The 144,179-nt window shown below is 38.8% G+C and overlaps 11 protein-coding genes and 1 pseudogene across 12 annotated transcripts; 6 read left to right on the top strand and 6 right to left on the bottom strand.

Moving 5' to 3' along the window:
• Positions 1-16,777: 16,777 nt before the first annotated feature.
• Positions 16,778-17,935, bottom strand: LOC126609201 (uncharacterized). The gene is made up of 2 exons (XM_050277181.1): positions 17,150-17,935; positions 16,778-16,933 (listed from the first exon to the last, which is right to left on the bottom strand). The coding sequence occupies exons 1-2, from the start codon at positions 17,933-17,935 to the stop codon at positions 16,778-16,780; spliced, it is 942 nt and encodes a 313-aa protein (XP_050133138.1).
• Positions 17,936-41,215: 23,280 nt separating this feature from the next.
• On the top strand, positions 41,216-47,844 carry LOC126606901 (3-isopropylmalate dehydratase large subunit, chloroplastic-like). Its single transcript, XM_050274289.1, has 15 exons — positions 41,216-41,441; positions 41,537-41,668; positions 41,774-41,944; positions 42,672-42,824; positions 42,907-42,975; positions 43,056-43,172; positions 44,722-44,796; positions 44,969-45,046; positions 45,141-45,236; positions 45,450-45,499; positions 46,067-46,121; positions 46,232-46,363; positions 46,860-46,907; positions 47,029-47,187; positions 47,445-47,844. The coding sequence occupies exons 1-15, from the start codon at positions 41,391-41,393 to the stop codon at positions 47,583-47,585; spliced, it is 1,527 nt and encodes a 508-aa protein (XP_050130246.1). The 5' UTR covers positions 41,216-41,390; the 3' UTR covers positions 47,586-47,844.
• Positions 47,845-51,392: 3,548 nt separating this feature from the next.
• On the top strand, positions 51,393-52,102 carry LOC126606902 (uncharacterized). The gene is made up of 2 exons (XM_050274290.1): positions 51,393-51,548; positions 51,714-52,102. Exons 1-2 carry the CDS (start codon positions 51,419-51,421, stop codon positions 52,025-52,027), a joined length of 444 nt encoding a protein of 147 aa, XP_050130247.1. The 5' UTR covers positions 51,393-51,418; the 3' UTR covers positions 52,028-52,102.
• A 15,660-nt stretch (positions 52,103-67,762) lies between these two features.
• On the bottom strand, positions 67,763-70,810 carry LOC126606462 (auxin-responsive protein IAA13-like). Its single transcript, XM_050273854.1, has 5 exons — positions 70,149-70,810; positions 69,037-69,335; positions 68,633-68,750; positions 68,361-68,422; positions 67,763-68,271 (listed from the first exon to the last, which is right to left on the bottom strand). Exons 1-5 carry the CDS (start codon positions 70,544-70,546, stop codon positions 68,222-68,224), a joined length of 927 nt encoding a protein of 308 aa, XP_050129811.1. The 5' UTR covers positions 70,547-70,810; the 3' UTR covers positions 67,763-68,221.
• An 18,203-nt stretch (positions 70,811-89,013) lies between these two features.
• LOC126606603 (uncharacterized) lies at positions 89,014-91,186 on the bottom strand. Its single transcript, XM_050273992.1, has one exon. The coding sequence runs from the start codon at positions 90,875-90,877 to the stop codon at positions 89,276-89,278; it is 1,602 nt and encodes a 533-aa protein (XP_050129949.1). The 5' UTR covers positions 90,878-91,186; the 3' UTR covers positions 89,014-89,275.
• A 2,455-nt stretch (positions 91,187-93,641) lies between these two features.
• LOC126606604 (senescence-specific cysteine protease SAG39-like) lies at positions 93,642-94,821 on the top strand. The gene is made up of 2 exons (XM_050273993.1): positions 93,642-94,065; positions 94,229-94,821. Exons 1-2 carry the CDS (start codon positions 93,642-93,644, stop codon positions 94,819-94,821), a joined length of 1,017 nt encoding a protein of 338 aa, XP_050129950.1.
• A 754-nt stretch (positions 94,822-95,575) lies between these two features.
• LOC126608513 (uncharacterized) lies at positions 95,576-100,234 on the top strand. The gene is made up of 7 exons (XM_050276453.1): positions 95,576-95,735; positions 96,422-97,169; positions 97,541-97,713; positions 98,990-99,074; positions 99,168-99,314; positions 99,511-99,683; positions 99,938-100,234. The coding sequence occupies exons 2-7, from the start codon at positions 96,489-96,491 to the stop codon at positions 100,062-100,064; spliced, it is 1,386 nt and encodes a 461-aa protein (XP_050132410.1). The 5' UTR covers positions 95,576-95,735; positions 96,422-96,488; the 3' UTR covers positions 100,065-100,234.
• A 1,717-nt stretch (positions 100,235-101,951) lies between these two features.
• LOC126608896 (nuclear transport factor 2-like) lies at positions 101,952-106,689 on the bottom strand. Of its 2 annotated transcripts, XM_050276912.1 has the most exons (10): positions 106,516-106,689; positions 106,288-106,395; positions 106,058-106,192; positions 105,090-105,396; positions 104,362-104,624; positions 104,056-104,245; positions 103,720-103,844; positions 103,167-103,232; positions 102,893-102,974; positions 101,952-102,429 (listed from the first exon to the last, which is right to left on the bottom strand). In XM_050276912.1, the coding sequence occupies exons 2-10, from the start codon at positions 106,324-106,326 to the stop codon at positions 102,212-102,214; spliced, it is 1,425 nt and encodes a 474-aa protein (XP_050132869.1). In that variant the 5' UTR covers positions 106,327-106,395; positions 106,516-106,689; the 3' UTR covers positions 101,952-102,211. The 2 variants fall into 2 exon arrangements, with proteins under 2 accessions (XP_050132869.1, XP_050132870.1); XM_050276913.1 differs by lacking the exon at positions 106,516-106,689 and having other exon boundaries at positions 106,288-106,509.
• Positions 106,690-109,294: 2,605 nt separating this feature from the next.
• Positions 109,295-116,520, top strand: LOC126609199 (uncharacterized). Its single transcript, XM_050277180.1, has 2 exons — positions 109,295-110,030; positions 116,510-116,520. Exons 1-2 carry the CDS (start codon positions 109,319-109,321, stop codon positions 116,518-116,520), a joined length of 723 nt encoding a protein of 240 aa, XP_050133137.1. The 5' UTR covers positions 109,295-109,318.
• Positions 116,521-119,006: 2,486 nt separating this feature from the next.
• LOC126609036 (28 kDa ribonucleoprotein, chloroplastic) lies at positions 119,007-121,148 on the bottom strand. Its single transcript, XM_050277055.1, has 4 exons — positions 120,502-121,148; positions 120,121-120,222; positions 119,634-119,906; positions 119,007-119,333 (listed from the first exon to the last, which is right to left on the bottom strand). The coding sequence occupies exons 1-4, from the start codon at positions 121,012-121,014 to the stop codon at positions 119,280-119,282; spliced, it is 942 nt and encodes a 313-aa protein (XP_050133012.1). The 5' UTR covers positions 121,015-121,148; the 3' UTR covers positions 119,007-119,279.
• Positions 121,149-123,069: 1,921 nt separating this feature from the next.
• On the top strand, positions 123,070-125,320 carry LOC126609038 (pentatricopeptide repeat-containing protein At4g02750-like). The gene has a single exon (XM_050277057.1). The coding sequence runs from the start codon at positions 123,095-123,097 to the stop codon at positions 125,165-125,167; it is 2,073 nt and encodes a 690-aa protein (XP_050133014.1). The 5' UTR covers positions 123,070-123,094; the 3' UTR covers positions 125,168-125,320.
• Positions 125,321-125,339: 19 nt separating this feature from the next.
• On the bottom strand, positions 125,340-127,829 carry LOC126609039 (uncharacterized; annotated as a pseudogene).
• Between the last annotated feature and the right edge of the window lie 16,350 nt (positions 127,830-144,179).

The raw sequence follows: 144,179 nt of genomic DNA, 5'->3' as shown, positions 1-144,179 counted from the left end.
CAAACTAGTTCTAATCTTCGAAGTGGGGAAAATTTAGCAGATCAGGTAACAATATATTATTTATTTGTTTATACTATACCCAAATTTAGATTAGCTACTTTGATTATAATTATTTCTTCTCCCGCATTGTGTGGAAACTTCAACCACAAGCTTGGTATAATGCCAAAACCAAAAACAAAAATAAATCATTCACTCAGTGGGAATGTTGGAATATTGTCAAAGATTGTCCTAAATTTAGAGTTGTACTTGTCGGTCCAGAAGTTATCATGAACAGCACCCTTCTACACTATACGCCTATTCATGACTCACATGTTTATGAAACCGAAACAGAAGAAGTGCCGAAAACACCCCCTAAATAAGCGTCGGGGTCGACCCGATATCCAATTAGGCCTCTAGGTAAGAAGGCTTCAAAGAGAGAAGGGAGTGCTTCCAAGAATGATTATGGAAAATATATGGAAAAACTTGCTCGCCAAGGTGAATTGACTTTGGCGCGGGAAATGGTTAAATTTGAGGCTGATAAAGCTAGAGATGAGGCAAAAGCTGCAACTACTGAGAGATTATTTCAAGCTAATGAGAGAGAAATGGAGCTACTTAGGCAAGAAAGGGAAGAGCTTAAAGAAGAAAGAAGGGCTCAACAAGATTGTGACATTATGAAGGAGCCTGTAGAGGGGAAGTCACCGAATTCTAAATATTTTTGGAATTCGGAGAAAGTAGACGTGGTGCGAATGAGGCGTGCAAGGGAAGCGAGAGCAATATGAGATGATCCTAGCACCGCAAGATGAGATGGTCCTAGCATCACAAGAGGAGATGATCCTAGCACCACAAATTGGTTAGGTGATGATTTTCCATTCACAAGGGACTAAGGAATTTGTTTTTAATCGAAGCCCATAATTTTCCAATCACTTTGGGTTGTAATTTCTTATTTATTAAATAGATTACTTTATGTTGTTTCCAATTTATTGAATTTAGTACTTTATTTAAACTAAGAGTATATTTATTTAATTTGGTAATTTATATAAACTAAGAGAATATTTATTCAAAGGACATAAACACACCAAATAAAATTACATAAACATACCAAATAAAATTACAAACACACCAAATAAATAAAAAAACTCACTAAATGAACTTAAAAAACACACCAAATAAAACTAAATAAACACACCGAATAAAAACAAACACACTAAATGAACTTAAGTTTCTTCAGCTTGTTTCAATTCCCACTGGTGCTCTATCAAGTCAATTTGCCGGGCATTGTGCATATATGGGTCATAAAGTGCAGTATATCGTTGAATAAGCCTTTCATTATAGCATTCATCCCTTTGTAATGGCTCATGTTACACGGGTTATTCGGTGGCATCATGAGCACAATATATTTGTGTTCTGGAATTGTTCATCGTGTCTAGCTCATATTCATCAACGATCATAATCGTACTCATCTTCCACAATTATGTTGTGAAGAATGATGCACGTCATCATGATGGATCGAAGCGACTCTAAATTAAACATTCTGGTAGCACCCCTGACAATCGCCCAATGAGCTTGGAGGATACCAAAACAACGCTCAACATCCTTCCTACACCTCTCTTGACAGCTTCGCGGACGTGGCACTGTTTTGACAAACGATGACCACCTTAGGTAAATGTCGTCTGCTAAGTAGTATGGCTCGTGGTACTTACGTCCGTTGACCCAATACGTGACTCTTTATGCTTTTCCTTGCAGAAAATTGTTGAACACTGGGATTGGGTAAGGACATTGAGGTCATTTTGAGCCCCCGGAACACCGAAAAAAGCGTGTCAAGTCCATGTATCAAACGATGCCACTGCCTCCAAAATGATACTTTTTGCTCATTTTCTGTCCCCATAAGCTCATTGCCATGCACTTGGACAGTTTTTCCAAGTCTAGTACATACAGTTGATGCTTCCAATCATCCCAGGAAAACCTCGCATCTCGGACTTCTTTCAAAAGTTTTTGTAAGTCCATCGTAGTAGGTCTCCGGAGGTACTTTGCGGTGTAGATAGATTCGATTGCGGAGCAAAACCTCATCAGGGACTCAAGAATGGTTAATTTCCCCATCCTCAATATTTCATCCACTTGGTCTGCAGATGCTCCATATGCAAGTATCTGCAAGGCAACAATAATTTTTTGCTTAGGAAGGAGACCCATAACACCAAAAGCATCATTCTTTTGCACAAAGTAAGAATCATGGTTGCAAATGGCAATCATGATTTTGTTGAACAAATGTCATTCTATTCTAAAACGACGTCTAAAGTACATATTAGGAAATGCATTGTTATGGACAAAATAATCGTCCAAGAGATTCGTACCTCGTTATTGCCTGCTTTTATCAAGGTTCGCAGAACGGTTGGGCCTGGGGATCTAAGCCACAACTTGGATGACTCGACGGGAATGTGAGGCTCTTTGGCTTCTTACTTCATTATCTCTCCTTCTACGCTCCTCATCCTCTTCCTCTTCCATCACATTTTCGCCCACCTGGAGATTGAACATTTCTTCCCCTTGCTTAAACAATTCTTTCTCTTGCTCATCGATTTCCCACAACATCCTTGAAGAAGACATTGTAAGAAGGAAGCAGAAACTATAAATAATGATAGAGATTTTGATTTTGGTGTGTGATTTCTTAGGATGGATGATGGGTTATATGGAAGAAAAAGAAAGGATTAAGTTGTAAATAATGTCACGTGGCATGCTGTCATTCATTAAAAATCTGATCGAAATCTATCCTCAAAGATTGTAAACAGATTGTGACACGTAGCACGACGTGATTGGTTAAAAATCTTATCGAAAATCTATCCTCAATGATTCTGAAAAGGTAACGACATGTGGCACGACGGCATTGGATAAATATCTTATCAAAATCTATCACCAAAAATTGTCTTTTAGAATAATGACATGTGGCCCAACGAGAACGATTACAAATCTTATTCGAAATTACAAATAAAATTATTTTATATTATTTTATAAAATAAAAAATACTAATAGTTTATTGCCTATTATCATGGCTATTCAGTGTAGGGGTGGAGATGCAAAAGGTGATTACTGTTCATTAAAGGCAATTACTGTTCATTGAAGGCTATTTAATAGTGACTTGCCCCAAGGTACCTTTACAACGCTAGAGTTGCTCTTAAAGGTGAACCATATGACAACCATGCATATCTTAAAAGTGACGACCATATGACGACCATGCATATCTTAAAAGTGACGACCATGCATATGACAACCGTGGTATTTTTGGTTCGGGCCATGGCAGGCCTTTGAGATTTTCGGTTCGGGCCGGTTCCTAGAGTATAGGAATCGCGGGTACAAGGACTGGCCCGTTTGTAATTAAAATGGACGGACCAGATTGATGAATAAGCTACCATCTCTAATCTGAACCGTTCGTTTTAGTTTTACCCTAGGTTATCTCTCGTCTCGACTCTCACTCTCAGACTCTCAGTCCCTCGACAGCTTGACTCCCTTCCTCGACTCCAATTGTCCTCCTCCTCACAATGCTCACTAACCATCGATTCTCCTCAGCGAACACAATGGTACCACCCATCATCCTTCTCGATAACATCTCAAAGAACCCATGCCATCACCCCCGTTGTCGATTCTCTCCTCTTCGACAACAACCCCCATCGTCCCGACCGCCATCACCCCATCACCGTCGTCAAGGACACTGGTACCAGCCATCATCCCTCTAAAATTTAGGTAATTTTGAATTTAGGTTTTGTTATTAATTTGAATTTCGGGTGTAGGGACTTTAGGGTTTTCGAACCAGGGTACTAGAGTTAATTTTGCAGTACATTGATGATTGATCTGTTTGCTTCTAAGAACCCAGAGGGCCTTTGATAATCTGAATGTTTGGACTATTAGAGCTCCTGTTTGCAGTACATATGCAGCAACAACTTTGTCAATTTGATGAATAAATCAGGTCATATTATTCGTAGTTGTTGCGTTTGAATTGTCTGATTTTTGCAATGAGAGCCTGTTGTGTAATTCGTTGCGTTTGTGGATGGTTTTTAATTGAACGTGTTAATGCTACATTTTCGATAAGTTGAGGGCCAACCTGATGCCCTGCAGTTTCCCATTCTCTTGGTTGATACGTAATGAAAAGTGTATGTGAAATTTCTATAAGCTTCTTTTAATATGGAGGTTCGAGAAATGACAATTACTGGCTGAAGCAGGGATGATATTTTCGTAGGCATGAACGAGGATTTGAATTGGGTTTAAGTGCTACTTTCTCTGTTTGTCTTAAGAACTTGAATTAGAGGATTTGAAATGTAAGGATGGAACCTCTAGGGGATGGCATAAAGTTGATAGCTTGCCTCAAAATTCTCAGGATGCTTAATTTGAACTATCTTAGGTTGTAGATTCTGTTACGCCCTCAGCAGGGGACGATGAACTCTGCTTGTATATCTGAACAAATGCAGTCTGGACTCTGCACTGGTAGTCTGGTACTAGTAGTGAATCTGTGCAAATTTTAGTTTTTTTTTCCTTCTTTCAAAAAAAAAAAAAAAAAAAACCCATGGACCCGGCCCGTTTTCAACTGGGTTGGGTAAGGTCTGGTTCCTATATTAGAAAATGTAATGTCCGGCCCGTCTACTTTGAACCCGGATCCGGTCCGGTCCCTTCAAAATTGGGCCTGGCCCGGCTCGTGCCCACCCCTAATTGATTGTATGAAGATTCCCGTGTTCATACTTCATAATTACATTCTTGCATTCATACTTCATAATCATATTCCCGCGTTCATACTTCACACGTTCATACTTCATAATCATATTTGACGGTGTCAATGAGAGAATTAAAAATGCAAATTGAATATCGATTACAGGATATACATTCATTTACTAAACTTAAGAGAATAAAAGGAAATGTGGCACCCACACAAAATAAGGAATTCAATTCCTCATTTTGAAGGAATTGGATTTCTTAAATGGAGGTGGTAATCTAATTCTAAGAGTATGGAGGAATCGGAATCAATTTTTCTTACCCATTATGCCCTTATATATTTACTATAATTTCAATTTTCCTGACCACCACTATCAAGTGCTAGCAAACCGAAATTTTGTTGGGTTGTATTTCCTGAATTTCTTATTTCTTTAATAAACAGTAGCAAATGCTAACACACACCGTGAACAATTCCATTTATTTATTTATTATGAAGTTCGAATAGTGTTAAAATATTTAAAAAAAAAACAATCAATTAAGAAAATTGGGATAATGATAAGTAGTTTTTTTTAATTTAATTTTTTAATAGAGCATGATATACTAACTTGGTTGTAAGGTTGATGTAAAAAACAGCAAAATACATGTTTATGTTTCCTAAATAGCCCATATTTTTTTATTTTTGTTCAGTTTTGATGAGTGGGTTAAAATAGTAATTTCATAGAGTTTTAGTTAACAATCAAAGTTTTATTTAGGGGTGGGTTCGGTTCATTTTAACATCTCCAACACAATCATTACATAAGCATTCCAACTAGAATCAAAGACAATGAAAATGAACATTTAAAGTTCAACTAGAATCATCAATCAAGTCTTCCAAAGTCCAAACTAACAACCCTACAACACAAAAATCGAACAAAAGTTGCAAACTGGCTTACTCTTTTTTTTGGGGTTTCACTCGGTGTTGAGATATAATAAATCAGGCAAAGAAAGTTTGTTAGTTTGTGTCAGGGTAAGAAAAACTAATGAGAATTTTAGATCAAGAGAGTAATTACTAAATGTTTTAACAGTATTCCTCGGTTTCAATTTCTCTTCTTTCCGGTACTTCTTGGGAATTCATATATTTTACTCTACCCTTCTTATCTGCTTCACTTATTTTTTTAAGAAAGGAACGAGTTTCAAACGAGCGCAAGCACTCTTAATTTATAGCTCTAGCCTCTACTCAGCAAACAAGCCAAGAATCTAATATTTCCATTGATTATATAAAATAGGATAACATAGACTGTATGCGGTATACCTTCAAATGAACCTGAGCATTTCAGGAAAGTAATCAAAGTATACAGAGACAGATGTAAGGAACTATAAAAGAACTATAAAAGAAATATATAAAACAGGGTTAGGATTTTGAGTTTCTAAAGGTTTTTTTTAATATTTTGGGCTTAAAGTTTGAGAACACATTGGACTTAGCACATTTGGGCTTACAAATTGGGTTTAGAAAATAATATTCAAAACAGATAATTAAATAAATAAGATAAAAAATTAATTTAATTAATTTGGTTCGGTTCGGTTCGGTTTTTTCAATTCGGTTCGTTTTTTCATTCGGTTTGATTTTTTCGGTTTTGGTTCGGTTTGGTTTTCGGTTTTTTGAACCCACCCCTAGTTTTATTAATAGGTAGCTTAGATATGAATTAAAATATATATATAAATAATTAATGTTTATAGGGTAATTACTATTAAGGTTTTATATTTTCCAAAAAAATATCACTAATGATACAATTAATTTGAATAAAAAATGATCCAATTAATTAGCATATAAATATGTTATTTAGAATAAGGGTATTTCGATAATCATATTCATTTTATGTCCCGATTCAGGTGAATTAGTAAACAACTTATATGAACTCAGTTTCATTCTTACTTCATTCCAGAACATTTAAGTAAATAGTTTTAACAAGAATCTGATTCTGACTCCTCATTCTAACTCCTCTTATATTCAATTCTTTCTCAATCCAATTCCTCCTATTTTAAATACGGTTATGTAAATGAGTCATTATGAAGACTTACATGACACACCCAAATCCGAAATGTCCAATTGGACACTCGAATCGCGATGTGATGGCTGACACCTGGAAGGTGACGAAACCCTAAGGTGTAGTGGTGTAGAAAATGTGAATAAATTAAAACTTGAAAGTGACTAATTTAGAGTACGCATGTAAGCGGGATTGAACCCATATCACACAAGTGATGTCAGAGCACAAGTAAATTGCAGTAAAAGATAAAGTTAGAACGGTTATACTGAAAGGAGAGATCCTCCTACATGTCAACTTTTGCCATTAAAAGTCGTCGAGAATATGAGCTATGCCACTAAAACCCGAAAGGGCGAAAAACAAAAGTCAATGGGCCTGAAAAATAAAGTTTTGTAAACCATTTTCGAAAATGTGTACCCTTTGTTGTAAAACGAGTATAAAGTTTCTTGAAAATATAATAATACAAGTATATAATGCGGTACCCTGCAATAGTAGTGAGTCAAGAAATGTAGGGTATAACAACAAGGTATCTCAACATTAAATCTCAAATCGTTATTACAAGAAATCAATGCTCATTAATTTATGTAGGCACACAAGTCCATTGCAGAGATATTCAGACAATGGAACAAGCTGGGTGTAGATTTTACATTCTAGTCGCATCATATACAAGTCCAACACATCAGACAAAAGGACAGGCTGGCACCTAACTATGGATCCAAAGCGAATGTAAACGGTGCATGTGAACTACATGTGAATCTGGTCCTTGACCCAGAACATACAAATAACTAAGAGACACCGTGTAAACGTGTAATAATGAGCAGATAAAATGCAAGGATGTCATGCCACAAATTTATGCTCACAAATAATATTAAAAACACAAAGTGTACGAAAAGTCTATTTGTAAAGCTAAATATGGCATGTCACATCATAGTATATAAAGGCAATTATTGGAAAAAATAATTACACATATATATATATATATATATATATATATATATATGTATGTAAAAACGAAAAGACCCACTCACATATACATGTAGGTTGTAACCGTCCAACTATTTTGTCCGCCGTACTCCTCCGGGTGATCCTCTAGCTATATGAGAAATTACTACACTAATCACTAAACTAATAATAATTTGTGCAATAAACTTAATTTCCCCTAGTTTGCACAAGAATTGGATTTTTGTCAAAAAATTCCAAAATAACACAACAAAGTCATTTCTTAACCATTTTTCGCCCAAGAGGTATCAAAATGAAGCTCAGGACGAGGGGAACGTTTGTTACACCTCATTGGGGGTTCAAAACTTGGTCAGAGGTGAAAGGAAATTGGCTTAAAAGCCACTGCCATATTCGGGACTCTCTAGACAGAACGGGTTTCAAGCATGCAAGTTCAAATCTGTGGTCTAGGGGTTGTGGGAAGTCGTCCTACATGTTCAAACACGACTAAATTAACAAAGTTTAGCTGGGTTTAGCTTGGAAAAATCCTACAACTCGTCGGAATATAACGAGGTTAAAAAAATGTCTACAGACACACCAATACATGCATGCATACCTGAAAATCCACTAGAACTTGAAGGGTAGCTTTGGGAAAGAAAGCCGGAGCTTACCGAGAAAAAGGGTCGGGTTCGTATTCGTCGGAGTTCAAAACGGACTCTTCGTTTCTGCTATGTGTTCTTCGGGGTTTCAAGTATGGTGACGAGTTGCAGAGGCCTTTAGGAAGCTTTTGGGTTAGTTTGTGAAATTTTTGGGAGTGGTGTGGTGGTTGGTGCGTGCGTCTGAAAGGGAGAAGATGAGTTGCAGAAGGGTCGAGTTAAGGGAGAGGCAGAGAGTTGAGATGCAAGGGAGATGAAAGGAGAGAGAGTGTGAATGATGATGAGAATTGATGATTGAGTGAATAGGTATAGAGAGAGAAGGAACTGGATCATCTCCAAGGCAAACCCTCGGGATCCTGCTGAGTGACAAACATGGGCCATTGAATTTCGATCCAACGACTACAAACAGGGGGCTCTTTTTAAAGTTATAATAATTATAGTTGTTGAATCTAAATCCAACGGTCCGTGTTTAATGAGAACTGATGATGTCTGACAAGATGTGTAAAAGAAGTGGATTTTAAAACCCATTTGTTTAATGCAACTTGCACATTAAACCACTTCAGAAGTCCAAAAATTATCATGCACAAAAGCCTCTTTTAAGGTTGGTTTATGTTTTTCCTACATAGGAACATGTTTAATCTCCCACTTGCCTTCATTAAGAGCACTTCCAGCGTGAGAGCCCTCCCCCCAGGCTATTCACTATTTAATCCACCCAATGAACAGTAACTACCTTTAATGAATAGTAATCGCCTTTTGCATCTTCACCGTTGCACTTGAATAGCCTTGGCAATTGACAATAAAATATTAGTATTTTATTTATTTATAAAATAATTTTATTTGTAATCCAATCCCAATTGGCAGCTCCTCTCTCGTCCCTCCCTCCCTCTATCTCATTCACTCTCCCAAATCCAATCCCAATTTGTTTTCTCAAGAATACAAATAGGAGATTTTCTCTGCAAATTTGTGTGAGCTTTGAGATGATGAAGGCTATGGAGGAAGTTGTGGAGGAAAACGAAGTTAAGCCTTTGACCGCTGAGCAATTGGAGTTGTACGAGTCGCAGTCCGAGTCCGAATTTGACAACAGCGTAGACGAAGAGGATGAGGACGCCGACGAGGATGCGGATGAGGACGAAGAGGACAACGATGACGAAGAAGAGGACGACGACGACGATGTTCAGGAAGTCGTACAGTCATCTAGTAGCCCTCTGATTCACTCGGTAAGCGTCTGACGTCAGCCCACGTCAGACAGCCTTCGGGCGCTCAGGCCGGCACAAATCCACGGGCCTGGAGCTCAGGCCTGCTCGGGCTCGCTCGCCAGCCAACGCTGGACTTCCTATCTCAGGCAATCGATCCCTATTTCGTAGCCTATCCCTCAAGCAGTTGCTCCCACTGGAGTTACTCTAAAGCCTAGCAATTCCTCATGCAGACCCCATTGTACGAAATCCACCATCAGATTTTTTAATTAAACCCAATAAAACTTTATTTAAAATCCACTTGTTTCTCCTTACTCAAATCAGTCACCTCATGTAAGTTTTTACAATGTATAAGGCTGATTTTAGCACCCTAGATAAAACCAATACAATGGTGTGCATGCTACACAAAGGTCTTCGAATACTGAATTTACCTTAGGTAATTTTATATAGTTTTAGATATAATTTGCTCGTTATAACTCTGAATTAAGTTAAGTCTACGCTATGTGTTTGTAAAATAAGTATTGTTTAGAAATAGCAAAATAAGACTCGAAAAGTGAAAGAAAATTTGAGGTCCACATGGAAGGCCTACGTGGCATCTCAGGGACATTTTGATAATTTCACTACGATTGAGAATAAAATACAATAAATCTTAGAACAAGATGTTACATTACATGTGCATGCATCTTTGGAAACTTGCATCAACTAGCTACCTACTTTTATTTAACATTGCCAACAAACACAAAAATACACTTAGTTGGGTACATGCATTTTCTTATCTTGAAAATAGTGTAAAGTTATAATATCGTTTGTAATTAAAAAAAAAATCATTATATACTTGGTATTTATTTGCTCTAAAACTATGTGCACTATAGTAGGAGGGAGCTATAGTTGCCATTGGCAAAAGAGTCTTGTATAAGCAAACCTCTTTTTGCAGACTTCGGCTCGCAATGAGGTGTCACTACCAGAAATTTGGGGCTACTCTACAAAATTTTGCTCGAGGAATCAAATTTCATCCATTAAAGAGACTTTACTCGACAAATTTTTCAATTGGTAAGTGTTGACCCTAAAAACTATAAAGCCTACGTGCCGCGCAGGTCGAGTAATTAATAAGCTAACTACGTCCTTCGGTGAATGCGGGGCGTGCCAACTCGTCGGCCGAGCTCGGCCGAGGAGTAAATTTGTTGATGTTGCGTTGGGTCGCGCTACTGACTTCTGCGTCTTGCGATTGCGGCAGAGAAAGGAACACGTCTCGGCCTCTTGGGCTCTCGAACCTGAAGACAAGGTTACTATTCTCACGAAGTTCAATATCAAATTCGGCCCTCAATGTGCCAAATGTAATAACTCGTAACACCTCACTTCATCGAGAAGGCTGATGAGATGACCTCGACCAATAAGGATTCAGAAATCCTTCTCGACCGAGACTTGGATAGGTGATCGGTCGTTCTCGCCGCAGTGCTGTTGATGCCAACGGAAGGTACTGCGAGACCGACTGATTCTACGGTGACAGAGCTATCTATGCCGACTTAAGATATCACCGGTTGCTTCCACAGTGCTATTGATGCCAACGGAAGATGTGTCAGCGAAAAAAGGAAAAAGAAAAATCACAAGTTGTGAGAATTTGCGTAGGGCAATTTTGTATTGATTTGCAGGGGCTTTCCTTAATGCACAGCTTCCCCTATTTATAGCGCTGGTCCTCGAGCCCGAGTTACAATTCTATTCGGACTAGGTTTCCCTCCCTGGATCAACATCACCTCGACCAATCCCATCTCCACTAGGACTACGAATCTAGTCCTTAACTGAGCCAGATTCGCTTTCTAGATTACTGATCCCATCGAGAGTCCCTATTGTACTAGGACTCGGCTTGCGTTCTGATTTAACCGACCTAGGCTCGGAAGCCCATGAGCTGAACGATCCATGGCCCTTTCGCCGCACGGCCTCCCGGGCCGAGAGTGATCCTACCCTCGGCCCAAACTATTATTTTGGGCCCAAACATTGCCCCCTCGCTTCTGAGGTCCTCGGCCTGAATTCTTTGGCCGAGTTTTGGCCTTGAAGAAGCGAATCTACCACTCAGAACCCTAATGCCCGAGTTCCAAGGCGCATTTATTGAACATGATCGCACGATCTTGATCCTGCTAACCAAACTTGCCACGTGGCGTCCTCCAACACGGCCAACCCTAATGATGACGTCTAAGGCGTGCGGCTGCCTGAACCGTCAACTTAACCACTACCTCAATTCGCGAGCCACTATCTCAATCCGTGAGTCCACCTGTCGTCGTGCAAGCGTCGAAACGTCTTCCACCATTAAATTTCGCCGTCACACGCGATCGTGCGCCCCCAAAACCTGAAACCTTCGGTCTTCTCAACTGCATTTCCCAAATGTTCATCATGATCAATGATTCCTTCGGTCGATTTTGCCCTTTGTTTTGAATTTCGAACGATTGCTCTTCCCTTCACAACTCTATAAATACCGAAATTCTCTCATTTGCACTTTACGCTCTCAAAATTTTCTGAAATCTCTTGCCCTTCTTCTCCAGCACATTCCCTTTTCCAGGTCTTCGTCTTCAAATCTCCTAACCCAAAAAACCTTTTACGCCGTGCTTCCTTCCTATAATGGCGTCTTTCATCTCCAAGCTTTCCAGGGAATGTGAACAGCACCAGAAAATCCTTGATCGGAGCTCGCTAAAAAACATACGGTTTGAAAGTGACATGAGCACTGTCCACCAAATCTTGGGTCCTCTCTTCAAGGCTACAATACCGTCGACCATTACTGGCCTTCTCCAGGAGCACTGCCTAACACCCTTGTTCCAAGGGTTTGAATGGTCGAGATGGGATGCGGCGAAACCCCAAGACTCATGGCCCTCGACGACCACAACCTGGGCAGCCTGGGTCGTTCGAATGGAACGGCTCTTCGGCGAGCAATTGAGAGCCCTCGGCATTTACGACGCCATCCTACTCTCGTCAATGGATATCATTCTTGACAAGGAGCTTCTCCTAGCCGCCTTGTGCTTCTGGTGCTCGGCCACCAACACCCTGGTTCTTCCTCTTGGTCCCATCGGTCCCACCATCCTTGATGTCACCGCCATTCTGGGGACTTCGGCAACCGGGATCCCAATCGACGCGGCCCTCTCTGGGCACCCGTCGAATATTGATCTGAAGACGCTTTTCGATCGACGAGCCTTCGAGACCTTGAACCGCGACGGTCAAATCCCGTCAAAAGAAGACATTCAGAAGCTCCACAAGAACTTCTTTAATTACAACACCCTCTATCTTCACTTCGCCGGCCGATGAGAAGAGGACCTGCGAGAGGGAGAGCATGAAGCCTTCCTCTTCTATTGGTACAACAAATACATTTGTTGTACCAAGTCGAATAAGTGTTTGGTCGAGAACATGCCGGTAGCCGAAGCCCTGGCTACTGGTCACGTCCTGGCACTGAGTTCCAACATTCTCGCCCATCTCTTCCGTTGCCTGGCCGAGGCGACCCTCCACAAGGTCGACCCACACCAGAATGGTCCCCTCTGGGTCTTCCAGCTCTGGTTACAAGTGTACTTCGCCTCCCTTCGGCCGGCCATAGCTGACTTTTCACCAACGGAGGCTCTTGGACCTCAGCTAGCCTCCCGACCGACACCTCCTCACCAAGCCGAAGAGGTATTTCGGTACCTCTTCGCTCTTGATGATCTCTCCAACGACGAATTCTTGATATGTCGTCGTCGGGACTATCCTTCCTCCATCAGGCTTCCTACCTCTGTGTGGGGCGCGGAGGAGGATGCCGAGCTTCGTCAGACTTGGGGATCGTTTGTGCTCGCTCGCGACCTCCCTCTCGGCTGCGATGGGAAACGGTCGGGTTAGGAAGTGTACCATCCGAACTTCCTTGCCCGACAGCTCGGCTATCTTCAGGGCTGCCCTGTTCCACTTCTCTCCTCCCGAACAGTCTTAAGCCGTGGACGTGAACCTCGTTCCTCGGAGAAGGAATGTAAAACTGCTGCGAGGGAGTTCCAAGAGTACTGCCAAAAATTCCGCCTTCGACCGGCCACCCCAGAAACCCTTTGCACCGACACCTTCGGTGAATGGTGGGAAGATTATACCCAGGAGTTCTTTGGTGCTCCGGTCGAAGAGGTGCTGAACAAACTCTTCGGTGACCGACCGAAGAAGGCCTCGGCCCCCCAATCTCAAGGTAATTGTTCATTTCTCCTCTTTTCTTTCAACTCTGCATACTGATTTGCCTTGCTGAATTGCTTTTATCTTCTCAGGTAGTCGGCCTTCAAGAAAAGCGGATGCAGTTGCCGCTGCTATGGCCGAGAAAAAATCGGTCGTGGCCAAGAAGGGCAAAACTGCTGGTCGGGCCGTGCTGATCAAACGACCTCGCCCAGAGGCCGAACCGGCTGTCGAGTATCCCCCGTCTGCCAAGCGGGTGAAAAAACTGGCGAAGAAAGGTGCACGAGAGATCCACGTCATCTCCAGTCATACTACGGGGACGACGACTCCCAATGCTTCCCCTTCTCCCGCTGCCGGCCATTCCTTGGTCGAGAAACCGCCAGCTTCGGTCGCAGGGATAGTTCAAACGCGGCCTGTCTCTGGGGCCGGCACACCAGTCATGCCTCCCTCCGTCGAGGAGGCACCTGTCCCACAGACGGCGGTTTCTGCGACCGAGGGCACCTCCCCCAAAAATCCAAAGCCCTCGGTCTTTGTTCTGGAAGAAAGTGAGGGGAGCGACGAGGTCCCGCTGGCACATCGTCCTCATACTCGCCGACAACCTCCTCTAATGTCCGAGATGACGGTTCAAGCCGGCCCCTCCACGGCCGATCGTGGCAAGCGTTCGGTCGACGAACCAACGGCGGTGTCCGAACCCCTTGCTCCTTCTCAGGACCAGGGTGTTCCTTCCTCAGAAGCAGCTGTCCCGGTCGGCCCCTCCACAGCCGACCGTGGCAAACGACCAGTCGAGGAACCCGAGGCAACGGCGGAATCGCCCGTTTATCCTCAAGACCAGGGCTTCCACATTCCTCCGCAGGAGGTTACTTCGACCTTCGTAAGTATCTTCCACCGTCTTTCCTTGATTACTTTTCTGCTTTAGAATTCTAAACGAGGAAAATACTAAATGTCAGGTGCCTGTACATTCTTTTCACCGACAATTCTACGCGCCGAATGGCGTTATCTATATTTCTTGGCCGCCTCAATGGCCATCAAATGTAGATAACCTCCATCGGCCGCGTGAACTGAGAAGCAATCTGAGACACTGGGCTCGGCCATTGAGTTCTTTAAGTTCGAGCAACGATCCTGGGGACATGGCCGAGGTCTCCTCTCGGCAGGTTAAAAAAAACGAAACCTTCTTGCTATTCTTGCCATGACTTCTTCGGAACTTAACCTGATTTGTGTGTGCAGGCTTCGTGGGAGGTCGAATTGAAAGCTCTTTTATCCAGCACCCCTGGAGGGGCTGGTCCTTCGGCCGCCGCAACCGAAATTGCTGATTTAACTGCTCTGACCCGGCTGCAAGAAGTCATATCGCTTTCGGCGTCACAAGTTCTTGAGCGCAAAGGTCTTGATCTGCTGGGAGAATGTCTAAACAACCTTGGAGCCGATGGTCAGCTGAGCGGCGAGGCTGTCGTTCAGGCGTCAACTGCCTTGGAGTGGGTTCGAGAAACATTCAATGTTTCCGAAAATGCTTTGAGGGCCGAACAAGACCTGCAGGCTGCCCTGGTCGTTCAAGATGCTCTTCGTCCCAAGGTTGACGCTTTGAAGGCTAAAGGGGAGGTTTTGGCCGAACTCGACCGTCAAATGGCCGAACTATCAAAACGAAGATCGGTCATTGCTTCCGATCTTGCCAGGGACTTCGAGTTGGGTGGCAAGGCTTGCTTAACCGAGTATACGGCGAATGCAAAACGAGTCGAGCAGTTGAAGCTGGAGAAGAAGAACCGGCAAGCCCAGGTCATCATGGGTGAAGTACGGTGGTTGGAGCTGAAAGCCCTGCTCGGCACTCTTCTACCCTCTTCACCTTGAATGTATTTGATTGTAAACCGTCCGACCTACTCATTTTGTAAATGCTTATCAATCTCAATGGACCCATTTTCTATTCCTGCATTTCCCATGTGACTGGATAATATTTCTTTAAAAACTTTCCATTAATTGGTAATCTGTGGACTACACCGGTCCGGTCTTTAAGATGATACGCCCCTTTGCCGTTTACTTTATGCACAACGAATGGCCCTTCCCAATTCGGCGACCACTTGCCAAACCTAGGATCTTTTAGTCCTACGGGCAACACTGTTTGCCACACTAATTCACCCTCGCCGAATGTTTTTTGTCGCACCTTTTGATTATAGGCTCGCTCGGCAATCCGTTTTTGTGCCACCAGTAAGTTATAGGCGTCAAGTCGTGCTTCTTCCAAATCTTCGAGTTCCTGCCTCATGGACTGACTATATTCGGCGCTAAACAAACTACTTTGTTCGATTAATCGCAACGAATTTATGCTTAACTCGACTGGTAACATTGCATCGTGTCCGTAGGTCAATGCGTACGGGGTTGTCGCAGTCGCCGATCGGGGTGATGTTCGATATGCCCATAATGCCTCGTTCAACTTCAAATGCCACATGCCAGGCCTTTCTTTTATCATTTTTTCAAGGATGCCGATCAACACTTTATTACTTGCTTCGGCCTGCCCATTCGCCTGTGGATAATACGGTGTAGACTGTTCGAGCCGAATTTTCAAATTTGCCGTATACTCTTTAAACCTCTCGGCTGTGAAGATTGTTCCATTGTCAGTTATGATCGTTTCTGGTACGCCAAATCTGGTTACGATGTGTTCCTCCACGAAATCACAAACTTCTTTAGATGTTAGTTCGGCATATGACTTCGCTTCGACCCACTTGGTAAAGTAATCGGTTGCGACTATTACCCATGCGTGCTTAGCGGCTCCAGAAGACGGCGTGATTTTGCCGATTACGTCCATGACCCATCCTCTAAACGGCCATGGCTTTATGACCGAATGCAAAGATTCGGCCGGGACCCTTTGTATAGGCCCGTGGATTTGACATTGTACACATCCTTGTGCAAACTCGATACAATCCTTCAGTATCCTTGGCCAAAAATAGCCGTGTCGTCGAAGTAGCCATCGCATTTTCCGTCCGGATTGATGAGCTCCGCATATCCCTTCATGGACTTCTGTAATCGCCCGAGCACTCTCTTGGGGACCAAGGCATAGCAATAACAAACCATCTTCGCCTTTTTGGTATAACTCGTTCTGATACATGACATAGTTCGTGGCGTGAACTCTCGTCTTGCGATCATGTTTACCATTGGGATTGTCGAGGTACTACATAATGGGCATTCTCCAATCATCTGGTATTGCCTCGACGGCACAAACGTCCACAGGGTCGTCTCTATCTAATAACGAAGGTAAGGACATGACTCTTGTACGTATCACGTTGTCGCGCTGGAGGACTTGTTGGTTAACCAAGGCCGGGTATAGCTGTCACAACACGGGTATTTCTCGGCCTAACTTGCCCCCCAAGAGTTGAGCGCCGGAGGCAATTTGAGCCAATTCGTCTGCGTCGGTATTAAGACTCCGGGAAATATGTTTAAATGTAATACCGTCGAAGGACTCGGCCAAATAGCTGGCAATCATGTGGTAAGGCGCCAGGGCACAACTCATGCAACGAAAAGAACCATTGAGTTGGTTAATCACAAGTTCGGAGTCGTCGAAGACGAGGGCGCGGGTTGCCCGTAGGTCATGAAGAATTCCAAGGCCGACGATTAGGGCTTCGTATTCGGCCTGATTGTTGGTGCATTCGAAATCCAACTTAAGCGAAAATAACCAGCGATCGTGGTTTGGGGACTGAATGACAATTCCCACGCCCGCTGAAGATGACGTACTGGAGCCGTCAAAGTACATCGTCCAGTGGTTGTCGCGCGTCTGAACCATGCCGATTTCAACGTCGTTGCCCCCAAAACCGTATGGGGAGGGATGTTGAGCAAGGAAATCAGCCAGTGCCTGGCCCTTGACAGCTTTCTGGGCTACGTACTGCAAGCTAAATTCGGACAGTGCCATGGTCCATTTCCCAATGCGGCCCTTTACGATTGGTCGGGTGAGCATGTAGCGGATGACGTCGGTCTGAGCAATGACTTGGGTAACTGATGGGAGCATATAATGCCGAAGCTTGGAAGCGGCGAAAAACACGGCCAGGCATAGCTTCTCGACGGCCGGATAATTGGTCTCCGGTTGACTGAGATTGCGACTGAGATAAAAAATAGCCTGCTCTCGTCCGGCGTCGTTATCTTGCGCAAGGAGGCAGCCGATGGATTCTTCGGCCGCCGAGATATAGAGCTTAAGAGGCTTACCGCGCCGAGGAGGAACCAGGACAGATGGGTTCGTGAGGGAGACTTTGATTTGCGTAAACACCGCCTGATGCTCGTTGTTCCACACAAATTTATCTGAATCCTTGAGTTTCAAAAGCGTGGAGAACGCTTTCATCTTACCTGCTGAGTTGGCAATAAATCGACGGAGGAAATTGATCTGTCCGAGTAAGGACTGGAGTTGTCTCTTCGTCGTTGGGGGTGGAGCATTGAGGATTGCGCGGGCCTTATTCTCATCGACTTCAATCCCACGGTGATGCACGAGGAAGCCAAGAAAATTCCCGGCCGATACGTCGAAGGCACACTTGGCAGGATTCATCTTGAGGTTGTGCCGACGCATGCGGAGGAAAGCCTGTCGGAGATCGTCCAGATGTGTCTGTCGGCGTTTAGATTTGATGACAACATCGTCGATGTAAACTTCGACGATGGTTCCAATTAAATCATGGAAGATGGTATTCATCGCCCGTTGGTATGTGGCGTCGGCGTTCTTGAGGCCGAATGGCATAACAACCCATTCGTAAGTGCCGAGTGCCCCCGGGCAACGGAAAGCAGTTTTGTGTACATCGGCTTCGGCAATGAATATTTGGTTGTACCCGGCGTGTCCATCCAGAAAGGATAAGATTGCATGATTTGCCGCAGCATCGATTAACAGGTCTGAGATCGGCATTGGATACGCATCTTTGGGAGTTGCCAGATTCAGATTTCTGAAATCGATACAGATGCGTAGTGCACCACTTTTCTTTAAAACAGGCACGATATTTGCCAACCATTCAACATATCGAGCTGTCCGAATGAACCCAGCTTTCAAAAGCCGAACCAATTCGTCCTTGATGCCGAGTTGCACTTCGGTCGAGAATCGACGAGGTGGCTGGCGGAAAGGTTTACATCCGGGCTTAATACGTAATTCATGCTCGACCAGAGTATGCTCCAAGCCGGGCATTTCATGATAGCTCCAAGCAAAACAATCCCTGAACTCCGTAAGCAAGGCACGAAACTCGTCATTCATTTGTTGGGGAAGTAACGCACTAATAAACAAAGGTCGTGGGTCATCGGTCGTCCCAACATTAATCTCTTCCAAGGGGTCCTTAACTTGGGGCCGATGATCTTCGAGTTCGGCCAGGGCAGCTTGAATTTTATCAAGAGACAAGACAGGACCATTATCTCCTTCAGCAAGGAACTCGACGAGATTAACTCCCGAATTTGGTTGTTTAGATATAGTATACCAATAGGCCAGCAGTCATTCCATAGTAGATGAAACCGCGACCCTACGTGTTTCCCGATCGGTGTCAAACATCAGCTTCGGGGAGGAAATTAGCTAATCCGAGTCTCGTCGAATCCTGCTGGACAGTCTCGGTGCCAACCTCGATAGCTTTCTGAACCGAAATTCGAGTCGGCCGTCCTTCTTCATTGAAGCCTTGCAATGTAATGTAGCCGACGTGGTCATCATAGTACCGTGCTTGGATCATGTTAGTTTCGAAGGGCTGGCTATCGGCCGGGTGAACAGTGATCGAGTTGCCGTCCCAAAATACAAGCACTTGATACAATGATGAAGGAATACAGCTGGTTTGATGAATCCAGTCTCGACCGAGCAGTGCATTATACTCGGTTTTGGAATCAACCACGAAAAAGGCGGTCATGTGAGTGCGACCAGCAATGTTTACAGTTAACGGAAGTACACCTTTGGTTTGGGATTTGTCGCCGACGAAACTACTCATTGTGATCCCAGACGGAATAAGTTCGTCATTCGAGCGACGTAAGGCCTTCATGATGTTCAGAGGCATGATATTGACGGTAGCTCCACAGTGATCGGATCATATTTATATATATTTTTACTTCAAATTCACTCGTCTTTTCTTAGTTAGTTCCTTATATTTTTGAGCTATTTACGTTATTTTTGTGTTTATAGGATTTGTTATGCAAAGAAAATAAAAATAGAACAAGTGAAATTTTATGTAATAAATTCGTCAAAACTGTCTGTGTAGATCAGCTTTTAAATTAAATTAAAAAAAATATATAATAATGATAAGTCATGATGATGTTTGAAACATCATCATGATGGTTTTGTTTTGTAGAAGAAAAGAAAGGAACGGATGGAGAAGAAGAAAAGAAAGGAATAAAAAAAGAAAAGAAGGAATAAAAAAAATTAAAAGAAGAATAAGAGGAGGACACGGGCAGACTGGTGGAAGGAGGAAATAGAATAAGAAAATAAAGAAAAAGAGAAGAGTGCGGGATAAGAAGCAGTGGAGGGTGGTTTGAAAAGAAAATAAAAAAATAGAAATAAAGGGGACAAGTGGGAGAAACACTGACAGATAAAAAGAATAAAAGAGGAGGAACGCGGAAAGGAATTAGGGGGAGAAAGGGGCTGCCCTTTGGGCAGCTCGCAGAGACGCAGGAAGGAGAGAAGCTCGCAGGGACGCAAGGCAGTGTGACGCGGGTAGACTGACGGAAGGGGAAATAATATAGGAGGGCGCAGCAGTGTGCGGGGAGAGAAGAGAGAAGGAGGCGACTGACAGAGAGCAGTGACGAGCAGAGAGAGGTCAGAAGGCACGGGGAGAGAAGTGGGAGTCAGACGAAGGGAGATCAGCAGCAACACAGAGCAAAGTTTCACTCCATTTTTCTTGGTTTTATCTTCTCAAACCCATGTTTTACTTTTGGTTTAATTTGATAATAATTTGTAATTAAATTTATGTTGGTTAGAGGTTAATTCGAAACCATGAATATATTTGTAATATGAATTGATTACCTTCAGTTGTGATTTATAAGTTGTGAATTCAATTTACTTATCCGTTCGTATAAAAACTGATTTGTGTATGTTGGTTGAGAGTGCACGCTTAATTTACATGCATGAATTTGATGCTAGAATATAAGTGAATTTCACCTAATCGTTATGAACTTATTTTCACAAGTAGTAAAGGTTGCTAGTCACAATCACGTTAAGTAAATTCTTGGCAAGAGTATCATGCTTTTCATAGTTACGAATGCCTCGTCAATGCTTATAGCTTTCACAAAGTTTAATGATCTTTGATTGTATCTCTATTGTGCTTTTCACGTAGGGGACTTTTGAAGAATGTTTTGAATTGTTGTATGCGTTTTCCCGTCCAATTCAATAACTTAAGGAAAACTTGAAGATTAAAAAAGTGCTGTTCACGGTTAATCTGGAGTATTGAAATTCACAACTTATTGAAAGAACAACTGAAAATCAATTTGGGTTGCTTATGTGTCATGTGTGGAGAAGAACCCTCTAGCTAGTCCGTCATTTATCATTTTACCTTAATTTTATGTTTTTATCAATTCTGTAATTTAATTAAGTTTAATTTACTTTTCATCAAAACCAAACACCCATCCATTATTAATTTATATTATTTAGTTAGTTTTCTTTATTGTTAGTCTTTTAATTTAATTTCCGTCCATTTCAGTTCCTAGTGTTTAATTTAATTGTTTTCATTGTTTTGAGTCATTTTAAGTGTGTTTCGAGTTATTAGAGTTTTTAGCCTAATTTTGTGTCCTTGAATCTTATTTAATATTTTTAAATTAATTTAGAATAGATTAGCAATCCCTCCTAATCCCCGGCCTAGAACGATACCCTACTTACATCTATACTACAATTGTCAAAAAGAGGGTTTAATTTGTGTGTCAAGTAATTTTCACATCAAATTTTGGCGCCGTTGCCGGGGATTAGCAATTTGCTAATCCCTTTATTTTTGTTTTTGTTTATGTTTATATTGGTGTTTGTGTATTTTACTTTTGATATTTGATTTATTTTTCTTTCTTTGATTTTAGGTTCAAATGGAACCAGGAAATTTAAAGGAAAGATGCGTCCAGCTAAAGACGTTAAATCAAGCGCTTCTTGGGAGGCAACCCAAGCATTCAACGAAGGGAGACTTTGGAATTGCTAACCCAATCAGCTTTGCATTCTTCCACCATTATCTTTACTGCTTTCATTTTGTTTTGTTTAGTTAGTTGTGTTATTTGGTTGATTTCTGTGAGTTTGTGTTATTTAGTTTAAGTGTGGGGGAAGGTTAACCAAAGTCTCTTTACATTAATTTACATATAAAAAAAAAAAAAAAAAAAAGGATAAAATTTAAAATTAAATAAAAAAAAAAAAAAAAAAAAAAAAATAAAAAAAAAAAAAAAAAAAAAAAAAAAGCAAATATTTTACAATAATGTAAACTAATAGTATTCATTGGTCGGGTGGTGCTTCAGTAGTAGGCGGGGCTTCAGCAGTCGGCGGGGCCACAGAAGGAGGAGGCGGCAGAGGTTGATCAGTTGGAGCTTCACTACGCGGTGCCGCTCCAGAAGACGAAGGCAGATGGGGTTGGAACAAACCCACAAACCTCCGATGATCAAGTAAAATTTGACCATCGGTGTCCTGCATCTGGTCAATCTTTCTCTTCATGCTGGTGGCATAATTGTGTGCAAGCTTGTGCAATTGTTTATTTTCATGCTTGAGTCCTCTAATCTCCTCTTTGAGACTCTGTATTTCAGCCACCAACGATTCAACGTGACGGGTTCGAGCAAATAGGCGTTGGGCCATGTTGGATACAGAACCCGCACACTGCACGCTAAGAGCCAGAGACTCCTTAACCGCCAATTCATCAGACCGCCTAGCGAGCAGTCTGTTATCTCTGGGGGTGACAAGGTTCCGGGCCACCACCGCAGCAGTCATGTCATTTTTCATCACCGAATCCCCCACGGTAAGGGGACCGGTGGGCGATATGAAGGATGGGCGCCATATATTGTCTGGTGAAGGCGGAGCTGCCTCTTCACCAATGTTCAAGTCAAAACGACGATCGGAAGGGCCAGACATTTTTCAGAGGTGGTGAAGAAAGAAGAGAGTCGGAATGATCAAGATTAAACAAGTGCAAGAAGGGAGTGTTTACAGGAGGGTGCTCAAGTGTGTTGTGGAACAAGCTTAACGCCTCTATAAAAAGAAGAAATCGGATAGGCGCTCCTCAGAGAAGCGTCCTCTCGCAAATCGAAGAGTCGGGGCTCCTTTCTCAAAAGCCGGATTCTTTTCTCAAAAGAGGCGTTTCATTTCTTAAAGGCTGGGCTTGCTCAGAAACAATGAGCCGAACCCCGGATTTCAAAAGATCAATTTGTCCAGACGTGTCGTCACTTGTCACACGCAAATTGCTTTGCGAAATTCTCGGGCAGTTTGTCGAAGCACCAATTCAGAAATCGAAGAGGGAAATTCAACAGTCAAAGACACGCTAGCTTTCTCAAAAGCTGGGCTTCAACCCACGGGCAAATCTTCTTTTCCAGATTTATCCGCACGTGTCACATGCTACCTCTACAATCGACGATGCTCAGAGCTCGAAGCGCCGATTCCAGATATCAATGAGGAATCTGCTTTGCGGAAATTACGGGCAGCTTTGTCAGAAAGCGCGTAATTTGTATTCTTCACCCATCCACCGGCTGCCGACACTAAGTGAGAGAACAGTTCCGGTTGTGAAGACAAGTCCTATAAGTTTCTACCTTCGCCTTCCACAGCAAAAGCACACTCTCTCAGCACACCCTCTCAACACTTCTTCATCTCCGAAAATGCATTCCCAAAGAACCCTCTCGAGTCACTCTGTATTCCTCATTCCTTGGGATACTCCTGCGAACAACCCATTCAAAGCAAAAGTATTTCATATCATGAAGGTTGAAAGCAAGAGTATCTCATATCATGCTTTCTCCCTGTCCTTTCTCCAGCCAGCACCTGCTCTCGAGTACTCATCATCTTGTGCTTTCGCTTTGTTTCTCACTTATAAGGGAAGTGAAGATGATACCTCGAAGCATGTGGAGACAACGTGCTGATTCATCCTCAACTAAGGACAAGGAGAAAGAGAGCAAGAGGTGGGCACTTGGAAAGATTGAAGAAAGAAACAGACCAATACCTCTCCCTCGTGCCTGCCCGCCATGCAGAGGAAACAAGCAGAGAAGAATGCAGCTTGCACAATCATCCCAGCAGAAGGAGTCTGAGATGAAGAACAAGAGAAGCTGCCACATCTGCTTGGAGAACAAATAAGGAACTGCAATATTCCCAAAGAGCAAAGCTCCGCCGTACAATATCATCAAATAGTAAAAAGCTAAGTGTCACCCCGTTCAAGAGGAAAGCTGTGGAAAGTCAACAAGCACGACCAATGATTACTTATTAGTTTTATTCATTATCTTTTATCGTAATTTTCAATTTTTCGTTTGCAATTTTTTTAATTAATTTTCTTGCGTACTTAACTGAATTATTTCTTTTCTTTGCAGGAACTTTTGGTTATTTCCACCCTTGAAGTTGATTGCAGAATTTTAGCTTGGGGGTCATCGCTTGATTTTACTGCAAATTAGGGAAGTTTTCAGTCCAATTGCGTTATTTTGTTTCTTATTTTTTTTTTTTTTTTTATTTTTTTTTTTTTTATTTTTATTTGCATTATAGTGTTTTCTGACATTGGGGACAATGTCAAGTTTAAGTATGGGGGTAGAAATCTCCAGAATTTCATTTGTCTCTGTGTTGTTGTTTTTTGTGTGTTCTTAATTAGTTTTGTTTTTTTTAAAAAATAAAAAATAAAAAAAAACTGTGTTGTTGTTTTTTGTGTTCTTAATTAGTTTTGTTTTCTTTTAAAAAAAATTTAAATTAAAAAAATTTCGGAAAATTTAAAAATCCAAAAATATTGTCTTGTTTCCCTTATTGTTTTGAATTAGATTTTTGTTAGTTTCCCGACCCAATGATATAATTAGATCAAATTTGAATCACGATTATCAAGAACTTAGTTAACATGTGTTTTATGAAATTCCTAATTCTCTTGTTAGTTTTGTACATGTTTGACCATCTTTGAAAAACCAAATGCACATAGCCTTGTTAATGTGAAACTAAAGTATGACTTAAAGCTTCATATGTGAATTTAGTGACCATATACATCCTATGTGAGTTTTTGAGCCGATTGAAAGTGTGTGCATTTTTCATACACTCCTATTCTTTCATGTGTGATGAACTTATGTGAGATACATCTCTAGAACTTGCGTAACGATCTTTCGAAATGTTTGTCATTGATTGCTTGAACTTGGAAATGATAGAGGCATTAGGTTTACCACTATGGCCCAAATAACCATGTTTCCCAAAGAAAAATGATATCATTAGTTTGCCAATTTGAGCCGTGTTTGTTGAGCCTTTTATTTCTTATCACCAGATATGTCTACCCTTATACCTGAAACATTTTTCCTTACCATTTCCAAGCGAGCAATGCGAGATTGTCTTATGAGAAACGTTTGTGAAATAATGAAGATGTTTGGCAAAAGAATAAGTGTGGGGGTATTTCATGTTTGTGAATTAAAACAAAAAAAAGAAAAAAAAAAAAAAAAAAAAAGAGAAAAAAAAAAGAAAGATTGTATAAAAAGAAAATAAAAAGTTTTTAAAGTTTCAGTTTAAGAGTATGGTTGGAGGTGCTAGAAGAATTGCTGGAGAGCTTGAGTTCTTATAAATCTAAAGAAAAGAATTGCTTGCAATGTAGCTTGGAACTTGTGTTTACCTATTCTTTCATTTCAATAACCCTCTCCCTAAACCTCATTACATCCAATAAAAGTCCTCTTGATTTAAGTTTTGCAATTATGATTGTGGAGATGAGATCTTTATGCAAGCTTATGGTAGAAATTTCACATTTGATTCTTTGAGCGAAACACATTTAAACTAAACACATGTGTGATTGAGTGTATATCCCGTGAGAAGGTTGCTAGTTTGCATATGATGATTTTAAAAATATAAAAATTTTGAAATTGCATTAGCATGGCTATCTCACACACTACACTTCAAGGATGATTTGAAGACTACTGCTAATATTTGAATAAGGAAGATGAACTTGGATTAGTTCCTTGATGCTAGCTATGGTTCTTGATGATTTGTTTTCTTAAATGAAATTCTATGAGGGTCAGATAGGGAGAAACTAATGTTTTTCTTGTTACTTCTTGTTCTTGTTTTCTTTGTTTTGCTCGAGGACTAGCAAAAGCTAAGTATGGGGGTATTTGATCGGATCATATTTATATATATTTTTACTTCAAATTCACTCGTCTTTTCTTAGTTAGTTCCTTATATTTTTGAGCTATTTACGTTATTTTTGTGTTTATAGGATTTGTTATGCAAAGAAAATAAAAATAGAACAAGTGAAATTTTATGTAATAAATTCGTCAAAACTGTCTGTGTAGATCAGCTTTTAAATTAAATTAAAAAAAATATATAATAATGATAAGTCATGATGATGTTTGATCATCATGATGGTTTTGTTTTGTAGAAGAAAAGAAAGGAACGGATGGAGAAGAAGAAAAGAAAGGAATAAAAAAAGAAAAGAAGGAATAAAAAAAATTAAAAGAAGAATAAGAGGAGGACACGGGCAGACTGGTGGAAGGAGGAAATAGAATAAGAAAATAAAGAAAAAGAGAAGAGTGCGGGATAAGAAGCAGTGGAGGGTGGTTTGAAAAGAAAATAAAAAAATAGAAATAAAGGGGACAAGTGGGAGAAACACTGACAGATAAAAAGAATAAAAGAGGAGGAACGCGGAAAGGAATTAGGGGGAGAAAGGGGCTGCCCTTTGGGCAGCTCGCAGAGACGCAGGAAGGAGAGAAGCTCGCAGGGACGCAAGGCAGTGTGACGCGGGTAGACTGACGGAAGGGGAAATAATATAGGAGGGCGCAGCAGTGTGCGGGGAGAGAAGAGAGAAGGAGGCGACTGACAGAGAGCAGTGACGAGCAGAGAGAGGTCAGAAGGCACGGGGAGAGAAGTGGGAGTCAGACGAAGGGAGATCAGCAGCAACACAGAGCAAAGTTTCACTCCATTTTTCTTGGTTTTATCTTCTCAAACCCATGTTTTACTTTTGGTTTAATTTGATAATAATTTGTAATTAAATTTATGTTGGTTAGAGGTTAATTCGAAACCATGAATATATTTGTAATATGAATTGATTACCTTCAGTTGTGATTTATAAGTTGTGAATTCAATTTACTTATCCGTTCGTATAAAAACTGATTTGTGTATGTTGGTTGAGAGTGCACGCTTAATTTACATGCATGAATTTGATGCTAGAATATAAGTGAATTTCACCTAATCGTTATGAACTTATTTTCACAAGTAGTAAAGGTTGCTAGTCACAATCACGTTAAGTAAATTCTTGGCAAGAGTATCATGCTTTTCATAGTTACGAATGCCTCGTCAATGCTTATAGCTTTCACAAAGTTTAATGATCTTTGATTGTATCTCTATTGTGCTTTTCACGTAGGGGACTTTTGAAGAATGTTTTGAATTGTTGTATGCGTTTTCCCGTCCAATTCAATAACTTAAGGAAAACTTGAAGATTAAAAAAGTGCTGTTCACGGTTAATCTGGAGTATTGAAATTCACAACTTATTGAAAGAACAACTGAAAATCAATTTGGGTTGCTTATGTGTCATGTGTGGAGAAGAACCCTCTAGCTAGTCCGTCATTTATCATTTTACCTTAATTTTATGTTTTTATCAATTCTGTAATTTAATTAAGTTTAATTTACTTTTCATCAAAACCAAACACCCATCCATTATTAATTTATATTATTTAGTTAGTTTTCTTTATTGTTAGTCTTTTAATTTAATTTCCGTCCATTTCAGTTCCTAGTGTTTAATTTAATTGTTTTCATTGTTTTGAGTCATTTTAAGTGTGTTTCGAGTTATTAGAGTTTTTAGCCTAATTTTGTGTCCTTGAATCTTATTTAATATTTTTAAATTAATTTAGAATAGATTAGCAATCCCTCCTAATCCCCGGCCTAGAACGATACCCTACTTACATCTATACTACAATTGTCAAAAAGAGGGTTTAATTTGTGTGTCAAGTAATTTTCACATCACACAGTCGACAAAAACTTTAGAAACTGGATACCCCTCGATATGGGCCGTCACATACAAAGGCTTTAAATGGTGAAGTTTGGCCGATGATGAACGAGGAAACAATTCGGCCAAAGCCGCCTTTAGACTATCATCTTTTGTTGTTGGCTCAACCTCAACAGAAGATACAAAATCAACGTGGCCGGCTTCTTCGGTGACTACGTCACCATCGAGGAAATTCGGTTGGGTCGTGCTTGACTGAAAATCGGCGGGTAACACATGGACCATACTGATTTCCATGTTATCCAGGACTGACGGGCCCATCGGGTTAAGACCCTCCTCACTAGCTTCATCTCTGGTCTGGTCGACAACCGCGGACTCTATTGCTGTCAAGGTTGGACAACGAGACTCTTCTGTTCCTTCTTCGATGGTTTGATCCTGCGGTGCTGCTTCTTGCTGGTTCTGCGTACCTACCTCATGTGAGGTTGAGATTGACAATGTGCTCGGGGTAAGGACCTGCTCCTGGTAGTGTAGCCGGGCATCCCTAGTGTCGAGATAAGCATCCAGACGCGCAACACGTGCTATTTCATCGGTTGTAAGGCCGAAGAGCGAAACAGCCGAGAATACTTTGAAGTGATATCGTAAATATTGAAGGTCCTCCATTGAGAAAGGAAGGTCGGCTGCATCCATATCAATGTATGGGTCGACTTCAAATCCAAGGACACGAGCTTCCCGTATGTGCTGGAACCTTGCTTTCAGCCCTGGGTCTGAGGTTTTCTGGATGATTCGCTCGGCATCAGGACAAGTCAGGACTAGATCAATGGTGTCCTGGCACGCCTTTGGCAAGCCATACAGATCATTGGCCGAATGTTTCTTATGGAATTCTTGCATGTACTCCAAAGTCTCCCCAAGGAACGGGGGGTGCAAATTCCGTCGGATCTTGATCAAAGGTCCTTGTATAGCTAGCGGGGCTAATTTGCTTTCGGCCTCTTGCCTGAAATGTTCAAGGCGCGCCTTCATCTCCCCTGGTCGAAGAAGAAGTTTGATCCGTTTATCGGCCTCTTCAAACGTGGTTTCGACATCTTGGTCGACCAGCCGTCTCCCTTGAGCCAACTCTGTCATAATGGCTGGAGGTGGTCGTTCATCATCAGTAGCCATTGTGTCCTTCGGCCGCCATTTAGGGACCGAAGTTTCTTGGGCTGCCCGTCGGCGGGCCATGCAATCTATCCTTTGATGCCGACGTTTCTGAGATTTGGACAACGCGGTGTAGACGCCTTTCGAAGAATGATATGTATACCAACGTTGATCTCTAGGTTCGGGAGGTTTGAAGGTTTTTTGGCTTCGTGATGATTCTGAACTACTAGAATTACGTTTATAGTAATCATCGTCATAGAATGAAGCATCAAAATCGAGGCGCCGCCTGACCGGGGGTGTCTCTTCCATTCGTACTTTAGGACCGAGCTTATCAAAAACCCCTTGATGTTGGCCTACTTCGGCAATCTTCTGCTGGGTTGCGACCGTAGGTCGTTCCGTTATAAGCGGAGAGGGCTTCTCCTCTGGCTCACTACCGACCTTGGCTCTGCATTTGCTGCATAAAACCGATGTCCCACTGTCTTCATCGGTGGTATAATCTACCATAGGTTTGACAATAGCAGGTCCCGTTAAAGCTGTAGGTGGTTTGTTTGAATGAAAATCGGCCATGAAACATGGCCGAGAATTCTGATTCCGAAAGCGTTGCGTCACAACATCTTCGGCCTTCCTTTTCCCTTTGTCTTTAGGTAGGCATGCATCAACCATATTTACTGTTGCCGTGGGGAACGGGTCAGTATCGACACTCATCTTTTTCTCTGGAAATTTCAATTTGCCATTATCAATCCAGCTTTGGACGTTGTCTCGAAACACGACACAATTGTTTGTCGTATGCTTGCTTGAATTGTGGTATTTACAATATACCTTTCCTTTAAGCTCTTCGGCTTTGGGAATGTTGTGACCAGGCCGAAGCTTGATGATTCTTGCTGATAACAGTTGGTCAAAAATTGCGTCAGCCTTTGTAATATCAAAAGTATAAACTTTTGACGGTTTCAACGTTCCCTCAGTGGCCGAACGGCTTTTGACTTCCCTAGAGTCAACTTGAGTTAATGCCTTGCAGACGTATGGCTTATCTATCACTATCTCAGCTGCATCCACACTGACGCATTCATCCTCGGTTGATGCATAATTGACAGTAGGATTCTTGTAAATCGTCCCCCGAGTTGGGACCTTCGAAATTTTTTCCTCGCGGAGCAAGTAATCATACTGCTTGACATGCTGGGCTAATTCGTACATATCCTGAAAGTTTTCCCCCAAGAATTTCTTTTTGTATTCGACGTCGAGGCCGTTCAAAGCAAGCCTGACAAATTCGACTTCGGGTAAAGGCACTCGGCACCAATTCCTGGCCGATTTGAACCTGGTAAGATAATCCATTGGTGACTCATCAGATGCTTGAGCCATCCTTGCTAATGAGGAAACTGACATCTCCATTCATGTCCGATAAAACTGCTCGTGGAATTTCTCGACCAACCCCTCCCAGTTTTGGACGAAATTAGGAGGGAGATTGATATACCAGGCGAATGCTGAACCGGTCAATGAGAAGTTGAACAACCGTAACTTATGGAAATCACTATTAACATCCCCGCATTGCGCGGTGAAACGAGTCACGTGCTCCAACGAGGACAGAGACGATTCACCGGCAAAAAAGCTAAAATCTGGGATCTTGAAACCCTTCGGGTATCCGAATGTTTCCACGTAGGCCGGGTACGGATGGATAAACTTAGGACACTTCGGCCCTTTCTTCATGGCCGAGTCGATCATCCGCTGAACTTCGGTCATGTCAACAGGTGTTGCTTCGACCCTCTGGTCGGTTCCGTCTGACCTACTATTCGACCCTCCTCCTTTTTCCAAGTCAATTGGTTTGAGCCGAGCAGGAATTGGCTCGGCCAGTACAATTGGTAACGGATTGTTTCCTGGTGGTAAGTGTTGTAGAAGATCGAAAGGCCTACTGTCACTGACTTTACTAACCAGCATTTCGAGCAATCTGGTTTGTCGCTCATTGGAACTGAGTATCACGTCATGCAGCTTGTCAATGCCTCGACTAAACGTCTGTTCGACTGACCGAGACTGCTCGTCTAGTCGCTTCCGAAGAAACGACCTTGTTGGCGGATCAGATCCTTCACCACCATCCTCATCGCACTCTTCTACGATCCCTTCATTGAGAACGCAGGTGTTTCTGTTAGGGATCTCTAGACCGCGTAGTTGACCGCCGAGATTAACTTCTCTCTCTCGACGAGTCGCGCTCGTGGACTCAGGTGTCACCGCGCTAAGGGGATTCTGCGCCTGCGGCACACTTTGTCCTATGTTCTGATTCGGCAAATTGGCTGTCGACTTTCCCATAGCTGTTTTCTTTTTTACCGATCGTGTTTCAATTGGCATGAACTTCGTAGTCTAGCACTGGGTCCCACTGGGCGTGCCAAAATGTTGACCCTAAAAACTACAAAGCCTACGTGGCACGCAGGCCGAGTAATTAATAAGCTAACTACGTCCTTCGGTGAATGCGGGGCGTGCCAACTCGTCGGCCAAGCTCGGCCGAGGAGTAAATTTGTTGATATTGCGTTGGGTCGCGCTACTGACTTCTGCGTCTTGCGATTGCGGCCGAGAAAGGAACACGTCTCGGCCTCTTGGGCTCTCGAACCTGAAGACAAGGTTACTATTCTCACGAAGTTCAATATCAAATTCGGCCCTCAATGTGCCGAATGTAATAACTCGTAACACCTCACTTCGCCGAGAAGGCTGATGAGATGACCTCGACCAATAAGGATTCAGAAATCCTTCTCGACCGAGACTTGGATAGGTGATCGGTCGTTCTCGCCGCAGTGCTGTTGATGCCAACGGAAGGTACTGCGAGACCGACAGATTCTACGGTGACAGAGCGATCTATGCCGACTTAAGATATCACCGGTTGCTTCCACAGTGCTGTTGATGCCAACGGAAGATGTGTCAGCGAAAAAAGGAAAAAGAAAAATCACAAGTTGTGAGAATTTGCGCAGGTGATAGGAGCATATTTATGCGACTTAATTGGCTTGTTCTTGTGCGTTTACGTTGTGTTTCTTTAGTTATTTTAGTGTTTAAAGCCATTTTCATTTGTTTGTAGGTCTTAATAACAACCTTGGCAAGAAAAGTGCATTTTGGTGCATGTTGGATCAATATTGGGCTCAAATGGATTGCATGCATGAGGATGGACGTTTTGGGCATATGTGTGTGCAAGTGTGTGTGTGTAATTGCAAGGATAAACAATGACAACTCATACACATGCAAAGAAGCCCACATGCAAAGTGAAAGACTCTAAGTACAAAGTATGCAAGAAGATGCATTTTGGAGGCCTTTGGAGCATGTTTCGGGCTTGGAATGGATAGCAAATGCATGGGCCAAAGTGGATGGACGAATTTGAGAACTAAAGAGGCCAAGAATGTGAAGAATTAGTGTCCAAAAGATAAAGAATTCAGCCCAAAAATGTCACTCCAAGTTGCACACTCCTTGCCATGCAAAACACATAGAATTCCCTTTGGATTCCCATGCCATGCTTGATCACTCTTGTCCCCTACATAATTTCTGATTTCATGCTTTAATTCATTTAATTATTTCACTCAATTGCTTGATACCTCTTGTTCCCTTCACCCATTAGATTTTAGACAATCTTTACATCCATTACATGCACCAATTGATGCTCCATCATTCACATTTGGAATCCAATGGCATGTGTCACACATGTTGTTGCACCTTTGACCCATTTGTTGACACATTTCACCTCCCTTTCCATCTCTATGCAATGTACACAATCATTCATGCTCCCTAGCTGCAACACCACTCCATTTTACCCTTCACACTTTGCATCATCACTTCATTTTCACCCTTGGACCATTGCACACCACACACACCAACTTGCCATGCATTTCATCCCTAGCCTAACCTGATTTTCTAAGGTTTTTGGGGCCTATAAATACATGTTTACACCCCTTGGCCAAAGAACAATCCCCCATATTCATCATTTTATCACAGAAATTCGTCCATACACACCCTAGGAAGCAAAACACCCCAAAAACACCATTCTAGTGCCTAGAAAACATAACAGCCACTCCACCTTCTTCCACCCTTTTTGCCTAGTTCTCCACCACCTTCCAACCATCAAACACTCTTCCACACTCACCCTAAACCCCTCCATACCATTCCCCATCCATTCTACACCATAAATCCACCCAAAAATCTGTCCACAAGCTTCATGCCGCAACAAGGAGGAAGGGAGATCCATTGATGCACTTGCTTTCCAAGTTGGAGCATTTTAGGTGTTTTCTTTCCTTTGATTTTAATGTCTAATTTTATGTATCTTTGTATTGCAAGAATGAGGAACTAAACCCCCTTAGTTGGGGGGTGATTCGAAACCATGTACATGCTTGCAATATGATTTGATTACATTCAGTTGTTATTTCATAAGTTACGGATTCAATTTGTTCATCTACTTGATTGATAACTTATTTGTGTATGTTGATTGAGAGTGCACGCTTAGTTTTCATGCATGAATATGATGCTAGATTATGAGGGAATTTCACCTAATAGTTACAATCTTATAATCACAAGTAGTGAAGGTCGCTTGAAAACGATTGCGTTGAATGAATTCTTGGCACTAGTTTCATGCTCATCATAGTAACGAATGCCTCGTCAACACTTATAGTTCTCATTGTACTTCATGATTCTTGATTGTATCTTTATTGTGCTCATCACGTAAGGAACCTTTGAGGAATGCTTTGAATTGTTGTATGCGCTTTTCCATCCAATTCATTAACTTAAGGAGAACTTGAAGGTTAATTTAAGCGTATCTAATTAACTTGGGGTGTTGAGTTTCATAATTTATTGAAAGAACAACTGAAAATCATTTTGTTTGCAAGTGTGTCATGTGTGGAGAAGAACCTCCTAACTAGCCTTTTATCCATCCTTTTTATCCAAAAACGTTTTACAATCTATTTTGTTTTAAAGTTTCTGTTTTGTTTTCAATTTTCGTCCAAAACAAATCCCCTTTTATTTTGAAGTCTTAGATTAGTTAGAAAGTGTTTTGATTTGTGTTTCTAAGTGTTTTGATTCAAGTTTTCATCCAACTTCGTCCAAGTTCTTGTTAGGTTCTCAAAACTGCCCAGAAAGTGGTTTTTAGGCAGTTTTGAGTCATTAGGTTGCTGTTTTGAGTTTTATGTTTGTTTAAGTATTTTAAAGTATAGTTTTGCATTCTTTGAGTCTAGTTTAGTGTTTTAAATTTTGTTTTTATGTTTTTAAGTCAGTTTTCAAGTGTTTAGCAATCCCTCCTAATCCCCGGCCTAGAACGATCCCTACTTACATACTTTACTACATTTGATAAAAAGAGGGTTTAATTTTGTGTGTTAACTTATTTTACGCATCAGCAGGGCAATTTTGTATTGATTTGCAGGGGCTTTCCTTAATGCACAGCTTCCCCTATTTATAGCGCTGGTCCTCGAGCTCGAGTTACAATTCTATTCGGACTAGGTTTCCCTCCCTGGATCAACATCACCTCGACCAATCCCATCTCCACTAGGACTACGAATCTAGTCCTTAACTGAGCCGGATTCGCTTTCTGGATTACTGATCCCATCGAGAGTCCCTATTGTACTAGGACTCGGCTTGCGTTCTGATTTAACCGACCTAGGCTTGGAAGCCCATGAGCTGAACGATCCATGGCCCTTTCACTGCACGGCCTCCCGGGCCGAGAGTGATCCTACCCTCGGCCCAAACTATTATTTTGGGCCCAAACAGTAAGGCAAAGTTGGTCAACATTTAGGGTTTATTCAAAACTTTTACGTCGTATGGCAAGGTGGAATTCATTAGGCAACGTTTTGGCTCCAAGAGTGCAAAATGGTGCATAATATTTGAAGGTTTGCCCAACGAAACTGAAGTACATCGGCTAGGTTAACGTTGCCTGACGTACCAATTCGTTGGCCAAAGTTTTCTTGTCATTGGGAAAAGGCCCATAATGATGCGTAAAAAATATGTCGACAAAAACTTATATAGCCTAGGCGAATTTAATATGTGCAACACTAGTCTAGGAAATTGTGGTGTGCTTTATATGAAGATAAAAAATTTGCAAAAAACCTTAGACCCGTTTAAGATTCTGTTAGGTACACGTGTAGATGCAGTATGCAGCTCCCTGATTTAACTGATTCTTAAGTTGTCTAGTTTAGACAGTTTGAGAGTGCATTAGTATGTGTTTAGGTGTGCGGTGAACGTGGCTAAGTTTCATTCGTGGAAAATTTGGTTGTATCCCCCTAATATTCTTCGAGTGCATAATAAATATTTGTTTATAATATCTACGTTTTGCACTTAGGGAACCCTAGAGAGATGCTGTCGAATTTTGTAAGATCGAAAATAGTTGTGTGAATTGCAAACTGCAACACCAAAAGTACATTTTCAAATAAGATATGATCATTACTGGAGGAATAAGGGGCGATGAAGCGTATATCAAATCATTATGATAACTAAATTATTTAAAAACATGCACAATGGATAAAGAGTGGACTAATATCTAGATGGGATCAACAACTTTATTCAATTTTGCAAGCAATCATTTTAGTGCTCAAAATCGTATGAGGTGTCCTTACGTGGAATGTAACAACTATTTTTGGATGACACTGGATGAAGTCTGAATCACTTGTATATGAATGGATGGTACATACTTACTCCAATTGGACTTAGATGGTGAATCAGCCATTATAGCGTCAACGTCTTTCAGTAGTTGAATAGTGACACATGAACCCTCTTCATATGGCCGTGTTGATGGTGACCAAGTGATGGACATATTGAATGATGTTTTCCCTAATGTTTCGCTCAATATAGACAAAGAGCCATCCACAGACCCTGAAAAGTACGATGAATCGTTGAAGTTAAACTTAGCGAGAATTGTACCTTAGTTGTGAAGATTTTTTTGTCCTAACAGCTATTGTAGAGTTGATGCGCATGAAAGTAGAGTGTAATAAGATCAATCAAAACTTCGATATGATGATGGGAATAAGGTCTAACATGTGACCTACATTAGTCAATGATAATACAAGAAAAAGAATGCCAATTATACTTTCAAGCTGGACACCAAGAAGGAGTTCTTGAAGTGATTGCAATGTATGAAATTTCCAGATCGGTACGCTAACAATATACCAAGACACGTTAAAATGAACACTGGGACATTGTTGGGTTTGAAAAGCCAGGATTGTCATGTCTTACTGCAACGACTCTTTTCAATTGGTATGATGCCCTACTTGGACTCCACCGTTGTTGAGATGATTGCATATTTGTCACGTTTCTTGAAGCAACTATATGCTAAAACGTTATGAAAGTCGGACGTAGATGATATGATCGAAGATATTGGGTACATCTATATATGCCAGCTAGAGCAAATATATCCACTGTCATTTTTCACAAGTATGGTTCACGTGCTGAAACATTTGCCGTATGAGGCAAAATTTGCTGGGTCGGTGCATAATCGTTGGATGTATCCAATTTAGAGGTAATATTGTCAATACGTTTGTTTATATTATTTATCAAGAGATTGAAATTAAAAATTTTCAGAATGTTGATATTGTTCAGACTATTGGGCATTACAAGCGATTCGTTAGCAACAAGGCATAGCTCGAATAATCCATAGCAGAGGCGATCTGAGTATAAGAATCGCTTAACTTTTGTGCGAAGTACCTCCAGAATATTGAAACTTCCTACAACAAGTACCCGCACAATTTTGACCCTGTGAACGGGTTGAAAAGTTGTCTTTGCCCAACCTGCACGCCCATTTGACGAATGACATTCTTTTGAACCATCAAAGAAGCCGAATTGGAGATGGCTCACTGGTTCATATTAAACAACTATGATTCTTAGACCTCCTCTTCTTTTTCCTCTGATATTGTTCGTCGTTGCCACCCCATCGTGCAGAAATTGTCCCTAATAAATATGAGGTTTTTGTTCATATTTTTTTTTGGATTACAGAGCAATTATTTTATAAGAGTTCAGGTTTACAATTTGAAAGGAAGAAGATCCATCGGTGGAGTTTGGAAGCTTTAAATGTCATATAGTTGATGAGAGAGATGAACGAGACAGTCCATTAAAAGAGGAGTGACCGAGTGAGAGATCGAACATCAAGAAACGTCGTTTGTAGTTTAGAATATTACTAGGATTTCGTTGGTTTTCCTATGTTTTTTATATCCACTCCATTAAAAATGGGCATAACGGATATCGATTATAAAACAGACCCAAACCCATTTAATCCATTTAAATTGAGTTCTATTAGAATAAACACCCATGGGGAAATGACCATCCCAAAACTCACATCAAGAAAAAAATGTATGTATAAGTGATTGGGCTACTTCTCATATTACCAATTGATTTGACGATGAAACCTTAACTTTCTTCACTAACCCACTCATTATAAATACATGCAAAGTCTATTTTCTCACATCAATAAAGGATTCATTCTCAACTGTCAAAGTAGAGAGACTGAGAGACAATGAAAGACGAAGGCTTTATGGTCCTGCTTTGGCCCACGAGGCATTATGGTTCGTCTCATTTTTCATTTCGTTGGGCCCAATATCACATACAAATGTTTTTTGTTCGTCCAATTGTTTCTAATTGATTTCATTCACTAGTAATTTTACTAATTGTTTTTCTTGGTAAACTGGATATTGCATTCTAGGGCAAAAGCCATTAATGTAAAAAGGAAAGCCCAAACAAGGGAATAACAAAGAAAACTCAAACATCAAAAAGGAAAAAGACTGCTAGAAAGATAGGAAGGACATGACACTACTAAGCAAAGCGTAATGTCTCTTTCCAGCACCCCACTACCATACAATCAAGGTGGACAAGGAAGACCATCCCTATTCAAAATATGAACCAACGAAGATGAGGGTTGATCAACCCATGTAGAAATGCACATCCTCGTATTTTTAAAGGACGTTAGCCAATCAGCAGCCCTATTTGCTGATCTGGGAATTCATGACCAGCGACACAATTGGAAAGCATGCCCTAGTTGAAGAACTTTTTGGAGGATAGGGCCTACGCTTCCCATCTGCCAGAGATAGGAGAGGTGTTGAGACATATGATTGTTTCCTTTGAATCAGACTACTACAATCCTTGCATGACCAATTTGTGATGCAATTGTTAATGCTTCAGCTACTTCATCCCTAGAAGCCGAGATCTTGATTCTTTTTGCAGCTACAAATCGACAAGCATAGAGCTGGTATGGTATTGATGTGCTTTGAAAGAAAAAAAACTGTTTCTGCTGTGCTGTGAGAATAAGGTCATTTTTGCTGCTTCGCGTTTTCAGTTTTTTTTCACCAAAAAACTGTGAAAATAAGCTGTTTTTAAGTGTGTACCAAACACCTTTTTGAGCTCAACTTATTTTGATACCCACTTTTTATAAAAGCACCTCAATACTAAACCAGTACATATTCTTTAATAATCACCCCGACATAGCCGCCTTGTTGCCCGTGTTGCCAGCTTGCATCCGCATTAACTTGATCCATATCAGAAGTTGGAGGTGACCAACAGGTAATACTCCTTGGGATTTCGTGATGTGCCTGATCAGGGTGTTTGCTTCAGTGCATAGGAGAGACTGGATTATGATTAAAAACAGCATTACACCTTGCTTTCCATATGTTCCAACAAGTAAAAGCAATGAAAGTTAAAATTTGTTTCCTATCCATCACATTTCCCACACTCAATTCAATCATTGTCTGTAGCCAAACACTAAAAGAAGTGATGTTCGAACGATTTACCCGATAGTTGAATTGGCCTCCGAACCATACTGCTTCTACCCAGGGGCATAAGAGCAGCAAGTGCTCAATAGTCTCATCCTGTCGCAAACATAAAGGACAAGCAGAAGTAGGAGTCGAACGTCGTTTAAAAAGCTCTGCCATAGTAGCAAGAGCCCGGTGTAAAGCTTTCCATACAAGGTTGCTATTTGGCATGGAAGTAGACGGGGACGATTGGCCATTAGGATTATTCACTGCATGGAGCCAATAATAACCCGACTGTACAATGAACACCCCGTTCTTTTCCATGGGCCAAATAAGACGATCAGAGCAACTTGAAAGCTCAAGAGGTAAATTCATGATCAAAGGATGCTCTCGCTGTGATATAATATTTGCAATGGGTTCCAGGTTCCAATTGCCATTATGACTGCATATTAAAGAACTTACTCGTTGACCTTTATTAGCATTGCCATCAAAACGAGGAATAGGATGTCCTTCGGGAATTGAGGGTACTATAGTGTTCTACTAGCAGCAGGTGCACCTGCGCGCTGCCACGGCCTTTGTAACTTTATTCAATGTACGGAAAGTCTTGAAAGTACATGTGGCAAAGGGTACCGTTTACTATTAACATCCGTGTGAAGTCTCGAAACTTTGTTTAAGTTAACAAAATTGTGGGTATTAGCATGTCATACTCAGAAAGTCTTATTTACATCATATATTACATGAGAAAAATTGAGAATGTTGGTACAATGCATTTACATTGGTAAGTTGATAAAATGGCCCAGCGAACTAAAACTGATGAAATACCTCTAACTTCACCATTAAAATCAAAGCAAAAGAGATTGAATTAATTTAACGTTCACTTTAGAGTTATGATCCAATTTCGGATTTTCATATTGTAAATGAGTTCCAAGTCACAAATAACACTTGGCCTATAAATGAACAACCTTTTTATGCCCTTCCATAGGATCCTTTGTAACGGTGATGATTTTGCCACGACTTGCAACCTCTACACTTTCCCCATCAAATGGTAACTTCATACAGCAATGCAAAATTAGAATTTCTCCCGAGTGTGGAAAAGAAATAGTTGATAATATAATTTTTGGATGGTTTGTCCCGATAAGTGTAACATCCAATATCGTTTAGGGGAGTAGTTCATGTAAGCCCTATATGTATATTCTCATCTCTACCTAGCACGAGGCATTTTGGGAGCTCACTGGCTTTGATTTCCATTGAAACTCCGAAGTTAAGCTAGTTCGGGCGAGAGCATTCCCAGGATAGATGACCCACTAGGAAGTTCTCGTGTGAGTACCCAGAAACAAAACCGTGAGGGCGTGACAATATCGTGCTACGGCGAAGTCGAGCCCGGGATGTGGTGGGGGCCCGGGCTGGGATGTGACATAAGGGTTGTTTTCAACTTTTATTAAATTACTTTCACAACATATCTCACCAGTTTCTTCTCATTTTATGGAAGAATAATTCATTTCCAAGTGTCTTGATATTTCGGATTTGATATCAAAAGTTGAGATTAAAACAATAAAAACACGTTCATTTATTCAAGTGAGTAGATATAACATCCAATGAGTCTTCATATTGAATTATGTACTTTTTCTATATATTGAAATCTATGATATGAGAACATGCTTATTTACATGAATGAATACACATGATATGAGTATCATTTCCATTACAGACATAATCAGCGTTTACTAACAATTTAACACACAAGAAATATGTATGTTATATCTCAACAACAAAGTATGAATTATGAGGAGAGACTTCTGTGGCAAAGCCACCAGATGGTCTCTTCTTTGTTTTTCTTTTGTTTTTTTTCTTTTAATACTATGCATCATCTAATTCATAATTTATCTCATTTTCAATAAGTAAATATGCCCTTATTGTGGAGGTTAATGTATACCAATCCTCGACAACAATTTGAATATTAAAGAAGAATCCGAGCCCTAAGCCAAAATCCCAAAAAGCACTATTAAACTTCAGTTAATTATCCTTTACTTTCTTTTGGGTTTATATTATTAGCTAAACCAACACTTAACACTACATTTGTTGAGTGATTAAACTTGTAATCCACATGAAATTTCTCATATAATCTGCCTAACTTTATTCGCGCTTGTCTCAATAAATAATAGAAAAAACATTTCAAGGATTTAAGTGTGGAATAATACCTTAAAACTTTTTCTCCTTATCCGTCTTACACATGGCAATCACACGAGTAAATTTGGTTCAAGTATCAACGGAAAGTTCGATTGTCAAATCTAAACTGCAAATCCTACTTTTCATCTATTTTTTTGGTTAAGCACGTGTTACATATCTGCTATATAAATTTGGTCAACTGCCACTATTCACTATACAATAACAAATATCAATAATTCGATAAGAACTTGCATGACACGGTTAATTGTCACATGACATGCCACGTCAATAATATAAAGATATGTGTTAGCTTATTTTACATGTTTTTATGTTATTAATACGAAATGACACCATAAGAGTGAACTAATGTCATCCAAATAATTCTCCAATAAATGAGATAGGAGATAGGAAAGAGAGCCGATTCTATCACAGTGATCGCAACTTCCCTTTGTTTTTGGTCAACCGTATATTTGTTAGATTAAATATTAGATTACGAAGCTGACATGATTTGAATTCACGTTGTAATGCAAGGCAAGAGTAACACTATTCTCTGCTATTGTAAATTACTTAATTATCTCAACCTAAACAAAGCAAGGCCAATCACATACCCGACACGTCATTCGTGCCTCAGAGTCACACAGCCCCTCCCAAACACACGCCCCTCAGCCGCCTCCTCCCACAAATCCCAGAACCAAAACACAACTCTTTCAATTTTTTTGTTCACTTTCTTCTTCTTCTCCAGCGGAATCAGATCTCCGCCGCATAAGCTCGCATTCTCACGCCCCACATGGCTTGCTCCACCGTTACTCCGCCGTCCACCTCCTTCATCGGCTACAAGGTCCCTTTTGTTTTTTTGGTTCCAGCTCTGTTTTTTTTTTTCCAATTTTTTTTGGATGTTCACTAAATTTCTGGACTTGTGATTTTGAACCTCAGAAGGATTTGAATCTCTCTGCTTTCTCCTCTGCGACGCCGCTTTCCAGTCAGAAATGCAAGAGAAAATCCAAGAAAATTTGCTCTGTCATGTCTCCGCAGCAATCGGAGCGCAAGCCCGCCACCACCGGCTCGGTCAGGATCTTAATTTTCCATTTTTGTTAATTGGTTTTGTGCAATTAGGATTAATGGGAATCTCCATTTGGCGGGTTTTTGAATTGGGGTTTGGTTAATTTTCAGGTTAAGACCGGGATGACGATGACTGAGAAAATATTTGCTAGAGCTTCTGAGAAAACCCAGCTGAGTCCGGGTGAGAATGTTTGGGTTGATGTCGATGTTTTGATGACCCATGACGTCTGTGGCCCGGGGTCAATTGGAATCTTCAAGAAAGAGTTCGGCCAGAACGCAAAGGTACTTCCTTTTCTTCTTCTTGTTTATGTTTTTGCTTTTGCTTTTGCTTTTGTTTTTCCGAGAGGATTACTGTATTAAACACCCAAAAGACTAGCAGTAGAATCAGAAACCATATTCGTAGGTTGCGAAAATGGAAAGGGGTTGGGACGAATTTTTAGTCAGACTTAATAAGTTCATTGATCAAGTTGGGTTGTTGTTGGCTCTTTTGGCAATGGTAATGATCACGTTAGAGAATCTACTTCTAAGTGTCAGGTTAGGCCAGCTTCACAAGAAACGTTGTGCATGAATGTGTCCCAAATGGTTTCTGCACATCACTGCAAGAGTCAAGGAACAATAGCATCATAGTGTAGCTTTGACCTAACCCCATGGTGGATGGCAGTCATGAGAATGTTGTCTGTTGTTTTTTCTTGTCAGTCTACTGCTGGTAAACATCTTATTTATCTAAGAGACCATTGCAATATATCAGTTTACGAGTCCTCTCTTACTACTTTGTTTCTGTTTTTTAATAACCATAACCAATCACATATAAGGAAATAAAAGAAGGAATTCATTTTCATGGACCTCGTTCCTTGATGGCATATTTTATTTGTTTAGCTCACTATCCATCATCTCTGTATGTGTGTTGTTTGTTATTGAAGGGGTCTATTTTTCATATCTGGGATTTTGTAATCGTGCATTTTTTGTTTTTGTGGGGTATAAGTAGTGCTTCATTATTTTGATATTGCAGGTTTGGGACCGTGAAAAGGTTGTAATCATACCGGACCATTATATATTTACAACTGATGAACGTGCAAATCGTAATGTGGATATCTTGAGAGATTTCTGCATGGAGCAAAACATCAAGTATTTCTATGATATCAAGGATCTAAGTAATTTCAAGGTGTGGCTTTGAAGTGTTAAATTTTCACCATGTTTTAATTGGTTTAATCATCAGATATTGAATTTAGTTGACAATTTGGCAGGCCAACCCTGATTATAAGGGCGTATGCCATGTTGCACTTGCTCAAGAAGGTCATTGCAGGCCGGGGGAGGTACTTTCCTTTGAAGATTTCAATATTATTTTGTGGTTTTCAGTCTAAAGCAGCAATCAAACACCTTATTTGGTCTTCAGGTCCTGCTGGGTACAGATTCTCATACATGTACTGCTGGAGCTTTTGGACAATTTGCTACTGGAATTGGGAACACTGATGCAGGATTTGTATTGGGCACTGGGAAGCTTTTGCTCAAGGTTTGCAGATTTTAAATATGTTTTCATTTCTGCTTTTCTGATCACATATAATTGTCACTGGTTGGAGGATTTCATACGAATGGTTTAATTCTACGGATGGATTAGCTTCCACTAACATCATAGTGGTGAATATGGGCCCCCTTCACCCTGTTTAGCTTTCATATTGTGCTTTACACGTATAAATATTTTTTGTCATTGATATCATTTGCTGATCTTGTTACACCGTAGTGCTCCAATGGTTTGGAGTTATTTCTTACCTTCTCTTATGTTTTATTTAAATGGTCATGGTTATGATACAACAACAACCAAACCTTATCCCACTAAGTAGGGTCAACTGTATGAATCCTTGCGAAAAGCATACACCAAGGGATATTATCTTGAATATGTCCCATTAACTTGTCCATTACCAATGCAAAATGGTAAGGACTTAAAGCTGAGTCATTTATAATTACTTCCAATGAAGGGTTAATGAACCCTCGTCACTGGTATCATGATCTTCCATCAGATATGAAACAGAGGTTTCAGCTTTTACGTTGGCTTATGCCATTACACATGCTCAAACATTACTGTTCCGGATACATGTCATTGATGCGATGTCCCATGCATTAATGTTCATCTACATACTGAGAGAATCATTGATTTTTGGCAGAGTATTTGATTTCAAAAATTAATAAAAAAAAACTATGTATTTAGTTGTAGAAAGTTGTAGTATTTAAGTTGCAATAAATGATAAGGAAAACAATATGAAAGGGCTTTGAATTGTAGGTAGTGACAACCAATAGGATTTAAATACATGATGCAGAACTCTTCTGCCTTTATTCCTCTTGTTTAAGTGTGATCATGAAGGTGGTAGGCATGACGAGTGTGTGCTACCTTGATATAGTGCATCAAAGGATTCTAGAAAATGGTATGATTTGGACAATTTTAGACGGTTGTATATGTCAGGGAAGCAAGTGTTGCTTGAGGTGTTTAAATACATGCATATGAAACAACTGACTGCAGTAGCATTTGCATTTGATGCTCAAGTTTTTAACAGGCACAAGTACCACGATTGCAAGCCCAGGTTGAGATATTCTCATTTTCTATTATATTCTAATATCAAGGAGTAGGGTTTTCATTTGCTTTCCTTTTGATTGTTGAAGTGATGGGTTAGACTTTATGAAAGCCATTAGACTTGGCTGTATTATTTGATTGCGTTCATTGGGATCATGAAAAGGTGATATCAAGAAGGGGATGTTTTTCAGCCTGTTTCAGCCTGAGTTTTGAATGTCTCAAAACAAATCAATGGATACTGTTAAAATTTAGAAAACAGGAAAGTAAACCTTCAGCTATGGAGAACCAAAAACGGGGAATTCTGATTTTCAATAAGTTAAATGTGTTTTTCATTCCTGTGTGAGCTATGAATGAACTAGCCAGTTGTATGATTGTATCTGTGGATTCACAATTTTGTTGCATTGCATGTATCTCGTACATTATTGTTATAGTTGTTTGCAATAATGTCCAAACATTATTGTGTTTTCATACTTTTTGTGATGTCCTTAAATTGCAGGTGCCTCCAACACTGAGATTTGTGATGGATGGTGAAATGCCTGACTATTTGCTTGCCAAAGATTTGATTCTGCAAGTAAGTTTAACCAGGTCTTAAGGCATTTTTTCCACTCAGTCTGTATAGCATACCAAGAAGTTCAAATTATATGAGTTTGACAGGGCATATGATTTTGTTTACTTGATATATAAATTGATGAACACATCTAGCCTTCTTGTTGTTTCCGTGATAAATGATTTTCGTCTGACAGATTATTGGTGAAATATCTGTTGCTGGTGGAACATATAAAGCTATGGAGTTTGTTGGCAGCACTGTTGAAAGCTTATCTGTAGGTGAATTTAATGGTCGTCACTGCATGTATGATCTCACCATTCATCTGGTTGTATTCGTTAATTACTATTTCATGAACCTGTGCTGAACAGATGGAAGAAAGGATGACATTATGCAACATGGTTGTTGAGGCTGGGGGTAAAAATGGTATTGTTCCTGCTGATAGCACTACATTTAAGTACCTTGAGGTTAGTGCTAATGCTACGTCGGCTCTCTCCCTCTCTTTCCCACCCCACCTCCTCCTTTAGAGCCATTGCCTTCGAGTGATGCCTGTGGTTTTATTGATTTTTGTTACAGTTACATTTTGTCGTGGTTGGTATTGTCACAAATATGTTTTTTGAATGTCACATACATTTGTGCTGTCAAGCACATGCTATATAATGGTTTATGTTGAATTGCAGGATAAGACTTCTGTTCCCTATGAACCTGTTTACAGTGATGCTAAAGCAAGGTAATTTATACTACTAATTATCTACCTTTTATTAGTCCATTTCTATATCCAGTTTATAACGTTTGAACTCTGAAGCATGTATTTTTCTTTCAATGTGGACATGCACTCTAGAATCTTATGTTTAGTTTTTATGGTTGATCCATTTTTAAACATCTTTTAGATTGACTAATATTTTAAAGTCAGATTCTTAAAATATTATTTCCTGGGATTTTGAGGGACTTTGGGAATCATTACAGCACTCTGACGCACTGATGGAGCATTTGAATTTTGACAATGTTAGTAGATGACATCATTCTACAGTCAACTTTTCGAAAATAAATTCATATCAGTGTCACATTTTTATATGGTCCTATGTAGCTTAGTTCAGGCTGTTACGAACTGCCCTATCATCATTTGCAAATCTACATCAGGTGTAAGAGAATTGGATTTTAAGCATAACCATGATTAGAATGTGCATTTTCTTTTATATTCCTTCTATTGACTAACATAATATTGGTCTCTAATAATCATGAGATTTGGCCCTTTGGAATTCCTTTGTATTAATGAGTTTATTTTGTTTGCATTTAGATTTCTTAAGGAGTACAGATTTGATATCTCAAAACTGGAGCCGTTGGTGGCAAAGGTGAACAACACATACATTGATTTCTTATAGTTTAGTCTTCCTTGTAGATCTTCAATGATTGCTAAGCTTGCCTCTCTTCCATGATTAACTTATATAAAATTGTTTTCCAGCCTCATTCTCCAGATAATCGTGCTTTAGCAAGAGAATGCAAAGATGTGAAAATTGACAGAGTATATATCGGTTCTTGTACTGGAGGAAAAACTGAGGATTTTATGGCCGCAGCCAGAGTTTTTCTAGCATCAGTAAGGAGTCAAATCTCTGTCACATTTGTGTTGGGATATTGTTTATATATACTGACTTCAATAGACATCTGAATGTTTTGTTATCAAGTGCATGTGAGTGTATTTTTGTATGGACATCGATTTGCAAGATCACGCGTTTATCTAATCACAATCAAAATATATGCATGTGTGTCTTTTGTATATGTATGAATGAGAGAGTTGCATGGATGTAACTTGTATATCACAAATGTTCTTTTCTAATTAAGATATAGGCATGCATTCATGTGGTTTGATATATTTTACATTTAAGCATTATGTGCATATTACATTTAAGCATTATGTACTAATACATTTTGGAATACTTTTTTAATCTTTTATTCGGAGTTATTTGGCCAGCCCCTTGGCCTGTGTTGCATGTTAGTACTGTATATCTTTCTATTGTCTCTCTACATTGATTTTCTTTGAAATTTTCTACTGTATTGGTTTAAGCTTAAAGATTTAATTGCTTTTATTGCAGGGGAAAAAGGTCAAAGTTCCCACATTTCTTGTGCCTGCTACCCAAAAGGTTTGTCATGCTACAGAATTAAGTGCTTAGGCGACAACATCCGTAGATATAAATTTATCAAGAAATTTCTGAAATGCATGATGAATGAAATCTTGTTTGCTGTGTATTCTGAAATCTGTAGGTTTGGATGGACGTGTATAGTCTTCCAGTACCAGGGTCTGGTGGCAAGACTTGCTCACAGATATTTGAGGAAGCTGGATGTGACACACCTGCAAGTCCCAGTTGCGGCGCTTGCTTGGGTGGTCCGAAAGACACGTATGCTCGCTTAAATGAACCTCAGGCAAGTATCCTTTTCTGCAACACATTCACCAGGATCTAATGAGCTCTCCTGTCTTGGGGCAGCTGGACCTCATGGATTGTTGCAATTCACTATGTCGTCGTCCTCGATAGAATTAGGGCCGACTGCCCTGCCTTTGGGGGTTTAATAACCCCGTATGCAGATAACCTTGTTGCAAGAAAAGGAGAACATCTTGGTTTTTAATTTCAATTGTATTGAAGATAAATACTGGGAGATTATTAACCATCTTGTCTTTGCAGGTATGCGTCTCAACAACAAACAGGAACTTCCCAGGCCGAATGGGTCACAAGGAAGGCCAGATATATCTCGCTTCCCCCTATACGGCTGCTGCATCAGCTTTGACTGGTCACGTCACCGACCCAAGAGAGTTTTTGCAGTAGGCAATTTGATCATTACAATCTGATTAGTGCGTGTCATCTTTGTATCCTGCAACTAAATGTTGTTAGATAAGCAGAGATTACGGAATAATGGGTCATAACATCCGTCCTACCATATGTCGTGTGATTGTCTGGTCGCTGCCATATGTATTGTATGTGTAATTGCTAGAGCATGTTGGAATGCATTTATGAAACGATGAAATAACGAGGTGAATTTCGCCAGACGATTCTGATTTAAAAGTCACGATTTTGTTCTACGAAATTCTTGCATACAACTTTATTCAGCATTCGTCGCTCATGAGGCGCGTTGTCTATTCCTCCAGTGTGCAAGGGTTTCCTGTCATTTAATCAGTCGTGTGACATATATAGCGATCAGCCACCGCACTGCAACACGGCTGCTGGCGATTGACTTCTATTGCAACCAAAGCTAAATCCTCGCCTACACAAATTCTTTGAAATCTTGCACCTCCATTTTTCTTTCCACTGGAGGATAACCGCCTTTCAGGCGAAAATCCCAGTCAAAAAGGGGAGAAAACACTGCTCTAATCAACAGAGGCTACGTTCCCTGCGTTAATGTGTTTTTTTTTTGCTTGTTAATTATGTGCTTAGGGCAGAGGAGGGCGATGAGGAGAAATGATTATTTTCAGGACACCACTTCATTTTTTTTCTCCTGTTTTTTGGTTTTTTATTGATTCAATAGCGGAAGATGTATAAACAGCGTCCAAAAAAAGCTAACTTGAAGTCTAAAGTTAAATCAGTCCAGAAAAAGGAAGGGCAAGTTTTCCAAATGGCAAGGATAACGATATTTCATGACACCAACTGGATAATTACGATTGAAAAATTTCTCATGTTTTTTCACTTGTTTAAAACTCTAGCAATGTTAATTGAACGGTTAAAACAATTTTTGATTTGGTTGAATTTGCGCAGAGTTTATCTTTTAAGATGATATAGAAAGTAGACTGTTCCGATCACCGAACAACATAACAAAATGAGAAAGAGAGCCAAGAAGGTAGAACGAGAAGGTTGTTACCATTCCTTTAAATCTCCACTGCTATAAACATCCAAGTTAACTCAGTGCAAAAAAGGAAAGGCAATTGAAACGGGTAGCAATATTTTCCCGACCAAAAGTGGATAAAATTGAAAAATCCTTATTAATACTCACTCTCCCTGCTCTTCTTCGATTTCATCCAAATTTTTTCACACAGAAAACCATCTCAGATTTGTTTCCCTGCAGTTCAATTCTCTGTTAATTTTCGACATTAATATTACCGATGGAAGACGAAGTATCAACATACCAAGTTTCCACTGCCCTCACATTGTGTGATCCAACTTGGAATTATGACACAAACAAGGAAAACATTTGGAATCAGACCCTGCTTCTCTTCCTCCCAAATTACGTAAACGTGACCATATGTCTGCGAGGAAGATGAAAGAAAACCAGCTACTACCGCAACCTGAGGAGCCTTGGAAGTTGGAAAATCAACAAGTTAGGGGTAAGCGACCTTGAAAAGTACGCGAGTCTGTTGCTTCCGAAAAAATGGATCATAGACAATGTTCGGTCTTACTTGGGCGACAAGTTATTCGAAAGGGTTCAGAGTGGAATGGGCTTACGAGCCAGAGTTCATGATTGTGATACGAACACTATGCATTACGTGAATTTCACCTGTTGGGGACGCGGACTTTACGTTCTCAACGGACAATGGTGGCTGGAGTTTGTGCTGAGGAGAGGCTTCAAGGAGAAGGATCAAATTGGGCTCTATTGGGAGGAAGCAGAAGGGATGTTCATGTTTTCTCTTCTAGAACGGGCAAACCCAATAGGCAACTTCATATTGATTGGTTAATTGTGGTCATGACTAATTTTCTTCATTTTTGAAACGGTATGGCAAGTGACGGATTGCCTTAAAAGTTAAGTCTTTTATTTCAACCTATTACATTTCGGATTTAAATGATCTCCCTCCTTTTAGTATAGATTATTATTTGTAATAAAATAAAATAATTTTTTTTAAATTATCGGTGACTAGAAATTGTAACTAACTAATTTAATACCTTATTAATTCATATGTGTTCTTCATGGTGCTTTTTTTTGCTTGATATAACTAAAAACAATCTAACAACTTCATTTAATGATAATGACAAAAAGAACAAATGATACATTTTACAAGTCGGTAAACAATATATTAAAGTAGCACAGACTCAGAGAAAGCTAGAGAGAGAAAGAGTAAGAGAGAGAAAGAGTGAGAGTTGAGTGATTCTTTCTTCTGCTTGCAGAGATGTTACATAAACAAGTAGTGGAAATATACAAATATGTATAATCTCGGCATTTGGGATCAGATCGAACTTCCAACTTGTTCATCTTTCATTACGCACTTCACATTGTATTCCGACGATCGAGTTTTGTCATCATCCAGAGTCGACCCAAGATCACATGCTTTGACATAAATCTCAACCTTTGATTTAATCTTGCTTCTCCAGGCAGCCATGGCCTCATCCGCCGACATGAAGAAAATAACATGCGACCTCGCTGAATCCCGTACACACCACGATCAACACACAGTGAGTGAGCTTCACAAACCTCAGAAAATGGTGAACAACGAGCAGTCGACGGGTTACGCCACCTCTGCCTACGAGATCTAACGGGTCGACCCGGAGTCCTCCTCACGGTCTCGAATCCCAGATGTGTCCACGGGCTCGTGGGTCTTTCCAACACCATGGCCAATGCTTGGCCCATGGTGATGATCTTAGGTTCGTGTGACCAGAAAGATTTCGGCCGCTGAGATTTCCAGGAGCTCGATCAGACCGCCAAAGCAGCTCAGCCAAAGCAGGAGGTTTCGTTTATACTTCCCGCAGGCGCTGCAGATCATCACACCAAAAACAGCCTCATCAACCAATAGTACGTCCAAAGGCATTGAGCTTCATGACGATGACGCTGAAGAGGATGCTGAGGCCGTGGCGACGATTCGGGCCTTGACGTCTGTGATTCGGTCTAGTGAGGTCACCAATATAAGAGCAATTCCACCCCTAAGGACTTTGCGCCAGCACCCAGCGTATTTATCCACTCAAATGAACAGTAACAGACTCCAATGAACAGTAATAGGCCAAGGCATCTCCACCCCTAAAAAAATACGCTGGCACCTAATGAAAAAATGCGCTGGCACAAACGATCTCCATCCCTACAAAATGCGCTGGCACCCAGCCCATTTAAAATATTTTTAAATTTTGTCTAAAAGAATAAAAAAATAAAATAGTTTTAATTTCGGATAGGATTTTTTACCAATCTCGTCACGCCACATGTCATTATCTGAACGTACTATTTTGTGAATAGATTTCCGCTAAGATTTTCAACCAATCCCCACACGCCATGTGTCACTTTCGTTTTACAATAATTTAGCCAAGATTTCGATAAGATTTTCAACCAATCACGTCATGCCACGTGTCATTATCTGAACGTACTATTTTGTGGATAGATTTCTGATAATATTTTTTACCAATCCCGACACGCCACGTGTCACTTCCGGTTTACAATAATTTAGCCAAGATTTCGATAAGATTTTCAGCCAATCACATAGTGCCACGTGGCATTGTCCAGAACCTCATCCTTTCTTTTTTTGTCCATATAAACCCTACATCCCTACATCCATCCTCACACCAAGCTCAATCCTTCTTTTTAGCTCAGATCCTTGTTCATCGTTTTCAAATCTTGAGTTCTTATTACAATGTCTTCTTCAAGAAGGGTGTATAAACAGTTGCAGGAGCAACAACAAAGGTTGTTGGCACAACAGGCAGAATTGGCCAATCTCAAGGAAGGTGGAAGTGGAGGTGGAGATGAGGCTTTCTTCATGGAGGAGGATGAGGATGATCACCATAGAAGGCAGAAGGCCTCACATTCCCGCCGTGTCATGGAAGCCGTGGGTCAGATAGCCAAACCAAGACGTGTTGCAAACCTCGATAGAAAAAGGGAAAAACGAGGTAAAAATCTATTGGAAGATTATTTTATTCCCAATAGCATATTCCCTGATCATATTTTTAGACGACGTTTTAGAATGCAACGAAATTTGTTCAACAAAATCATGAGTGATATTTGCAACCATGATTCATACTTTGTGCAAAAAGAGGATGCTTTTCATGTTCTAGGTCTTATTCCCGAGCAAAAAATTACGGCATCCTTGCGAATGCTTGCATATGGAGCATCTGCAGATCAAGTGGATGAGATCGCGAGGATGGGAAAAACAACTGTTTTGGAGTCCCTGATGCGGTTTTGCTCTGCAATTGAAGCCCTCTACACCAATGAGTACCTCCGGACACCCACGCCAAGGGACATGCGAAGGCTTCTGAGGAAGGGTGAGATGCGAGGCTTCCCTGGCATGATTGGAAGCATGGACTGCATGCACTGGACTTGGAAAAACTGTCCAAGTGCGTGGCAAGGAGCATATAGCAACAGAAAATGAGCCAAAAGCATCATTTTGGAAGCGGTGGCTTCATTTGATACATGGATTTGGCATGCTTTTTTTGGTGTTCCAGGAGCTCAGAATGACATAAATGTCCTTGCCCAATCCCCAGTGTTCGACGAACTGCTGCAAGGAAACTCACCGAGATGCACATATACCATTAATGGTACCCAATACGAGGGATCATACTACCTTGCAGATGACATTTACCCAAGGTGATCAACATTTGTCAAAACAGTGCCACATCCACAGATTGAAAAGGAAAAACACTTTGCAAAATGTCAAGAAGGGTGTAGGAAGGATGTCGAGCATTGTTTTGGTATCCTGCAAGCTCGTTGGGCGATTATCAGGGCTGCAGCTAGAATGTTTGATGTCGAGGCTCTTCGATCCATCATGATGACGTGTATTATTCTCCACAACATGATTGTTGAAGATGAGTATGATTATGATGGCGTCGATGAATATGAGCCGGATCCGATGAACAACTTAAGAACACGTATCTATTGTGCTCATGATTAGGCCTGGCAATTCCTGACACGACCCGATAACCCGACACGACACGACACGAAATTAATAGGTGTTCGGGTCGACACGATAACGAAATGGGTCGTTATTGGGTAACCCGATAAGCACCTGTTAAGATAACGGGTTTGTTCGGGTATACACGTGGTAACACGATACACGATAAGCAGAATATTAATTTAATAATTTATAACCCTAAAAAAATACTATAATAATTATATATATATATATTAATTTAACAATTTTATACCCCTAAAAACTATAATAATTATATATATATATTAAATTAACTATAATAATTATCATAATTATATATACTATAATAATTATACCCAAAATATTAACTATAATAATTATATATATATATATATATATATATTAAATTTTATACCCCTAAAAACTATAATAATTATACATACAAAATAAATAGATTTAAATCTACTTAATAAATAAATATATATATATATATACACACACATACACCATTGAACTTCATGGGATACGAATTATACGAAACTAATTTCAACGATCCAACCGTCAAACATGTTTGTATATACTTCGAGATCGCATACGCCAAATATTGCAAAAAACAAACATTCAGAGAGCAAGTAACGGGACAAAACTTTTTGACGGTTATAAACGAAAAATCACGATTTAACAGTCATTTTAACTCCGATTTTGATGATTTTTTACAACCACACTCCTTGACCCTATATGAATACAATGATTGAATTCGATCTTCAATTTAAAATATTTACACTAGTGGATACCACAAAATCTTATATTATACTTAATAAAAGTATGAATAAACTCTTAAGTATTAGTGAATCTATTGTTTTGATGGGATACTCATTCTACAAAACTAGTTTCAATGATCCAACCGTCAAACATGTTTGTATATACTTCGAGATCGCATACGCCAAAAATTGCAAAAAACAAACATTCAGAGATCAAGTAATGGGACAAAAGTTTTCGACGGTTATAAATGAAAAATCACGATTTAACGGTTATTTTAACTCCGATTTTGATGATTTTTTACAACTACACTCCTTGACCCTATATGAATACAAGTAATGAATTCGATCTTCAATTTAAAATATTTACACTAGTGGATACCACAAAATCTTATGTTATACTTAATAAAAGTATGAATAAACTATTAAGTATTAGTGAATGTGAATCTATTGTTTTGATGGGATACTCATTCTACGAAACTAGTTTCAAAAATCCAACCGTCAAACATGTTTGTATATACTTCGAGATCGCATACGCCAAAAATTGCTAAAAACAAACATTCAGAGATCAAGTAACGGGACAAAACTTTTCGACGGTTATAAACGAAAAATCACGATTTAACGGTCATTTTAACTCCGATTTTGATGATTTTTTACAACTACACTCCTTGACCCTATATGAATACAATGATTGAATTCGATCTTCAATTTAAAATATTTACACTAGTGGATACCACAAAATCTTATGTTATACTTAATAAAAGTATAAATAAACTCTTAAGTATTAGTGAATCTATTGTTTTGATGGGATACTCATTCTACGAAACTAGTTTCAATGATCCAACCGTCAAACATGTTTGTATATATTTCGAGATCGCATACGCCAAAAATTGCAAAAAACAAACATTCATAGAGCATGTAACGGGACAAAACTTTTCGACGGTTATAAACGAAAAATCACGATTTAACGGTTAATTTAACTCCAATTTTGATGATTTTTTACAAATACACTCCTTGACCTTATATGAATACAATGATTGAATTCGATCTTCAATTTAAAATATTTACATTAGTGGATACCACAAAATCTTATGTTTATACTTAATAAAAGTATGGTATAGTACTATTGTTTTATTTTTTTTCATAATTATTTTGGTAAACTTCTCATAATTTGAATGATTTTTAATGTTTGGTTTTTCTATGCTTAGTTTATGCAGAAGATAGTTATGGCGTGGAAAACCTTATTGAAAACATCATCAACATAACTCTTGAAGGCAATAGATCAAGCCAAAGTTCCAATGCAATTTCATGATGATCGATGTAAATCGAGGATTTTGTAAATTGAGGTTTAAACTTTTGAGAAAGATTTCACAACCTTGAAAACAAAAACTGTTTCATTTTGCATATCCTTGCACATTTAAAATTTGTAATAGATTAGTAGTGTATGTATTATTTTTTTATTAGGCTCTTATTTTCGAGTGTAGATGTAGTACTTAAACGACAAATGTGTTTTAATGTTTTGAAGTAATATTTATGTGGCAATGTGTGGTATGTGCAAATTTAAGAAAAAAAATATATTTTTCTTAACGGGTCATAACGGGTCATAACGGGTCGGGTCACTTTAAGAAAAAAAAAATATTTTTTTAATGGGTCATAACGGGTGTGACACGACACGATCCGTTAAGATAACAGGTGTTACACGAAAACGACACGAACACGACTGACACGACCCGTTTGCCAGGCCTACTCATGATGGGACCGAAGATCCAGTGCAAGGAACGCGATGGATGTTACAATGAATTGATCATTCAGTGGTACACTAATGTGCAAGAGCCATACTGGCACGTAACCCGCCAGAATGACTTGATTGAGCACCAGTGGGGATTGCATGAAGGCGAAGATAATTAGAATGAGGCTTGTGGTTGAAGAATAAATTGTATTTTTTTTTTAAGTTTATGTAATTCTATGTAGTGTGTTTTGTTTTTAAGTTTATTTAGTGAGTTTATGTAATTCTATTTATTTGGTGAGTTTATGTAATTCTATTTATTTGGTGAGTTTTTGTAATTCTATGTAGTGTGTTTTGTTTTTAAATTTATTTGGTGAGTTTATGTAATCTTATTTCATGTGTTTAAATAAAGTACAAAATAAATAAAGAATTACATAAGAAAAAAACATAAAAAATTACATAAGAAAAAAACATAAATAAAGTTCAAACCTAAAAAAAGAAAAAAACATAAGAAATTACATAAGAAATTAAATAAAGTTCAAAAGAAAAAAGAAAGAAAAAACATAAAAAATACATAAAAATTATACAAAGTCTCTCGAGTTAGGATATGTGGTGCTAGGATCATGGTTGTCACAAAAGTAGCTAGAACCCCCTTGACTTGTTTCCGCATCTCTTGCACGCCTCCTTCGCATGACATCTCTTTTTTCCGATGTCCAAAAATATTTAGAATTCGGAGACAGTCCTACTAGAGACTTGCTCATAGTGTCACGATCTGCTTGAGCCATCCTTTCTTCTCGAAGCAATTCATTTTCTCGATGAAGTGCTTCTCTAACTAGCTCGTTCTCTCGATTAACTACTTCTCTTTGTCTCTCAGCCGCCCCATCACGGGCCTCAGTAGCTGCTAATATTGCTGCCATAGCAGCAACTTTTTCCTCATCTCTAACCTTTTCTCGTGCCATGCTCAGTTCACCTTGGCGAGCAAGTTCCTCCATATATTTAGTGTAGTCATTCTTGGAAGAACTACCTTTTTTTTTTACGCCTTTTTACCTACGGGCCTGAGGGACTGACGAGTCGGTTGGGTCTCGGGCACTTGTTCAGGCGTCCCTTCCGTGTCTTGAAATGTGTCGGCTTCTTGTTCGGCCATGTCTGGTTCTGGAGAACTATGTAGACCCATACCGTGCATGACAACTTCTGGACCAGTTGCCACAATTTTGTATTCAGGGCAATCTTTGACAATTTGCCAACATTCCCATCTAGTGAATGATTTGTTCCCGTTCTTTGAATTGTAGAATGCTTGAGCTTGTAGTGTCTATAAAAATGTGGGATAACATAGTGTTAAAAAATGCGGGTGTAACACAAATAAATAAATTCAAAATATTGATACGGGTGGAATGCATATAAATTACATAAAAATGACATAAGAAATTAAATAAAAATGACATAAGAAATTAAATAAAAATTACATAAAAATTACATACGAAATTAAATAAATCAAAATATTAATGTGAGTGGAATGCATATAAATAAATAAAAATATTGTCACCTGATCCGTTAAACTTGTCCCACTACGGAGGTTACCGGAAGCATGAGAGATGGCGTTTTTCCAACAAGTAAAGGATGCGTTGAGTTTTTTCCAACGACCTTGAAGACCTTAACTAGTTCTGGCGTTTTCTCCATGTACATCGCAAAACGCTTTCGTAATTTTACTCCACATTTCTTGCTTATCCATCTCATTACCCGTAATCGGATCATGAGTAGTGTGAACCCAACATTCACACAACGTAACATCTTCAATGAGCTTCCACGAAGACATTTTTTTCTCTTAAAGTGTAGAAAATATTGAAATGTAGATAGTATAGAAAGTGTAGAAAATATTGAAATGTGGTGTAAAGGTAGAAGATGAGGGTTAGGTATTTATAGGAAAAAAATTAACATTTTTCAAAATTTTCTGCAATTTTTTTTTAAATTTTCTGTATTTTTTAATAATTTTTAATGAATTTTAATATAGTTAATTAATTTGGACCGTTGGATTTGAAAAATATTCAAATCCAAGAGCTAGGGAGTTGCCACGTGGCCAACGGTCATATTTATGACCGTTGGGCCTTTTTTTTTATTTATTTACTTTTTGTGAAAAAAACCTGGACCGTTGATCGTTGATCCAACGGTCTATTTTAAAAGTAAAATTTTAAATTTTTTTTACCGTTGGAAATCCAACGATCTAGAAAACTAGCCGTTGGAAATCCAACAGCATAAGGGAAGCCACGTCGCCAACTCGGGGGGGGGGGGGGGACTGAGTGCGCATGCACGCGGGCCCACGCACTGAAACCTTGTCGGGCACTCGCGCCACGCCTGCATGAAGCGCACGCGCCAGGCCAACATCCCGGCTTCTTGCTCAGTCTCTTTTGGGCTGGTCCAGAGCCCAGCTCGGGCTGGGTACCAGTCAAATTGAGGGGTGGACTTGGTTGACAGGGTGCTAGCCCTGTTTTTGTGCTGGGTCCTGGGCAAATTCCACTGGGGTGGAATTGCTCTAATGGAGCTCGAAATTGAACTCAAGAAGCTGCAGATTTATGTTTTATTAAAATATTCATCAACACGAACCTTAAACTCGAGAAGCTGGGCGTAGAGACCAGATTCAGACAAAATGGATAAACACCAGAAGGGCGTACTGGTGGGTATCAATTTCGCACGTGAGGGCATGGCAGAAAAAGAAGGGCTATCTTTGGTTGTTGTTCATTATGATGCCTGACTAGTGTATGTTGCCTTTTACTTTGGTGCCAAATTGGGGTTCGACAAGGCTGACAATATTCCATATGGTTTTAGGCTGTCCAAGCAGCTGTCATTCTAGAGAAAAGCAAGAAAAGCAATGGCAATTAAAAGCTTAAAGTCAAATGGTCTCCAAAGGCCATAGAACATGGGTGGACATAGATAATTGCAGAAAGCAAAAAAAAAAAAAAGGAGAAAAGAAAAGCAGTGGGAACAGAAAAGCAAAAACAAAAAAGGAAAAAGAGAAGTGAGAATGGATGGGCACGACCAAAGCAAGTGGGTTTGCAAGCAAAAGATACCTTACAAAACAAGGTGGACAGAGAAAGAGCAGGGAGATCAAGAAGAGCATCAAGAAAAGCAGAAAGCAGAAAGCAAAAGCAAGGAATAAACACCCCACCAGAATGATGTGGTTTACTTTCCTTATTTTTGAATGATGTAATTTATTTTTCGTATCTTTCGGAGATATCTGTATAATCCCATCAAAGGGTAATAAATTTTTTTTTAAAAAAAACGGCAAAGCCCAAAATAAATGGGCTAGAATGTTGTGTGGAAGGCGAAGGCCCATGAGCCCAAAATAGCACCAACTAGGTGACCAAAAGTACGCCCAGTACTACAAAAAATTATTCGGCACCCCGCCGCTATTATCGCCAACCAGGTGATCAAAAGTACGCCCAGTGCTTCAAATTATTTAGCACCCTACCGCTATTATCGCCAACCAAGTGATCAAAAGTATGCCCAGTACTCCAAATTATTCAGCAGCCTGCCGCTATTATCACCAACCAGGTGATCAAAAGTACGCCCAATATTCCAAAATTATACATGAGCATTACTCATGTTAATCATACATAAACATTTCATGAGCATCACTCATGTCAACATTCATGAGCATCACTCATGTCAACATCCATGAGCATCACTCATGTCAATCAACATAAACATTCATGAGCATCACTCATGTCAATCTAGCTTCGAAAGCTTCATTTACAAAAGTTCTAGCTTCAAAAACTTCATTTATAGAGCTCTAGCTTCAAAAACTTCATTTACAAAAGCTCTAGCTTCAAAAACTTCATTTACAGATCTCCAGCTTCAGAAGCTTCATTTATAGAGCTCAAGCTTCAAAAGCTTCATTTACAAAAACTCTAGCTTCAAAAGCTTCATTTACAGAGCTCCAGATTCAAAGCTTCACTTGCAAAGCTTCAATGCAGGGTATACAAATACCGCCTCCGAACAACCGCCACTTCGACCCATACATGGATTCAATTTGAAGTCTCCAGCCAACAGACTCTATTGACCGAAGACTTGGGGGACTACACTATACACCATATATTGGACCTCAACTGGGCCTCATAAAAAATACTTGGGGGACTTAGCCCATTATTTATGTACTGAGGAGCGAGCCCTTATTCTATAAAAGGGACTCCCTCACTTTCATTAGAGAGTACCCATCACTTATGTATTGAGAATCGAGCCCTTATTCTATAAAAGTGACTCCCTCACTTTCATTAGAGAGCACCCATTCTTCATGTACTGAGGAGCAAGCCCTTATTCTATAAAAGGGACTCATTCACCATCATTAGAGAAGCATCGCCGCCTACGGAGCAACCGGCTCGCCGTGAGCATTTACTCTAGCCCATCATTTATGTATTGAGGAGCGAGCCCTTATTCTATAAAAGGGACTCCCTCACCTTTAACGACACAAGCCGAGCCAACCAAGGCAACATAAAGCCACAAGCCAAGCAGCCTCGCAATATGTGCTACTTCTAGTTAAGCATCATTTCAGATTGAGCACCGCCTCATATCGAGTATCAGTCCTAGACAACATCTAGTTACTTCCGCCCACACATGGACTTAATTTCAAGTCTCCAGCCAAAAGACTCTCTTGACTGAAGACTTTGAGGACTACTGTTTGTACCATACTTAGGGCCTCCGTATTTAGATCTCGTACAAATACTCGGGGGACTTAAATGTAATTATGCAATAAAGGAAAGGGCAAATATGTAATAAGTGATGAGCCCTTATTTTATAAAAGGACTTCTCACCCTCACAATTAAGAGAGGCCAATTCTTAAGCCTAACCCATCACTCTCTCGAGGCCTCACATCCCCTCTCGTATGCAGATAAGCTCATCCTCACATAAGGAAGCTCTCTCTCCCTCTCTCCCTCTTCAACATCTTAGAGAAATACAATAATCAATGTGGACGTAGCCCAAACATTGGGGTGAACCACAATACATCTTGTGTTATTTACTTTCTTGCAGATTCATGGTCGGATTTACGTTGTTCCAAGATCCCTCCAGTTTTGTGCATCAACAGTGTTAAATATGCTTATGTTGCCTCGTTAAAACCTTGATAGGAAAAACCCAGTGGGAAAAATCCTAATCGAAGGAAAAAGAGTACAACAACCATGTATCATGGATGCTCCCCCTGATTCCGCATTCTCCAAATTTAGCTGTTTGGTAAGTCAACGTAATCCGATACTTTGCACTAACTTCTGAAACATCCATTTTGGTAGAGATTTGGTGAACAAATTTGCCAGATTTTCATTAGAACGGATTTGTTTAACTTCAATAAATTTAGCCTTCTGAAGCTCATGTGCATTGAAAAACTTTGGAGATGTGTGTTTATTTTTATCACTCTTAATGAATCCTTCCTTCATTTGGGCAACACAAGCTGTAGTATCTTCATGAATGATAGTTGGATTGTCTGTCTTCGAAGTTAAACCACATGAATTCCGAATATGATGGATTATTGATCTTAACCAAGAACATTCACGGCTTGCTTCATGTAAAGCAATTATTTCTGAGTGATTTGAAGATGTAGCAACTAATGTTTGCTTTGTTAAGCGCCATGAGATTATTGTATCTCCATTCTTGAACACATATCCAGTTTGTGAGCGGGCTTTATGCGAATCAGAGAGAAAACTAGCATCTGCATATCTAACAAGGACCTGGTCATTTGTGGAGTTCTTTGAGTAGAAGAGACCCATGTCTGTTGTCCCACGAAGGTATCACAATACATCTTTGATACCCTTCCAATGACGAATTGTTGGAACAGAGCTATACCTTGCAAACAAGTTTACTAAAAAAGCTATATCTGGTCTAGTACATTGTGCTAAATACAACAAAGCACCTATTGCACTCAAATATGGTATTTCTGGACCAAGGACTATTTCATCATCTTCTTTTGGACGGAATGGATCTTTCTTAATGTCTTGAGAACGAACGACTATTGGCGTGCTGAGTGGATAAGCCTTGTCCATGCCAAATCGCTTCAGGATTTTTTTCAATGTAAGCTGATTGGTGGACCAAATTCCACTAGCACAATGCTCGATTTACAAGCCGAGACAAAATTTCGTTTTTCCAAGGTCTTTCATTTCAAATTCGTTTTTCAGATATTCAGCAGTTTTATTGGCCTCTTCAGGGGTTCTAACTAGATTCATATCATCGACATATACTGCCACTATAGCAAATCCAGAGTTGGATTTCTTAATGAACACACAAGGGCAAATGACATTGTTGATATACCTTTCTTTGATCAAATACTCACTGAGACGATTATACCACATTCGTCCAGATTGTTTTAGCCCATACAATGATCGCCTTAATTTGATTGAGAGCATACCTCGTGATTTGTTAGTTGTTTCAGGCGACTTAAGTCCTTCTGCGACTTTCATATATATTTCAATATCTAATTCTCCATATAGATATGCGGTGATGACATCCATAAGTCGCATGTCAAGTTTTTTTTAAACCACTAAACTTATTAAGTAACGGAACGTAATTACGTCCATTACAGGAGAGTATGTCTCCTCATAATCAATTCCAAATCTTTGCGAAAAACCTTGTGCAACGAGTCGTGCTTTATATCTTGCAATCTCGTTTTTCTCATTGTGTTTCCTTGTGAATACCCATTTGTAACCCACGAGGTTTACACCAGGTGGGGTTTGGACTACTGGTCCAAAAACATTTCGTCTTTCCAAGGAATTTAATTCTGCCTGGATTGCATTTTTCCATTTAGGCCAATCTTGTCTCTGTTCACATTCATTAACAGAGTAGGGCTCAATATCATCACTTAATATGATTTCAGTGGCTACTGCGAATGCGAACATATCGTCGATGATTATTTCATTCTGATCCTACAATTCATTAGTACATGCATAATTTATGGAGATTTCTTTGCTCTGATGTACTGCTGTCTCTTCAGGGACATATGTCTCATAAAGGACATTTTCTTTTTTCTGGAAGTCCAGAATCATAAATTGTAGATTTGTCATTCATTCTCTCTTCCTGAATGATTTCATTTGGATACAGTTGTGCCCTTGTCTTTCTCTTTCAAGAGGCTGAATCTTTTGAACCTGGGGGTCTACCACGCTTCAGGCGTGCACCAGATGAATCATTCGTTGCCACTTTATTTTGTCCAACAGGGACATTAATTCTTGCAGGTGCATTTGCAGCTGGTATATGTGATTTTGTCACTTTCATAGCATCATTAAATGCATCTGGCATTTGATTAGCAATGCTTTGAAGATGAACAATCATTTTCACTTCATTTTCACATTGAGTGCTACGTGGATCAAAATGAGACAAGGTGGGAACAACCCATGTCAGCTCTTTCCGTTCTTTTGGAACGGTATTTTATCCCCTAATAATGGGAAGACTGTCTCATCAAAGTGACAATCAGCAAAACGATCTGTAAACATATCACCTGTCAAGGGTTCCAAATATCTAATGATAGATGGTGAATCAAAACCCACATAAATCCCTAGTCTACGATGAAGTCCCATTTTAGTGCGTTGCGGAGGTGCAATACGCACATAAACAACACAACCAAAAACTCGTAAATGTGAAATGCTTGGCTGATGCCCAAACACAAGTTGTACTGAGGAGTATTGGTGGTTGGCTATAGGTCTCAATCAAACCAATGATGCAGCATGTAAGATGGCATGTCCCCATGCAGAAACTGGCAATTTTGTTTTCATGAGCAGAGTGCGAGTTATTAACTGAAGTCGCTTGATCAATGTTTCTGCTAAACCAATTTGAGTATAGACATGAGGAACATGGTGTTCAACATCATGCCCAATGTCATGCAGTAATCATCAAAGGTTTGAGACATAAATTCATCAGCATTATCAAGTCGAATTGACTTAATGGGATAATCTGGGAACTGTGCTTGTAACTTAATTATCTGAGCAAGAAGTTTCGCAAAAGCTACATTCCGTGTAAACAAGAGACAAACATGTGACCATCGGGTAGATGCGTCAACCAAAACCATAAAATATCGAAATGGTCCATAGGATGGTTGAATAAGCCTACAAATATCCCCTTGAATTCTTTGCAGAAGTCATGGGGATTCAGCATTAACCTTTAGTTGTGATGATCTAATTACCAACTTCTCTTGAGAACAAGCCTTGCAAGGGTTATCATTTGAGATAACAATGTGTCTGCTCAATAATAGATGTCCATTAGAGTTGGTAATGATCCTATGCATCATGGTAGATCCTGGATGACCCAGACGGTTATGCCAAAGCATGTAAACTTTTGAATCAATAAACTTCTGGTTCATGACAGTATGTAATTCAACTGTCTTTATGTATATATAATACAATCCACTCAACAAACCATGCAACTTCTCCAATATACGCTTCTGGGTATCATTGGAGGTAATGCATAGATACTCCACATTTTCTGCACTTTTCGTTTCAATGTGGTATCCATTTAAACGTATGTCGTTGAAACTCCACAAATTTCGAGTAGATCGAGTAGCATACAATGCATTTTGTATGGACAATATTGTTCCATTTGGTAACATAATATGGGCTTTCCTTGAGCTTTCAATTACATCTGATTTGCCTGATATTGTTGTAACCCTTACTCTTGTAAGCATCAAGCTTAAGAAATACTTTCGATCACAAAGTATTATATGTGTGGTTGCGCTGTCTGCAAGACAAATATCTCTGCCATTTCTCATGTTCTGAGAATAACCATTGTTTTTATCCATGCTTTCTAAGTAAGGGAATCAGAGTTAAAAGCAAGTTATAACAAGAAATTTACATGCCACTTTTATTGAATCTGAAATGCTAGTTTTAAACTACAAGATCAACATAATAAAAGTACATCAAACATAAATGATTCAGTCGGACCGATACACTTCATTCCCCCTTACCACAATGAAGTCCGAAACATCTAGGTGAGTTGTGTTCAACTGCCCTGATAAGTCGCACATTGGATTAAGTATATCCCTTGGTTTAGCCTGGTCAAGAAAATTAGTCTCAACACCCTTCTCATTGAGGGAGACTTGATATAGATCTACCAGATGTTTTGGGGTACGACAAGTACGCACCTAATGCCCATGACCACCACACCTATGGCAGGCTCCTTCAGAATTCCTGGGAGCATTATTCATATGAGTTTTGTCTTTGTGGCGATTCACATTTTTAAAGTTCGGGCCTAAATTTTACCTTGGAACCTGATTGTGAAACTGACCACCATGGTTCTTGCCTTTCCTGTTCCACCGACCTTGCTTGTGGTCACGTCTTCGTTTATGATTATCGCCACCAGAGGACGTGGCATTCACTTCGAGGGAAGCAGCATTCGCTTATGGAAATGGTGCAGATCCAGTAGGTCAGGACTGATGATTTTTCATCAGGAGCTCATTGTTTTGTTCAGCTACCAAAAGCACATATATCAGTTGGTTGTATTCAGTGAAGTCTCGCGCTCCATATTGTTGCTACAGGAGCAAGTTAGAGGCATGAAATGTGCTGAAAGTCTTTTCCAGCATATCTTCCTCAGTAATGGTATCCCCACAGAGCTTTATCTGAGAGGTAATTCTGAACAACGTAGAATTGTACTCAACCATTGACTTGAAATTCTGGATCCTTAGGTGAGTCCATTCATAGCTAACCCTTGGAAGAATCACCATTGTCTGGTGATTGTATCTGTTTCTCAATGCCTTCTAGAGGGCTAACGATCTTCAACCGTTAAGTACTCACTCTTTAGTCCCTCATCAAGATGGTGACAAATAAAGATCATGGCCTTCGCCCGATCTTGAAAGGATGAGATAGCTTCTTCCTTAATGGTATCTCCAAGATTTCCTGCTTCCAGATGGATCTTGGTATCCAATACCCAGGTAAGGTAATTCTTCCCAGTAATGTCCAAGGCAGCAAAATTAAGCTTTGCCAAGTTCGCCATTTTCTTTTCTGAAAGAAAATGATATGTGTAAGAACTTGTAATAATATGTATTTTGGAGGTATGTAGTGTTAGAACTTCTAGTTCTTACAAATTTTTCATTTTGATTCTCGAACTAAACTGATAAGCACTCGAAACTTCTGGCTCGAGATTTTCAAGATGAATGAGGAGGGCGATTGTACCGCACCATTCTCATTGAAATAATATAACATAGGATGAGCAATTATTCCGCACCACTCCAGTAGCAGGAAAATTTAAATACGCATAGCAAGGTTGGCGATTATACCGCACCACTTAAAATTTGCAGTACAATTAGATCTGCAGTTCAAGATGGGCGATTGTACCGCACCATCTTGGATTGCAGTAAAATCAACATAAATAAATACTGAGTTAGTAATCAAGATCTACACCAAACAAGAAATCAAAGATGTATGTGACTATTAGGTTGAGAACTAAAAGCAGGCATGGAGCAAACAGTTCGTCACAAGGGTATATCGCGCAGTTGAGGCAGAGGAAGAAGATGAACAATAAAATCCTTAGTGGAAACATTTTTTCTTTCTGTCGTTCGGCAAAAAGAAATGAGTAAATGGTTAGGGTTTAGAGACTCGTGCTGATAACGTGTTATAAATATGTAAAAGTTAGATAGATAACCTTTACTAGTGACATGAGTGAAGTAGGTGTAAAATATCATACTGAAATTATAGCACAAGAGGATGACAAATAAAAGAGGGAGGAATAGATATTGAAGTTTTTCTATCTTCTCTGTATATTCTCTATATCCTTTAACTGTAGTCGGAGCGCTCTATTTATAGAGCGGCTCTATACAAACAGGTTCTTACAGTTTGAAATTTACATCGCATGTTTTGAAAACAATCCTTTTGTTTCCAAAGTCTATTTCAATTTGCTAGGGTATTGACAATGTGTGTGTGGATATTCATAACAATGCCAATGTTTTCAACAAGATAGTGTCTCTATATTATGATTTTCTCTTGAAATGCATTGAAGTAATTGAAAGGTAGTAACGCGTATAAGTACCTTGAGGTATTCCAAATGTTACAGAATAAAGCTCGCATACACATGGTTAGACACAGAGATGTGAAATTTTTTATTCCACCCATTAGTACAGTAACAGTTAACACTTCTTTTACAGCTGTTGGGCTCCAATGCAATTATAACTCCTTTTTCTTAAGGATGCATGCTCAATATGTTTTTTTTATTTCTTATTTCTCTCTGAAAAATTGAAGCATAACTTTACAATTCAGACCAAACAGATAAATAAATAATAAAAATAAGCGATTTTAATGATGACTCAGTCATTAAATTACAAGGCCAAATTGTTTAAAAGAAGTTAAAAATGGCAGAGAAAAATAAGCCAATTTGAGCTGTAAGTGTTTTTCTGCCACCGTGAGCATAAATAATTAAGATACAGTGGTCCCACATATTAATTAAAAGAAGGTAATTATGGTAAGGGCACCCACCACCAGAGTCCCACAGTTCATCAATTGGGATTGGGGTAGTAAATTAGTAATCTGCAGTCAAAAGAAATATGATTGCATAATATTACCCTCTAGTCTGTCCAACTCATCGAGCATTTGCTGCAAACGGAGAAAAACTTGGTTTGTTTCTAAGTAATACAAAAGTTACAATTTTGATTGACCGACTAGTGCAAATGGTTAGAATGATGCTAGCAATTTTCTCATTTCAACTCTTTGATTTTCTTTCTCATCTTGCAATGTTGCATGATAACTTGAGTTGTCTATTTTCTAGGTCACCTTGCAAAGATAAACTTAATTAAAAATTCAAATAAATCCGAATTCCTTTAATCATCCAACCGTTATCCAATATATAGAAGTCATGTTTTTTAGTTAAACAATAAAATTTTGACAATGCTCATCGATTAGTTAAATGAATTCTAATTTGAATGATCTTTTTTCTTTCTATAGTTAATCTTTAAAGAGTTAACTGGAAAGTAGAGTTCCCTATAATTATGTAAAATTGTAGGATGAGAAGCAGAGACGAAAAGGTAAAATGAAATTTCAGATTGAAAAGGTCGGTAGCATCCCCAATGGTTATGTACACCTACAGCAACGACTTCACTGGTTCGAATCGATAATGGGGCTTAACCTAAACAAAACCAAACTTTTTGATAATTTGCAGTTTCAGCTTTCTTCAATTGGGTAATTTATTGTAACTTTGGATTTTCAACATATTTAGGATGCAGCTTTAATGCTAAGAATATTTTAACTGTTAAATTTAATTTTAACACCTATAAAATATTCTAGTATCATTCTCAATCATTCATTTTCCGTGCAGTTATTAGATATTTGGTTTTTACTTTATGTATTATTGTTCATCGTTTTCATTTTCTTTTGGAACTGAATTGAATTGTGTCCCAAGCAACAGATTGCCCGAGTCAGGAAGTGCCCTGCAAAGATTTGAAAAAGACTTGCGGAAGGGGCACTGGTCCCTCCAAACATAGGTCTAAAGACCAAATCAGAGAGTTTGTACAATTACTACAGCCTACTACAAAGGCTAGACCAGTTAGGAGTATGACAGTACTCACCCCATAAAAAATACATAAATTAATTATGACAATCAGAAGATTGGGGTCCCCTCCTTTGATGCCAGTAGTAACAGTTTGCAGTTGTAAAGCAGGTAATTGAGTTTTTTACCATGTTTCAAAATTCAAGTTAAAATTGTCACTTAAAAATATTTATCTTTACTTGTAAACGAAAAGTTTTAGATTCTATTCTTGTTAAAAACGAATTTAAATCACATTCGTGTAGATAATATCGTTTGTTAAAAAAAAAAAAAAAATTTCAAGTTGAAGCTTGGGGTAAAAGTACAGTAAATAGAAAGAAAGTGAAAAAATGTTAAGTAAGCAAAACAACCAAAATAAATAATTAATAAAAAAGAAAACCACACAAGCTTCTTTTGCAGCAAAACTCAACACTCTCTTAGATATGAAGTGAAGTGCTCCCATATTTACAGTATGAGAAAGCAGCAGCAGCAGCAGCAGCACGTAGCCGAGTATGCAGGCCTGTATGCTAGCGTTACGTAAGAGCCTGTAAAAACCTATAAAACCCCTACCCAAGAAAGAAAAATAAAAACCAGCAAGAACCAGAGAATGGTTTTAGCAAGCAAATCCCAGCGGAAGCCGATCTTCGCACGTTTTGTCTCGTCGAATTTCTACTTCCTTCTGTTGTCAAACCGTAGGTTCATTCATCTGACCAGACGTAAAAATAAAGGGGAAGCAGCACTTGTATTCTAGATGGGTTTGTTTCTTTGTCTCTCGCTCCTTTCGTGAAATCTTGGAGCTGCGAATGAATGATTAATCGGTATCAGAACCGGCAAAAATGAAACTCGGAGATCAAAATGTAATCTTAATGGCTTCAAATTTACATACCAAGACCATTAGCCTCAGATGTCCTCATGATACGAAGCCTTTTCACTGAGCTGAGGAACATTCTGAAATACCATAAAAATCGCAAACATACTTATTAACAAGAACTCAGGCAAAATATCAATTATATAAGTGACTAACTAAATTGTTTCCCAGGCAATCATAATCCCTATATTTTATGTTGTTAGTTTACCCTACTTTTCTTTTTAACAATACTAATACTCGCGTACTTTTCTTTTTAACAATACTAATACTTGGTGGTAGTAGCGGCATACCCCCAAGGAACATCTCCAACAAGCATCCAATCTCCCTCTTTATCTTCATATGTGAGCACAAATTCAGAGGATTCATCCAGAAGCTTTGAGGGTTTTTTCGCTTGTTCCATGTCTCCACCTGGCATGACCGCAACATGAATGTCATACACAATATCATATGCTATTCAAAGGTGGACCAGAACCACGAGCATTCATCTTTTTGTTTCATAACATAACCACAGGGAGCATATCGCCAAGTCAAACTGGCCATGGTTAGGTACCACAGAAGGATTCATGATGCATCATCTTCATTTTATATTTGACTAAACATACAAATTGGAAGTCATAAGCATACAAAGTAATTGATTGAGCAACACATAAGGTCCTCTATCCAATTTTTCTCAAGGCAAGGGAACAGAACTAACCAATAATTGGAGTGGGGCTGATAAACATTTCCTCGAGTGTTTGAGCCAAAGTCTCGTAGCAAGAGTGAGCATTCAAATCCACTTTCCTCCCAATAGGAATTCCTTCCATGTTCACCTTAACAAATCCAAGATGCCCTTTCTCTTTCGCAGTTGTCTTACTACCCATGTTGATCTTCTTCTTCGATGTGTCCTTAGATTTGTCCCCGACTGCCTTGTCATCTTCAGCCCTTGCAGTCTTTGCTTGGTTAACCAAGCTGTTCATCCTTGCAGCACTTATAGGTGGCCATCCCACAACCTGACTGCTTTCACAGTACAATATACAAAAATCAATGATCCGAAAACAACATTAGGGTAATTGCAAAAACAGAGAAACAGAGTATTCATGTTATTATTTCTCATCGTTACAATACATTCAAGTACAAGTATTCAACATAGTATTACGATCTACGATAGTGGCGATGATGCCTATGCACCCTGGTGCGGTTCAATCCCCACCTATCCCTCTCTCACCTAACATTTAACATTTGGGATGTAATATCAACGCATCCTATTTTCCTTCTCACTCATCTTCTTAACTTTCGACCGTCAGATCAGATCAACGGACGTAAATTTTCTCACACCTTCTCACACCCCTTAACATTTAACCGCTATCGCTTGTAAAAAAAAAAAAACACATAAAAATTTTCACAAAACAAAAAAAAAGTATACAATAAATTAAATAAATATTTAGGACTTGATAAAAAGTGAATACTCATTAGTAGATTAAAAACTGTATGAAATATGACTAATACGCACAACTTAAACAGGAAAAATTTAGTATCAAAACAAATATCAGACTGATAATAATAAATCATTAGCCAAGAAAAAAGTTAAATAAAAAGAAACAGAAATTACATGAACAATTATTTAATCTTTTGAGAAGGGGGCATAACATAAACCACTACTTGGGTTTTTCTAAACTTTTCTGTTTTACTGGACTGAACACAAATCATGCACGAAATAGACTCAGGAATTCAATTTCTCATTTTCCCTCAGTTTGCTCAGCAACCAAACACGAGGTAGAGTAAAAATGCATGCTGAGGACAGCTTACTTTGTATGAATATTCTCTTACCTTACAGCAGTGGGAGAGCCACCCTCTTGGGGAACAGAGTCAGCTGCTCTCTTAGTCCCAGAAACAGCAACAGCAGCAGATGCATTGGGTCTGTGAGAGAACCTAGACGCAGCTGAAGAGCCTCCGTGAGAAACCACCGTAGAAGGGAAGTCCTTGGCAGTCAAGATTCTACCACGCTCACCCCATGCACACGGCTTGCCGAGCTTCCCTCCACCACCACCACCAAGGCTGAGGCCCAGCTCAAGCTCTGCCTCAGCCGGGTAAGAGGTTGCCTCAGAGGACATCCCCACATAGTCTTGCTCCACCGCCACCACCTCCGCCTTTGACATTGTCGACTCGTTTGATGAGACCCCAGAAGACCCACCTCCACCACCAAGCAACCCAAGTGTGCCTTCCATGAAACTGATCAAGAGAAAGAGGGTTGAAGAATGTGTGGGTTTTAGAGAGAGAGAGAGAGAGAGAGAAACGGAAGGGGTTTGAGAGAGAGAGGGGGGAGGAGGGAGGGAAGGAGGGAAGGAGGGAGGTGTTAGGTTGAAGAGGTGGTGGAGACAGTGATGATGATGGGGCCCATATGTCTGCTAGTGCGCCAAGCACTCTCACCACCCACCCTCCGTTTTTCTTAGACATGATTCATATCTTTCAAGAATCTGTTTCTCTCTGTTGGGTCTTTGGTGTTGTACCAAAAGAAACAAAATTGATTTGTTTTCTGGGTTTTGCAGGTTGCGTTAGGCCAATTCATCATGACATTTTTTTTTCTCTCGTTTGTGTTTGAAATTTTTTCATAGCATAAAATTGACTTGTCGTACATTTATAATATATTAATGAAAACAATTTTTTTTATATGCTGATATTCCACATGACACGTCTTGAGTTTGATTCTTTACACTTCATTAGGGCACGATGGTGGCCAGAAGAGGCTGAAATGTCTCTGTGAGTCTTCCCAATCCCTGGAATGATGGACTATCAATGCGAAGTTACTAGCTGGTTCCTTTTTTAAGGAGCAAAAACAAACAGAAAAAAAAAACAAATATACATATGATGATTTAATTAGAATACTAATATTATGTAGCAGTTTTTCAAGTGTCAAAAAATTACTATATCCCCTCAAATTTGAATATACTTGTGTATAAACTAAGTAGTTTGGATAATTAATTGCTAACCAAATTTCACACACTTTAGGTTTGAGATGATTTTTCACGAAAGTTCAATTTTTTTTTTATATTACACAATAAGATATTGAACTTGTATTGATTTATGTCTTCAGTCTAATAGACTATTTGAGCCTATTACAGTGATATCATGGTGAGCATGAAACTCATACCATGTTGACAAAAATTAATTTAATTGAGGATTAGATGTTTGAATAGATGGAAGAATTTGGCTACAATACTTATATGTATTTAGTACAATCATCATCCCAACGGTCAGGAGGTGATTGTATTAAATACATATATCAGGTGAATTATATAAATCCGTCAGATGATGATTGTATTAAATTCACATGTAAGTATTGTAGTCAGTCCATAGATAAAATGTATAAATTAATCTAATTTTAATACTTTGTGATGCAATATAATAAACTGAAACTTCGTAATCCATTTTAAGAATAATCCGAAGATAAAACATTGGTTTGTCATAAAATTGATTGTTTTAATTTGCTCTTAATTTTTGCAATAAAGTAGGGTTGAGATAGAGAATCATATTCTAAAATTTCATGTAGGGTTCTTTGTGTTTCTCTAATTACAAAGATTATCGTTTGCTTTCATGCTCATTTGTGTGACATGATAAAGTTTAGAAGAAGAAAAAAATTGATTAATGAAGATAATTAAAATAAGTGTGGTGGTATGGTATGATGAAAAGGTTGGATATGATACATGTTCCTAGCAAGTATGATGGTATTTTCAACTTTTTGGTCTTGGTATGATGGTTAATGATAATATTAAACTTTGGCTTGTCGGACTTTTTAACTTGGACAATGAGGAAAATTGGGATTTTAGTTGTGTATACAGCAAAATCATGCAGGTAATAGTGCTAGTTCTTGTGATGTCACATATGCTTTTCTTAATTTATTTTTATTAGCAACATAAGCCTCTAAAGTGGGAACCATTTTTCTTTAAAAAAAAAAGAAAATTTTCAATCAAATAATATTTTTCATTTTGACCAACTAGAAGTTATTTTCAAAATAGTTTTACAACTAAAAAACTTACGAATACACGACAAAGTTACGTCAATACTAAAGATCATATTCATCATAGAAGATATTATATTTACATTCATGTGAATCGAATATAATACTTCTTCTAAGTAACTAAAGACAATTATCACCAGACCAGTTGTAATTAAGTAAATTCTTTGTAACTAGCTCTTTATGAATTAATCTTTCTCCTTTAGTGTTATAGAAGGTCTCAAAGTTTGAATTTCCATTTTTCAGCTAATAGACAAGGATAATTTTTCTCAACTCATTGTGGGTGTCTAAGGTTTCATGTAATTTTTTTTCTTTTGTCAGATTCAAACACAAAATCTTAAACGTAGAGATAAACACTCTTAATTACTTAAGATACGAATCATTGTCTATGGTTGTTAATGTCACATTTCTTTGTAGGTTTCTCTTATCGATCAAGAGGAAACACTTATAAATGCAGTGAGAGTGACTGTTTGGATAATGGGCAAACATTCAAATATGTGGATACCAAATACCTCTACACCCCAAAACCACCTATAATAATACCACAAATGAATGCTAAAGAGATTATCTCAAAGTGAGATTTTCATGAATTCTCCGTCATCTTATGTTTTTAGCATAATATTTTATGATATTAGCACGTAATTGTGCTAAAAACATAGGATGATGAAAAGTCCATAAAAAGTGTATTTTTTAGAAGAGTCTCCTTAACATTTATGAATACTAAAAGCAGTTTAATAGATTGAATGAAGTTACTGCATAAAGTATCCATTAATGCTAGACCTAAATGACAATTATACTAGTCAACAATGGAGGACCATCACTAATTCACTATTAATTTGATCTTAGGTGTCTCTTAGCTTTGCTTTAATTAATAATTAAAGCATTAGGGTTAAAGTCTAAAGGGTGAGTCTTTTTACAAGAAAAAGCATTATTCTGTTCTTATTTATCTGTGCACCCTTTATATTTCTCCCTGGGTGCTGTCTACTATTGGGAAGACAAAGGGCACAAAACCTTGTTTTGGAAAGTTGGGACCCAAAGAGTGATGCACTGACAGCGGATGGTGGGCCTTCCAGTAAAGCTGAGAAAATAACAGATTCATTATCAATAAAACCAACTTATTTAGTTATTTATCATTTAAAATTATGGAATTCGGGACCACTTCTCAAGAATTTGTTGGGGGTAGAGATAGTCTAATCAATTGATTTGTTTATGAAAGAAAGGTCAAAATAAAAATAAAAATAAAAAGTAAATTACATAGTAGCTCCTCAGGTTTGAGATCTATTGCAATCTTATACAACATATTTAAAACATTTCACTTTCATACCTCAAGTACTATTTTATTTCAATTTCATACAACCGTTACATTCTCCATCCATGAATTTGTTAAATACTGACGTGGCTGCCACATATATGTCACGTGACTGTTAAATGTCTGCCACGTGGCAAATAAAATAATTTTTTAATTTTTTTAAAAAAAACCTGTCTGCCACTTTTTTTTTTTCTTTCTTTCTTCTTCTCTTTCTGGGATCGATCCTTTATTTTTTTTCTTCTTCTTCTTCTTCTTCCTCCTTCTCGTCCTCCTCCTTTTTTTCTTCTTCTTCCTCCTTCTTCTAGGTTGCAGGGGGTTCGATCATTCTTTTTTTTTCTTTTTCTTCTTCTTCTTCTTCATCCTCTTCCTCCTCCTCTTTCTTCTTGGTTCGGTCCCTTTCTTTTTTCTTTTTTTCTTCTTCTTTTTCTCCTTCCTCCTCCTCCTCCTCTTTCTTCTTCTCTTCTAGGTTCGGTCCTTTTCTTTTTTCTTTTTTTTTCTTCTTCTTCTTCTTCTTCCTCCTCCTCCTCTTTCTTCTTCTCTTCTTCTTCTTCCTCCTTCTTCTTCTGGGTTGCAAGGGTTCGGTCCCTTTTTTTTTTTTCTTTTTTTTTTCCAATTTCAGGTTTTTAAAAAAAAAAATTTTATTTTATTTGCCACGTGGCAGACATTTGGCAGCCACATGGCATATATGTGGCAGCCACGTCAGCATTTAACAGATCCATGGATGAAAAATGTAACGGTTGTATGAAATTGAAATAAAATAGTATTTGAGGTATGAAAGTGAAATGTTTTAAAGATGTTGTATAAGATTGCAAATAGACCTCAAGCCTGATGGGCTACTATGTAATTTACCCCAAAAAAAATGTCAATGTTGAATAAGTTTACCTTTATATGTGTAATCAGGATTGTAAATGAGATTTGTTATTATCACTTTAAGAATTTATTTTGTATTTTAAATTTTAGATAGAAAAATATACTTACAAAGAGTGTAATATGAAAATTTTGAAGTGTTATAACAGTTTCCTTGGACAAAATACCCAAAAAGATCTAGTTCGACAAAAAAAAAATCGAACCTAATAATCTTGAACCCTTCGGTAATCGAAATTTTCGATTTTTATGAAGGTTTTGTTCGGTAAAATCGAATCAAACCACCAATGGTTTTTTATTTATTTATTAAATTAATTAATATTACCTGTTTGATTTCATAGAGATTGAATCTCAGCCCTCCATTTTAAATCAACTCTGTCTTAGGTCTTTAATTAGTTTCATACTGTCACTTCCATTTTTCTCAACTCCGATGCACTCTCTCCCTATCTCGACTTAGTTTGCAACTTCTCCGCCCACACCACATCACTCTAACGCCATACAAGCTTCTCCCTGCAACTTCAATTTTGGTTTTACGAATATTTGATAAACCAAAAATTTTGGATTTCGGTTTTTATTTCTTATTTCTAATAATTTGATTTCGGTTTTTGGTAACTGATTTTTGGTTTGGCTACCAAACCGAAACCAGCCCCATGTGTAATTCTCGTTTCCATCATTTTGACAATGACAATGAAGTATGACATTTTTTTACAGGCGAAATCTCGAGTGACCTATTGTTTATCATTGTCTTTATACGATGTTATAATCGGTTACATGGTATGCTCCACATTTTTCAGTGATTCTAACTGAAAATTTTAAGAAGTAAATAGAGAAGAAGGAAGATAAAAACTTAAAGTTCAAAATCAATTCTTTAGAGCACCAAAAATCAATTTCTTTCTGTGCCCTGTTTAGATTTTGAAGAAGAGTATGATATTTAATTCAATATAAATCGGCCTAATAATGGTCTCGCAGTAGCAATAGTCTTCATTCATGTAAGGTGCACATCATTGTAATTGGAGGCCAAGTAGCTAGCAGAAAAATAAAGAAAATTTAAAGACCAAGTTCCTTGTCATTTTCCAACCCCTGTTAATAATATTTATCTCTAATTATAAATGAAAATTTTAGGTTCGACTTACTTACATAACGAGTTTGATATTTAATTATTATAGACAACTCAACTGTGTAATTTAATTGAAAATCTTATTTTGAACCATATGCTTTTAAATCCCACTTAACCGCAAATCTCTTTCCTAATTACCTCACCTAAGCACAGGTTTGGACTTTCTCCAAATGCTTCTCTATTCATTTCTCATTACCTCACTTATTAAACAGTACCTATATATAATAGCAAAAATGAACTCCTAGATTTAAGTAAGTGTACACAAGACAACTGAACTTCTATATCTGCTTATGGATGTAAACCTACGGGCTAATTTGGTATTACTGTACTTTTAAAAAAAATTGATTCTGTTATGCTGTGAGAATAAACATAAACAGTTTTTGCGTTTTCGACCAGAAGGCAGAGCAGCAGAGTGAGAAAAGTGGATCTGTCAACATAATTGAATACAATATTGAGAAATGATAAAAATACTTTCTGAAAGTGAGATTCTCTATAGAATTTCTGTCACCTCACAGTTTAATATCAATGTCATGCCAAGATTATAAAACATTGTGTAAAAAAAAAAGAGATGATAGAAAGTCAATGGAAAGTCCCACTTTTAAATCATATTTTGTAAATCATATAACGTGGTTGTTGATAAATAAATTATTATTGATAACACATTATATGGTTTATAATTGTAGTTTAAAAAATTCGTCTTTCTAAGACCATCTCCTTTTAAATCATATTTTATAAATCATATAACGTGGTTGTTGATAATTAAATTATTATTGATAACACATTATATGGTTTATAATTGTAGTTTAAAATTTGTCTTTCTAAGATCATCTCCAACCATTGGGTTAAAATCTAAAATTTTTAACCCATAAAATTTAGGTTTGAACCTAGAAAGAGTTTTTCTCATCCAACCCTTATGGGTTAAATTTTTAGTTCGAAATTATTATAGAATGAATTTAGGATAATTTTTTTCTTAAAGTAACTTTTCTAAAAGAATTTTTTTTATGTAGACTATCTTATTTAATTTTATGAACATTTTAATTTAAAAATATTTAGATTTCGCTATATATAGAAAAATTATTAAACTGACATCATGAAACTCGTGAAATACTATGAAATAATATTTGACAAAAATAAAAATTATGAAAGAATATGAAACACATAAATATATATTTTTAATTACTTTAGCTGTTGGATTTAAATTTGAACCGTTAATTTTTTTTTACTATTAAATTTAATTATATTAGATCTTAGCAGTTGAATTCAATGAATTTATAAATATAAATAAAAAATACACATATATGGTAAGTCAGGTCCACTAACTAAAGAGAATCCTAAAATAAATTTTGAGTTAAAACTCGAGTTTTACTTATAAAAAGGGATCCGGATCCTCTCCGGATCTAAGGATTCTGAGCCTAGGGATAAATTGATTCGGTTCGTTGAAATTTAATCAAACAGTTACAATTATTATAATTTTAGAGGATTATCTGTTTGTAACCGTTATATCAAGGATCAATTAATCCTAAGGCTCAGGATCCTTAGATCCGGAGAGGATCTAGATCCTATAAAAAGATATGTAAACAAATATAAGAAAAGCAGTGGGATTAGTATCCCAAGGTCAAGGATTGTGGGACAAGTCGACAAAGTGGGAGTCATGTCACGTGCCTCTTCTTCTACCATACTGCATTCACCTCAACGCCACGTAAGCCGACAGAGTACATGGCTGACCCAGGGACCTATAGCTGTAGGAACCAGTAGACAATAAAACCCCCAGCTCTTATACTTTTCATTTTACATTTTAGCCCGAGACAGCTATGCACCTTCTGTGAATCGCTTACCTTTACCCCACGCGCTACACCCTCTTTTCTTAAAGGAATTTACTGATATTGTATTATCATTTTATCATTTCTCCATATCGAATGATGGTATACTATCAGTACCATCAGTAAAAAATAAGAAATATTACATTTATTATCTATTTGTACTATTATTTTATCATCTTTTTTATAGAAATAAGATTCGTCAATGTATGTGGTCACATGACTGTTAGATAGATGATATAAATGATGGTACCAATATGTGGTAAGAGTAATATTTTCATCAAAAATTCAATAAGATTTCGCCATTTTTAAAATCTAGGTGCAGACATATATGTATATTTTGAGTTGATTTTTTTTTTCTTCTTAACAAGCCCAAAATAGGAGAGCCCAATATGTTTCTTATATAATGACCCTCACCCTCTCTAATGAGAGTACTGTATGAGGCTGGAAAAATTGTGGATATAGCCCATTTTAGAGTCTCGAAGAATATTTAGAGTTTTATAAAAGAATCTCTTTTGATGAGGACCTATTTCTTTTGGGCTTTATATGGGGCTATATATATTTATTTATGTAGTAATTTGATTATACGCTCTTTTTTTTGTGTTAACTTTTTTTTAAATTGATTTTTAGACATGTTATCTTATATTTTTTTTTTATACCTTTCAACCTAAAATAGTTCAAATTCTGACATAGTTAGATGTCATCACTTATGAATCGTTCGTTGGAATATATTCTCTTATCTCAATCTCATCCGTTGAAAAATACAAACTTCTACTTCGATCTCTGAAATAATTTGATTTTCATGTACAACACAATAATTTACCTAACACCAATTGGTAAATTAATATCATACAACTTTGAAAAAATCAATTTGAAATTTTAATTCTTATGGAATTTAAAACAATCATTAATTAGCCAAATTGCAAGCAAAATATGTAAAAAAAAAAAAAAGGAATAAAAGGAGAGTATAAGTGTATTCGCAGGTAGAGGGAGAGATAGAATTGTGGTCACATGGGTTGCTACTTTTTTGTGGGACCAACTGTTTTTTGGGGGATAGATGTAGCCAAATTCTATGCTACCCAAGAAAGAAAGTTGCTAGCCCAAGTGGTATGTCTAGTCCTATTTTTCGGCTCATCAGGAATGAAATTTCTCACCAAGGCTTGAAATGTAGTAGCCTCATAGAAGATAAAACCCTTATTTAAGATGCTAACTGTTGGACATTTGATTATCTCAAAAAACTGTCGTGCATCCATGTGTATGTGTAACGGATAAGGCTTATAACTTCATGACTAAGTGTATGTTTTTTATTTTTATAAATTTCACCTCTTACCATCCATGTTTCTTTAAAGAAAATGTATCCTGCATTATCATAGTGAAATGAAAACTACTCGGTATGAACGCAATCCAACTTTGGAAGAACCAAACTACATCTTTGTACTCTTGTGTGATCACCTTACAGTTTCATCTAAGTTGATCTAACTATTTTCATCAAGAATGTTGTGAACAAGAACATGATGGTATACAACTTTATTGGAAATATTTGAATACAAAGCCCTTCGAATCCCTTTTCTATATTCTTTCTTTTTTGTTGATAGCTAGGAAGGCACAATCGATGCTTCCACTACATGAGTACTAGGGGAAAGTAGTGGTGGTTCGGTATGAGATCCCAAATCGAAAATAGAATCCTGAATTCCAGACCAAAAATTTTCAGGACAAATTTCGGGATTTTCAAAATATTTTTGGTATTTCAAGATGCATCGGGACTGGATTTTGAGTTTTGGGCTTTCAGGTTGAAATTTGAGATTTTTGGGTTGTGGACTAAAATTTGGGCTTTTCGCTTGAAATTTTGTTGCCCAATTTCATATAAATTGAAATTTAGGCTTTTTACCTCATACCAATTTGAAATTTCATACCAATTAAAATACCAATTCATTCATACCAAGTCAAATTGACGTTCCAAAGTTCCAAACAACTTAATTTTATACTTCTATTTCTAATATAATCTACTATCAAACTGCTTAAATTCAACATTCAACATGCATATATGCGACCAAAATAAATATATATATCTTCAGTTTGGTTCGGGATTCCCGAACCATTGAATATGTAGTCCTAATTCTCATACTGAAAGGTTCGGGATCGGTTCGGTATGGATCTCGAAAATTTCGATATTATTGGTTTGGGAATTTTTTGGTGTGGGATCGGGATTTTTTTGGTTTGATTTGGGATCTTCAGGAAAAATTTCCAGCCCTAGGGGAAAGACACAAATGTCATTTGTGCTCTTTGCTCCAATAGGGCATAGATACTCATATGCCCTTAATGGATAGGCACGATGTAGATACATTAGTGGGTCAGTTATCTCTAGGGAGTGGCCATTGCTATAAAGCACGATTTGTAAGTTCGTGCTAAAAAATTAGGGCACAAATAATTGTCTTTTGTGCTTTTATTCTGACATGAAATCATAAAATCTTCAAAATAAAAACAACTTAAAATAGTTTTTAGCTTTTAGTTTTCATTTAAGAACGTTTTCTTGTACATCATCTAACATATCATCCTTCCTCCACTCTTCTCCATCCCTTCATTCACCCATGTCCTTTTCTCATATCTCAAGCATAAAAAAAAATTAAAATTGGAAAAGAAAATAGTTATCAGATCAATCTCTTAAATATGAAAAATAATACTCTTACAACATATTTGAACCATCATTTGTACCATCTCGAATTGCAACCAGAGAAACTCCATTCTCTATGTCTTACGGGACATAAGCTGTCATCTCGGTCCAAGTCATTACAATGCCAAACTTGCACACTAAGGAACATACCACTTTGGAGAACACTATAATCTTGGAGTCTAACCTCGACTTTACCGAAGACCCCCGAGAATGCGCTCAAGGCTGACTTGCAGCCTATTAATAGCAGATTTGGTCCTACTAGAACAAAGGTGTCAAGCCTTGAAGCCTCAAGTCGGAACCTGTTCCTAAGAGAAGTTTTCGAAAACATTAAGGTAGGAGGGCCCTACAAAGTCGTTGGAGTAAGGGGCAAAGGAACTTATAATTTGAAGTGTAGGGATGGAGTTCCAATCACTAAGAGATGGAACATCGCAAAGCTTAGGTGATACTATGCTTGAATGCCGCCGTCTACACGTAGACAAGTCCCTGAAGAACTCATCTCCTTATCGCCTCACCATGGGTTACTTATCAAAGACTGCAACGCCAAACTTGCACACTGAGGAACATATCACTTTGGAGAAGGCCGAAATCCTGAAGTCAAACCTTGACTTTGCTGAGAAACTTCGAGAATGTGCCCAAGTTCTACTTGTCGCCTGCCAATTGCAGATTTGCTTTGTACTACAACAAAGGCGTTAAGCCTCCAAGCATTCAAGTTTGAGACCCGGTCTTGAGGGAAGACTTCGAGAAAACGAAGATACTTAGAGAAGGCAAACTCAAAGCAAACTGGGAAGACTTTACAAAGTCGTTAGAGTAGGAGGCAAAAGAATTTACAACTTGGAGCGGAGCGCATGGATGGAACTTCGACCACCAAAAGACAGAACATTGCCAGCCAATCTTTGACAATCTTACTCTTAAACACCACCGTCTACGTGTAGACATGTCCATGGATAACTCATCTTCTAATTACCTCACAATGGGCTGTTGAAAATGTGCCCTAAAACCAATCATATGATGATACTTTACGGACATTTCACATGTTAAACTAATCTAGTTTAATATAAAGGGCAAAGATTTTTGTTTGAAACTGTCTCATATAAATGTTATATGCTTAAACGATAAGTCCAAGAAATATGTAATTGGGAGAATGTGATCTAAAGAAATTAGATTCATTAGACCATTCTCTTTCGTATACATATCATAAACGTTCTTGATCATAGGATTGCCAATTGGGCATTGACAGTCTGTTAAGATCAGTACGTGTTATGTCTTCTTTTAGGGAAAGTGACTGGTCTCGAGTCATTGGTGTGACTGACACCAAGGCAAGCATGTATGTGCTCAATAGAGAATGAGTCAACTGAACATGATCAACAAGGAGTTATCTTACTCATGTCACATGAGAATTCATGGTTTGGATAATGCAAAGTAGTCATTTGACCTGAGTCATCATAGTTGTCTTGTGGTTAGGTCCTTGATCTTTGACTATGTCAAAGTCACTCGATCAGAGGGTGTCCACAACATAGTTGGGGTTAAGCCACTTAGCCATGGAGGCAAGTAAATGTGCAACAAGGGATCTTTAACCGTCAAACCGTTTGAGGGAAAATACTCTATGATATGATTACGAATCTCTGGCCAGAGTATGAATGAGATTTAGGAAGTCGTTCCAAATCACATTCAAGGTAATCATATAAGTAAGAGAATCACATTGGATAGTAGACATGAATAAACTATCAAACCAAATAATGTGGTCAAGAGTATTGTATTAGAGAAAGACTGTATTGCATTGTAATCCTAAATTGAATAGGTTCTCCACCTCTTCTGATTAGCTTGGGTAGCCATGACATACTGCTAGGTGTCCTCATGGTTTGTGGAAGCCCTAAAGATAATGGATTTACCTCCTTAGTTTGTTGGATGTTAAAAATTATCCATATATAGGATATATACTTCTAAGACAATATGATTGTCAATTAGAAGATTTTCCAAAAATTTCATGACTCCATAGGATGTGGTTGGAAAGAAAGACAAGTCTTAATCGGGTTAAGATTTGGGGTTGTGTGCTAATAAGCAATATTTGTTTGAGAACAATCTTGTGGTATATTCTCAAATTAACCTTTGGATATCACTTCTATAAACCAACTAACAAATGTTATTTGTTGGGTAGTTCATTGTAATCCTACAATAGGATTTGCCTAACTTAAAGCAAATGAACGAGAAATAGAATTCAAAGAATGGGTTCTTTGAGGGACAAGATGATAATCAACAAATATAACAACCAAGTTCGTACACCACTAGCTCCAAGGTAGTCGAGAAGGATCAATAAATCATCTCAGTTGAATGGTTTGAACTTTATGACTATGTCATAGAGTTACACCTCTTAATTTGAAAGAAATAAGAATGAAAATCCTTATGACTACATTGAGTGTATATACGACTTATACTCAAAGAAATGGTATAGTACCATTTGACCCGAAATAGTGAAACCTTCATAGCTAATTGGTAGCATAAGGTGACTACAATCAACGAGATTGGTTGACTTGGAAGAAACCATCTTTGATGTAGTCTTGGTTTCTATTAATTCGAAGATTGCTAGCTACAACTAAACCGTGATTCAATGTTTGGACATAATAGAGGTTTCCGAAACCATTATCAAGATAGTCTTGATAATATATGTCTAAAACTAGGAATCACAAGATGTGTAAGTTGTAGAGATCCATCCATAATGAATCTTAGCAAGCCAGTGGGAGCCATAAGTGTCTAATGAGAGAAAGATCAAATCGTTTGATTTCTCATAAGGATGTAAATGAATATTTTGTTTACTAGGTTTACAAAAGATTAGTGGGAGTTAATAACATTCCTAAATTTGAACATATATATGATATATTAATTTTAGGAATTCTTCTTCGTTAAAGTTATTATTTTAAACATTCTATAACGATAGAATGTATATGAGAGACATAGTCTATATACATGGGATGGAAATCTATAATGATAGATTTCAGGATATAATTGGATTATATCAAGCCCTAATGATAGACAAAAAGATGCTAGGAAGTTTCTCATATAATGATAAACTTCAATAAGAAGGACAACTCTAGTGAGACTAGGAAGATGCTTTTCTTAAAGGGAACGTACCATTTGACTCCCAAGGAAACATAATGTGTAAATAGAATCCTTTATGCATACGCAAAAAGGTGATTTACGTATTACATATTGTATGAAAAACATTGATATGAGTTGTACCTAGAACGGTACAAGATGATATCAGTGCAAGCCCATGATCAAAACCATGGCAACTGTCAAGTGAGTCCTTAAGTATTTAAGAAATACTAAAGGATAGATTCCTCAAGAATGAGGAAGAATTAGAGTAACGCAATGGAAGCGTAAATGTATTAGATTATGAATCTAATATCGTATTAGTCATTGAATGTCTCTTTATTTTGAATTAAGAGATAATTGGATATCTCTTTATTATTACTAAAAGAGCTATTTGGATGGAAACCTTATAAGTAATGACTTAGCATGTTCCATCATACATGCAAAATATATCGCCATATAGAAGCTTACAATAATGTTGTTTAGATTGGAAAGTTTATGAACTCTTCATTTGGTTCCAACTAGAAAGTGTCTCTAGTGTATTGACACTATGACACTAATGGGGCAATAGCTCAAGCCAAGGAATCAAGGTCTCATCAAGATCCGAACTTAAATAAGAGAATGAACCACATGATTGGGAATCATGTATAATGATGATGTCGTTATTCTCAAGGTTGCTTCTATGGATAACATATAGATATCCATTGTCTAGGCCTACTACTCAATCATTTATGAAATGAATTCAGAAGACGTATCATCACTAATGACCAAGCTGATTGGCTCTAGTGCAAGTGGGAGATTGTTGGAAATGTGCCATATAACCAATCATATGATGATACTTTACGAACATTTCACATGTTAAACTAATCTAGTTTAATATAAACTAATCTAGTTTAATATAAAGGGCAAATCTTTTTGTTTGAAGCCGTCTCATATAAATGTTATATGCTTAAACGATAAGTCTAAGGACTATGTAATTGGGAGAATGTGATCTAAAGAAGTTAGATTCATGAGACCATTCTCTTTCGTATACATATCATAAACGTTCCTGATCATATGATTGCCAATTGGGCATTGACAATCCGTTAAGATCAGTACGTGTTATGTCTTCTCTTAGGGAAAGTGACTGGTCTCGAGTCATTGGTGTGACTGACACCAAGACAAGTTTGTAGGTGCTCAATAGAGAATGAGTCCACTGAACACGATCAACAAGGAGTTCTCATACTCATGTCACATGAGAACTCATAGTTGGGATAATGCAAAGTAGTCCTTTGACTTGAGGCATCATAGTTGTCTTGTGGTTAGGTCTTTGATCTTTGACTATGTCAAAGTCACTTAATCAGAGGGTGTCCATGACATAGTTGAGGTTAAGCCACTTAGCCATGGAGGCAAGTGAATGCGCAACAAGGGATCTCTAACCTTCAAATCGTTTGAGGGAGAATACTCTATGATATGATTAAGAATATTTGGCCAGAGTATGAATGAGATTTAGGAAGTCGTTCCAAATCACATTCAAGGTAATCATATAAGTAAGAGAATCACATTAGATAGTAGAAATGAATAAATTATCAAACCAAACAATGTGGTCAAAAGTATTGTATTAGACAAAGACCGTATTGCATTGTAATCCTAAACTGAATAGGTTCGCCACCTTTTTTGACTAGCTTAGGTAGCCATGACATACTGCTAGGTGTCACTTATGGTTTGTGGAAGCCCTAAAGGTGAGTAATCACTAAAGGGAGAATTGAAAGTATGTTTCAATTCACAATCGATCGTTAAGAGTAACAATCACCCACTGCCTCGCTAAAAGGAACCTAATGGATCGTACACCGAGTAAGGTAGAGATTGAAGAAACAACGAAGATGAGTAAGGATAATTAAATGGTTTAATTATTTATGGCTAGGATTAATTAATATGTTAATTAATCAAACAAATATGTTCGTTATAAACCTCGGGTTAGTTTTGGGCCGCAAGGTCCAATGAGATTTGAATGTTAAGCCCATTAACTCAAGTTGTATGACAACTTGAAAACATAAAGGGCTTGAAAGCCCAATGAACCCTTAATGGCCAACCATATAGAGAGGGGGTAGTGAACTTGGCTTAATTGCAAGTTTGCCACTCCATTGTGAGGTGGTATATAGGCAACTTTATAGCCATTTCATCCTTAGGGTTTCATTTGGAGAAAAGATAAGAACACAAACTCCATTTTCTCTCTAAGAGGCCAGCCACCCTAGGAAGGTTTTACTAGCATCTAAATCTTCATAGGTCACTCATCTCCTCATCAATGCTCTCCTTGGTGTGGAGACTTATAGGTTCTCTATTTTGTGAACTTGGAGAATCCATTCTACCATCCTCATCCAAGAAATCCATGGAGCTAAGAAGTAAGGAATGAAGGCCCTATCTCTTGGGTGATTAGCCTTTGCTTATGCAAAGAGGAATCAACAAGAGTATAATATTTCTCAACTTACTTTTTTCTTGAGTTGAATATTGGTTCACCATAACTACTAGGCTTTGAATTTCATGGGTAAAGTTTTTCTTTTGAGTGCATACAAGCATGATTCCGCCTATATTTGTTAATTGCATGTTGTAGATGTTGCTTAAATGAGCTTGTTTTCACAAACATTTCCTTCATGGGCTTCTCATCAAAGATGATCCCTAATGAAAAATTCACATTGTATCATCTTTAAATGAACTACACCAGTGATTTGATTCTCCTTCTCAGAAATTTGTAGGTGCCCTATCAAAGTCATCATTCTCTTATGAATAAGAATTTTTATGTTTGATGATGAACAACTTTCATTTTGTTTGTTCGTTCTTTTCTTTTTGCGGTAGTGGGAGACCCAAAATTCAAAATAACACACATCGTTCTTAACCCCAACTATGTTGTGGACACCCTTTGACGGAGTGACTTTGACATAGTTAAAGATCAATGACCTAACCATAAGACAACTATGATGCCTTAGGTCAAATGACTATTTTGCATTATCCCAACCATGAGTTCTCATGTGACATGAGTATGAGAACTCCTTGTTGATTGCGTTTAGTGGACTCATTCTCTATTGAGCACCTACATGCTTGTCTTGGTGTTAGTCACACTAATGACTTGAAACCAGTCACTCTCTGTAAGAGAAAACATAGTGTGTACTGATCTTAAAAGACTGTCAATGCTCAATTGGCAACCCTATGATCAGGAACGTTTAGGATATGTATACGAAAGAGAATAGTCTCATGAATCTAACTTCTTTAGATCACATTCTCCTAATTACATATTCCTTGGACTTATCGTTTAAGCATATAACATTTATATAAGACGCCTTTAGACAATAATTTTTGCCCTTTATATTAAAGTAGATTAGTTTAACATGTGAAATGTCCATGAAGTATCATCATATGATTTGCTTTAGGGCACATTTTCAACAGTTCTTGGAGTTGAGCCAAATTCCGAATCTACACAAAGTAAGAAGGACGATAAAAAAACTAAAGTCATGGAGTAGCTTAACAAAAATTCAAGTAGGCCAGGAATGAAGCAGTTCACTTACCACTAATAAAGACAGTCGAAACACGCAACTTGGGAGAGGAGTTAGCCTCCCACTCTCCACTTACCTCCAAGATATCTCTCGCCCATTCATGATCACCTTTACAGGAAACATCAAGTAGCCTATGGCGAGATCTCAGCTGCCCCAATCCTTCCTTGTGGCCGATTTCAAAGAAGTACCTGAACTCATTTATGGTTAAGCCAATATCAAAGAACCTACTTAAGTTCGAGAACCCCATCATCGCACGAACTGCATTAGGGGAACACTGAGCAGGCGCTTATTTCATGGAGCAGATCACCTTTTGGAAAAGACACGGCATGGGAAAAGTAAATCCCAACACGAAGTAATACATATGGAATTTGATAGCCCTCTTCCTAACAGTGGCACCTTCGCCGCAAGGTTCATGGCCGCTATCGTCTTTCACCCGTTTAACGCAAACCCCTAACGAAATCGCATGCTTATACGTCTCAAGGAAATCCCAAAATAACTCACGGAATTGATCTTGACATGTGCAGCCTTGAAGTAGCCCACTTTGTCGAAAAAACCACCTTGACGGTACAAAGGTGGATGATATTTATCACTTTTGCAATCGGAGGAAGACATTTCAAAATCTCTACAAAAAGTACGAAGAAAAATATTTAGAAGGCAGCTCGCAAGAAAAGAAACAAACGCACACCAAAGATCCCAACGCCGAGCCCCATGGTCCAGGTCGCCCTCACTTTCTCTCATTCAGCATGGGTCCAAATCACAGGAGCCCAACAGCAAGCCAGGCCCCACAGCCCAAACCCGACTATCTTTCTCTCTCGCATAGCATGGCCCAAAGACCCTTGGTCACTCATGCATGCGACCCACGCCACTCAGCTTAGCAGGAGAGGAGGCCCGTGCCTCATTCCTCTCTTCTCATTCGTGCTCCAGCAAGGCCCAGGCCTCTCAGCCCAAACCACTAGGACTTGAGAGCCGACCTAAGCCGGTCTCTCCTACTCTTTCCCCTCTCGTCTGCACAGGCCCGTGCCCAGTAGCCATGGAGGCTCAGCCTAAGCTGGCTTCTTCGCGTTCAGCGTACCTGTCACCTCGGCTCAAGCTGAGCCGAGCACCTGGCCCAAGCCAGCCGAACTCCGTCGCCGCACCATCGCAACACAGCAACCTCGTGCCATCCACGTCACTCACGCCTCCCCGACCCTCGCTGAGCCAATTTTTCAAGTCCCAAGACTCCCAACAAATCAAGAATAAGAAAATTCAATTTTTTCCTACCTTGGTGCGGCACAGACAAGAAGAACAACAACGAGAGAAGACTCATTGCAAGGGCAAGAGAAGAAGAAAGCTAGGGGATGGGGAAAATTTTTTCCTTTGGTTTCTTTTTTCCTTGTTGGAATGATGATTGTTCTCCAAATTTATTTAATCCCCTACTTAAGGCAGAATTAAATAAGTATTGGGAGCAATTGGTTTCCTTTTCCTAGAAGAAGTCTATCTTCAAATCAAGGAAGGAGATCAAGTTCAAATTGGGAAACAATTCTACAAGCTCATGCAGCTTGGGATTTCTACACCTACTGCCCTTTTCCTACGTGGAGCCCAGCAGGTGTGGGGGCATTTGTGGAGCCTAAAATAATTCTAAAAATTCTAAAGGTGACACGTGGAATTTTGCTTAAGAAAGACAAGATTGCCCTAAAAAAATGAGCAGGCTCCTCAGATACTCCCACGCGCAGCTCACACCCTTGAAAGTCCCAACTACTGAATACGATTGTTTACAGCTCACCTGCCCTTGGCAAGGAAAAGTCAAATCATTAAAGATAAGGATTAGTTACCCAAATCTTTAATACATTCCCAATTGAATATTGACTTCATTCAAGTAAGTAACCCCTATTTAATTCAATTAGGGATAATTACTTAATTATCTCAATATATTATTTCCTATTTAATATCTTGATAATATTTCTCCATAAAACCTTGACCAATAGGATGTCGCCATGTGTAGGGTAAAACCCTAACACTATGGTTGACCCTCTACCCCTATATATACCCCATATTCTACCAAATTTCAAGAGCTTTTGCTACCCTAAACACTTTACTCTTCTCAGAGAAACTGACTTAGCATCGGAAATCCATTGGCCTAACCCCCCCCCCCCCCAAAACCTCGTGGGCGCGTGAGGCTTAGGTCCTTGATCAAAGATGTTGATTGTTTTGTAGGTGCATTTTCGTCAAAGTTAGAGACGGTGGAAATTTGCATTGATAATAATGATATATATTTTTTTCTTGTTAATAAAGAGAGTTCTATTAATAGATATAAATATAGATTAGACAACATAAATTTGATAGAAACAAAATTAAAAATGTGGGAAATGGGAACAATGTGACCTAACCGAGCTCAACTCAACTCACTAACATCAACCCCCAGTGTGAACAGCCTTATCCCGCACCCCATAAACTGTTATATTTCCTAACAGTACATCTCAGCGCAATTAGCACCAGCAAAGCTGTTACTCTCATCTCCCCGAATGTTTCCCGCTGAAGGTCCGACCTGTAAACCCATAACATCCAGGTTGATTAGATGTAGTTTAGATTTCCTGCTGAGGGGCTCCGATGGACCCGCCCGCCATTCTTACTCCCATTCTTCTTTCGAGGTTTTTCTTTATCGCCTGACCCGCATACGACGGAGCACTCTATTCCACATATGTTACTAAAACAAGAGAACAACCCATTGCTCCCTTCGCTGTGTCGCCGTGTATGGCGCATTTCGCTGGATTTAAAGCTAAAAAATTCTCCCCTCTCGTACACTGGTGGGAGCTCCGTTAGCCACCGCTCCAACTTCGATTGCAACCCTTCCACACTGTCGTCCTCGTTCCACGCGCCCACCACCACTGAGCTTTCGTTGTCCTGGTCCACTCGCTCCTTCGCGATCGCCGCAGCCACCTCCGACGGCGATGGCCCCAGCTCTGACTCTGTTATGAACGGCACGGGCATGAGGTTCGACTTCCTTGGTGTCGCATACGTGTCGTAGGGCGACTGCAGCCTCTGCAACGATGACTTGCCAGCTGGCAGAGCCGACTTCCGTGCGGGGGTGGCACCGTAATTGTCCACCAGATGGAATTTCGGGGAGGGCTTGTGACTGCCGCGCATCTTTCTCGTTGGTTCTTTTGCTTCGTTGGCACTGAGGATAGAGCTGACCGGTTTCTCATTGTTACTGCTATCATTCTTCGGTGGGTCCTGCGCACTGACATCAGAGGCGCTGAGTATAGAGCTTGGCTTTCCTTTTTTGTCTTTCCAGCTCTTTGGTGGGCCCACATTCGTGGCGCTGAGCATGGAGCTCGCCTTCCCTTTTCGGTAGCTAACGTCTGACGCACTAACTATAGAACTTGCTTTTCCCTTTTTGCCCTTCCTATAAATTATATCTGATGCGCCGCCAACCAAGGAGCTCGCTTTGGAACCGCGACCCTTCTTCTTTTTTCTCGTGCTGATGTCTGACGAGTTAACCATCGAACTCGCTTTTCCCTTTTTACCCTTGTGCTTGAATTCTTTGTCTCTTAGCTCCGACCCTAACATGGAACTAGAGTCACTCTTGGTGCGCCGTAGCTGAGGCTTCGAATTGGTCGTCATTTGGCTTCTGGTATGGTGGGTCTTGGTGCTGCGTGTTGCGTCATCCTCGCCCATTAAAGTTTTATATCCAACGGCTGAGGTGCTGAGTTGGGAATACAACGGCATGCTACGCATGGAGCTGTGAAGCAGCGCCACGCCGATGTTTAGAATCCCTTGCGGCCGGCCGGAGGGACGACGCACCTGGAGTGCCACAAAACGCATGCCCACTTGAGGGTGGTGGTGGTAGGGTCGCGTTGAGGTTTGGATGAGGTTCCCAACCAGCACACGGACAGTTCCCACGTGAACGTCCTTAAACCAATGTAGGACGTAGATCTCGATCATGACAGCGGATGTGTCGTCATGCAAGAAGTCCTCATCAACCCGGAACACGAACTTGTCGTTCCATGTAGGATTGTTGTGGCCTGAGGTGTCCACTCGGGTTGAGAGTTTACGATCAGGATGTACCCATGCAATGGCGTAAGTGCGCATGGACCGTGATATAGGTGCAAGGTCCTGCGCCGATATCACGTTGAGTTCCAAAAGTTGGAATGGGGCTAAGATCGATTGTGACATGGTCGCGATTGAACGAAATTATTCAAATCGCAGCCAAATCTTTTAAAAAGAAAATTTAATATATAGAAGCTAAGCTTAGAGTCTAGAATTTAGGTATTTTCTATTGTATTTTGTTGTGGCAATTGATAAGAAATCAAAGAGACAGACGTTGTGTTGTTGAGAAAGTGGTGATGCTGATGGAGAGGACGGAGATAGCTCCGCTCGTCGTCCGAAAAGAGGCAGACGGACGACGAGAGGTGAGGGGAGCCATCTAAGGAGAAGGAAAATATGTTTGGAAAAAAAGAGGGATAGGGAGAGAGAAAGAGGGCAGCTGCAAGGTGGAATTGTGTAAAAACAGCATTAAACAAGGAGGGTCCGTTATTTGGGAAAGACAAACGACGACGATGAATGTTTATAGAGAGTTTGACCCCACGCGTTTTGTTATTGAAAAGGTTTAATTTTGGAGGGGAGGTGGAAGTTGTTAATTTTTGTTTGGTTACATGTATGTACACTCCCTAATCCAAATTTAGACTCTAATTAAGTGTGGCATTTTATGGTCCCTTGAATCATGTGTGATCGTCTTCAGCTAACAGTAATTTTGTTTTGTTTTTTTTCATTTTTTTTTTGTTTTTGGTTAAAAGCTAACAGTAATTTTTACCAGCATAACCTTAAGTCTATTAACTAAAGCTATATTTGGATAGAGAATCACACTGCGATTCTGATGCTTTGACTTTAGCTGGCAGAGAAAGCAAAGAGTAGCGATGAGATGAATGCAAGCATAATTCACATTAATTTAGTACGTGCATAATTTGTTACTGTTTAAACAGCTTTCGCGATGATAATTCGTTTGTCGCCTCAAAGATAGGGGAATAAAGTCTATCGTCGCGCCAAAGTAAAAGGTATGACAATTTGTCGTTGAGTTTATGGCGATGACAACTAGTCGTTAGGTAAGTCTCTGCACGATGAATACTTTCATCGAGTAAACAATGATGCAACAAAATTTGTCTCATAATATTTTATTTTAGAGTAATTTTAATATTTTTGAATTATGAAATTTCCGTCGTTCAAGATGTTGCACGAAGATAGCCTTCCTTGCTTTTAATCTTATGCAACAAAGATCTTTCATTGCCGAAACATAATATTTATTCTTCTTTCTTATAATTGTTTTACTAAATGACATATTTTAATTATTTTTTTGTGTAATTATTTTAATTAAATTAAAATAATTAATAATTAATAAACATATATATGAAAATGTACGTACAAGCCAAATTTTTTTTTAATGATATATGAATATATATAAATAAAAAATAAAAATACAAACTATAAAAGAAGGTTGTCAAGGTCAGCTAGGTCGGACTGCTGGATATCTGCTGGGTGGAGCGGCTGGGAGCTCAAAGATGGCTGAGGAGCAATTGGTGGCATCGGGAATTCGAAAGCCAAAGAACTGAAGGGCGTGTAAGATTTGACTCATCTTATCACCCAGGTCGCAAGCTGAGCATCTTGGGCCGTAAGCTTCTGATCCAAGTCCTCAACTTCCTACATCAAAGTGGTGACATGTTTCGTGCTATCTCTGGAATAAGAGGCAGTAGTGTCACGATGTGGCGCATCCCCTATCTTTTGGTAAATCTTATCAAACCTATAATCGAGGGTCTTATCCAGGGTCTTAGTCAAGATCTGAAGACCCGCATATTCATATTTAATTAAAATTTATACTTTTAATGAATGTAAAATATAACAGTTACATAAATTTACATCGAGCTGCTCAATGGTCTCATCGTCGGGTCAAACATAAACATCCTTGAACATGTCGATTTCTGAAAACTTAACCGTCCTGAAACAAAAAAAAAAAGTTAAGAAAAATGTTAGTAATCCTAATAGAAATTAATATTTATTAGAATTTAAAATTAGTATACTTTTACCTTACGTCGCTGCTCAAACCTATAGAAGGACCTCGAACCAGACCGATGGAGAAGTTTTTTTTTTGACCGGTTGATCTTGTTTACGTTTGCTCTCTTTTGTTAAACACAAAATGTACGTATTAATGCGTCTATTTAAAAGTAAATATTAAAAATATAAAAACATGACTAAAAAATTGTAAATTAATATTAAAATATAAAAATTAATAAACTATTATTAAAATATTCCGGCCTACCAAAAATTAATAAATTACTAAAATGAGATTTTTGCACTCCAAACTTTCTATAATTAGAAAGAAAAATACACTTGTAAGGAATGTAGAATGAGATTTTTGAATTGCCAATAACAGTTCTCATTTTGTATATGACATTGAAGAACTTTCTGGGAATCAAAATTTAAAATGTTGAATCCACAACATTTAGCGGTGAGATGCTCTTAAGAACATCATTCAACGAAGTCCTTGATGAAGTCATGCATGGCGTCCATCGGTTGACATCCACTAAAAAGTAGCAGTATGCATGAGAACTTCTGCATATAAAACAAAGGTATTTGTATAGTCTCACGTAGTTTACTGTCAATGAGCACATAATAAGCCCAATATGAACCAGTATGCACATAAGGACATAAGTTTTGCTAGTAGTTTATCGTGACTTTAAATTAAAACAATAGTCATAGAAGCAAACCCTTGCAGGTTTATATCAGAACATTTTATAGGGCACGAAGTTTACAGACCAACTTTTAGGGCACGGAGATAGAAAGTCGTCTCTTATCTATATAAACCGTGAAGAGTCTACCATTTCAGTATACCTTCTCTTGAATTCATTTACTCCATCAAATCCCTAGTTGCTTCCCTTACTAGCTTACCATGGAGTACTACTGCAAGTGCATGTGTTTTGCCTTGATCTTCATGTTGGGAGCCTTGTCTTCTCACGCCACTTCTCGCACTCTTCAAGATCCATCAATGTATGGGAAATACGAGCAATGGATGGCTCATTATGGACGTGTCTATACCAACATTAACGAGAAGGAGAAGCGTTTCAATATATTCAAAGCAAATGTGGATTTTATAGATTCTTCCAACAACGATGCAAATAAACCATACAAATTGAAGGTCAATCAATTTGCAGACCTTACAAATGAAGAATTCAAAGCATCTAGAAATAGATTCATGGGGCATGAATGTTCCACAAAGACGACTTCTTTCAAATATGAAAATGTTACAGCACCAGCTACTGTAGATTGGAGAAAGAAAGGAGCTGTAACACCCATCAAGGACCAAGGCCAATGTGGTAATCAATTTTATTTAGAAACAAATTTGGAACTTGGTCAGATAGTTTCTTATGTTCTAACTAGGATTGAATTGCAAATTAAAACTCTATGTCTGTATCTAACCATTATTTAATTCATCCAGCAAAAACAACAAAATACTTAATTTCAATGAAATACTTGCAGGATGTTGCTGGGCTTTTTCAGCTGTGGCAGCTATGGAAGGGATTACTAAGCTTACAACTGGTAAATTGATATCTTTGTCTGAGCAGGAGCTAGTTGATTGTGACACAAGCGGTGTGGACCAAGGTTGTGAGGGTGGTCTAATGGATGATGCATTTCAGTTCATCACTCAAAACCATGGGCTTAGTACCGAAACTAATTACCCTTACACGGGTGTTGATGGTACTTGCAACACCAAGAAGGAGGCCAGTCATGCAGCCACGATAACTGGCCACGAAGATGTGCCTGCAAACAGTGAAGCTGCCCTTTTGAAGGCTGTTGCTAATCAACCAATTTCTGTTGCCATTGATGCTGGTGGTTCCGACTTTCAATTCTATTCAAGTGGTGTCTTTACAGGAACTTGTGGAACAAGTCTTGATCACGGGGTTACCGCAGTTGGTTTTGGAGTAAGTGCTGATGGGACCAAGTATTGGTTGGTGAAGAACTCATGGGGCGCAGAATGGGGTGAAGAAGGGTACATAAGAATGCAAAGAGATGTTGAGGCAAAGGAAGGTCTTTGTGGCATTGCTATGGAAGCCTCGTACCCCACTGCATAATATGAATTACCATCAAAATCCATACCTACAATGTATAATATTAATACCTCCAAGGTATATATATCATGATATGTACATGATCAACTTGTACGTTTAGTACAATATGCTATATATCTGTATCAAAACTATTAGTATTATAAATTAATTACCAAATGAACAACTTATCCTGATCCTTTTCGTTAAACAAGAAGACAATGGATCTGCAACATAACCCAACTAATACAAAGCCCCAACAAACACACCAAAAGCCCAGACATAACATTTTTATACCATGTTTCAAGTGAAGAGTTTTGCTGACCTGCACATTTGTTTTTTCCGCTTGTCAACAATTAATAGATTTAACCTTTTACACGTGAACAAAATAATGTAAAAGGACCCTTAAATAAGGAATGAGGTATTTTGTTCGAATCCTTGGAACTTTGTCCAAATTCCCACCCCAGTGAAGATTTATGAAGGAAGAAATAAGTGCTCATGTTTGGCGTTTTGCTTAGGAAACCGTGGAAGTACACGTGGCACAGCTTGCTGTCTTTTTGAGCAAAGAAATTTTCTTTTTATCAGTAACACAAATAGTATATCTCGTGTTGTTATAATTGGTGGGAAATTTTTTATTTTATATTATTAATTTTTTTTAATACAAAAATCTTATTGCTTATATAACATGTGACGTGCTACATCGTGTTTCGAACGCATTGAAAAATCTCTCCTCCCAAACCAATAAATAAAAGCTTACATGTCCACATCCTTCATTGACAAATTCAACTTGTTTTACCATAAAAAAAAAAAAAAAGAAAACAAAGGGAAAACAATATCTGCGACTGCAATAGATACTTAAACCCCACCCCAATCAGCCTCTCCCTCTCATTGCATCAAGGAAGTTTTGCAGACAGCAAAATTGGAGGGAGATACAGAGACAGGTATGCCTTTGAAACTACTTTTTAAATACAAGATATAGTGGATGAATAAATTGATTTAAACGACTATTATTTGATTCAATGACTTAATTAGAACTCAAGGCCCATAACCCAGAAATAAATTTACCAGAAAAGATAAGGGTAGGCGGATTTGTTCACAAGCTTCCCCAAATTTCTGGTGAATTTCATGTTTTCGATTCGTTTGGAGACATCCAATTTTACGATCTGCATTCATGGAATCACGTGCATCTTGTTGCATGTTGGGTTTTGGTATTAGGGATGTGATTTTCATGGTGCGGACTCGTGTTAAGTTATGGTTTTTGGATCGAATAAGTACACAAGAACCAAGAGACATTTTTAAACAAGGGTGTGCACAAGGAGAAACATCACATCTTCTTCTTTCTTTCTTTGGATGAACAAGAAATGAAGGTATACAAATTATCGAATACTGCATAAAGTCACAATTTCAGATGCATATGATACGATTTCTTTCTTTGGTTAGAGCAGTGTACTCTCTCGTGTACTCACGATCGAATCCTTCTCCCCGGTTTTTAGATTAGTTAATTAGAGTGTTGCTCGAATAAAGAAAAGACTACATGTTCCCTTGGTTATTAGCAAAGGCGACTGAACATGATCTGGTACTTAAATGAATGGCTCTGATTAATTTCAATATTTGTTTCAATTTACAGGTCAGAGGCCCAGAAATTGTAAACCTCAAACTAGTAAAAGAATACTAGTTCTATAAAGCTTGTTGAAATGCACCTCAGAAGCTCATCAACCCCAGTCACTGAAACATCTTTTTCATGCAACTCTTCTTCTCCAGAATTTAATCAAGAATCCGAAAGTTTAAGCTTGGAAGGCATCCGGCGAGTTCTGTCTGATGGAAACTTAGAAGGAGGGCTAGTCTTTAGTTTTTGTGACATGGAAGAGTTTAGGAATTCAGTTGCACCATTAAAGTCTTCATATACACATGATCACAACTCAATGCTGGAAACAGCTCCTTCTTTTAATATATTTAACAAAGCAAGTGAGTTTCGTGATGAAATGATTCAGAGGCAAGATTTGAAACAAGAACCACTAGAGAGGAGTATTACAATAGGAGATAGCTTAGACGTGACAGGGCTTGGAGGCTTCAGCTTTGAGAAGAAGATGCGATGGATTGAAGAGAAGGGTGAAGAGGAGGTGAAAGTGGAAGGTTTGAAGGCGATCCGAACTTTGCGCGTTGACGAAGAAGTAGGAAGACCTGCCAGTCCTCCCATGTATCTTGCAACAGGGCTTGGGGTTGGTGGTGCTGGTTTTGGTTGTGATGCTTGGGATAATGATTTATCTATGGAAAATGTCGACGAGAACGGCAACCCGGAAGAGTATTATAAGCGGATGGTTGATGAATATCCCTGCCACCCTTTGTTCCTTAGGAAGTATGGTCAAGCTTTAGAGGTAAAGATTTCTTTGTTCAAAGATGTCTTCTTTTTGTTATTATTTTCTTCTTTCTTCGCCCCTTCTTGGTTGTGCTTAAATTTGTGATTAGGGCTCTATTTAGAATTAAGAAATGGTAGAACTGAGAGATATATCCAATTTTCCATTCTCGATTGTGCTATATACTGATGTTATGTTTCTGATCCACTGATCAAAGCAATCCCAACAAATTTTGGGTCTTTTTCCAATTACAGTGTCAATAGCTAAATATGTGTGTTCAAATCTGTGTACGATTGTGGTTGTCGCAGGCAACGTCTAAGCCTTTGTTTATGTTTACAGAACAAAGCTTGATTTCTAATTCTTGTGCAATGTGCTGAACCCTTTCATGGCAGGCTAAGGGAGATTTTGATGGAGCTGAAGAGTTCTATTTTCGTGCTACACTAGCAAATCCTTCGGATGGTGAGGCTTTATGTCAGTATGCTGAGCTGGTTTGGCAACTCCGTCATGACCAAGATAAAGCCTTGAGTTACTTTGAACGTGCAGCTCAAGCTAGTCCTCACGACAGGTATCGTTTTCTTGATTACAACAACAACAACGTCGGCTGTATGAATCCTAGAACGCCATTGCGCTCAGTTCTATGCCACGTCTTCCGTTAGATCCAAGTACTCTAAGTCTTTTCTTAGAGTCTTTTCCAAAGTCTTCCTAGATCTTCCTCTACCCCTTCGGCCCCGAACCTCTGTCCTGTAATCGCATCTTCTAACCGGAGCGTTAGTAGGCCTTCGTTTCACATGTCCAAACCACTGGAACTGATTTTCTCTCATCTTTCCTTCAATTTCGGTTACTCCTTTACCTCGGATATCCTCATTCCTAATCTTATCCTTTCTTGTGTGCCCACACATCCAGCGAAGCATTCTCATCTCTATACACCCATTTTACGTACGTGTTGATGCTTCACTGCCCAACATTCCGTGCCATAAAGCATTGTTGGCCTTATTGCCGTCCTATAAAAATTTCCCTTGAGCTTCAGTGGCATACGACGGTCACACAAAACGCCGGATGCACTCTTCCACTTCATCCGTCCAGCTTGCATTCTATGGTTGAGGTCTGCATCCAACTCTCCGTTCTTTTGCAAGATAGATCCTAGGTAGCGAAAGCAGTCACTCTTTGGTACTTCTTGATCTCCAATTCTCATCTCTAACTCATTTGAACCTCCGTTTGCACTGAACTTGCACTCCATATACTCTGTCTTTGACCGACTTAGGCGAAGACCTTTAGATTCCAACACTTCTCTCCAAAGGTTAAGCTTCGCATTTACTTTTTCCTGAGTTCCATCTATCAACACTATATCATTTGCAAAAAGCATACACCAAGAAATATCATCTTGAATATGTCCCGTTAACTCATTCATTACCAATGCAAAAATGTAAGGACTTAAAGATGAGCCTTGGTGTAACCCTACAGTTATGGGGAAGCTTTCGGTTTGTCCTTCATGAGTTCTTACGGCAGTCCTTGCTCCATCATACATATCCTTTACAGCTTGGATATATGCTACTCGTACTTCTTTCTTCTCTAAAATCCCAAAGAATGTCTCTTAGGACCCTACAGTTATGGGGAAGCTTTCGGTTTGTTTCTTGGGACTTAAAGATGAGTCTTGATTAAATCTTTCTCCAAAGAAAAACAGAAATCTACTTCCACACCAAAAAATCTGGATTTATACTTTGAATTGGTTGGGTTTTGTACAAATTCGAGAACAGTTCATCGAAGTGATGCAAAGTAAAAACATCATGATCAGATTGCAATTTAGCACAACTGAAAGGTAATAATTTGTTTCTGGATTGCAGCAATGTTCTTGCAGCATATGCTAGTTTTCTTTGGGAAATAGAGGATGACTCGGAAGACAATGAAGCATGTCGTGATGAGATTGAGGTGCTTTATTGGTCTTTTATTTTCTGGTTGAAGATACGATGGCATTTGAGAATGCTTACATTACTGTAAATGATATAATGCCCCGTGGAACAGATGCAGGATGTCATGGGCGATAGTGTGCCTGATACGGCAGCGGCTGGCTCAAGGAGTGACGACCCCGAGGAGAATTACAAGATGATGATTGAAGAGAACCCTGACAATGCTTTGTTTCTAAGAAATTATGCTCAGTTCTTGTGGCAGGTGAGAAACGTTCATTCTGCTCTCTATCATTCGGCTTTTTTATACAACCTCTACTTACCAAAAATATGAAGCTACTGCAGATATGCTTTACCTATCATTATCGATTTATTTCATATTTTGTTTTGTGATTGATCGTTTGGACATGATCTCATTGCTTTCTTTCATACTTGTCTGACATTATCGTGACTGGTTACAGTCCAAAGGAGATCTTCAAGGAGCAGAGGAGCACTATTTGCGGGCAATACTAACTGATCTTGGGGACGGTGAGATCATGGCACAATATGCTACACTGGTATGGGAACTTCATCATGACAGTAAGAAGGCACTGTCGTACTTTGAGCGAGCTGTTCAAGCTAATCCTGAAGATAGGTACATATTTTTTCCTGATCTCAGAGATTCTAATGAATGATCTTGCAGAAACGTCTTCTGCAAATGTATAGTAATATAATTGGCAGAGAATAGGTTCTTGAATATGTTCGGTCTCCCGATCCTCTAGATCGCCATTTAGATTGGATTTGTCTCAAAATATTTGATTGCCAGTAAATCTCTAATCATATACAAGATAATATAGCTTGCGTGATCGGATTAAATGACCTTTTAACATTTTGTTCCATCTTTTTTAGCTATATTCTTGCGGCCTACGCTAATTTCCTCTGGGAACATGAAGAAGATGAGGAGGACAGCGTAACGCAAGCTCATGTCCAAGTGCCTCCTGTACAAGGAGGAGCATTGAGCGTTGGAAACGCCTGAATTGCTAACACAGATTGCTGGATTGGTGAATAAGTTCTAATGCTGTACGTAGATGCATTTCACTTTCAGAACAGTTGTGTGAACATTTTATGGTGAAATTGTGCTTTTTGTAACCATAAAAATAAAAAATCGAAGTAATTTTTGGAATAAAGTTTCAATTTCGTTCAGAATCTATATATCAATTCGCGTAACAGAAGCTAACATTACATACAACCAAGGTATTAAATATCGATGATATCAGAAATGTCGGTAGTCCAAAAACACGGAAATTTCGATGGAAATATTGGGATATTATCGATATCGATAAAAATTGAATAAAAATCACGGAAATTATAAGAAAAACTTGAAAATTTTTATTGAAACTTTGCAGAATGTTTATTTAGTCAATTATCTATTAGTTTATCACAAAAAAATGGAAGAAAATGCATTGCATGATAGATTTAACTGATTTAAATTGATTATATAGCAAACTGGTAAACATTGTGAGTGTAGAAAATATGTAGTAATTAATGAAAGAAGTTTAAACAAACCATAATCATTTATATGTAATGAATTAGTACAATATAAGAAAGACATGAAAAATATGTTATTTTTTTTACAAAAAAATAGTATATGTGACGTTAGAGTTTCAAGTATATTGCATGATCTGATCTTCAAAGAGACTTTCAAGGTCTTAAAGATGGATTTCCCAAATAAAACAATTTAATTTTAAAAAATAAAATAATAAATATAAGATATTTTGAATGAAATTAGTGTTTAACATTTTCTTTAAACCACATGGTGACCCCTCCACCACACCTCCCTCACATAACCCAAGGTCCCAAATTGAGACTCCCAATCCTATATTTGACATTTTCTTTTTCGATCTTGTTCCTCCTCTCTCACTTCTTCTTCCTCTACTTTATTTTCTTCTTTTTCGTATCCCATAAGTCTCTCTCTCTCTCTCTCTCTCTCTCTCTCTTATTTCCTAATTCCTATCAACCCGTGAAACACAATCCGAGAAAATCTCTCTCTCTCTCTCTCTCTCTCTCTCTAGAAACCTCTAGCAAAGCAACTCCTAATTCCTATCAGCACGTGAAACACAATCCCAGAAATCTTTCTCCCTCTCTCTCTCTCTCTCTCTCTCTCTCTCCAGAGACCTCTAGCAAAGTAACCATGGCTATCTCTCTGCAACTCTCCTTCCCGAAGCATAGACACACCACACCCACACCCTGCCGTGACCTCCATCACAGTGGCGCACACTCCGGCGAGCACCATCACCACCTGTGGACCGTTCCTCCTCCCTTTATCACCTCCCGGCGAGCACCATCAAGCAAGGGGATCCATCAAACGGTTTGATTCAAACCCGAGCGGGTTTTGGGATCCGAAGAAAATGGATTTTTCATTTTCGATGACAGAGGTGCAGATCTTGGGTCTGAGCCTGGATTGCAGAGAGAGATCTAGGCAGCTGCGACGACGCAGCCTCGGCTACCTTTTCAACGACGGAGCCACGACGATTGTTTCGATAATATCGAATATATCGCGATATTATCGATATTATTGATAATATCGCGATATTTTGACGACAATTAGGAGGATACGTGGGAAAATATCGGTCTCTCTGAAAAACGATAATATCGACGATATTTCACCGATATTATTGATATTTTAGTCATTGCATACAACTAATAAGAAGGCATCAACACCCACATAACGACTAACTAATAGTTGCTGGTCTCGACTGGCGCTCCGCCGTGTGTGACTCTATTCGCGTGCAAGTGGCACCTTATTGCGTTTTGTTATCATTAGATAAGGAAACAGAATCCTTACTTAGGACCCAAGTACTGTCCAAGTTTGAATTCCCGTCCCGTTGATAAAGAAAATAAAAGGCAAAATTAGAGAAAAATATATCAACCAAATGAATTTTAATTAACTGCATCAATAAGAGAGACCATGGAGGATTTTCCAAAGAAAATATGGGGTCAAAATTGCAAAACCTATTAAATTTATGAAATCCAATGCCAAGCAACTCCTACTCAGAAAAATATGATGGACATGCCCAATACATCTAAAGCTAAACCGACAGCAAGGAATACCAGTAGTTTTTGCAACCAATTAGAGTTATATCTGCTGACCCAAAAATTTCCTTCTCTCGCTGTAGAATAATCTTAATTAGTGAACTCCGATGAATTTTGTCCGCTTCTTGATGATTGATAACCCGAGTTCCCTCTGTCTTGTCGAGGGCTTGGCCTATAGTAGCCATTTCCCCTTGGTCGGCTGTAGTCCTGGTCACCTCCGTCATAGCCACCTCCCCTCCCAAAACTCCGAGAACCAAAACGACCCCTCGGTGCCTCTGCTTGGTAGCTGCCACTTCCTCTTCCCCTTCCTGTTCAGACAACAATTCAATAGCAATAAGATTACATTAAGAGCATATCTTAATGTGAAGCTTGGAGCGTAAGAGCTTGTTATGCCAGAACAATTTGATCAGAAACGACGCTCAAATATCTCATAAAGGTATCACACTAAGCAGTCAAAATTGACAAGGGTTTAACAACGAATTGTATCAGAGTTTCTTTCGCCAGATAACTAGCACAGGAAAGTGGATGACACTAACAAAGTTGCTAATTGCCAATTATTAAATACAGCAGCCATAGATGGTGAAATGAGACCATTATGAAGTCATTAAAAATTGCCACACAATATAATGATGTCACCATATCACATCCATGGCCATAAGAAACAGGATTAGGCAATCATCGGAATACATGTTGCAGTATTTTCAATGCAATCGTCCAGATAGTAAGCGAGAACAGATGACAGAATTTTAATAAGATATATAAGAAACATACTTCCCACTCGAGACGGGATCTTGCTGTTTGGTCTCCGTTCTTCAATGTATACCTGTCGTCCAGCAATTTGAACACTACCAGCCTACGTAAAATAAAAAGAAAAAATCAATAAAAGACTCGGGAACCGGACTTGTGGGAGGAAAGTAACTAAAAAGTTTGCCTCCATCTCCAACATTAAATTCAATTGGTACTGAAAGGAAACTTTGGTAGAATCTTCTATTAAAATTCAAATTTCGCAAATAGCACTCATTTAGTAATGGTTTCATGAGTGGACCTTGACGGCATTCTGAACACCGGTAATATCTTCAAATTCAACAAACGCATAGCAAACACCAACATCCTGCACAACAATGGAATATTTTAGCTTAATAATTTCAAGGCATTTTGGCCAAAATAGTCCCTGAGATTGGCATAACTCCACACTTTGGTCCCTGAGATTTGAAATCGAAAGAAGTGGTCCCTAAGTTTGTCCACCGTCAATCATTTTGGTCATTCTGTGAAAAATCTCTGTTAAATAAGGACTAGAATGATAAAAATACCCTCAATTTAATAAACAATGGGCAGGGCAAAATGATTTGACAAAAATTGAGGGTATTTTTGTCATTTTATCCTTATTTAACAGATATTTTTTACGGACTGACCAAAATGATTGACGGTGGACAAACTCAGGAGACAACTCTATTGATTTTAAATATCAGGAACCAAAGTGAGAAGTTATGCCAATCTCAGGGACCATTTTGGCTAAAAAGCCTAAAAACTGGTATAAATGATACATCTGGAGAGGAACTTAAGGGAATAAAAGAATGCAAAAATCTAAGAGCATGAACCTTGCGACTCCTAATGACCACTCCTTCAGGCTGCTTGAGTTTTCCAAAATTGACAAATTCCTCCTCAACTTCAGATGGGGACACAGTAGTCGGCAAGTTTCTTACATAAACAGACTTTATTTCACCTAAAAGCATTCATAGAAGACAAAAAGAAATAAAAAGATCAATTAAATAAAACTGTTGAAGTACATATTAAACTGCCGATATGTTGATTTATTAGACTGGACAAGAGAGCGAAACTAAGAAAAAAAATTTAACTAGACGATAATTTTTTACAACTGAAAATTGTAAGCAACAATTCTCAAATAACTCATTAAAATAAGCCCAGATGTTCACCTTCATCTTCTAGGGCGGCAACCTCATCTGCTGTCTCTGCTACTGGCCTTTCAAATGTATTAGATGATGAAATGGATTGATGAGCAGTGGACTGAGGATAGTGATTCCAGTCTGAAGCCATTGGTGCACTCTTATTAGATGAATGCTGGGGAGCTACAGAAGGCACAGGTTGCCCCTTGGCAACGCGTAACTACCAAAAAAATCAAGCAGACAAGATTGGTCACACATAATGAGCATAACCTTCCATACATATATATGTATGTGTTTAGGTGAAAAAAAAAAATTAGTTACAGATTCAGTGCATACTATAGAAGCATAGGTCTGCTTTTGAGGCTCTCCAATAGATTCCTCAACAGATGCATGCAGGTGATCTTGTATGGTATTCGGCATGCTTTGAAGTGCACCATTTGATTGCTCTACAGCACCATCATCCAACAAGTTCTCAGTTTCAACAACTTGCTGCAACTGTTGCTCTGCAAAGCCATAACTTTCAACTGGACCATTTTCTTTGACAGCAGGAGCGACAAAGTCTCTTGTCTGAATCTCTCCACCCACATAATAGTTAGCCACTGCAAAATCACCAGTTCCAACAGCTAATTACTAAAAAAGATGGTTCTTTTATACGTTGAAATGAAACTTATAATACCACCCAATCAAAACAAATTACTAAAATTTTCAGAAAGGTATTTTCAACTCCAAGAATTTTAAAAGAACTTTTTTTTTTTGAAATGGCACTGAAGGATGAGCCATAATCATGCATAAATATGGTTTCAGATGAAGTAAACATTGCCATTCAACCAGCACACTTTCTATTGCTAATTATAGAATTGGTTTTGTTGTCCTACATAAAATTCTTTGTTTTCAAATACCAAACTCTTGTACACAAATGCAAAAAATAAAAAATAAAAAATCAACAAACTCCACATCACTTTTCTAGTAATAGCCACATGCTTTCTCCAAAATTAGCAGATTTTATAATGCCTACTGACAAAGGAATCCTTCAAATCAACGTAAATCATGAAGAATTAAAATACCTGGCTGAGAAATTGTAGCAGGAGCACTTAGCTTGGCGTCAAGATTGTTTTGGGCTAATAAGACTGCTGGATGATGATGAATCGGTTCCTCATCAACGAAGTGAAATATATCGTTCAGCACAAAATAACCTCTCTCCTGAGGTGCAAGGAAAAATGTTTGTGCAAATTTCCTCCTCCCAGTGAAAGTTTTCATTTCAAGGTAGCCTTCAACCAGAACAAGAACACCTCCATTCCAAGATTCCAAGGAATTTGCTTTGTTGATTTCGAATCCAGTCAGATTGAGTGACATAACAAGATCATGGATTTGCTGTTGCATACAAAGAAAGAAAGAATAAACTTGAGTATCAAATATACCGGCATCAAAATATATAAACTATGCTGACATGTGGAATCAATTAATTGCTTGTAACTAGAAAATAATGACTGAACATGTCAAGCAATAATTGTCTGATGGACCGTGGGTGCGAGAGTACAGAAAATGATGATAGATGCATGTCTAGGCCTATTACATCAACATGTTAGTTTCAATTTTAACATTTTTATAGCTGTAAAAAGGAAACGGTTATCAACATGATTAATTAAAAGGCCACCCATAAAACTGCAAATTCAAGTGAATTTAGAAGCAATGAACCCAATAGGCATACTTCTTTTTTCAACTAGGAGTAACAAAGAAAAGAAGAGAAAATGCTGCCTCTCACACAGCAATAAAATGAGGTATCTCACAACTAGATACACAAATGTCACAATCTGCAACTAGTGGGATCAAACTCAGGAACTTATTTAGCCGACGTAGTACATAAAGGTAACTAAAATTACAAAAACCCATTAAACTACTTACTCGACTTACTCCAAAAGACATAAAGCAGATATTTTGATGTTAATTTGCAGAAAAAGTTGAAAACTTTAAGAGGAACTTAAACATAAAACTTATGAAGAAGCACTTGGTGACGAAATTGTAGAAAGAATACCTGCATTGCAACTGCGGTGGCTCTGGAATTGCCGTCGGCACGAACCATTGTGCTGGCCTCGGAGTAGAACTGGTGCACAAAGTCCGGCTGCTGCTGAAGCACTTGGTAGTACTGCGTCACAAAGTACGTCCCCACCTAAACCACCACAAGCACGACGGCGATTTCACCCTCAGCGGCGGCAGAGCAAGAGAATAACAGAGAGAGAGGATATAGAGAGAGAAAGAGAGAACCTGAGCAGCTGTGACGGGAAATGCATAGGGGGTGGCCATATTTTGAGACCTCTTAAACCCTAAAACCGCGAAATCAAAAACTCTGGATCTGCGAACGCCCCCACAAATCTGTACCAAAACCCCAAAAGATAAGCTTTAGACACAAATGGCATAAACACACAGATATTTAGAGAGAGAGAGAGGGGTCTCATTAAAGTTGGAGGCTTTGGTCTTTAGAGAGAAGGAGACCTTGAGACAGATTTGGGGGAGGGAGGGAGAGAGAGGGGTCGATCTTCTTCACTGACTGGGTTTTGCGGCTTTTGTTGGAAGCCGTCACCACAGAAATTGGTGACCCTCAGCCCACGCGGGCGCACTTTAATATGGAATTGCATCAAACGGACCTTTCCTTTTGATACCTCTTTGCTAACCTGCGCTTGTGATATATTTGCCTAGTCCTCTTTCTTATATGATGAGGAGGAAATTCCTATTTTACCTTTTTTGAAAGAAAAAAATTCTTTAGAAAGGTTACAGTTTGAATTTTTGTGATTTGTTTAGTGCTTGGGTTTTTAGAGGGTTGTATTCAATTGGAAGTTTAAAAAATTTTAGAAGAGTTTATGAATTAGAGAGTATATAATTAAGATATTAAATGAATTTATGGAAGTTTATGGGTATTTAAACAAAATTTTAAGGGAGTTCATAAAACTTGAAATTTGGACGTGTTCAATCAGGATTTTGAAGTAGTCCATAAATCTTCCAACCAAAAATAAGAAAACTAGTCCATAAAACTCCATATGTATTCATTTAGGAATTGATTTTAAAATATTTTAAAAAGTTAAGAATTTTGATGGATTTACTAGGATTTTATAGTGTACTTTAGACTTTAAGAAATCAGGCATCTCCCTTAAGATTTTGAATGAATTCACATGGAGTATATGAAACTCCACTCGAACTCCATCAAACTCCACGGATTTATAACTCTTAAAAACCTTTTGTTAACTGGGCATTTTTAGGCCCAAGAAATGGTGCAGGTTGGGAAAGAGGTCACGAAATGGCCAAAGTCCAAGACAAAGGAAGATTAAAAACCTCAAGGCCTAAAGGGTTTAGAGAAAGATGTTCCCGAGCGCTAAAGTTGACCGCCTACGAACTCAACCTGACTAGGTTACATAAAGTATTTTACGACTGCCAAAGGCACATGGGCAGGCTGACAACTTTATGGCACAAGGTTTCAAGAGCAGTTCTCCTCGGTCGTCAATCAGGCCATGTGGCAACCATATCAAAAATAAAGGCCTAGAATGGGACGTAAAGCTGGTTGGGGATGCTAATCGGAGGGACTAGGTTGGATAACCAAGGTCGAGCAGGTCACTTGGCATGCCTCGTCTAGAAAAGGAGTGCAATCATGACTGAGCAAATTTCACTTCACCATCGAATGTCTAGCTGGTGGGTAAAAAGTTGTCAATGCGCTAGTCGAGGCAAGTGGCGTAATAAATGCTAGAAAAATGAGAGAGTTGTTTGGGTTCTTTGGGTACCTATATAAAGAGGTGGGAACATGTTGTAAAGGGGTCGGACAACTGATGTTATAAAGAATTCTTACATTAAGCTAAGAGTTATTTGTAGTCTTGAAATCAATACAATCCAAGCAACATAGTCGATGAACCTAGTTTTGAGGGGTGAACCACTTATATCTTGAGTCCGGTTCATTTTAATTTTTATCCTAAGCCCAACAAAGGCTTATTGTTTTAATTTGTTAACATGCAAGTTTTGAGCGTTAACAATTTGGCGCTGACTGTGGGAAACGCATATGATTTCCTGTGTTTTATAACTAGTTGTCTTAGGCATTTTCAGTGATCTCACTCAGCTGAGCAGAATGACCAGCAGGAGGATGAGAGACAGGCCCTTTCTGGCAAGCTTGAGAAGCCTTTCCGCAGGAGAAGACGAGAAGGGAAGGCCAGGCTCGCCAACTTGAAGGAAAAAATGAACAATATACTTCCAATGTTGGAGAGATGAATGAGGTAAGAAACCTCCTCCATGCCCAAAGCCTTCTGATGCAGGACGAGAAATAAAAGATGCATTTGGCATGGAGCACAATAAATTATTCGAAGATGAATTTATGTGCTAGAATAAAATGGGTGTTTTATACAAATTGGCTTATCAGTTTTACTTCCAAGACGTTTTATGGCAACTTTCTTTACTTTAGTTATGTAATTTTTAGTTTTATGTCATTTTAATTTAGTTTTATGTCAATTTAATACTTTTGACTTTCAATTTCTGAATGTAGGTTACAAAAACTTTTTAAATACCACTTCTTCTGTAAGATAGAGGACTTGGACGTTTTTTGTTGATGAATGAAATATTTAGAGAGATTTTTATCTCGTATTTGTGCCTTTCTCTTGTTTAAGAGTATGTAAGTTTGTTCTTTCTAGTGTCTATGTCGTAGGCTGGTACTAGAACCAAAGTTTATAGGGTTTTCAAGTCTCTCCTTACACTTGGAGATAGTGAACCCTACCTATAGTTTCCTTTTTAATATTTATCAGTCCATTTCATCTTATTTTGTTTCTATCCACTGCGCCCTGCATTAGTTAGTATCAGAGCGTAGTTCGATCCAAGGGTGACGCTATATCAAAGGTAACAACACTAACATGTCATAGATGCCAGTACCTGAAGATCTAAATCTAGATCTTCTTGCAATATTTGTTCATTGTTTACATAGTTCATGTGAATTTGTCGTGGTATATGTTATTATAATTTTATGTATTTTGTGATGTTATTAATGATCCTACAATTGACGAGGGTACTGATGATCAAGAGTTTTCTCGGTAGGCTAGAGTGGTTAATCAAGAGATGTATTTGAATTCTATCAAGGATATTCATGATGATAACAATCTGGTATTTGAATTCAAAATTGGACACAAAAGAAAATAGATGAACACAAGCGTTTTGACAGATAACTCCGCCTGTGTAAGTTTATCTTACATTGCCGGTCCCAAGCCCGGGTAAAGGAGGAGGGGGCGTCAGGTAGTCGACAGCCGCCACTCCTCAGTTACGTCGAATCCTTATGAAAATGAATCCAGAACGAAATCGCGCTAAAGCTAGGGCGTCACCCGTAAGTGGCGCGTTGTGTGGCCCGAGCACAGTGATAAGTGAGCAAGGGTCGCTGTATCTCCATCGGCACCCGGATGCAGTGTTAAATGAGCAAGGGGGCCATAGAAACTTCTTTTCGAACGACTCCACTCAAAGTTGTTTGGGAGCATATGCTCCTATCAACTTTACACAGGACACACAAAAGAAATACTTTGATCTTATTGGACGGGGGAGGGTGAAGAAGCTAGGACAAAAGGGTAGAGTTCAACAGAGTAGAATGCGTTTAGGAACGTGGAATATAGGAACCTTAACGGGAAAATCTATGGAAGTAGTGGAAGTTATGGTGAGGAGAAGGATAAATATTATGTGCCTACAAGAAACTAAGTGGGTTGGTCTTAAGGCAAAGGATCTAGAAAACTCAGGGTTTAAACTTTGGTATTCTGGCACAAATAAAACGAGAAACGGTGTTGGCATCATCGTGGACAAGACCTTGACACAAGATGTTGTAGATGTCAAGAGGGTAGGAGATAGAATCATGGCAATCAAGATTGTAATAGGACAAGAACTCATCAATGTGATTAGTGTGTACGCACCTCAAGTAGGGTTGGATACGAGTTTGAAGGAGAAATTTTGGGAAGACCTTGGAGACTTGGTGCAAGGAATTGCCCAGACGGAGAAGTTATTTATAGGCGAAGAAAGCTGTGAGAGAAGCTAAGTTAGCGGCTTATGACGACATGTATAAGCGACTAGATACCAAAGAAGGAGAGTTGGATATCTATAAACTAGCTAGAGCAAGGGAAAAGAAGAGAAGATACATAAACCAAGTGAGGTGCATCAAGGATGAGGATGGAAAGGTTCTTGCTACAGAGAATGCGGTCAAAGACAGATGGAGAGGTTATTTTCATAATCTTTTCAATGAAGGACATGAAATGAGTACTTCTTTAGGGGAGTTGAGTAACTCAGAAGAGTGTAGAAACTACTCATTTTAATTTTCGAATCAGGAAGGAAGAAGTGGTTGTAGCTTTGAAGAAGATGAAGCATAGAAAAGCAGTGGGCCCAGACGATATACCGATCGAAGTGTGGAAAGTCTTGGGAGAGACAGGTATAACATGGCTCACTGACCTTTTCAATAGGATTTTGAAAACGAAGAAGATGCCAAATGAGTGGCGAAAGAGCACTTTGGTGCCTATCTACAAGAATAAGGGCGACATACAAAATTGCATGAACTATAGGGGTATTAAGCTAATGAGTCATACAATGAAGCTCTAGGAGAGAGTCATTGAGCATAGATTGAGGCAAGAGACACGGATTTCGGACAACCAATTCGGGTTCATGCCAGGGCGCTCAACCATGGAGGCAATCTATCTCTTACGAAGATTGATGGAAAGATATAGAGATGGGAAAAAAGATTTACACATGATCTTTATAGATTTGGAAAAAGCGTATGATAGGGTCCCAAGAGACATTCTTTGGAGGATTTTAGAGAAGAAAGGAGTACGAGTAGCATATATCCAAGCTATAAAGGATATGTATGAAGAAGCAAAGACTGCCGTAAGAACTCATGAAGGACAAACCGAAAGCTTCCCCATAACTGTAGGATTACATCAAGGCTCATCCTTAAGTCCTTACCTTTTTGCGTTGGTAATGGATGAGTTAACATGACATATTCAAGATGATATTCCTTGGTGTATGCTTTTCGCAGACGATATAGTGTTGATAGATGAAACTCAGGAAGGGGTAAATGCGAAGCTTAACCTTTGGAGAGAAGTGTTGGAATCTAAAGGTCTTCGCCTAAGCCGATCAAAGACAGAATATATGGAGTGCAAGTTCAGTGCAAATGGAGGCCAAAATGAGTTAGGGGTGAGGATCGGAGATCAGGAAATACCAAAGAGCGATCGTTTTCGCTACTTAGGATCTATCTTGGAAAAGAACGGAGAATTAGATGGAGATCTTAACCATAGAATACAAGCTGGATGGATGAAGTGGAAGAGTGCATCCGACGTGTTGTGTGACCACCGTATGCCACTGAAGCTCAAGAGAAAATTTTATAGGACGGCAATAAGGCCAGGGATGTTGTATGGCACAGAATGGTAGGCGGTGAAGCATCAACACATACACAAATTGGGTGTAGCGGAGATGAGGATGCTTCGTTGGATGTGTGGGCACACGAGAAAGGATAAGATTAGGAATGAGGATATCTGAGGTAAAGTAGGAGTAACCAAAATTGTAGGAAAATTGAGAGAAAATCGGTTACGGTGGATTGGACATGTGCAAAGAAGGCCTACTGACGCTTCGGTTAGAAGATGCGACTACGGGACAGAGGTTCAGGGCCGAAGGGGTAGAGGAAGACCTAGGAAAACTTTGGAAGAGAGTCTAAGAAAAGACTTAGAGTATTTGGATCTAACGGAGGACATGACACATGACCGTGCACAATGGCGTTCTAAGATTCATATAGCCGACCCCACTCAGTGAAGAAGATTTTGGTGTATTTAACACAATGCGTTGAAATGAAGCAAAGCTTATTTATTGATATCTCCGATAAGTTACAAATATGTACATATACATGAGTCAAAATAAACAAACAAGAGGGAGCCTTCACAAAGGTTGCTTAGGAGAAGTCTCAACAGTCGGTAGAGCCCCAGAAAGAGAAGGCACCGAAGGGGGATCATTCGAAGCCTCAGTACTGGACAGAACCCTAGAAGGATGAGGCATCGGAGGTTGATCATTTGGAGCTTCATTACGCGATACAGCCCCAGAAGACAAAGGCAATAAATGCCTTTGGAACAAACCCACAAACCGCTGATGATCAAGTAAAACCTGACTATCAGATTCCTTCATCTGGTCAAGCTTCCTCTTCATGTTTGTAGCATAGTCATGTGCGAGCCGGTGTAACTGTTTATTCTCATGCTTGAGCCCTCTAATCTCCTGTTTGAGACTCATCACTTCAGCCGCCAATAATTCAACTTGGCGGGTTCGAGCAAATAGGCGTTGGGCCATATTAGACACAGAACCTGCACACTGAACACTTAGAGCCAGAGAATCCTTAACATCCAACTCATCAGACCGTTTGGAAAGTAGTCTGTTATCTTTGGGAGTGAAAAGGTTCCTGGCCACCACCGCAGCAGTCATATCATTCTTCATCATGGAATCCCCAACGGTAAGAGGACCAGTAGGGGATAAGAAGGATGGGCACCATATGTTGTCTGGAGAAGGCGTGGCTACCTCTTCAACAAGGTTCAAGTCAAAACGACGGTCGGAGGGGCCAGACATTTTCAAAGGTGTTGAAGAGAGAAAAGGTTGGACAAATCAAGATCTTAGAAGTGCAAGAAGGGAGCTTCTATTGGTGAAGATTCAAGTGTGCTTTGGAACTTAATGCCAGCCTCTATAAAAATCTGCACTCGACGGAGCTTCAGAAATCGAAGAGGCGTCTGCCCAGAAATCGAAGAGGCGTTTGCTTTCTCAAAAGCTGGGCTGCTCAGAGACCACGAGGGCTGATCTCACTAATCGAAGAGGCGTTTGCTTTCTCAAAAGCTGGGCTGCTTAAAGACCACGAAGGCCGATCTCAGAAATCGAAGAGGTGCTTGCTTTCTCAAAAGCTAGGCTACTCAGAGACCACGAGGGCCGATTTCAGAAATCGAAGAGGCACCTGCTTTTCTCAGCCTTGTCAGTACCTGTCACATGCACACTTAGTTTTGATGAAATTACGGGCATTCTGTTGAAGATTTCTGGTGAAGTAGAAAGCACGTGAATCTTACTGTTCAATCATCCACTTTCCACATGCACCATCAGCTCATGGGTACCACAGATAACTTTGCTAAAGATATCTGACAAAGTTTAGACACGTGAAGCTTGCAGCTCCCACTACATTGCTATGACCAAGAAGGGTAAAAGAATAGCAAAGAAACAGCACTAACAAAGTTTAAACACATAAATTTTGAAGGTCTAGCTACCATATTATTACCCACAAGGGTAAAGGAACAACACCACTGCTGGATAATTAGAAAGTCCCTATGTGTTAACCTCTGTGCTTCGTGGCAAGGTAGACTAGAAAACATGCCCAACCTTTACTCACATTCAAGAAAACACTCCCAACAAGATTGCTTGCTCCAAAATCGAAAAGGCCTCCGAATCTCGAGAGCCAGACTCCCAACATGATTACTTTCTTAAAAATCGAAGAGACACCGCTCTCCGAATCTCAAGAGCCAGACTCCCAGCAGGATTGCTCTCTCAAAAATCGAAGAGGCACTATTATCCGAATCTCGAGAGCCAGATCCCCGACAGGATTGCTTGTTCGAAAATCGAAGAGGCACTGCTTTCTCAACTTCGAGAGCCAGATCTCCTTAGATAAAGCTTGTCTGTAATCTTCACACGCAACATCAGCTTTCCAGATACCACATACCACTTTTTCAAAGTGCTCTGACACACGTGAAGCTGGCAGCTGCCACTACCGTGCTATGACCAAGTAGGGTAAAGGAATAGCATTACTACTTGTTGTTAGGGAAACTTCTATATATGTCGACCTTTATCCTCAACGGACAGGCAGACCTGCAAAAATGCTCAACCCTTCCTCATATCTGAGAGGGCACTCCCACCGAAGCCTCTCGAAATACTCAGCTTTCTTTCCCCCCGATAATCTCTTTGTAAACAAGCTACACCAGAGCAAGAATATCTCATATCATCAGGGTTAAAAGCAAGAGTATCCCATATCATGCTTTTTCCTTGTCTTTTCCTTTGGCCTTGTTCTTACCTGCAAGACAAGGAGAAAGAGAGCAATCAGTCAGCACTTGGAATCAAGCTTCTAGTCAGGAACTGACTGCCTGGAACCCCTTACCTGATTACTTACCTGACATTGCTCTCGAGTACTCATCTTCAACATCTTATGCTTCCAGAGAAGATACCACATCTGCCTGAGGAACAGATAGGGAAAGTGAGAAGGATACAAGAAAACATGTGGAGACAAGCGTAATAGAACACGTGCCGATACATCCACTACTTTGTCAACAGCAAAAGTATCCCATATCAGCAGGGTCGAATGTACTCTAGATTTGATGAACTTGTTTTGACCCTCAAATTCTTCAGTCGGCCTTATACTCTGGAGGAAACCAGAAAATCCTCCAGCCCAGTTCAAGAATAAGCCTATGGAAAGTTACTTCTTCAAAAACAAAAGTATCTCATATCATCTATTCTCATTTTCTTCTCTTTATCCTTCATGCTGCCTGCAAGATAGGAAGAATGAGAACAATCAGCCGGAACTCGAAATCAAACTTCTGATCTGGGACTGATTGCTTGGAGCTCTGATTGCTTACCTTGTATGTCGCCTCTTTCAGCAGATCCCCTAGCTCGGCGACTTGGGGGACTCCTACTACATGGTTTGTATCGCGCTTAACCAAGCCTGAAACTACAAGTAAGCTTCAAGTGAAATTGATACATTACCTTGTGCATCTCCACCAGTTAAAGATACCACCCATGGATGGAGGAAGAGTACTTCCAGAGAAGATGCCACATCTACCTATAAGACAGATAAGGCAAGTGAAGACGAGAGCTCGAACCTATGTCATTTGTACTAAATCATTCACTTGTACTTACTAAAGGAGAGCTTGAACCTATGTACTTGTGTAAACCCTTCACAATTAATGAGAACTCCTCTACTCCGTGGACGTAGCCAATCTGGGTGAACCACGTACATCTTGTGTTTGCTTTCCTGTCTCTATCCATTTACATACTTATCCACACTAATGACCAGAGCAATCTAGCGAAGATCACAAACTTAATACTTTCTGTTGTACCAAAGTCCTCACTGATTTTGTGCATCAACAATCCTTAAGTCCTTACCTTTTTGCGTTGGTAATGGATGAGTTAACATGACATATTCAAGATGATATTCCTTGGTGTATGCTTTTCGCAAACGATATAGTGTTGATAGATGAAACTTAGGAGGGGTAAATGCGAAGCTTAACCTTTGGAGAGAAGTGTTGGAATCTAAAGGTATTCGCCTAAGCCGATCAAAGACAGAATATATGGAGTGCAAGTTCAGTGCAAATGGAAGCCAAAATAAGTTAGGGGTGAGGATCGGAGATCAGGAAATACCAAAGAGCGACCGTTTTTGCTACCTAGGATCTATCTTACAAAAGAACGGAGAATTAGATGGAGATCTCAACCATAGAATACAAGTTGGATGGATGAAGTGGAAGCGTGCATCCGGCGTGTTGTGTGACCGTCGTAGGCCACTAAAGCTCAAGGGAAAATTTTATAAGACGGCAATAAGGCCGGCGATGCTGTATGGCACAGAATGTTGGGCAGTGAAGCATCAACACGTACACAAAATGGTTTGGACATGTGCAAAGAAGGCCTACTGACGCTCCGGTTCGAAGATGTGACTACGGAATAGAGGTTCAGGGCTGAAGGGGTAGAGGAAGACCTAGGAAAACTTTGAAAGAGACCCTAAGAAAAGACTTAGAGTACTTAGATCTAACGGAGGACATGACATAAAACCGAGCGCAATGGCGTTCTAGGATTCATATAGCCGACCCCACTTAGTGGGAAAAGGCTTTGTTGTTGTTGTTGTTGTTGAAGCGTTTTGACAGATGTGGTAGAAACTTTTGCTAAGTTTCAATTCTATGATCCAATTTGGCGAGATTTTATAAATGATTTCATCAACAAGCGTTGAGTGAAATGATTGATTTGGTAAAAGTCTTAAATATTGGTGCATTATGTCCATACCCTAATGCTATTGTTCGAGTAGAAGAGATGGTCCACCTCTGTATATTCTATGCAAAGAATCCGTTTGTAAGTTTGAAGAATAAAACAAGGCATGGCTAGGCACAATGGTTGCAACACAATAAATTATTTGAAGATGAATTTATGTGCTGGAATAAAGCGGGTGTTCTAATACAAATTGGCTGATCAATTATACTTCCAAGATGTTTTATGGCAGATTTCATTACTTTAGTTAGGTAGTTTTCAGTTTTATGTCAATTTAATACTATTGCCTTTCAATTTCTAAATGTAGTTACAAAAAGCTTTAAATACCACTTCTTCTGTAATATGGAGGACTTGGACCTTTTTTGTTGCTAAATGAAATATTCAAGAGATTTCTATCTCATATTTGTGCCTTTCTTTTGTTTAAAAGTATGTAAGTTTGTTTTTTCTAGTGTCTATGTCATAGGTTGGTACTAGAACTAAAGTTTATACGGTTTTAAAGTCTCTCCTTGCACTTGGATATGGTAGACCTTACTTATCCTTTTCTTTTTAATCCTATTTGTCGGTCTATTTCATTTTATTTCGTTTCTACCCGCTACGCTCTACATCACCTTTGCTCTAAGAAGAACATGATGACCTTCTGGAACAAATCAACCAAACCAACGATAATATTAAAAACACATCCTAGATGGGGGTTAATCTTCCTCTTTCTCCTCCATGGTGGACGAAGGAAGTAGAGGTGAGGACGCCCGCAAACTCATCAAGAGTAGAATTCGAGCAGAGGAGGGCGCTTGGGGAAAAAGAGCACTGGCCACCGGCAACCAAGGCTTCAGTCGAGAATCTACCTAACCGCACCGACTTAAAAAACACCCTGAGGGAAGTCATGGGCGAGGAGATGAGAGACATACAGTGGGCGTCCAAGCCCAAAAACCCTGACTATTCCGATGAGGAAGTTCCCTTGCCATTCTCCAAGGAATTGTTCGACAAGCCGACAAGTGGAGATACCCAAGTACTCAAGATGCAAAGCTACAAAAGGCTCACGGATCCATACGACCACCTAGAAGGATTTATCTACGCTTTTGAGGGCCGAGGGAATAATGACGCTACCAAATGCAAGTTATTCCCAACCACACTCAGAGGAGCGGCCAGGGATTGGTTTAAATAAATAGCCCCATGGTCCATAACTTCATTCTCGGGGCTGAGGCAGGTTCCTTGACAATAAATGAAACCAATAGCTTCAACCCAATCAGAACCCACTGCACACTCACAACTTGGGAAATCTTTTCATCATTTCTCCAATTAACAAAGTGATAAAGTCTGATGTAAAGAAGAAAAACAAGAGAGAAGAAAGAAAGAGAAAATGATAGCTCTAACTAGCAAGTAATCTCATAATGTTTACCCTTAATTGTTAATCCAACGACATAACACATCATATTATTATTGTATATATACAAGACAATTTAGAATTCTATGATCCACACTGTGAATTTAAATCCTTTATCAAATGGATTCTTATGTGCATGTATCGAACATGTTGACATTTAGCAACATGTTAGAGCACTTCCATGAGTTGCCTTTTTTTTTTTTGGCGAACTCCATGAGTTGCCTTTGGGCAGAGGCAACGGCTTCTTTTTTGCCCTTCAACTTCAAAATCGGGCTCCAGTGGTCCAAATCCAAGAAGACAAGTGGTAGGCCAAACCATGCTCGCCCAACTGCCTATGCAATTTAAGTCCAGCCTTGCGCTAACAACCACGGGGACATCAGTCACATTTTTTGGGTCTGTTGTGTGTATTACACGTGCAAGGAATGAGAGTAGGCCGACAACTTCTGCTGTTGCAGGGCTCACTGCAAAAACTCTTAACAGAATAGCCCAATGACTTTATGATGTGGCGTAATTATAGCTGTTGGATTTCCAAGAGCCTAAGGATCTAGACCGGCGGATTTCCAGTGGTAAAAAAAATTAAAAAGGCATTATTGTGGCACGTTATGGTGTGTCGGATTCAATAATAAGGAAAGTCCAATTGTTAAAAATGGAAGAAAAAAAATAATAGGAATTTTTTTATTCTATAAATACCCAATCATCTTCTTCATTTGCCTTTTATTTTTAGTTAATTATGCTTGTTGTAATGCTATGCTTTGCTTTATATTTGAAATTAAATTATTGGAGTAAAACATAGAGTTTTATTTTCAAATAACAAACTTACAATGTTCACACTTAAACACACTTACAAGGTTAAAAAAAATTAAAAAATAATATTTGTTAACAATAATCGTCATTGCCCAATGAATGGAGTTGTAAAAAAAACAATTACTTTTCAAAGTGGCAATTACATGTCATTGCCCTTGCTTTTGCCTGGCCCTCCTCCAACATGTGGAATTGCTCATACGACAAATAACAGTTTATTTAACATTACTCGTATCTAGGTGCACTCGGTTATGAAAGACTTGTCTTATAATATTGCTAGACTGCCAATTTGAATCTTTAACTATTTGAATTCTTGTTTTGGGTTGACAATTTAGCAACATGCTATCTATTGTTATTAATAAAATGTCAAGAGCATTCTTACTATTATTTACTATGTATATATCATAGTAACAATTCAGCAACATGATAGCATAACCAAGAAACGAGAATATTGCTTTTATGAAGATGCACACTATTATCGTACACATTTACTAAATCTATGAATTTGGATTATTAATCATGTAAATTCTTGTTTACTCTTAATTAAATCTATAATTCTAATTGACAATTTAGCAATATTGGGCTACTAATGAGAGAACATTTCTTACAGACATACATTTTATATCGCTTTAGAGTATTTCCAATCTTGCTTCTTCTTCTTCTTTTTTTCTTCTTTTTTTTAAGGTTAAATTTTAACTCACAAACTAAAAACTCGTCGTTCTAAAATCAGTGCATCTTTCTTATCCGTCAAGATCAAAGTATGGACAAATGAGATGTATTTCTATAAATGATCAGATTTTATTAGTTGATGCAATGCAGTTTAACAAATGTTAAACCAGTCTCACCAAATGGCAAAAATAATCATATATCCACGAGCACAAGGAAGTTCCGCTCATAAAGTTGTGAAACAAAAAAAATTGAGTTACAAAATGCAACAATAACTGAAAGGGGAGTTTCAATTAAATCGTTATGTGATTCCATATGAATCATATACCTCACCTAATTAACATGTTCCAATTAATTAACCCTTCTTCTAAATTAACACTAAACTTTATGAACGTTTTCCTTCAGCCAAGCTTACACGCAATGCTCTTCCTTCTAGTTCCTGAGAAGCCAAACAAAATAAAACAAGGATTAGTCGGCTGCCTAACGAGTCGTTCTTCATTACAAACAAATTATAATTTGATACGTCCGCCCGCTAGTTGTTTCCTTTTTCAGTTTATTGGATAAATACTTGTTATCGACATTAACACGAAGTTGTGTTACTAGTCCATACAATTTACCTATTCTTATAAACAGGCACATGTCAAACTGTAATTTGTCCGACACATGTTATGTGGGAAGGACTTTTACGCTTATAAATAGATCTAAGAATGTGAGGAGGTGAATGAGAAGAGTAGCATACAAATCCATTGAGAGATGCCAAGGCAGCGTCCATTTCTGATTTCGTCGAGTAGCATACGAATCCATAGCCACGAGACCTTCCTGTCTCGCCATCATATAGAACCCTAGCTCCAACCACAGTCCCATATTCTTGAAAAGCTTTTGTCAAACCTTCAGATGTGACTGACCAGGATAAATTCCCAACGAAAAGCTTGTACTCAGTTTCAGGATATAGAGGTACTTTCGCTCTCGGCCTGTCCGAAAAGTTCACCCTCAAGGTTCGCCCAGCAAATTCCTGAAATGTTGGAATAAGGTATGAGTAACGCTGTTATATGTACTGGATCTCCCACTGACATATAATTTAGGCCAACTCACGCGAAACATGAATCATGAGACCTATTTTTCTATTACTACGAGAGATATGACGAGTAAATGTGATATAATGGGAGAAAGGATGAAGTTTTCTTTCTCTACAATGTTTGAAATTAGAAAGAGAGAGAGAGCCTTACACGTCCGTCAAGATTTTGAATGACAGCTTTACAATCTTCAGGAGTACTCATAGTCACAAATGCAAATCCTCTGCTTTTTCCAGTCTCCCTATGATACAGAACCTATATAGGATCATCAATTGTGTTCGTCAGTAACAAGTAATGGCGGTACACGATGAATGTCTTTTGAATCAAAAGACGTTATCAGTAGTCTAACTTGACAATTTTGCCGTGCAAATTCATCGTAATCTAATGGATTAGGATTAATCTATACCCCAGAAGAGGTGGTGAATCCGTCGACAAAAGCGTTCAACAAATGGGAAAATCCCTCGTACTAACATAACATATCTAGCATGGCATCTTTTAAAACCAACTTATGAAAAATAGGAGATGAAAACTGACCTCAATGAGCTCAGGACTAGCAAAGTCCTGAATAATCCCAGCAAGCTGTGCACTGTCCACACTGTAAGGAAGATTACCAAAGTAAAGCTTTGTGTTCACAGCAACCTCCTCCTCACCTGAAACTTCACCAGCTGCCGCCTCTCCTCCTCCTCCTCCTACTTCTTCCACCGCGGCAACTACTTTTTCCTCTGCTTGCTTCTCCTCCTTCTCCTCGGCCAATACCACTTGCTCAACTTCAACCTCATCAGTCACTGCCACCCCTTCTTGAGCAACACAAGTAGTTGTTATCCTCAGCACCCGAAACTTATTCGAGGTCCCGATACTACTAATGGAAAGTAGTGGCTCTATAGCAAAAGAGTGTGATAGCGATGACGGTGATGGCATGCGATTTGGTGACATTTTAAGGTGTAGATGGTCGGGGGATGAATGATTGGATGATGAACGAATGCATTTGACGGTGTAGATGGAGGGGGAGAAAGATGAGCTCATGGCTGCAGCTGCGGCGGCAGCCATGGTGGTAGATCAACTGTGATTGTGTATTTTTGAGTGAGGTGAGAGGCCTGGAGGAGGAGGGGGGGTGGTGGTGGTTATTACAGTTGAATATAGGGTAAAAGCTATGTGAGCTGATGTGGGCACTTTGTGTCCAGTGAGAGTGGAAGAGAGATATACGGGGGGATAAGGTGTGTCCATGTCTAATCTCCAATCTCTGTACCCCAAACAAAAAAATAAATAAATAAAAAAAAAAAATAGGATTCATTGTTCTAAGTTTCCATGACTGAGAAAAATCATCACTGGTCATGGGCCTATGGCACCAGGTTTTATGTTAATTTTTAAATAATATATCAGGCGTACCAAATAATCATAAGTGTTTTTATTCTTTCTAACAGTATAATTTTTAAATTCTAATGGAAAGAATATTAGAATGCATTACCCTTTGGATGAGAATGAGGAAATTATACATAGAATTTGGACGAAACATCCTCACCCTCCCCCCGTTACCGCCGCCACCAAGGGGATTTGGGGGCACGTTTGGTTGATTACCTTTTTTCAGTTTATCCATGGTTCTTGTTTGGGAAAATTAGGTTCACATCTTTTTTTTTTTGTCACTCCATTGATTTTATTCATTTTCAATTTTTTATCAAGGTCTTTGTGTATTAATAACATCATTAATTATTTGAATAATAAAATATTTATATTTTTAAATATATTCCTTTAATGTTAAAAATGTTACAATTAGTATATTTATATTTATGGCTAAATTTTTTATCATATATTTTTATTTTTAGTTTTTTACCTATTTTTAATTTGCAAATATTGTTTAATTTGTACCAATTTTCTTTTCATTTTTAATTTGTACCCATATATTAGTTTCTTTTTGTGCCCATATTTTTTAAAGTTTTATTTGTGTTTGTACCCATGTGTATACCGTCACGTGACATTGTTTATTTAATCAATGATAGAACAATTACATATGGTATATATATGTTTTATGCCTAAACTTTGTGTCATATATTTATATTTTTAGTTTGTACCCACTTTTAATTTGCAACATTTTTTTTTAAATTTGTAGTATTTTCTTTTTAGTTTTATTTTGTACCCATGTATTAATTTCTTTTAGCGCCTATATTTTTAAAAATTCATTTGTATTCATAATTTTTAATCTTTTATTTGTACCCTAATTTATTTCTAATGTACCCATTCTTCTTTATTAATGTACCACTTTGTTATATGTGAAATGTACCAATTTTTTTAACACTATGGATACATTCTTTTTCCATTTATTATTTCTTATTTTTACATAGTTTTTATCCATTTATTCAATCAAAATATTTTAATTTTTTTATTGTAACCGTTTCTAATAGTATTATAATGAGGGATTTTAAATTTATAGGATTATAAATCTCATAAAATATCAAACAATTAATGTCAAAACTATAAAAATATAAATATTAATAGTAATAAAATGAGGTGTACAAAGTCAAGGGACCTTGATCAAACTTTGAATACTATTAAGGTTTTAATCAAAGAATGTTAAGGAATAGGGACTGCATCCAAAATATCCCGTTCTTTTTTACTATAGTTTTTTTTTTATTCAAAATTACCACTGAGATTTGACATAAATTTTCACTTTGGTCACTAAGATTTAAATCGATATAAGTGGTACCTGAGATTGTTTACTGTCAATCATTTTGTAAGAAATCTCTGTTAAATTAAGGGTATTTTTGTCAAATCAACCCCTCCTTTGGAACTGGTAGTTTATTCAATTTAACGGAAATTTTTCACAAGGGTCAAAATAATTGTCAGTGGACAATCTCATGGACGACTTTGATCAATTTTAAATCTCATAAACTAAAATGAAGAGTTATGACAATCTTAGGGATCGTTTTGGCTAAACACTTTTCCACTTGATCAACATAATTTATCTCAATGTATGTGTGAATATGAAACCAAAAGTGATCACGTATAAAGGCCCATGGGATCAGACTGATCACGGGTCAACAAGGCCCAAGTGCTTACGGGTCAAGCCCGAGTTCATATTTTTGCTTATTTGAGTTCCCGCGTAGTAGGCCGTTGAAGTCAAAGTAAATGGAGTATGCTCAACCGACACCTCTCTCTACGACTCGCCAGATCTCTCTGCACGGCGGCGGCGACCGCAAAATCCTTTTCACAAAACCAGATTACAACACCATCCACCAATCTCAAACCCTTCAATTCCAAAATCTCATCTTTAATGCGGGATGGCTCTGTTGAAGAAGCCCAGAAGCTGTTCGACAAAATGCCTCACAGAAACACCGTCACTTGGAATGCCATGATTCGTGGCTACTTTCAAAATAGGCAGTTCCAAGATGCGGTTTATTTATTTAATCGGATGGCTGATCATGATGTCTTCTCGTACAACACAGTGATTGCTGGGTTGATGCAATGTGGGGATGTGGATGGTGCAAGGAAAGTCTTTGATGGGATGAATTTTACAGATGTTGTTACTTGGAATTCAATGGTTTCCGGGTATATTCGTAATGGGATGATTGGTCAAGCTGTACAAGTGTTTAATGGGATGCCGTTGAAGGATGTGGTTTCTTGGAACTTGGTGGTTGGAGGCCTTGTGAATAATGGAGAGCTCGATTTGGCTGAAAAGTATTTTAAGCAAATGATTGTTCGAGATTTGGCGTCTTGGACTATAATGATTTCAGCATTTTCTAGTGTAGGACGTGTTGTTGAAGCCCGAGAGCTCTTTGATGAAATGCCTGTGAGAGATGTTCAGGCTTGGAATGCAATGATGGTTGGGTATATAGAAAACGGGTATGTTGAAATTGCAGAGGGGTTGCTTCACAAAATGCCCAAGTGGGATTTGGATTCTTGGGCTCAAATGGTAAATGGATTGGTCAGGATTGAAAGAGTCAATGATGCCATGAAGCTTTTCATGGAGATGCCAGAGAAATGTCCGAAAACATGGAACTCAATCCTTTTAAAATTAATAAGAAATGGGTTCACTAGAGAAGCTCATGCCGTTTTTGAGAAAAACCCTTACAAAGATGTTGTTTCATGGACAAATATGATTGTTGGGTATCTTGGAACTGGAGAGGTTGGCAGCGCTATTGAACTCTTTGAGTCAATGGAAACTCGAGATACAGCTGCATGGAATGCCACAATATTTGGATTAAGCGAAAACGATCTTGGTGAGGAAGGTTTGAAGCTTTTCATTAGAATGAAAGAATCAGGGCCATCTCCAGATAAAAGTACATTTACCAGTGTTTTGACAATCTGTTCAGACTTACCAACCTTACAGCTTGGTAGACAAACTCATGCACTGTCAGTAAAATCAGGATTTGATAACATCATTGCAGTTTCCAATGCTATGGTTACCATGTATGCTAGATGTGGGAACATGGATTTAGCTTTACTAGAATTCTCTTCCATGCAAAGCCGCAATGTCATTTCGTGGAATTCTATAATCTGCGGATTCGCTCACCATGGGAATGCTGAAGTAGCTCTGGAGATGTTTGAACAAATGAGATCAGCAGATGTTCAACCCAATCACATAACCTTTGTTGGTGTTCTATCTGCTTGTAGCCATGCGGGGTTGGTGGATGAAGGCAGATACTACTTTGATATGATGAAATGCAAGTATTTCGTTCAACCTACAATTGAGCATTATACATGTATGGTTGATTTGTTGGGGAGATATGGACTTATAGACGAGGCAATGAGTTTCTTAGATCAAATGAGAGCAGATGGATTTGAAATTCCTGCTAGTGTGTGGGGTGCATTACTTGGAGCCTGTAGAATCCACAAGAATGTTGAGGTGGGTGAGATTGCCGGGGAGAGGATTTTGGATGTAGAGCCCGGTAACTCTGGTGTCTACTTGATTTTGGCAGAAATGTATCTGGCTAGTGGACGAAGGGAAGATGCGGGGAGGATTTGGGCAAGAATGAAAGAGAAAGGAGTGAAGAAGCAACCTGGGTGCAGTTGGATTGAGGTAAACAATATCGGATATGTATTCCTTTCGGGGGACAAATCCCACCCTAAATTTCGAAGAATCCATTTTGTATTAGGTTTGCTACATACAGAGATTGAGGCTGAAATTTCAAAATCAAATGCTGCCTCATTTCAGCTGGTACAAGTTCCACCGGATGGGTTTTATGGCCGAGGTATCAACTTCAGCTAGTACGTGTCTTAGTTTAAGTCATTTGATTATAGTAATGGCTCAGAGGAAGCGAAATGCGAGAAAATGCACAGGTTGCTAATGTAGAGGCTCAGGAAATGGTTTATTGTATCACTTACATCATAGTTAATGAACAACAATTATGTGTTACAGAAATAGAGCACAAAAACGCGAGTTATGCAAAATTTTCCTCGTTACATGGATTTCATTATGTGCAAGGGAGTTCGTAATTACAAAGAAAGCGAAAACTCCAATTCTCACTAGGCTTCATGTTGTTTCATTGAAACAGGAATATCTCTCTGTATCTACGTAAATCCCTTAAAGTAAGATTACCAATCTAATCCAAACTAAACGACACTTGACGTCCCACAGAGCTTGGTTTTCCCGTTCTAGGGGGTTGCCTCTGACTTGGAAGAGTTGTCTCTGACCCTTTCCTTCCCTTCAGAGAGTTCCCTTCCGAAGCCCCCTTGGATTTTATTGCTTTTTTAGAATTTTCAGTAATATGGGATGGAACGGATTGTGTGTGGTTGTTCTTGACCAGGTTATGATTCTTCAGAGCTGGCGTTCGCACTGCTTTGATCCTGTTTTTGCTTCCAATTGCTGTATCATTTACTGAAAACAAAATGACCAAATAAAAGGTTGGAAATGAATGAACAGTATAACATGTTGATCACAATTTCAAATTTTCAATCAGATTTAACTGATGCTGCTAAAATATGAATACAAGTTAGGAAAACATGCATCTGGTTCAAGTTCCACATATCGAACTCAAAAAGTTTATAGGTTTACGGTAATTTCTCAATCTATCGATTGAAACATTGTAGTTATTTTGGGATTAGCCAAATATAATTACATCTCCATCAGTTTAAGGTGTTCCATTGAGAGTTGTAATTCTTAAAACTTTCAGAGTCCGTAAGTGTAAACAAGAAAACCCTCATTGCAAAACACCTCGGTAGAGATAAACAAGGAATAAAAATTACCTGGACTTGATAAGACAGCGCGCGGCCTAGGGATTGAGCTGGCTCTAATATTTTGTTTGATTTCCTCTTCAACTTTGTTGTCTTTCATTTCTCCTGTCAAAAACATAGATTCAAATGTCAAAACCGGAAGATAATACAGAACGAACATTTTTCCCCTTGATAAGGATGATAAGCAGAAATGACATTTGCATGGTCACTAAGCATATGAGTATAATGTAACTAAACCTTCAGTTGCAGATATTGATGGTATCACTACACTCGGGACATAAGATTCAGGAATTCTCACAACAGTGGGCGGAGTCTCTTCGTGCTCCTTCTCTGTAGATAAATACAAGTTTCAAATCACCCAATGACCAATAAGTCTTGAGGAAAAATAAAAAGTGAGATGAATGAACATGTTATTACAAAATTAGAAAAGGTAGGGAGAAAGAGGAGGGACAAAATCCTTTGATAGTGAGCTAGTATTTGAAAGAATGGAATCGCTTTTGGTGTAAGGTCGGTCATATGAGTAAACCATTCAAGCTCCGACGACTCAAACTGAAATTGGAGGCTTAAAACTGACGCTTCTATTGGCTGAGGGAAAACATAAGTAAAAAGTTTTGTGCTAAAAATACAGTATCAGGAGTTCACATTGATTGGAATGAACAGATTGTTGGAGTTACATATAACGAGGGATAGTGGAAATTAAGTTTGTAAGAAACCGACATATACTGAACCAACGAACTGAGCTTCATCTACAAGGGTCAGGCTGCAGAGAGTATGGAAACCTATTCATGAGAAGTATTAAACATTTTTTGCCTAGGAACGCAGGGACACACCGACAAGGTCACACAAGCTACCACTCCCTTGATTTGGATTTGCCACGCATCCCAATCATGAACTGATCAACTGATAGGCTAATAAATATCAGACAGAAGCACGATGACAAAATGAATTCTTCCCCGTTCCAAATGCAAGAAACATGGCATGGAAAACTTTTCTTGACCCAATTCATGTTTGCTTAATCACAGTTGTAACAGTACTATACACCGTTTGCATAAGTTTGCAAGTGAGAGTCTTGATATCGACAGAGAGGAACTTTAATTTAATTATGTTCTAAGCTGGGAAATACAGGATCGAGAAATGAAAACCTGGAAAGCAAAAATCAGTGAGGGGTTGATGATCATCCTGGTCTTCTTGTTGCCTGACCTTCACCTTCGGGTACCCTTCAACATCCCAAACACATAAAAAAACAAGAAAACCCATTTCAGAACACAATCAAAACAACCCAAAAACACAAAGAAAAACAAGAAAAAAAATGAAAATTGATCACAAACCCATTTCTTTTTTCCTCTTCTTCTTCCCCTTCCCCTTCTGAGAGCTCTCAAGGGTTTTGGAGCATGAAATGGATGGCTCTGAATTTTGGGATTTATTCAAAAAGTTGGGACCTGGGACCAAATTGCTTTCTGGGTTCTCTCTTTTTCTCTCCGATTCGATATTCCATAAATTGTATATAATAATATGATGATGGAAGAAAGGAGGGAGGGACGTGCAAGGAATCGTCGTCTGGTCAAAAGAGAGAGGGCCGAAATCTTAGACTGATGAGTGTGTTTTGAGCACTTGCAAGTTGCAAGTCCCGGCTGATCACGCCTAAATGGTGACGCTTGTAAAGTGAAGTTACCAAACGCCATGTCGTTTCCAGGCTTCCCTCTTGGTCTTTGAATTTGGGATAAAGCGGGAGTTTTCGAATTCATTTCCGCAGATATCACCTCCAACCCACATGAAATTGCAGGGGGACATGAGCAATTATTGCCTGAAAAATCGAAAATCTTGCTCCGGCCCATAATAGAAAGTCGGGCAATTATTGGGCTCCGAGCTGTCAAACTGCCCAATCAGGCAATTTTTTCTTGATCCTACGTCTGAGTGTGGTCTAATATCATGCTGATGTCAACCACATAAAAATATTTATTTTTACGGGGGATTATTACTATAGAGAGGGAGTTATCAAAAGGAGAGATGTTGCAGGCGGGAGGAAAAAAAGAGGCGGTGGGCTCGGACGGGCGAAGAACCCGACTTATTGAACCTTGGGGTCGCTGATTGTGCAGGGAGGCCGGGAGGGTCCAATTGGGAATTTTTTTGGGGTGCAAAGAGAAAAGTTTGAGGGATTTGGATCGTTGGATTTCATCGACGAGGAGAGGGAGAAGACGGGAAGTAGCAAAGAAAGGAGAAGAGAAGGTGATGGAGGATGAGATAAAATTAATAATAAAATAATAATTTTTTAGTTCTAATAAAGAATTTTTAATACCAATTGTCCAAGCAATTCATTTACGGGATGGAGGGGCAATTATTATTTACTAAGGCAATTATTGCCCTATGGGGTGGAACTGCTGTTATTAAATTTCTCACCTGAATCTTGAACTCCCTTGTCAATTTCTTTTACAAATTTTTATTTTGGCCAAATTCCTATCAGAATTATTATCAATGACTAATTTTCCTCTTATTGTTTGTATTACTTGCATTTCATCAAATTTTTCGTCCAAAAAAGTCGCATGTCAGTCATTAAGTGTTTATTTTATTTGTTATTTTTCTTTTTCTCATTGTTATGTTAGTTTTTTTCTTCTTAAATGTGTCATGTTTAATGTAAAGTTATACGAAATATGGGGAAATATGAGTCTAGGGGAAAATTAGCCATTTATAGTGGTTCAAACGGAGAAGTTGGCTAAAATAAAGGTTCATAAGAGAAACCATAGTAGGTTACAAGTTTAGTGGGAAATCGGCTTAGGACTGAAATTCTTGAAAAGAAACTTTTCTCATTTCTTCTAGGATCATCTCCCTCACAATCTCACCCTCTCTCATCTCCATCACGGGCTCAACCTCCCTCGTGCTTTCGTCTCCATCCACACTTGCAACGCGATCATCCACTCCTTTGGAATTACAACTATTTAGACCCAAAATCAACCAAATCAAATTATTTTATTTTATTTGATTTAGTTTTGGGATTAATTCTAGATGAAGCAATTAACTTTAGGATAATGTTAGGGAGATCATCTATTTAACCATATTTTATAAATCATATGGCATGTGTTGATGCACAAAACTGGAGATCTTAGAACAACGTAAATCCAACTGTGAATATGCAAGAAAGTAAAGAACACAAGATGTATCGTGGTTCATCCCAATGTTTACGCTACGTCCACATTGATATTGTATTTCTCTGTTTGTGAGATGAAAAAGCAAAAGCATACCAATATCAGTCTCCCTATTGTTGATGATTAGATTATTACTGAAATGTTGATTAACGCGTTTATTTCCTATTGTGACACATCATATGATTTCTAAACTTGGTCCAAAAAGTTGGTTTACCTAGCATTACTCATTAACTTATAAACACTTTTTCTAGTAGAGCTTTTCTAGAAGCACTTGGAGATTTTATTAAAATCCAAGTGCTTCACTAAAAATAATTTGAAAACGCTATATCAAAAAACACTTTTGTAACTATTGGGAGACTTTTAGGTCAAACCAGACTTGGGCTTTGAGAACGTCCTCTTGTCTCCCTTGGTGCAGATTCGTGACAAGTCCCCGGATATCTCAAAAGAGATAGCTTGTCTTAGGAAATACCCCGGTACCATCAACGGCTCGAAGCTAGCATGATTGATCAAGATAATGACTTGCTCAAGTGAAGCATCGTGTGGAAGCTAGAAGATTATCAGTTTACATGAGAGAAGAATGGATTTGCATGGTTGCATGGCATTCTGGGCTACATGATTTGGGTTTTCCTAGGATGATAGCAAGGCTTCTAATGGCTGGGATGTTTGATGGAAGGTTGTGGGATTACTAAGGTTGCATGAATGGTGATGCTTGAGGCTTGAAGTATGCTTATGGACTAAATGGAACTCTTTAGGCTTATTTCCTGGGTGATTCTCTCTTTCTGCGTTTTTTCTTTATCTCTCTGTGTATTCCTTCTTGTGTTCTAACTTCTTCTGCTAATCTGAATCCATCTCTGTAATGGCTTATCCCTCTTTATGCAAGTGAACGGTTCTCCTCTAGGCTTCAAAGGAATCTTCGCTTATGACTTGGTCTTCCCCTTCTTTCTCCCTAGGCATCCTATTATTCCCTTTTTGGTGTAAGATATTTGCATTATTGAGACTTACAGTTTGCTTATTCCCGAGACGCACCTTTCCTAGGGTGGCCTTTCGCAGACGTTAATTCTAGTAGCATGCCTCACGACTTTCGCGCGTTGATTGTCCGCTACTACAAAAGTGGCTTATTGTGTCGGTGGTTGTTGTCAGTTTTATATAATATACTAGTGGATAAGACATTTTCGATTGCATTTTTACATGGTGTGGGAATTACTGTCGGTTATAACCGACATAGACTATTAATGTCGCTTATAACCGACATAGACTGCTAATGTCGCTTATAACTAGCATAGTTTTTAATCTTTTTAAATGGTGGTGTTGTATAAGAAGAGAATCGTGTTGCTTTCAACTGACATAAAGTTAATGTCGGTTAAAAAGAGAATCGTGCCGTTTCTACCCGACAATAATAATTATTTTTAAATATTTAAAAACTTCTTGTCAATTGAAATAAATTGATTTTTTAACAATTTGTCCAAGGGCAATGGGCGGGAAATTTCCATCATGCTAAATTTTGGGCGGGCCATTCTTTGCACAGAAAATAGTGATGTCAGTTATATCCGACGGTGTATTTAAAACTGACACAGAGAGATTCAGTGAGGGATTTGAGGGGAAATTATAGAGAGATAAATAGAAAGGGAGGGGTTGGGGGATTTGAGGGATGGTTACAGAGAAAGAAAGAGTGAGGGAGGGATGGGGGGCTGATTTTTGGGTTCTTCCTTCCAAATTTTTTCCGTAAAACCTCTTAGGTGTAATTGAATGTATTCCCCCTTTCCCTTAAACAAAACATTTGAATCTCATAACTTAAAACATACTCATATGTCACCCTTCCTTGGCTTGTCGTTCTACTAATCTCCCGGTTGTTCTTTCTCTCCGTTCGATTCGATTTCAGTGAGTTCTTCATTGTCCTCATGATTTTCCAGTGGGATTCAAATTTGGAACTTTGTGTTACTCTCTCTCCCTCTTTCTCTCTCTCTCTCTCTCTCTCTCTCTCTCATATATGTATGAATTGAGTTTTGACTCTCTCTCTCTCTCATATATGTATGAATTGAGTTTTGAAGTGTGTGTGCAGGTGAGCGTGTTCTCTAACCAAGCTTTCAAGGGGAACCTATCAACGATTTGCTTGCTAGGGGAATACGAAGACTACCAAAATAGGTGAGAACTATATCTACTTGAGCAATCATTCCTTTTAGAATAGTCCCAAAAAATCATCATATATCAATAATGTCTAAGCTTTACGAATTTACCTGTAGAAATGAAGCAGATATCATGCCTTGACAATTTGGAAGATGACACCCAAAATTAAGCACGTGGGAATAGGTAAAATTTGAAGACCTCAGAAACGGGTGAAATTTGCTTTTGAACTCTTATGAATGTATATTGGCGGATAATTATTAGTTTTGTTTATTTTTATTTATTCAAAAACTGAAATTGTCGTTTTATATATTTTTTAATTATTAACATAGTTTCTGTAAGTTATGAATGACAAAATGTGTCTTTGTCAGACGGGAAGAAAGTGTTAGCTTTGTTTATTTTTATTTATTAATGGTTAGTGGTGTTGGTTAGGAGCGACACAAACCTGCTTTATCCGACAGTCTCTTTCAGTATTTAATGTCACTTGTAACCGACACTACTGTCCTTTTTTATTTTAAAATGCTATGCATTTTCTTGGCAGTTTAAGGGGACTAATCGACATCAAAAGCCTTTTTGTGACACAAGCAATGATGTCGGTTCTTTTATCCGCTAGTACATGATTTTGTGTCGGATTTTTGCTAATATTCGATAGTAATAGGCTTTTTGTGTCTTTTTTCAAATGACACTAATGGGTACTTTTGTAGTAGTAGTGGTCTGTGCAACTTAGGAAGGGAAAGTCAGCATTAAATGCCTAACTTGCTGGGCTTAACATACATTTAATGCAAAAATCTAGTTTAGTTATAACTAAGAGAGTTGGCTTGCTAGGGAAAGAGGTAAACTAGGCTAATTCTCTCTTAATGATGCCTGCGTGAAATACAAAGGGTATGGGCTTAGATCTTTGGGCCCCCGAGCAGCCCAAAGTCTTCCATAACCCCGATTCCAATTGGGCCTGATAATCTTCCGTAACCATCCACCCCACAATCCACTTGACAAGCCCCGAATATGTGACTTGGGCTTAGCATGAATAGTGGCTAAGGAAGCATGGCGTGATTAATAGGTATGAGCATAGCATAAATATCCAGCTTAATCACTGTGGCATGGCATGTTTGTAAATATATTCCTCGTCGATCCCGCACCTTGGCATGTGTTTGGGTTTGAATGTAGGCTTTGCATGACAATTGGGCCTTGAGACTTGGTTGGATTGGTGTGTGACATTTTTAGGCCCCAACATTAGCCCCCTTGATTATTTGGGCTATGAGAATCCTTGAGTGGGCTGAATAATCAACCCCAGGCCCAAGGGATTCCTTTTTTGAAAGTGGCATTCCTGATGAGACTCTTTTTCTTTCTTTATTTCTTTTTCGAGTTGACACTAGTGACCTAGTGACAATGTGCTTCCTTGCTTCTCGTGCACGTTTCATGATCCAAAAAGAATTATGGGACATTCTCTCTTTTCTTGGTAATCACTTTGAACACCTCCATTTTCTAGGATAAGTATTTGTATTCTTTTCTTCTTCTCCTCCATAGTTCCTCTTTCTTCTGCCTTTCCTTTATTATCCATCGTACCTCCCACTTATGTTTTTCTGTGCTTTTGGGTTCTTTAGTGTTCTGCATCGAGACCTTCTTTCAGGTAAGGAAGAATTCCTTGACCTTGCTCTTAAAAAATTTTCTTGTTTCCTTATCTTCGTTGACGATCTTGCTGGTGAATATAAGCATGTTGTGGTCTTTTGCTTACGCTTGAGGTACTTGAGGATTTTAATCTTCATAGACATAGGGCATGATCTTTCCCTTGGGAAATCAAGCTCATACTCCTCCATGGCTTTCGATCTTGGATCTCTATATCCTTGCCCTTTGTAGATTTCTTGTTTTTCATGTGAATTGTGCAATTGTCATTTAGCCTAACTTTTTTGCATGTTGGTGCATGCTTGACAAGGATCGATTAATCAATTACATTGATCCGCTTGGCATGATTAGCTTGACTGCATATAACTTGTTTTTCTTGGATACATGTATAGCATACTTTCCCGGGCTAGATTTTTTAGGGTTTTGATAACATGGCACGTGTAGGGAAATATGCATGTGTTTTGCATGATAGCATGTAGGGAAAAATAGTCTCATGGCAAAGTCTTAGACTCTTGCATGAAAGGCTTTGAATTTTATGCACCCTTTTGCTTTCCCGGGGCGTGCTTGCTTGTTTTCCCAGGGTGTGCTTGCTTGCTTTGCCAAGGTAGATTCCTTGTTGTGTTTCGCTTTGTATGCTTGTATATCTTGCCTTGCATGATATGATGTATTATGACCCTTGTTGTTCGTTGCTCGTTTCTTGTGGGAATTTTATGGCTCCGGTTTTTCCAAAATACTTATGCATGTTAAATGAGTCATTTTTTACTAATGATCGACTCCACCGAGGTAGATCACTGCCTCATCTTGGCTTCCAGAACAAGGCTTTCAAATGAGAAGAGTATTCCCTGAACGTGGTTCCCCTCGTAAATCCCAAGTGCGTTTCAAGGTGCTGCATAGAGAGTGGACAGTTCCAATCCATTTTAACTTTTCCTATGGTGAAGCCACCGGCTAGGCTAACCTGGTTGATACCGAATTAGGATTTTCTAACCAATGTGCCATCCTGAAAAGAGCAAAAGTCATGGACACAGTGTTCTTGACTAAGAAGCAAGTCATACATGTGGAGTCTGATTTCTTCAGGCACGTGGTCAGAAGGTTGAGTACAGAAACTCGTACCATTATTTGTGCTTGGGGAGAGTTCACCCTCATATTAGAGGACATAGCCAACATTTGGCATCTTCATATCGTAGGGAACGTTGACCCCTTCCACAACGACATTCCTCCCATAGATGCTGAAGTGTATACTATCTTGAAGAAAAGTGCTCCCACATTGCCTAGCAAAGCCCTCCAGTTCAATGAATGGATAAAGCAATTTTGGCAGAAGAGTCAGGAGCCAAATTGTAGGTTTGAGGCAATGTTGTTCTTATGGCTTGGTCACTTTATATTTTCGACAGTAAAGACATCTTTCACCGCCGAGTGATTCATTTGGCCTTTGTGATTACTTGAGGCCACGTAGTTCTGTTGCCTCCATTATTCCTTGGTCTCTTGTATCACGAGTTGGACAAGATTCATGCTCTCAATGAGTAGGTAGTCGACAGTGCCCTGATCAAGAGTTTCTTGTGTGTTGGTTTCTTACAGATCATTCTTTGGGAAATGATTAGAGGCTTGAAATTTAGTCCTAACCTTTGTAGGGCTGCGAAGAGCTACTTTGTTATTGATTTGTCATCTTATATGCCTGAGAAACTTCCATTGGCATGCCGCTGGTTCGAGAAGGTTCCCAGGAAAAAGCAAGACTTCCTAGAGCTTCTTGACGATGTGAGCAGTTTCGTTTTTCGCCCTTACACTACGCTGCCTGAAGGTTTTGGGTCGATGATGTTTTATACTGATGTTGTTTGTAGGGATGACAGTAGCATGACCCAAATTCCCCTGTTTGAGAACTTGGATTTCCCTTCCCTTTCTGAGAAATCGTTGGCTTTGTTGGCTTCATCGGTACAGTTTCTTGGAGAGAACGATGAGGAAAGGAATGCAGTTTATACTCATTTCCGAGTGAGGCGACAATTCGATGTTGACTAAGGGGTACCATGGTCTTTCCTAACAGAAGACAGTGCTTTTGTCAGTCGGTCATTTTGGAGCTCTGTCTATTTACTGCCTAAGAACTTTCTGCTTTCCCACTATATTGCTAACAAGGCTCGAGTGGGTTGCATATCCAAGGTCTATATGACGTATTGGACGAAGTGTTTTAAGGCTATTGCTAAGTTCCATGGCGACAAACAACCGAAGTTACACTCTTGTATCTTCAATCATCCAAGGCTAGTATTGGATAATGCGACAGCCTATTTCGGCTTAAAATGGCGATGTCTTTTTATGGCTGAGGAGAATAATGTTCCTGGTGATTCTTTTCAAAACGTCAAGAAGAGCAGGGCATTCTGCGATTGCGGAAAGTTTAGCAGGTAGAAGGAAATGGTAGCTTCATATATGCTTCTTATCAGAACACCTTTTGCCTTTCTTTATCTACTTGGCTCGTGTTTCAGGAATCTTGTATTTTGTGGCTTAGATGGCAAGGTGAAGCATTTCAGGCCTAAGGTGGCAAAATATGGTCATCTCAACAGTAGGAAATTTGTCGATTTCGGTATTCCCAAGGAACCAAATAGTAAGAGTGTTTCGGCAAAGTTGAAGATAAGCAATGGATTTTCTTGCATTGTCTTTCTTTTCCTTGCTTGTTCCTCAACGACTTCACAATTGCATGCTAACCGTGTCTCTTCATTGTAATATTTGATAAATAAGTTACCGTTGCTGGTTTTGCCTTTAGAACCAGGAGTTCTCGAGTATCATCTAGTTCCCCAAAGCATGTGGGGTATCTAGATACTTCCATTTGAAGTGAAGAGGATCAGAGTACTGACGGTGCTGCTGATGACGATGAGCCTAATGAGGATCTGGAAGCTATAGAGAGTAGTAATTCAAGTGTCGATGAGTGATAGCAAGGTGATTGGTGATGATAATTTCGATGAGGTTGATGTTTTCCTCAATGATGATGTTCAAGCGAATGTAGCGTGTTCTCCCATAGTGACTACTATTGTGGCTTCAATGACCGTAGAGGTATTGTTTTTTCATCATGAACATCTTCATGTGAATTTTTGCAACTGTTTGCCTATTCTTTCTTGCTCGCATGGATTTATCTTAAATAAGCTTAGTGGCTCATGATATTTCATGTTTCTGCTTGCTGATTTATCCCTTCACGATGCACATTTTGTGCTTTCCTCACATGTGAATGTTGATGGCTCGGATATGGTGATTTCTTCATCCGTACATGTTAAGAGTGTTGGGCATATGTCTCTCCTGTTGATGCTAACGCTACATTGCCTTCCTCGAGTCCTCAAGCCCTCAGTGGTGTTCCTTCCGAGCATGTGGTTTTCCCTGAGAAAATGGCAACGAATGATGAAGTTTTCCCGAGTGATGCCCATGGTTCAAATGTTGCGCTTTCTCCAAAGACTCTTCCCTCATAAGAGCAGGCTTCAATCAAGGAGCAGGCGTCATGGCACGAGGCTTTTGGTTCTCTCAAGAATGAGTTTAAAAATGGTGAGAGGGTGTTGAATTCAATCAAAGAATTGCTTCCTTAGGGTGAGATATTCATCTCACGCATTGACTTCAGAGGTGTGATGGTTTGCTCAGGGTTGCTTGAAGTCCTAGGCATGTTTTTTAAGAAGGTGGAAGGCGCTGATAAAAACCTGAGGCATGGAGCGCATGCCCTGCTCGGAGCTTCCAAAACATAGGATGTTATGCTGGCGTGATATGATTAGTAACCTGGCAGTCCTGGGCATGCCTATAAACTCATTGGCCAAGAGATTGGAGAAGCTCCGCGACACAATGTTTGGCTTTCACCTCTAGAAAGACAAGGGTATCTTAGGGCAATTTGCCAAGGTAAGGAAGATAAAGCGTGCCTTCGAGCTTAAGCGTAAGGAGTTAAAGCATGAGAAGTCCAAGTTGAAAAAGATGTGTCATGGGAGTTCATAAGATATGGCCGATTGCCTTTAGCTTGCAGCAGATCAAATGCAAGCTAATGCGTCTAGTGCTAATTTGGAAAGCTAGTTCATTATGGTCAATCTTTTGCTTTTCCCAGGCAATGCATGTCACTTGGTTGTTTGCTTTGCTTTACCCTCGCTTCCATTTTCTTGGCGGAGTATGATCTTGATATATTTTTCTTTCTGAATGGCTAGTTATTCCCTCAGTCAATTGGCATGAGGCTTGCATTTTGTCTTAGTTTTGTTTCTTAGCTTGCTTTGGCTTTGAACTCTGATGTTGAACTTGGCATGACATTTGAGATATTTTCTCTTGGAATAACGTTGGTACTTACTTTCCATGTGTGGGGATTTGTTGAGTAAAATCATGTCAGGCTTTGTGATATAGGCTTGAGCGTTTGCTTGTTTCTTGGGCAAGGATGGCTAATTGCGGCACTTTGTGTTCTGTTAGTGATTTTCCTTGGGGAAGCTGAGAACATTTAGGCCAATTTCCCTGAAGGAAATTTTGTGAAAAACATGTTCATTTAAGCAACATCTATAGCATGTAATTAACAAATTAAAGGCGGAATCATGCTTGTATGCACTTAAAAACAAAACATTAACCATGAAATTCAAAGCCTAGTAGATTGGTGAACCTTGACTCAACTTAAAACAACATTTGTTAGTTGAGAAATTATACCTTTGTAGATTCCTCTTTGCATAAGCAAAGGCTAATCACCCAAAGAGAGGGCCTTCATTCCTTGCATCTTAGATCTATGGATTTGGATGGATGAAATGGTTCTCCAAGTTCCCAAAATTGAGAACCTCTAAGTCTCTTCACCAAGGTTAGATTGGAGAAGAAATGAGTGACCTTGGAGTAGTAGGATTGCTAGCTAAACCCTCCAAGGAGGCCGGCCACTTTAGAGAGAAATGAGAGCTTATGTTCTCATCCTTTCCCCAAAAGAAAACCCTAAATGAATTTTGGCTATAAAGTCATATTTATACCTTTATTCATTGGAGTGGCAAACTTGTAATTAAGTCCAAAACCCACTCCTTTAACAAAATGGCCGGCCATAGGGTTTCATTGGGCTTTTAAGGCCTTTGTGAATTATTTGTCATTAAGTTGTCATACAACTTAAGTCAATGGGCTTGACGTTCGAATCCCATTGGGCCTTGAGGCCCAAAACTATCCCGAGGTCTTTAACTAACTTATTCGTTTGATTAATTAACATATTAATTAATCCTTGCCATAAATAATTAAACCATTTAATTATTCTTACTCATCTCCATTGTTTCTTCAATCTCCACCTTACACGGTGTACGATCCATTAGGTTCCTTTTAACGAGGCAGTGGGCGATTAAAACCATTTCAAATCGATTGTGAATTGAAACTTACTTTCAATTCTCCCTTTAGTGATTATACACATTTAGGGCTTCCACAAACCATGAGTGACACCTAGTAGCATATCATGGTTACCCAAGCTAATCAGAAGAGGTGGAGAACCTATTCAGTTTAGGATTACAAATGCAATACGGTCTTTCTCTAATACAATACTCTTGACCACATTGTTTGGTTTGATAGTTTATTCATGTCTACTATCCAATGTGATTCGTGTGCTTATATGATTACCTTGAATGTGATTTGGAATGACTTCCTAAATCTCATTCATACTCTGGCCAGAGATTCTTAATCATATCATAGAGTATTCTCCCCCAAACGGTTTAAAGGTTAGAGATCCCTTGTTGCGCATTCACTTGCCTCCATGGCTAAGTGGCTTAACCCCGACGATGTCGTGGACACCCTCCTGATGGAGTGACTTTGACATAATCAAAGATCAAGGACTTAACGACAAGACAACTATGATGCCTCAGGTCAAAGGACTACTTTGCATTATCCTAACCATGAGTTCTCATGTGACATGAGTATGAGAACTCCTCGTTGATCGTGTTCAGTAGACTCATTCATTATTGAGCACCTACATGCTTGTCTTGATGTCACACACACTAATGACTCGAAACTAGTCACTCTCCCTGAGAGAAGACACAGCACGTACTGATCTTAACGGACTGTTAATGCCCAATTGGCAATCCTATGATCAGGAACGTTTAGGATGTGTCTACGAAAGAATGGTCTCATGAATCTAACTTCTTTAGATCGCATTCTCCCAATCACATATTCCTTGGACTTATCGTTTAAGCGTATAACATTTATATGAGACGGCTCAAACAATAATCTTTGCCCTTGATATTAAACTAGATTAGTTTAACATGTGAAATGTCCGTAAAGTATCATCATATGATTGGTTTTAGGGCACATTTCCAACATTCCCTAGGGAAACAAAGCGTGCAAGGAATGCTTAATTTGCTTGGCATTGATTTGCATTAATAGGCTTAACATTGATTTGCATCGATAGGCTTGGCATCGATTTGCATTGATAGGCTTGGCATCGATTTGCATCGATAGGCTTGGCATCGATTTGCATCGATAGGCTTAGCATTGCCTTGCATCGGTAGACTTTAGCATTGATTTGCATCGATAGGCTTTAGCATTGATTTGCATCGATAAGCCTTAGCATTGATTTGCATCAATAAGCTTAACATTGCCTTGCATCAACAGGCTTTAGCATTGACTTGCATTGATAGGCTTAGCATTGATTTGCATCGATAGGCCTTAGCCTTGATTAGCATCGATAGGCTTAGCATTGACTTGCATCGATAGTCTTTAACATTGACTTGCATCGATAAGCTTAGCATTAATTTGCATCGATAGGCTTTAGCATTGATTTGCATCGATAGGCTTAGCATTGATTTGCATTGATAAGCTTAACTTAGCATTGATTTGCATTGATAGGCATAGCATAGCATTGATTTGCATCGATAGGCTTCGACATAACATTGATTTGCATTGATGGGCTTTGGCATATTGCATAAGTATAGCTTTTGGAAAAACTTTAGTTGCTTGACTCAATGGTTTTGCATGGCGTGTTGGCTTGGCATATTGCATGAGTATAGCTTTTGGAAAAGCTTTAGTTGCTTGACTCAATGGTTTTGTATGGCATGTTGGCTTGGCATATTGCATGAGTATTGAACCATTGAGTAGCTTGCTTTGCATTGATAGGCTTTGGCATATTGCATAAGTATAGATTTTGAAAAAGCTTTAGTTTGTCACACCCCGATCCCAACATACGTCTAGGATCGACACGTGACGACACCAATACCTGTATATCTAACATACCCCGCCTCCAGGATATGTACAAAGCACAACTCGAGAATCGAATCGTATAGTAGTTTTTCGTATACTTTATGGCTGCATCTAACCTCCTCGTTAGACTGCCTACGTACCCTCATTAGGGATCAAGCCATTCGTAGTTCATCATTTCACTACACTCGAATATTCATCAATTAAATTGCTATGTCTCAACAATATATCACAATGCATAACATGCAACATTACAAGGGATAAACGACGGAGCATAATCATATTCACTAGTCATAATGTTCAACGAGTCTAATCATAATTACCATAACCAATATCATTCCATAATCACATCCATCAATAATGCCAACCATCACATCATCAATAACACATACAACACGTCAAAATGCGGGTTAGAGCGCCACAGCTCGGCCGAAGACTACATCTCTGAAAAAGGGAATTTTGGACCACCCAACGGAACCAAGACACCAAAGGGAATTCCGAACCATCACTTAATGGAATCTAATCAGGATATGATTCTGGACCATCACTCAATGGAATCGCGAAGTAGAAGGGATTCCGGACCATCACTCAATGAAATAGTGGAGTAGAAGGGATTCTGGACCATCACTTAACGGAATCCAATCAGGATATGATTCCGGACCATCACTCAACGGAATCGCGAAGTAAAAGGGATTTCGGACCATCACTCAATGGAATCCAATCAGGATATGATTTCGGACCATCACTCAATAGAATCCAATCAGGATACGATTCTGGACCATCACTCAACGGAATCGCGAAGTAGAATGGATTTCAGACCATCACTCAACGGAATCCAATCAGAACTCAGTTTCGAACTACTCAACAAAATTGAACGGAAGTCCAGGAAGCATAACAACGGCTCGAAAGAATAAGACATGATTCAAGTTACTCAATTCACAAAGACTCAACGAAACGAAACAATATCGAGCAATAAATCCCCATCATAATGGGTTATCGGTCCATTAATAGACCTCACATCTCCCAAGCAATTCAATATGCATTTCAATCACATGTCACAACCATTTCCAATACATAAGTCAAATCACATTTCACTACATTAAACCAGTCACTATGCTTCCAACATTATATCTCAATCCATAGCTTGTAACATATCAAGGAATCACGAAGCACAATATTAATATTTAATCACGTTAATCACTCAGTGAGATAGCATATAATTTCACGAATTTAATTAAAGAACTCTACATAATTCCCTACTTGGGTTATGGATAATAACATGGTAATTCTAATTTGTATTCACAAGATCCATCGTGGGTAATTCCCATTCACACGAATCTAGGATTCTAAGATAACCTTATGGATATGAGCAAGAGCAAGGATTCTGGACTACTTAATGAAATCAAAATATCAAATGGTTTCTCATAATTTACCCAGACCTGTCGCATGTGAAATAAGTGCCTACATCATGGAAATGGTGCATCGAGCAACCAACAACCCGGATAAGCTGCGAAGCTCGTGTGAGCAACAATAATACAAAGTATGTAATAATAATATTGAAACTAACCATCAATCACAATTTATAAACTTTGAATATAAATCATTCATAAGAAGTTAATACCAAACCTTTGCAAACTCCGAAGGAGTCACATAGACATCCAACGACTTTTCTAAATCAAACTCAAAGTTCTCGAAGCCAAAATTCACGGATACACTCAAAACTAGAACTAGATAGACGTCGTTCGGCTGAAGCCTATGCAAGTAACCAAATAGGAAGTGGCCCCCCAACACGGATTAACCAAGCAAGGTCAAGATAACTAACCAAGTAGGGTCATTGATGTACCAATGCTACATGGTGCTATCAAACCAACACACAACTTACATCCTACCTCCACACTTATGATTTACAACATGAGCACATACACCATCCATTTCTGTATTTCCCATCTAGGTTCCAAATCATTGTTTCAAATTAATACTACAAGCATCCATCACCTCGATCAACTCCTATTCTCAAGTATATGCAATTACTAAATGCATCACTTCCGACTCTAGTCTTAATTAGATTACTTAGAACTACTAATTCATACTATGAGATCCAAGTAATATTTTGGTTAACTTGAATTAACATGATCAAAATAAATGTAACATTTGAATGAAAACACTTAAGTGAAGATGCTACTTACAAATATAGATGTACCTGTATATAAAAGCCTTGGCAGTTGGTGCATGTATATATCCAGGGATATAAGTAAGTTCCTTTGAATATGCATACATAGGTATATGTATACGGTAAATAAGGAAGCAAATTCATCCCTTCATTAATTTATACATACATATAAGGATTCGTTCAACTTCAGACATAAGCAGAAAGGTCTGATAATGCTAAACCAATGAGAAGGAATCAATATGCTCATCAACAATGGCTATTCACTGTCATCACAAGGATAAAATTTGGACCACGTCTGACTAAATGTATACTAACAACTCTAGCAAAATTGTACCAAATATGAAGAGAAACAATTTCACATTATGAGACAATATAATTGTCGATTCCCCATCTTCAACATTACATTAATGCATTCACTAACTTTAAAGCAACAAATGCAACATGATAAATGGGTAATTTTCAAATAAGATTATACATACATAATGTTAACCATCAGCATTTCATAAATCGGATGTCACACACCGGGGAATTTTGACTTTTTCCAAAAATTCTCAAATTTTACAGGAATAAAGATCTCAACAAGTAGAGTAAACTTTATACCTGCGGCCAAGTCCAATTTGGCTTGGAAGGCCCTCAGATTGGCTCGCACCCGTCGAAAACCCTAAGGTGGGTGTTCTTCAATTCGGCTTCCTTGGTGTTCCAACACCCCTACAACTGATTGGGTCTTGTACTTTGGTCCAAGAGAAGTTGATTAAGGGTGGTGGTGGGTGGTGAGGCTTGCCGGAACGGCGGAATCGCCATCAAAACTCCATAGGTAACCCGTACGTTTTACACGGTTTTTATACCTAAAAACCCTCAATTTTGGGTGGGAATGGAAGATGGGAGATGGTAGAAGAGGTTGCAGGCGAGAGATAGTTGAACTTCGCCTGAAAAAATGGTGGAAGTGGTCGGAAACCACTCCAGGTTGGCGCAGGTAAAAGTCCACGGTTGGACCTTTTTTTGTTTTCCTTTTCTCTCGCGACTCTGTGGCTTTCTTTTTTCCCCTTTTTTCTTTCAGCCACTCCCGTGGCATTCTTTCTCTCTTTTTTTTCTTTTTTTTTTTGCAACAACTTCAAACGTCCGTAACTATACCATTATAACTCGGACTCGCAAACGGCTTTCGCCTATGCGTTTGTGGGTTTGAGATCTATTTAAAAACACTAGTTAAAACTTCGAAAAGTCAACGAAAGATAAAGATTGATTTCGAAAATTCAAACCCGATAACTATTCAATTTAATTCCCAAAATTTACAGAATTAAAATTAAGTAATAAAAATAAAGTAAACGTGAAATACGAACTTAAATTACAAGATACATAATGAATAATGAAATTCTGGGGATGGGATTTCACATAGTAGCTTGACTCAATGGTTTTGTATGGCGTGTTGGCTTGGCATGTTGCATTAGCATGGAACCATTGAGCAGCTTGCATGGCATTGATAGGCTTGACATGTTGCATAAGTATAGCTTTAGGAAAAGCTTAAGTTGCTTGACTCAATGCTTTTACATGGCGTCTTGGCTTGGCAAGTTGCATAAGCATTGAAAGATTGAGCATTTTACATGGCATTGATAGGCTTAGCATGTTGCATAAGTATAACTTTAGGAAAAGCTTAAGTTGCTTCACTCAATGGTTTTGCGTGACGTGTTGGCTTGGCATGTTGCATAAGCATTGAACCATTGAGTAGCTTGCATGGCATTGATAGGCTTGGCGTGGGCTTTTATTATAGCCTTGGCATGATTACTACTATAGTTTATTTAGAAGAAATTCTTCTAGTTACCCTTGCTAATGTAAAAAAATGAATGTACCAAAGATTTTGACAAAATGCTTCT

This window comes from Malus sylvestris, chromosome 16 (genome assembly GCF_916048215.2).
Source record: "Malus sylvestris chromosome 16, drMalSylv7.2, whole genome shotgun sequence".
In the NCBI taxonomy this organism is placed as follows: Eukaryota; Viridiplantae; Streptophyta; class Magnoliopsida; order Rosales; family Rosaceae; genus Malus; species Malus sylvestris.
The sequence above is the reverse complement of the archived record's forward strand: the minus strand, read 5'-3'. Positions and strand labels throughout refer to the sequence as shown.

Coding starts and splice junctions, on each gene's coding strand:
- LOC126609201 (XM_050277181.1), bottom strand. CDS start 17,935: ATGAAAGCGTTCTCCACGCTTTTGAAACTCAAGGATTCAGATAAATTT. Junction 16,934..17,149: donor TCTTCGACGACTCCGAACTT/GTGATTAACCAA, acceptor GTGTTGTGACAG/CTATACCCGGCCTTGGTTAA.
- LOC126606901 (XM_050274289.1), top strand. CDS start 41,391: ATGGCTTGCTCCACCGTTACTCCGCCGTCCACCTCCTTCATCGGCTAC. Junction 44,797..44,968: donor CCAAAGATTTGATTCTGCAA/GTAAGTTTAACC, acceptor TTCGTCTGACAG/ATTATTGGTGAAATATCTGT. Junction 46,364..46,859: donor CCAGAGTTTTTCTAGCATCA/GTAAGGAGTCAA, acceptor CTTTTATTGCAG/GGGAAAAAGGTCAAAGTTCC.
- LOC126606902 (XM_050274290.1), top strand. CDS start 51,419: ATGGAGGAGGATGAGGATGATCACCATAGAAGGCAGAAGGCCTCACAT. Junction 51,549..51,713: donor TAGAAAAAGGGAAAAACGAG/GTAAAAATCTAT, acceptor TTCATGTTCTAG/GTCTTATTCCCGAGCAAAAA.
- LOC126606462 (XM_050273854.1), bottom strand. CDS start 70,546: ATGGAAGGCACACTTGGGTTGCTTGGTGGTGGAGGTGGGTCTTCTGGG. Junction 69,336..70,148: donor GGCTCTCCCACTGCTGTAAG/GTAAGAGAATAT, acceptor CTGTGAAAGCAG/TCAGGTTGTGGGATGGCCAC. Junction 68,423..68,632: donor GTTGGAGATGTTCCTTGGGG/GTATGCCGCTAC, acceptor ATGGTATTTCAG/AATGTTCCTCAGCTCAGTGA.
- LOC126606603 (XM_050273992.1), bottom strand. CDS start 90,877: ATGTCACAATCGATCTTAGCCCCATTCCAACTTTTGGAACTCAACGTG.
- LOC126606604 (XM_050273993.1), top strand. CDS start 93,642: ATGGAGTACTACTGCAAGTGCATGTGTTTTGCCTTGATCTTCATGTTG. Junction 94,066..94,228: donor CAAGGACCAAGGCCAATGTG/GTAATCAATTTT, acceptor AAATACTTGCAG/GATGTTGCTGGGCTTTTTCA.
- LOC126608513 (XM_050276453.1), top strand. CDS start 96,489: ATGCACCTCAGAAGCTCATCAACCCCAGTCACTGAAACATCTTTTTCA. Junction 97,714..98,989: donor CAAGCTAGTCCTCACGACAG/GTATCGTTTTCT, acceptor TCTGGATTGCAG/CAATGTTCTTGCAGCATATG. Junction 99,075..99,167: donor CATGTCGTGATGAGATTGAG/GTGCTTTATTGG, acceptor CCCGTGGAACAG/ATGCAGGATGTCATGGGCGA.
- LOC126608896 (XM_050276912.1), bottom strand. CDS start 106,326: ATGGCCACCCCCTATGCATTTCCCGTCACAGCTGCTCAG. Junction 104,625..105,089: donor TGCTACAATTTCTCAGCCAG/GTATTTTAATTC, acceptor GTGATTTTGCAG/TGGCTAACTATTATGTGGGT. Junction 103,233..103,719: donor TGGTCATTAGGAGTCGCAAG/GTTCATGCTCTT, acceptor ATTGTTGTGCAG/GATGTTGGTGTTTGCTATGC.
- LOC126609199 (XM_050277180.1), top strand. CDS start 109,319: ATGAAAATGAATCCAGAACGAAATCGCGCTAAAGCTAGGGCGTCACCC.
- LOC126609036 (XM_050277055.1), bottom strand. CDS start 121,014: ATGGCTGCCGCCGCAGCTGCAGCCATGAGCTCATCTTTCTCCCCCTCC. Junction 120,223..120,501: donor CTAGTCCTGAGCTCATTGAG/GTCAGTTTTCAT, acceptor GATCCTATATAG/GTTCTGTATCATAGGGAGAC. Junction 119,334..119,633: donor TGGCATCTCTCAATGGATTT/GTATGCTACTCT, acceptor TTGGCTTCTCAG/GAACTAGAAGGAAGAGCATT.
- LOC126609038 (XM_050277057.1), top strand. CDS start 123,095: ATGCTCAACCGACACCTCTCTCTACGACTCGCCAGATCTCTCTGCACG.